Source organism: Callospermophilus lateralis, chromosome 14, assembly GCF_048772815.1.
Source record: "Callospermophilus lateralis isolate mCalLat2 chromosome 14, mCalLat2.hap1, whole genome shotgun sequence".
Taxonomy (NCBI): Eukaryota; Metazoa; Chordata; class Mammalia; order Rodentia; family Sciuridae; genus Callospermophilus; species Callospermophilus lateralis.
Genome location: NC_135318.1, coordinates 18,681,193 through 18,820,162, shown reverse-complemented (window position 1 = coordinate 18,820,162; position 138,970 = coordinate 18,681,193). Strand labels below are relative to the sequence as shown.

The 138,970-nt window shown below is 51.2% G+C and overlaps 1 protein-coding gene and 1 long non-coding RNA gene across 5 annotated transcripts; one reads left to right on the top strand and one right to left on the bottom strand.

The window, feature by feature from the left end:
• Window positions 1-12,305: 12,305 nt before the first annotated feature.
• Window positions 12,306-21,788, bottom strand: LOC143380459 (uncharacterized). The gene is made up of 3 exons (XR_013088637.2): window positions 21,642-21,788; window positions 15,780-15,920; window positions 12,306-12,522 (listed from the first exon to the last, which is right to left on the bottom strand). It is a non-coding gene; the product is annotated as an uncharacterized LOC143380459 (long non-coding RNA).
• Window positions 21,789-46,549: 24,761 nt separating this feature from the next.
• Dnmt3a (DNA methyltransferase 3 alpha) lies at window positions 46,550-119,149 on the top strand. 4 transcript variants are annotated; one of them, XM_076833508.1, is made up of 22 exons: window positions 46,550-46,708; window positions 59,796-59,900; window positions 74,631-74,901; window positions 81,344-81,387; window positions 81,822-81,968; window positions 104,501-104,716; window positions 105,002-105,160; window positions 105,548-105,655; window positions 105,936-106,092; window positions 106,410-106,559; window positions 106,650-106,694; window positions 107,356-107,435; window positions 107,999-108,111; window positions 108,286-108,469; window positions 108,700-108,784; window positions 111,563-111,708; window positions 112,413-112,503; window positions 112,693-112,841; window positions 113,918-114,003; window positions 116,951-117,020; window positions 117,625-117,743; window positions 118,745-119,149. In XM_076833508.1, exons 1-22 carry the CDS (start codon window positions 46,646-46,648, stop codon window positions 118,884-118,886), a joined length of 2,730 nt encoding a protein of 909 aa, XP_076689623.1. In that variant the 5' UTR covers window positions 46,550-46,645; the 3' UTR covers window positions 118,887-119,149. The 4 variants fall into 4 exon arrangements, with proteins under 4 accessions (XP_076689623.1, XP_076689626.1, XP_076689625.1 ...); XM_076833511.1 differs by lacking the exons at window positions 46,550-46,708; window positions 59,796-59,900 and adding an exon at window positions 103,681-103,748 and having other exon boundaries at window positions 74,853-74,901; XM_076833510.1 differs by lacking the exons at window positions 46,550-46,708; window positions 59,796-59,900 and adding an exon at window positions 103,681-103,787 and having other exon boundaries at window positions 74,853-74,901.
• Window positions 119,150-138,970: the final 19,821 nt, after the last annotated feature.

Sequence of the window (138,970 nt, the reverse complement as noted above, 5' to 3'; positions counted from 1 at the left end):
AATCCTGAGTGAGCCAATGCCAGGTGGTGCGCTGGCCTGGAAATGAGACGCAGAACCTAATGACCGAGCGGACTGGTCCAAGCTGCTTTCCAGGGCAGCTAATGGTGTGTGGTTTAGAATGGTGCAGAGGGATGCCCATCTGCAGGAGGAACTCCAAAAGGCTGAGAAGGCAAAAGATCACGTGGTATCCACACGGGAGCCAGTGCCTGAGCCCAGGGCCTATGACTGTCTGGTGTCCCCAACACACCCCTCCCCAGCTGCCTAGAAAGATAGGGTCTTGGCAGCATGCCCTGGGCCTGGGCTTGTGGGCTCCGGGCCCTGCTCAGTTCTCTCAGTTCCAGCCTCCTGCTTGTCCCTCTGTCTGCTCCTGCCCTCCTCCTCACCTGCCCTGGGATGTGACCTGTCCAACTCCTGGGGGTATTTACTCGTGTGTGACCCTGCTCCAGCTTTGGTCCCCAAGTCATCCACCTCAGGCCACCTTGAGCCTGGCCAATCTTTGCCACCTCACGCCTTGGTTTATCCTTTTGGACCTTCTCTGCTCCTCTTCCTGTGAGCCTGCAGCTGCAGGGCCCCTGCTAAGACTGCCCCCTCTGCCTCACCAGGATGGCTGTGCTCTCTCAGAGGCTGGCGGCCTCCTTGCCGGGAGCCGCGGACTTTCCTGAGCCTCCTACCCAGCTGTGGGTTTCAGTGGACCAGCTTGGGCTCTGGGGACAGTCAGGCCTGCCTTTAAGTCCTGACGCTGCTGCTCCTCTCAAGAGTGTGACCTCAGACAGGACACAGCCTTCCTCTCTGCATCTATAAAGCAAAGATCATTCCACTCTAGACAGTTGTTAGGCACCAGGCTGGGCACACAGCAAATGCTCAGCTCTGTCCCGGCTACTCCCGTTCCTTCCTCTGACACTCGTGTCTGCCTCCCCCTCCGGCTTGCAGTTCAGGTCAGGCCACGCCAAGCCACACTGGCCAGGCCTCATGACTCAAAGGCCACGCTGCACTGATGTCATGCAGGCTCCTGGTGCTGCTGGGGACTGAGCCCCGGGCCCAGTCCCAAGTGGCTCAGTCACCCCAGAGGGTCTCCCCAGACTGGTGAGGGTGCTCAGGCTCGGGCACCACTTCATCTCCCCTACAGACATGGAAGGACCACCTTCAGGGGACGGAGGGGCCCAGAGCACTGAGCCACACTTCTGCCCCAGCTACCGTCTTCAGATGGTGGAAAAAACACCCTGGGGCTGGTCCAGGAGGACCACCTTCCAGAACTCAGCCCCATCACCACGTACACATGTAGCTCTCCCTGGCCTGGCTGCTCCTCACTGGGGGTTGGGGTCTACTATTTCCAGACTCTGAAGCACAAGGTCCTGTCTTCATCTTTTTCGCTAGTTTGCGACAAATGGGCTAGTTTGCCCCAAACTAAGGACAGCCCTGTCTTTGCCAGGGATCATGTGCTCTGTGCACCCTACACTAGACTGAGGGAGCCTTCGCTGCAGACCAGGAAGCATCTGCTTCATTCAGTCATTCAAGAGTATTTCCTTGAGCACCTACTATGTGCCGGCCATATTCTAGGCCCTAGGAAAACAACAAAGAATAATGACAGGCATCCACCCTCAGGAAACTTTCATTCCCATTCAAGAGATAGACAATAAGCAGTTGTGTGAAGCTAGGAGGTGGGAAGGGCTCTGTGGAAAAGCATGTGGAAGTTTGAGAGTTGAGTCATGGGCCTGGAGTGGGGGGCAGTGGAGGGGCACTAGTGTGTGAGCTCTTGTTGGTCATGGTCTCTACCCCTCCTCTGTAGTAACTGGCAACTTTTTTAGGTGAGCAAAGAGAAACACACAATTTTACTTGGCAGGAAATTCCTTTGGTTGGTCTCTAATCCAGGACAGTGTATGACTCTCTGGGTCTTGGTCCACCCCGGCCAGCCACCTGCACCAGACTTTCCAAGCGGCTAATCCACTCTCCGGCCAATACCATCCTGCCTCTCTCCAGCCCTCTGGACTCCTCCATGTTCTGGATTCCAGGCCTTTGTTTCACCTGGAGTCTTTGGTAGTCTTGCCAGTCCTCCTTTGACAACCTTTCAGGTTTTCAGATCCAATCACATCCAGTTCCAAACATGACTTTCTATCAGGAAGAAGAAAAGAATATTCTGGAAGTTACACAGGGTCCAATGCTTTTCTCTGTACTGACCAGACACAAGGCAAGTAGCTCCCCACAGCTGCCATGGGCACCCCCGACAGCCTCTCCCTTGGTCTGCCCCACAGCCTGGAACTCCCCAAAGAAGCCCCTGGGCCCTCTGCTCTAAGGTCAGTCTAACTGCAGAGCTGCTCTCCAGCTGGGGCTGCACTTACCACAGCCCTTCCTCAGAACCCCGCTGCTCTCGCACCACTTCTCCTTTAGGGCCCTCAGCAGGGGGGTTATTTTTTTTTCCTCCATACTGGAGATTGAACCCAGGGGTGCTCTACCACTGAACCATATATCTCTGGTCCTTTTATTTTGAGACAGGATCTCACTAAGTTGCTAAGGCTGGACTTAAAAACATAGGATCCTCCTGCCTCAGCCTCCCAGTTGCTGGGATCCCAGGATGCACCACCACACCCCTCCTCTTAGCAGGGTTCTAAAGTATTTAATGTGTGTGTGTGTGTCCATTGTGCTGTGGTCTGTAAGCTCCTCCAGGCCAGGCAGGGCCCATATCTGCTCCATATCTTCCTGACCCTAAGCAGCCTTACCCAGTGTCACCAAATAGTGGAGGCTTGATAAACACTGTCCAACGTGCAAACAAAACATAACCACAAATACAATTCTATTGGTAATGCACGTACAGTCAAAGACTAAGGGAAAGGTGAAGAGGGAAGGCCTGGGAGACCCTGAACCTCAGCTGCCTGATGAAGAAACCATGTTCCTATTATCAACAGGTCCCAGCAAGGATTTTCCCTGGTAAGTTTATGAAATGTCTTGTAAGTGTATGAAAATGGGAAAATCAATTAATTAGACACTTAGCAAAATGCCTTTTAAAAAATAAAAAAATAAAATTAGGATTGCCCTTAAGGACTGAACACACCCAGAGGACACGCCAGAAAAAAAGGTACAGTGCGCGCGCGCGCGCGCACACACACACACACACACACACACACACACACACACACACTTGCACCGCGCAGCTCAGCCTCGGGTGCCCCGGTGCCCTCCCCGAGACCCGCTGGAACGCGAAAAGAAACCAAGACTGAGCTCAGCCAATCAGAAGTCAGTATTTCTGAGCTCCCCCCCCCCCCGCATGAGTGACAGTGAGCGGCCTCTCCAGCGCCATCTGGAGGTTGAAGAGCGCAGGTGCGGTGCGGGCGGAGAGGTCGTCCCCGCCGCAGTGGGACCCAGGGCTTTGGCCCAGGGCCTCCGGGAGCTGCCAACACCCATTTTAACCTCCGGGCCCAAATCACTTTCCCCATCGCTTTCCCCGTCTATGAGGCATATTAGCCCTACTTGGCCAAAAGAATGGATTTGATAAGGAAAAACGGCTCAGAAAAGTGGCACAACAGAAGTTTTAAATGTTGTAGCATCTTGGGGGACGTTGCCCATCAAACACAGCAGATGCCCAAGGTGGGGCTGGCACCTTTTCTCTTGGCTCCCAATCCATGAGGCAGGGCTGCTCCCACCCCAGTCCCCCAGCTAGTGGCCCAGTGATCCCAATAGGAGCCCATGACCTCCCGAGCTGCACCCAGACCTCAGGCTCTGACTGAGTGGGGTGGCAAATGGCCCGCACCTCTTCACCTGCACGGAGTGCTACTAAAATTAACCATTGCTCATCTCATGTTCCTTGCGTGTGTTTGTGTGTGTATGTGTCCTGATACATTTTTTTCTGGCATGTTCCCTGGGTGTGTTGAATCTTTAACAACAATCCTAATTTCATTTTTTTTTTCTTTTTAAATAAAGTCTGAGGGCTCTCAGGAGGGCAGATTGTCTCTGTCCCCTAGCCTCAGGTCCCTGTACTTTGGAAAATATAGGTGCTCTGGGGACTTCCTCCCCAGCAGGAGTGGGGGTGAGCACCCACTGCATGCCACTGTCACAGATCTCTGACATGGACAGGATCCTCCTCACAAAGTTTCAAGAAATCTGGTTTTTAAAATATATTAATGTATCCCCCAGCAGAGTGGCACACATCTGTAATCCCAGCGACTCAGGAGGCTGAGGCAGGAGGATTACAAGTTCAAGACTCGCTTCAGCAACTTAGCAAGACCTAAGCAGTTTAGTGAGACCCTGTCTCAAAACAAAAAATAAAATAAAAAGGGCTGGGGACTTAGCTCAGTGATAAAGCTACCCTGGATTCAATCCCAGTACAAAATTACTTGACTCTGCTTCCCTATTTTATGACCAGAAAAAGAAACGGTAGAGGGGAATGGCGGCCAGGATGTGGAGGACGGAAAGGCTAAGGTGTGGGAGGAAGTCTGATCTGAGTAGCACCAGGGGATTATGAGAGCAGCACCCTGGTGGGCAAGGAAAAACCTTGCTGTGGAAATTCCAGGGTGATTTGCCTTGCCAAGGGGACAGTGCACAGGGCAACCCATGGGCCTTGCTCACGGCTGGCTTCTGGGAACAGAGGGTCCATGTTAGCTAGGAAATCTGAGTTGGGGCTCAAGAGGACAGTGGGGAGCCACACACTGCAAAACCCCTGCGGATGGCCTTGGGGCTTGCAGAGAGGACTTCCTTCCTGGGCATCCAAGTTAGCCCTGGCAGAGATGGCAGGCACCCCTGGACGTAAGACAGGCCTTCCCTGCCACTTCCTGGGCCAGAAGGCCCAACCCTGGCTCATTGTGGCCTGTGCTAGGGAGACACTGAGGCTGCCACTGAGAAGTACCGGAGGCCACCCTTTCCTTCCTTGTTCCAGTGTAGCCTTAACACCTGGCCTCCATCTCCCATCCAGTTCCCTGTCCCCAGGCACACACTAACCCATTTTGCTCAAGAACATGAGTGCCCATGACCCGGGTTCCCTCCTCTCCACAGCCTCTCTTCCCATCTCCACGGCTCTTCTGCCCTGCTCATGGTTCCCCATCCCCCAGGGCTGCAGGGCTCATTAGCTCCCGCTAATGAGTCCTTCAATGTGGAATGAAAGGCTTGGTCTCCAGGAGAGACACCAGATGTCTGGGGACAGGCAGGTTTTCCAGGTGTTTGTTGAATACAGGGACCTGGCACACCATGGGGACAGGTGCATACTGCAAGGGGAGGCCGGGTTAGATTGCTTAGGGACAGAGAAGCAAGCCCCAAACTCCATACCCAGTACCTGCAGCAGCAGGTGGGCAGAGAGCTGGCTGCTTCTCAGCCATTCTCGTATGCACAAAAGAACACTGGTCCCTCTGGAAAAATCTGTGTGGGCAACAGGCGGGGTGCAAACCCTCACTCTGCCACTGACTTGCCTCCAAGAGACCTCTCTGGGCCTCAGTGGCCTCATTATTAAAATGGACATAACAATCACAAGCTTGTTCACTTTCAGGTTTATGGTTGGGATTTTTAGGATCTAATAAGAACTCATTTTGTGTGTGTGTGTGTGTGTGTGTGTGTGCACGCACACACCTGCTGAGGGATAAACCTTGGACCTGGGGACACTTTACCACTGAGCTACATCCCCACCCCTTTTTACTTTTTTAATTTTTGAGACAGAGTCTCACTAAGTTGTCCAGGCTGGCTCAAACTTGAGATCCTCCTGTCTCAGCCTCCTGAGTCACTGGCAGTCAGTAACTGTACTGTTAGCTGACGTGTGTGGAGTGCTTGCTACGTGCCATTGGGCACTATTTCGTTTAATTTTCCAAATAACCCTGTGAATTAGACATGCCCATGGCTTCCAAGTCAACATAAGCTTACAACCTCTGGTGTTGAAGGCCCAGCATGCAAATCCACAACTGCCTACAGCAAGGCCCTGCCCTTGAACCCAACACTGTCCTGGGACAAAAGTTTCCCTGAAGAAGACACCCTAGTGTGGGGAAAATAACCTAGTTGGAAGACTGACCTCAGTTTACTACTGCCCCAATTCGCTGTGTGGACTTGGAAAATTTACTTGACTTCTCTGCTCTTCCATGTCCTCTTTGAACAAGGAGTTTGTCTTCTGGGATTCATTTTAATTTTTTTATTTTTATTTGTCTGAAAATATCTTTATTTTTGCCTTCACTCCTTGAGGATACCTTTGTTGTGTGTAATATTATGGACCTGTAGTTATTTACAGCATATTAAAGGTGTTATTCCATTGTTTTCTTTTAATTAATTAATTAGTTTATTTGTTCTAATTTGTTATACATGACAGCAGAATGTATTTGGATTCATAGCACACAAAGGGAGCACAATTTTTCATGTCTCTGGTTGCACACAAAGTAGAGTCACACCATTTCTGTCTTCATGCATGTACCTAGGGTAATGATGGCCATCTCATTCCACGTCCTTCCTTCCCCCCTACCCCCTCCATTCCCCTCCCTCCCCTTTGCCCTATCCAAAGTTCCTGCCTTCCTCCCAGGCTCCCCCCACCCCCATTATGAATCCACTGATCAGAGAAAACATTCGGCCTTTGGTTTTTGGGGATTGGCTTCCTTCACTTAGCAGGATATTCTCCAACTCCACCCATTTACCTGCAAATGCCTTGATTTTATTTTCTTTCAATGCTGAGTAATATCCCATGGTGTGTCTATACCACGGTTTCTTTATCCATTCATCCACTGGGAGCCATTTTTATTATCCCTGGTTCCAATCCTGTGCTGAGTTAGAGGAGGAATAAAAATGTAAATGGGGAGTCAGACCTGGCCCTGAAAGTGGGTGTGGGGATTTTCACCCAGGCTGTGAGCCTCCCCCATCGGTGTGCCGCAGGAGGGTGGCAGTGGGTGGTCACCAAGGTCACTCAAGTTTCAGGAAAACGTGAGCCAGAGGAAGAAAAATGACTTCGCAGGGTCAAAGAGCAAGTTAGAAGGAGATCCAGGGTTGGAATCCAGGTCTCCCAACTTTTAGCCCAGCTCCCTGGGCTCAGGACCCAGCTTGGAGCAGAAGAATAGGGAGGGCGTGTGGGAGCCTTCCTCACAGCTCTGGTGGGGAGGCATTTCCTGGCCGTGGGCAGCCCCTCTGTGGCCAGCTTTGAGGGGCTGCCCACACTCCTCCGCCCTGGCCCCGTCCTGTGTCTTCCCAGCCAGCCACAGCGGGTGGAGTCCTTCTTGCCCAGTGTGGCTCTGACCCAACTTCTCTGCCTCCTCTTCTATTGGTGAGGACCCACTCAGATAATTGAGGGCCGTCACCCCCTCTCTGGGTCACTGAGGAGTGACCTTCACTCAGCTGCAACCTTAATTCCCCTTGACATGTGACCTAACATGTTCACAGGGTCCAGCAATGAGGACGTGGAGGACTTGGAGGGCCATTATTCTTCCTCCCTGTGCCCCTTGTCACAAGGGGACTTCTGCAAATGGTTACATCTTGCACCTGGCCGTCAGATGGGACTTTGTACCTGCTACTCTCTTCTGTGGCCTCCTCAAAAAGTCTCTGTCCAGTCTGATCTCAGCCCTTGAGGGTGCCCCCTCATTCCTGCCCCCTGAGCATCCCAGGCAAGGGTGGTGCTCCTCCTTCGCAGGAGGAACTCAGTGCCACCTTCTCAGCGTCTCCCATGTCGTCTGTCACTCCTACCCATACAGCTTCAGGGTGACAAGGAAATACGCCCAGGCTCTGTGGAGAGAGAGCTCCCGGGGAAGGGGGACTCTCCCTGCCCTGAAGGGACAGGGGACTGATGGCCGAGCAGCTGAGAGGATGCCAATCCTGGCACATGGAGTCGGTGCCCTCTTCCTGTGCCCTCAAGAGGTTTTCGCTGGTAGAACGGGGAACGGAGATGACAAGTCAGGTGTGTGCTCCTGTGGCTACTGGGAGGGCATTTTTGCAGCTATTTATTTATTTTTAATGGTGCTGGGGTGGCACCCAGGGCCTCGGGCATGCCAGGTACATGCTCTACCACAAGCCACAGCCTGGTCCTTGCTGTTTATTATTCTTTTATTCCTGGTTCTGCTGGCGGAGCCGGGGGAGGGGGTGGGAGAAGGAACTGAAGCAGGTGACTGAGCTGGGGTCTTCTGGGAACCAGTGGGGCCTCTGAGGTGCTAAGGGCAGCTGGGACCTGGGATCACCACTTCACTGCCTGCCACCCTGTCCTCTGTCCCCTCATACTCTCCTGACACTGTCTGGTCATGGGCCACCTTGGAACAGTCTTAGGTCACATCCAGTTAGGCTGCCTTCACTCCCCAGGAGCTTCCTGTATAATCCCCTCCCCTCCAGTGTGGGCCGGTCCCAGTGACTTGCTGTTAGTGGAGAAAATTAGGGCAAAAGTTTCTGAGATTTGTTATAAAAGACTTGTCCTTCCCGCCTCGCCACGCTCTCTCTGGTTCTGCCCTGCTCCCTCACTCTGATGAAGCCAGCTGCCATTTTGTGAGCCACGCTGTGAAAAGACCCATCTGACGAGGGACTGAGGGCAGCCTCTGGCCAACAGCCAGTGTTAAACTGAAGCCCCTGGACCAACGACCTCTGTGGAACTCCGTCCCATCAACATCTGCTATGTGGATGAGCTCGGAAACAGACCCTTCCCCACCGGAAAAGATGACCCTGGGAGGGTGACAGCCGGATACCTTGACTGCCACCTGTGAGAGACCTGGAGCCAGAGGACACTGCTAAGCTACCTACAGATGCCTGGCACCAAGATTTGGGTCAACTTTTCATGCAGTAATTGCCAACAAACACGCTCCCCTCTCCTGGACCCCGCTCCTTGGCAATGCTGAGTCCCCTTGTCCTCCGTGGCCTCTGTTCACTCATCTGGCTCTTCCTTTGCCTCTTTGCCTCCCTAAGCCTCCTTCTTTCTTCTTTGCCACCATGCTGGGAGAGAGTTCCGGTCTTTCCCAGCATCTCTGGTCTCCACACTCCCCTAGACATCCATCCTCATGGTTCAGTGATGACTATGTGGATGGTGACGTTTCTCTAGAAGTTTCCTCCATTGCACCAGCTTATCTGCAACTGGCTCCATTTCTCCTCTGGCCCCCGAATATACATTTCATCTGAATGCTATCCAAACAACCCAAATCAGTCAATATGTCCCTCCTTCTCATTTCTGTTTCCCATTAACAATAGATGTTCCCTTTGGAAGGAGATTGACAACTTCCCCAAATCCCTGGTCAATGCTGGCCACAGATCTCCTGGCCTCCCTCCAATTCCAACTCACCTTTCTTTTTTTTTTTTTTTAATTTAATTTTTTTTTATTGGTTGTTCAAAATATTACAAAGCTCTTGACATCTCGTATTACATATATTAGATTCAAGTGGATTTTGAACTCCCATCCAACTCACCTTTCTTACATGACTTTTAAGTCATCAGATTGAAAAAAAAAAACAAAACATTTTTTAGTTGTCATTACACAATACCTTTATCTTATTTATTTATTTTTATGTGGTGCTGAGGATCAAACCCAGGGCCTTGCACTTGAGAGGTGAGTGCTCTACTGCTGAGCCACCACCCCAGCCCTAAGCCATCAGATTGTGAATGACTCTCAGGTCTCCATATTTCCCACTGAGCCTGCCTGGTCTGTTTCCCACCCAGGGCCCCATGTGACTGCAGCAAATGAGCCTGGCTTTGAATGCCAGTTCTGCCTGTGGCCCTGTCCCCCACCCTGCTTTTTGATACCAGGGATTGAACCACTGAGCCACATCCCCAGCTCTTTTTAAATTTGAGATAGGTCTCACTAAGTTGCTTAGGGCCTCGCTAAGTTGTGAAGGTGCTTTCCTAAACCACTGGGATTACAGGTGTGCACCATCCTGCCTGGGGCCTGTGGCCTTTGATGCAAGTTGGTCCACTTCTCTGGTCTCAGATTTCTAACCCTAGAAACCTTGAAAACTGAAAAACAGCTAAAACCTGGAAACACTCCAATATCCTTTAGTAAATGAATGGCACCATGGCACACACTTGTAATTCCAGAACTTGGGAGGTTCAGGCAGGACAATTACAAGTTCAGGGCCAGCCTCAGCAACTTAGCAGGACCCTATCTCAAAATAAAACATAAAAGGGCTGAGGGATGGGTTTAGTGGTAGAATGCCCCTGGACCACACACACCAAAAGGGGTGGGGGTGAACTATTGACACAATCAATCATTTGGATGAATCTCCAGAGAACTGTGCTGAGTGAAAAATCCCATTCCAAAAGGCCACACACTATATGACTCCACTTATATAATGTTGTTGAAATGATGACATTACAGAAATAGAGAACAGATTGGTAGTTGCTCAGGGTTATGGGAAGCACAGGAGGGCATCTCTACAAGGGCCACATCAGGAATCTTGCGTTGAGGTAAATCTTCATTTCAATGTCAACTCTTGGTTGTGATGTTACATGTCAGTCTTTTGAGGTCTCATAATTGGGGGGAATTGGGTAAGGATATGTGGGTCTCCCTGTAGTGTTTCTTCCCTTCCTCCCTCCCTTCCTTCTTTCCTTCCTTTCTTTTCCTTTGTGAAACTGGGGATTGAACCCAGAGGCCCTCTACCACTGATTCCCACCCCTATTTTTCTTTTAAGAAGTTTTTTTAGTTGTAGGTGGGAACAATACCTTTATTTTATTTATTTGTATGCGGTGCTGGGAATCGAACCCAGTTGTAGTTACACACAATACCTTTATCTCATTTATTTATTTTTATGTGGTGCTGAGGATCAAACCCAGGGCCTTGTACTTGGGAGGCGAGCACTCTACCGCTGAGCCACAGCCCCACCCCCAGCCCCCCATTTTTGATACAGGCCCTCACTAAGTTGCTGATGCTGGTCTTGAACTTGCACTCCTTCTGCCCCAGCTTCCCGAGTCACTGAGATTAGAGGTATTTAGTGCCACCACGCTGGCTTCTGTAGTGTTTCTTATAACTGCACAGGAATACAACATTATCTCAAAATAAAACGTTTATTTTTTAAAAAATGACACCCCCCTGATTGAATTACATGAAACTCAATTTAGAGCCCAGGAGGCACACACTGCCTTCCAGAAGAATACCATCGGGAAAAAACTCCACGGCGTTCCCCCAAGGCACTGTGTATACCTGAAAAGTAGGAGCACAATGGCAGCTTTCTAGTCTTTTATTTTGCCATGAAGGCACACACCCCAGAGAAAGTGAGGTGACAGTGAGATTGCCAGCCATGAGCCCCTGGCACTGCTGCTTGGCGCAGATTCAATGAGATCGGGTTCCGGAGGCAGCAGGCCTCCTCCTTCCCTGTGCAGGAGCAGTGGGAAGTGGGAGGGGCCTTAGGGAGATGGAGGGGGGGCACAGGGCAAGTTGGACAGGGGGAGTTCTGTCCAACAGGGCAACCGAGCCCAGGGTGGGGCAGGCAGTAGATGGAGAGAGGGGAAAGGGGTGGCCGCAGGCATGCCCTGCCGTGCCCTCGCTCTGCCTGCCTCCTTGTTCTGTATCCTCAATGCCCTTGGGTGTCAAAACCAAGCAGCTTCAGACCCAGCTCAGATCCGTTTCCTCTTTCAGTGCAACCAAGACCACTCTCCAGAGCACCACGACTCAGCTCTCAGGGAAAATGGCTAACATTTCTCTGGATGGAGTTTAAACCCCCCCGCCCCTGGCAAAGACCAACCCACCAACTTCCTTGGCACAATGCTAGGCACAGAATACAAAAGTGCAACAACGATTGTGGCCTTGTCTCAGTCCTGGAAGAGCCGCCTCAGTTTATAAAGTGATCCGAAAAATCAAGGAGAAGGAGCCCAACAATCTGATAGGAAAACCGTCCAAAGATATAAACGGATCGTTCTGTTTATAAATGCAAATGGCCCTTAGCCATATGAAAAGATGTTCAACTGCCTCATAATAAGAAAAATGCAAATGAAAATGTACAGCAAGAGAGCACTGCTCACCTGTTACACGGGCAAACCTCCAGGAGTGTGACAGCATACTCAGCTAGTAAGACTCATATATATTCCTGATGGAAAGGCAAAATGCTATAATCCCTATGATTTTGAAAATATGTTATGGCAAAACAATCTCAAACTTACAAAAAAGTTGCAGTTATGGTACAAAGTACTATTTGTTTCTGAATCATTTGTCAACGAGTTGTTAACCAGATACTCCAGCATCCCCCCAGCCCCGCCAAAAAATTTTAACACATTTTTCTTGCGACTAGGACTTTCTCTTTCATAGCTATAGTACAAACATCAAAATCAGGGAAGTAACATTGGTCCATTACTACTACCTAACCCTTGAGCCCATTTGGGTTCTCTAGTAGTTCAGATAATGTCCTTTATAACAAAAAGATCATACTTTGTTATCTTTTATTTTTCATTTATTTTTTGCTCTCTTTGTTTTCATGCGTCTTTAGCTTCCTTCAATATTGAAGAGTTTCTCAACCTTTCTTTGATGTTCTTGACCTTGACGCTTTTGAAAGGTGCAAGTCAGCTCATTTGTAGAATAGCCCTCATCTTAGGTTGGTCTGATATCTCCTCAAGATCACATTCAGATACGCCTGTGGTGGCACATCACAGAAATGCTGCTGTGTCGTTATGGTATCCTGTTGGCTGGTGCACCATTTTTAAAAAATATATTTATTTTTTAGTTGTAGAGGGACACAATATCTTTATTTTTGCTTATTTCTTGTGGTGCTGGGGACCGAACCCAGGACCTCCTGCGTGCGAGGCAAGTGCTTTACCACTGAGCTTCACCTCCAGCCCCTGGTGCATCACTTTGCTGATGACCTGACCGATGACATTAACTTTGATTTTGATCACTTGATTAAAGTGATATGTTCCTGTCTTTTCCATTGTAAAGTTACTCTCTTCCTCTTTGTAATTAATATGCATTTTGTGGGGAAGTACTTTGAGACTAGGTGAATATTACATTCCTCATTAAACCTGTTGTCTTGTTCATTACAGTCATAGGCCACAAATCAGTCAATAGCACATGGCATATATGACACATATATGACAGTAGTTCCATAAGATTATATCACCCAGATTATATAATAGCCATCTTAGTTTATATAAGTGCACTTGGCAATGTTTGCACAACAACAAAATTGCCTAATGAAATGTACTCTATATGTGTAATATGAATTGTTATGCATTCTGCTGTCATATATAAAAAGAAATCAATAAAAAAGTGTGCCCCCCCACAAAAAAATGCCTAATGATGCATTTCTCAGAACATGTCTCTTTCATTAAACAACATACTACTACAGTTATTGCTGTCTGTATGGAATCTGTGCGTGCGTGTGTGCGTGTGTGTGTGTGTGTGTGTGTGCACGTGTATGCACTGGAGATAGAACATGGGGGGCTCTACCACTGACCTACATCCCCAGTTCTTTTTATTTTTTATTTTGAGACAGGGTTTGCTAAGTTACCCATGCTGGCCTTGAATTTGCAATCCTCCTGTCTCAGCCTCCCGAATTGCTGGGATTATAGGTCTGTGCCATGGCACCTGGCTCTGTGGGTTCGAATCTGATATTCTTCTTATTTATTTTGGTGCTCCACCAGTGGGAGCCCCTTCTGTATCCCATCATTGTTTGACTACTTCTTTACTTTTACATGTGACATATTCTGAGTTCAGGTTGTTCCTTAGCTGACTCAGTTTTTTTTTTTTTTTTTTAGTAAAGAATGGTATTTAGAAACCAAGATCTGGATAGGAGGTGTGCTCATTGCTATTGAGATTTCATTGATTTTAAGCCTTCTCAGGGGACAACAAGGGAACATATACCCACATACACATATACATGTATATGGAGAGATATACACACAAATGCATGTGTGTGCGTATATATATATATATATATATATATATATATATATATATATATATATCACATCACATTTTACCTCTATTCCCTAATCTAGCTAGCCAAGTGCTCTACCACTGAGACCTGCCCCCAGCTCCACCTCTATTTTTCTTAAAGGATGAAGGCTCCTACTTGGCTGAGAGGCAGGGGCTGAGGTATCTGTTGGGGAAGGGGCTGAACCAACAGCTTAGAAGTGAGGGAACATTTATTGAAGCTGCTGTGAGAAACGCAATAAAGAGGATAAAAATAATTGAAGAGAAGGACTTTGTACATTCACATATAAAACCATATGGAATGAATTTGTGTCTTTATGATTTCCTCTGTGAACGACAATATGGCATTTTATGGGGGACAAAGCACTTCCATACTGACTCCTTGTTTTAATTCTCCCAACATTGGTGCATGCAGAGTAATTAACTTGGTGTCTTTGAGTCTTTGGAAAACTATAGTCACTAGTCTGTGGACTTCTATTATGATTTGTGTCAAAATGTCCCCCCAAAGCTGGGAACCAAGCCGGGCGTGGTGGCTCACGCCTGTAATCCCAGTGGCTCAGGAAGCAGGAGGATCATGAGTTCAAAGCCAGCCTCAGCAAAAGCAAGGCATTAAGCTAAGCCACTCAGTGAGACCCTGTCTCTAAATAAAATACAAAATAGGGCTGGGGGTGTGGCTCAGTGGTTGAGTGCCCCTGAGTTCAATCCCCACCCCACCCCACAAAAAAGCTGGGAACCAAACGTTGAAGCCTTGGACCCCACTCGTGGTGCTATTGGGAGGATGAGGAGACTTTAGGAGGCGGGACATAGTTGGAAGGAGTTAGGTCACTGGGGGATGCCCTGGAAGGGTATATTGGGACCCCAGCCCCTGGTCTCTCTCTGCTTCCTGGCCACCATGAGGTGAGCAGCTTCACTCTACCGTGTACTGTCCACTCTCATGTTCTGCCTTGCCCAGACCCAAAGCAACAGGGACAAGCCACCATGGACTGACCTCTGAAACTATGAGCCAAAATAAACCTTTTTTTCCTTTAAATTGTATATCTTAGATATTTTGTCACAGTGATAGAAAGCCGACTAACACAACTTCCCAGGAAATGGGCTGACTAGCATTTGGATAGGGTTTGAAGGAAGTGGTCTCCAGCCCCAGGGACACTCAGCCTCTGAAGGAATCCCCAGGAGGAGTGAGCAGGAACTCCCTAAAGGGAATTCTTCCCTTCAGCCCCCAGGTGCAGCTACAGACAATGAACCAGAAAGATACTACTAGGAAGTCACACAGGACCTGGCTCCCCTGCCAAGAGGAGCCCTGCCCACCCTGCCAGCAGGTATGGTGCCGGCCAGGGGACAGCAGCCCTGCGCGTTCTTTCCTATCTTCTCTTTTCCAAAGTCTGTCCTCATTTGGATAATCTATTTCCTTCACACCATTGTATATTTGGTGTTTTGGGGTGGTTGAATTGATACTTTAACCACAGGGTACAGGGTGACAAGAAGCCACATGGAGACCTCATGGACAAGCATGCACATTACTCAAGAGATCTTGATCTTAGAGTCGGCCGGGATTGGATTAGCCTTCTCTGAGACAGAGGTTGCAGATGGGGTGGGTTCTTTATATCAGCAGGAGTATTACTAATCATATCTTTTTAAATATTTATTTTTTAGTTGTAGTTGGACACAATACCTTTATTTTATTTATTTATCTTTATGTGATGCTGAGGATCGAACCCAGGGCCTCATACTGCTGGACTAGCACTTTGCCACTGAGCCACAATCCCAGCCCAAATAATATCTTTTTATTGAGATGAAATTCACATAACATTAACCATTTTAAAGTGTGCAATTCAGTGGCATTTAGTACAGTCACAATCTTGTGCAGCCACTCACTGTCAAGTAGCAGGATCATTTTTGAAAGTGCATTTGAAGAAGGATAAGCTGCCACTTTGGGGAACAACTCCACCCCTAATTCAGAGGGTGCTGACTGGTTCTGTACATCCCAATGCCGTGTCTTTCATCCACTTACAGGGATGGGTATGTGATCCATGTCATCCCAATGGCCATAGAACTTGGTTCAGGGTGGGCTTTTGACCAAAGCCAGAAAACACTGAAGTAATTCTTGGGATTTTTCTGGTAGGGATGGCCTCAGGAGTGAAGGCAACACCGACTAAGAAACAAAGAACAAAATAAGGACATTGTGTGTTTCAGACCTTAAAGCTCAGGGTTGTGAGGACGTTGAAGAAGTGGGAGCTTCATGTCCTGGAGACATCAGGGGGCTTCCTGAAGGAAAAGAAAGTGGTTTGTTACCATAGAACCCTAAGCTCGGGGAACCTGAGCCTGCTGGCTGGCCACCATCTTCCAAAGCTTTGTGGGGTTTGTATGAAGTAGTGAATTAGTAGATGTGGACACAGTGGGAAGCAGATATGAGTGATGAGAGAGAGAGAGAGAGAGAGAGAGAGAGAAATATCTTGAGAATGAGCACACGCTCTGGAAGTGCCATTAAAACTCCTGGATTTTCCTACTCTTGAAAACCCAACCTGGGATCCCAGTTGTCTAAGCTTAGTCCCTTTGTGTAAGATGGCCCAGGCTGGGACGCTGTCTCTTGCAACAGAGTCTTGACTAGCTTAACAATCTTCCCTGGAAGGAAGATAGAAGTATCACCATTTGTAGGTTCAGATGAAGAACCTGCACTAACAATGGTCCAGATGTAGCAGTCCCAGGAGGGACCTGAAGAGGACATTGAGATGACTGAAGTGGTGAGTCACTGTGAGATTGATGTCACCAGGAGGGTTGGATAGGTAAGCCAGGTCTGGAAGTCAGGGAGGAGGATGGCAAAGTCGGCGAGAGGTTTGGAAGGATGCCTCTGATGGTCACTGATGTAAATATATCTGGATCTTTGGAGTTAAATGGAACCAAATGACTGGTTCTAGTCACCAAGTGACAAATGTCTATTTTCTAAGTGATACCCTCCAGATCTCTCCATGAGAAGGTAGCTTATCTACTGCTCAGGTCCCTGAATATTCAGTGAACCCAGCCTCCCACCTCCACCCCACTGCAGATATGCAGGATACATGTGAATTGAACAAGAACAGTATAGATTTTTTTTTTTTTCCTAGTGCTGGGAATCAACCTAGGGTCTCAAGCATGGCAGACAAGCCCTTGCCCACTGAGTCATATGCCAGTCCTACTGATTATCATAATAAATTTACAGTTGCACTATGCTCTGGTGTTTGTTTATTCTTATTTATTTATTTAGGTACCAGAGATTAAACCCAACAGCACTTAATCACTGGGCCATAGATTGAACTCAAGAGTGATTAACCACTGAGCCACATTCCCAGCCTCTTTTTTGAGACAGGGTTGCTGAGGCTGTCTTTGAACCCGTGATCCTCCTGCCTCAGCCTCCTGAGCTGCTGAGATTACAGGCATGAGCCACCATGCCCAGTGCTCTGTTTGTTTTATTTTGGTAAAATATACATAACACAAAATTTACCATTTTCACCATTTTTCAGTTTGGTGGCATTCAATACATTCACATCATCATGCAAATGTCACTGTCATCTATTTCCAGAGTTTTTTCATCTTTCCAAAATGGAACTCTGGGCCCATTAAACACTAACACCCCATCCCTGTCTCCCTCCAGTTCCTGGTAACCATTATTCCACTGTGTCTCCCTGAGGTTAATTATTCTTGGTACCTCATGTATGCGAAACCCTACATCATTTGTCCTTCTGAGGGTAGATTATTTTACTTGGCACATCTTCAAGGTTCATTTAGGTTGTAGCATATGTCAGAATTTCCTTTCTTTTTAAGGCTGAATAATATTTCAGTGTGTACACTACATTTTGTTTATCCATTCATCTGTTGATGGACATTCAGGTTGTTTCTATTGGCTATTGTGAACAGTGTTGCTATGAACATTGGTGCACAAATATCTGTTCGAGTCTGTTGTCGATTCCTTTGGATAAATACCCCAAAGATTGCTGGGTCATATGGCAGTTCTGTTTAATTTTTCTGAGGAACCACTATACTATTTTCCATAGGAATTTTGTGGGTTTTCAGTCAGTGACATTTGGAGTTCTTACTGCAGGATAACCTAGTCTATCTAGACTGCCACTGCCCTTCACCCCACAGTATCTAGAACTGACCATTCTGGCAAGTCCACAGAGGGGCAGATACAAGTGGTGGGGGTGTAGGAGCCTAAACATTAATCCAATTTGAGCTGAACTCAGGGTGATGTGCAGTGAGGAGGGCTAGCTGGCACCGATATGCCTCCTCTTGGGACTAAAGATAGCAGGGCCAGGGTCTGAACAAACCTGTTGCCACATTCGCTTCTTATTGGACACAAACTCCCTCACCTTGCCACCTGGACCCCAGCAACACACACCCAAAGTCACACACATCTTAAGGTTCCCAATGATGTCATCATAAATAGTCCTAGTAATAGTAACATGCATTTGCCCATCTTGGTACTGAGAATTTCAGTTTGATAAGAGCAACTATAATGTGTTAAAGGTGTGGTTGTGTTGTGGTGTAGTGATTTCAGAGTCAGACGAACCTTGCTTTGAATCCTGGTTCTGCCACTTCTCTCTCTCTCTTTTCTGTGCTGGATATTGAACCTAGGGTTTGCACATGTTAGACAAGTGCTCTACCACTGAGAAACAGCCCCCAGCCCCAACCTCAATTCTTTCATTGGAGAGTGAGGACAATTCAAACTACCTGAAAGGGTAGTGATGACTAAGGGGAAAGTGCCATGTCAGGTGGTTGGCACTTGGTAAACAGTAAGTGGCTGTTGCTCTTTGGGGGCACTGTTATATGAGCCCTTGACAAAGGTACAGAGGCATGTCAATCATTTCCCTAAAATGCCCTCCCCTTTAGCCAAGTTGGAAGCACCATGTAGTATGTGGATGCCCAGTCTGATATTGAGAGCCATGAAGAAAAGAAACCTGCAGTTCACATAGTCATTCAACCAAGGTATACTGAGGACCTACTATGCATCAGATGCTGGGCTACAGAGATGAGAGATGTGGTCCTTAACCTCACAGAGCATTATGAGTCTCTGGAACTGGCCTGGTGGAGATCATGGATAGCAGAGCCTAGCATCAGTAGCCTGGAGTGGTCACTTCAGAGGAGGTGACATGAAAAAGACCAGGGCAATTCAATTGCCTGGGTCTCAGGTCTTGAGACCTGGGGTTGGGGGTGGGGGGGCTGGTGGAGACCTGGAAACACTTGGAGGGCTTCCTGAAGGAAAACTAGCTCTCTTGGATGAAAGAGTAGTTGTGTGTTCTTCAAAACCAGCTCTTTCTTAACACTAAAAAGGGCAACGTTGGTAGGTGAGGGGGTGTTACATGGTGACAAGAGAAAAGTAGAACCAGCTGTGGCAGTGAGGGCCTTGGACACCCATCTCCAGTAGCCCCAGCAGGTGGGATGGTGAGTGCCTGGAGGGGGCCCAATGCAGGTGCACAGTGGGTGATGGTTACGGAGGGATAGGCAGAACAGAGAAGTCAGGCAAGGTAGCTGAAGAGCTGAGGGCCCAGCGCCAAGTCCTAGAGGTGACTTTTGGAAGAAAGATGACCAGAAGGTGGCTGTGCTGGTGGCATTAGACTGATGCCCCAAGTCAGAAGCCTGGAGCTTAAAGAGCTGTCTGGGGATTGAGAACAACCTCCACGGCGAAGGGGTGAGGGCAGAGTGTAGGTGTACACAGAATCTTACAGCTGGGAGACCTTTCAATGTCATTTAGTTCAACCTCCCACCCCACGAGATCTTTCAGTCTTCCAGAGCCCACCTGATGGTACCCAACTCTGCTTGGACACCTCAAGGTAGGGGGAGCTCACTCTCTTCTAGGCAGCACATCTGATAGAGGTGCTTGAGCCTCTGGGGAAGCCTGGAGGAGGCTGGCGCGCCGACCTTGGCCCTGTTGAAACGACTGGACGCCACTTCGGCGGCGGCACCTGGCTGGGGATTGCGGCTCGGACGGGCCAGCGCTGCTGTCCCCAGCCCCAGTGCTGAGGCAGGCAGAGTGCAGTGGGCTCTGGTGGAGGTCGGGAGAACTGCAGGGCGAAGGCCGCCGGGGGCTCAGTGGGCTGAGGGGGGGAGGCACTTGACACCGGCCCGGGAGAGGAGGGGCCGCTGTCCCTGCGGCCAGTGCTGGATGCGGGGACCCAGCGCAGAAGCAGCGCCAGGTAGCGGGGCGCTCTGCGGGGGGAGGCTGCAGCAAGGCCCTGGGCTCAGCTCCTACTCAAGGGGCCCTGAGTGGTCGCGAGCGCGTCAGTGGCGGGGTGCTCAGGCCCGGCGCACTGTCGAAGCGATGCGGGGTTTGGCCCTCGGTCTCGTAGCGTGCGGGGACCCCGGTGGGGCCGCAGAGGCCAGGAAGTCAGACTGAGGGCGCTAGGACCGGCCGCGCGCCCAGGCCGCTCCCGCCGCGGCGCCCCGGGGGCCCCCCAGCCGACGCTGCCTCCCGGGCCGGCTCCGCAGCGCCGGGGCCCGGGCCAGCGCGGCCGCGGGGGGCGAGTGGCGGGCGGAGGCCTGGGCCCGCGGGCGGCCGGAGGGAGGGAAGGAGGAAGGCGGAGAGAAGGGGTGGGAGGGGGGGACCCGGCGGAGGAGGCGGAGAGAGGGAGCGCGACAGCGAGCGGAGGGAGGGAGCGAGCGAGCGAGGCAGGCAGGCAGGCAGGCGGGCCGGGAGGGAGGAGGGCGCGCGGGCGGCGGCGGCGGCGAGAGCAGAGGACGAGCCGGGACGCGGCGCCGCGGCACCAGGGCGCGCAGCCGGGCCGGCCCGACCCGACCGGCCACACGGTAATGAGCGCCGCTGGTGGCGGCCCGGGAGGTCGGCCCGGAGGCGGGCTGGGAAGAGGGAGGCCGGGCGAGGGACACGGCGGCGGGCAGTGCCCGGCTCGGGGCACGCTCCTGGACCCCTGCAACTCGGCACCGGGCGCCGAGGGGCCAGAGCTGCGGGCGGGGACGGCGGGCCAGGCTGGCCCGGGCGGCGCGGGGGATTTGAGGGTTTGTTTATGTCCCCGCGGGCTCGGCAGGCGCCCCCTCCCGTCCTGCCCGCTCCCGGCGCGGACCCCCCTCCCCGCCCCCGCCCGGCTCCGGGCTCAAGTTCAAGTCTATACAATGCTGCGGGGGGCCCTCTCCACCGCGGGCCTCAGCCGCGGTGCCCGGCTCCGCGCTGCCGCAGGGGCCCCGGCCCGACCGCCCCCGCCTTCCGGGCTCTGCCCCCGCCCCGGGGCCCTGCTTAGGGCCTGAGTCCGGGGCGCCGGAGGGCGCGGACCCCGACCCGGAATAATCCGCCCCCGCCGCGGCCCACAGGGAGTGAGGGAGGGGGCGGGGGCCGGGCCCCGCGCAGGCTCCGCGGCGGCGGCAGAAAATGGCAGCCTGGCACGACCCGGCCCCCCGCCCCTCCCCCCGGCTCCCGGCCCTCCTCGGCCCGGCGGGGCGGGGGACCCGGGAGGCCCCCGGAGGCGGGCCGGGGGGCGATCCGGGGGCCGGGCCGGGGAGCGCTGCGCAGCGATCCTCCTCTGGCCACCTGTGGCTGGGGGTGCGGGGCTCCAGGAGATCTGGGAGGGGCAGCGAGGGTGGGGAGAGTGCCCATTTGGGGGGCACACCTTCCAGCCGAGGGCCGGGCGGCGCGGAGTGGGGGGCGTCGTGGCTGGCTCCTCCCTGCCCCCGCTGCGGGCCGTGGGAGCCGGGGCGGCGGTGGTGGCGGCGCCGCAGTGTGGGGGCGGGGCGGGGGCGGGCGAGGATCCCGGGGCCGGCCGCGGGGGCCGGAAAACGCGGGGGTGGGAGCATCGGGGCTGGGAACCGCGCGGGTGGGGACGCCGGGGTCGCCCCCTGCAGCAGCCCCCCCGCACACACTCACAGGCACGCGGACACACTCACGCACACGCACCCCCGCCGGGCCGGTGCAGACGTGTCCTTGAAAGCTTCGCATCTGTACAGTGAAGGACGAGGCCTCACCGAGGCTGCGGATCGGGGTCTTCGGCCCCACGTCCCCGCGCCCCGGGAGACCCCGAGCTCCAAGCCGCAGGCGGCCGCGGTCCGTGTCCCGCCCTCACCCCGGCTCCGCTCCCCAGGCCGCCCTGCCCTCCCTCCCCTTCGGCGCGGTCTAAGCTGGCCGGTGTCCAGGACCCGCCCCCGGCCTCCCCCAGCCCCTCAACGCTGGGGCCCGCGGTCCTCCGGCTGCCAAACTGCATTTTGCTTTCCTGCAGCCTGCCTTGTTGGGGGCACCCACTCCCTTACCTCCCCACCTCTGCTGTTGCCCCCCTTCTCACAATCCCCTCCGTCCTTCCTTCTCTCTCTGCTTCAAAGCCAAGGTGCAAGGTGTGGGCACCCTGGGTAGAAGTAGGGGGCGGCTAGTTCTCAGGGACTCTCTCCCAGGCTCCCAAGTGTAGCCCCCTGTGGCTGCACCTTGACCCAAGATGGCGTTCAGCACCCAGTTGGGCAGCTCAGGCCTGCGTCAGGCAGGAGCGGAAGGGCTGGAGACCGGAGCCACCACGTAACTGCCTCCTCTCAAACTAGTAGGAACAGGAGACTTTGGGGAGAAGCACCCTCCGCCCTGTGACCCAGCTTGCCCCTCACTGCCCTGCCCAGAGACTGCCATCAGCATCCCTGGGGACAGTTCAGTCTTCATGTTTCACCCTGGGCTGCCAGAGGCTGAACCGCCTCCTGGGCAGGCTGTGAAGGGATCCTGGGATCAGGTGCTACTCCAGTGTGCTGCTCCAGTGTGCCTCCTCCCTCCAGGCAGATGTGACAGCTGCAGCCTAGGGAACTATTCTCCCTGAGTTGCTGGTTTGTTAGTACTGGCCTGTGGGATTTGGGGAGCCCAGCTGTCAGGCAGACCCTCTTTGGGCTATCCCCTCTGCTGGCAGGGGCTGCTTGCCTTTGGAGAGTTAGGTTGCTAGAGTTCCTGCTGCGTTTCTGGGGCAAGATGGCCCCCTCTGCTTCTCTAGGCTCCACTGAGGCGCTCGTGGGACTGTTGACAGGCAATTCTGTCACAATGTGTGCATGTGTAGGTGTGCAGGGGGACTCCAGGCTAAGCCAAGCAGCCAGTGTGCCACCTGTTTGCTCCCTTTCCTCTGCTCCCTTCTACTCTGGGCCCTGAAGTTCCCTCCAGCCTCTCCTCCTGCTCCTTGGCGCTTGTGTTCAGCTCCTCATCAAATATGCAGCTGCCCGAGGCTTGCTTTCTTATCCCATGGAGGCTCCGGTGCCTTCAGTGAGAGCCTGACCTCAAGGGAGGTGAATTCCTTCTAGACTCAAGGAGTGACCCGGCCACAGTGCAAGGGCTGCCCTCCCAGGACTGGAGGAGCTTAGGGGAGGCCGCCAGTGGCCATCTGTCAGGGTGTCTGCGGACAGGATTCCTCTGTGGGGTGGGGGTTGGACTGGAGCTTAGAGGCCCATTCCAACTTTGAAATTCTATGGCTCTGATTTTGGCGGTGGAATTTCAGACCCAGAATGGGGGTGGAGTGGTCTGTTTTTCACCACAGATGTAGTCAGGGTAGACTTCCTGGAGAGGAGGTATAAGAGAGAGAGCAGGACCTCCCAGGGGGTGGGCCTTGGAAAGGAGGGTTGCTGCAGGGAGGTTCTGCAGGGAGACAGGTTTGTCACATCCGACTCTGCAGAGGGTGTGAGATTGCGGCTTCATTAAGACCCCATATGTGTGTGTCCTTCTGTAGGCTCCTGTGGGAAATCTGCGTGTGGGTGATGTCTGAGATTCCTTCCTTCCTGAGTCCGATTTACTGTAAGCCCCTCAGTCCATGAAGGATGTTTTACTATCACTTTCATACCTCTCTGCCATTGGTCCTCTTAAAAGCCAGCCAGGAAGACAGGATGAGCCATGAGACCCTGGCTTGCACTCTGGGCGACCAAGGCTACCCTAACCACAGCTGTGTCCTGGGCTGCCACTGTGGGTCCAGGTCCCCTATCAGTTTGAGAAGGCATCTTGCCTGGTAGATCTGAGTCTCCTGTTGGACATTTAGTGTAGCCTCCCTGGGTGTTCTGCGAATGAAAAGAAGCTTACTTGAAGTCCCTGCCCTCTCTCAGGAGGCAGGTTTATGGTCAACTCTCTTTTGCCTACTGTTGCTGTCCTTGTGTCCAGTGGCCATCACCTACTTATAGGTCAGTTCCTTAGGTTTCCTGAGAGACCCCAGCTCTTCCCATGCTCCTTTAGAGGCTCCTCCACGGGGAACCAAATAGAAAAGGGAATCTGAGAGCAGCCTTGCTGTCTCTAAAGGGTAGATTGAAAATGGATCTTGTCTCTCCACCCTTGGGTTCTGAGCTATTACGTTAAGATTCTAGGCCTTACAGTTTGGGATTGAACTGTAAACCCTGACAACACTCAGATCTGGTTGAGGACTGTGGGGAGGGCCAGGCCCAGTTCTTCCTACAGTTGGTACAGAGCCTGAGTCAGAAGAGCCACTTGGGTACCATGACATACTCCTGTCCCTCACCACTTCTGCGGCCTCTAGCTTGCTGGCCTGAGGTCCCCTCCACCCTGCATGTACTGCTGATAGTTGAGTGTGTCTCTGGTTTCTAGCAATTAGGGACAGGGCACTGCTCTTGGGAATCACGTCCACTTCCATCTTGGTGTCTAGTAGGTGTCAGAGGCCGTTGGCCTGCCTGTCAAGACTGGGTTTCTACCGGGACTGTGCTGCTCCTAAGTGGGCTTTAATTGTAAATAAAGGGTGCGGATTCCTTTCTACTTCAACTTGGAGGGCTTATTGTCAGTTGTTTGACTTTTTGACTACAGTATGTCTCCCTTAAAAACTACCAAATCTCAGATCAGTTTTCAACCTAAGATTTGTGTTTGTGTCTGAGCTGTCTCCACTTGGTGAAGTGTGGGTGCACGTGGGTCTGTGCAGATTTGTGTTCGTGTGGTGTGTGGCTGCTGGTGGACAGACAGGACTTGCTTCAACATAACTGGTTTCAAGGCAATGTTAAGGGAGAGCCCTGAAGTCAGAAGGAGCTGAACTTCCCAGCTGTAGCATGGGAGCAGGTTGTGACCACTTTCTTCCTTTGGGCAGCAGGCAGGGACCGACACCGTGGGAAGTCTCCTAGAAGTCCTGTCTGCCCTTCTGCCTCTTTTGCAAAGTCTTGGTCAGATATGCCAAATATTGATTCTGATTGAAAATCTGGAGGGATGGGAGCCTCCCCAGTGCCACTTAGCAACCTGTTCCAGGGTCTAACAAAGTGCTGGGACAGTGGGTTGTTATGCTGCTACCTTCAATCCCTGACACTCTCTCCAGCTTTTTATTCTTTTTTTTTTATATATATATATATATATATATATATATATATATATATATATATATATATATATGTTGTAGATGGACACAATACCTCTTTTATTTTTGTGTGGTGCTAAGAATCGAACCTGGTGCCTCACATGTGCTGAGTGCTCTACCACTCAGCCCCAGCCCCTCTAATTTTGTCTTGAAGTCAATACTATCCCCCCCACATTTGCTTCCTTTTTTCAGAGGTTTCCTGAGCATTTCCTGTGAGCAAGCCCTGTGCTGGCTTTGAGGGAACATTGAGCTGAATATGTACCCAACTAATTAACACTGCAGCATGAGCATCTTGGGAGAAGTGAAGTGCTCAAAGGAGAGGGAGGCCATAAATAACCAAGGGGGTCAAGGAAGGCTTCTTGGAGGAGGGGACACTTCAGTAGGGTCTCAGAACTCCGAAGGGCCAGGTGAAGAGTATCATCTGAAGCAGCCACAGTGTGGGGACAGCACCCCTGGGGAAGTGGCTGGGGCCTGGGGTATGCTGGAGGTCAGATTGAGGCCTTGAATTGGTTTGGAGAGAAGGTTCCTGGGACTCCTAAGGTCTGTGTGGCCCCTGGAGCCGCTCTGAACAGCCTGCGCCTGAGGGTGGGGGCAGGGTGGAGAGAAGGCAGAACAGAAGGGGGCAGCTGGAGGGGCTGACTGAGCTGCTCTTTGGGAATAGGATATTGATTCTTTATATTCCATAGACTAGAGCCCAAGAGTTCATTCACACTTGGAGAGAAGCTGAGCAGGCTTGAAGTGCACAACCCCAGCGGGTCATGGCCATTGAATGCCAGGGCAAGTGCTAGTGTCCCTGCCTGCGATGGCAATCACAGTGTGGTTGGGGGCAGAGGGTCCCTCCTCTGGTCTTTCAAAGGTTTCCATATTCCCCACTGATCACTCTCCAGGTCTAGACACCCCAGCATCCAGGACATTCCTACGAAGGGCTAGGAGGGAAATGGGATTGGAATGGCAGATTTCCACCTCTACATGCAGACTCCCCTTGCCCTCTTCTTCCTCCCCCACCCTCTGAAGAGCTCAGCTGCCTACTCAGAGGGGAGGGGCCTGGGCAGGCAGCCAGTGCCCCCAGGTGTGGGGGCAGGTGCCTAGCAGCCTTTGGTGAGGACAGTCCATGGACAGGGCCCACTGTCCAGCCAGGCCACATTTCCCTGCTGATCACATCCATGGCCACTGCCTGTCTGGAGGACAGAGGTGGGGGAGGAGATGCAGATGCCTGGAGGTTTCCTGGCCAAGTCCTGCTGGGGAGTGGATTAATTTTCTAGCAGCAGAGGTGTCTGCAGGCCCCCCTCCTATTCTGCTCTGCTCTTCTCTGACCCCTAAGCCTTCCCGACCTTATTTAGATATACGACCAGGTTCCTATTTTCTCTTTCCTGCGGTCATCTGTATTGATCCTGCTCCTCTGTTTCTGTTTCAAATGTCAAGGTCATATTTAATTCTCAGGCTGTTGTTAGCACCCCATCTGGGTGCAAAGAGGGGATGGACGGAGGACCATCTCTTCCAGTCAGCAACTGGGAAGCTGGGACTCGAGTCTCTTGGGTCCTAGATCAGTGTTCTTGTTATAGATTAGTTGGAGGTCAGTACAGAAAATGCTCCAGACCTACTCAGCTAGATCACAGCGTTCCAATGACCCTTACTTGAAAGTGTTAAAAAAGATGCTTAGAGTGAAGATTATGGGATTGAGGGGTTAGATTTGTGGTTGACTGAGCTATTGGCAGGACATGAACCGTGTCATCGTGATGTCTGCAAGGCCCTGGACTGTGCCTCCCTTCAATTCCCCAGAGGACCCTGGGAGGCACAGGGGAGTGTGCCCCAACTTGTGCCAGACCAGGAATCCTCCAACACGCTAGCAAGCAGAATCTTGGAAAGGAGGCTTCTTGAAGGGATGGTCTTGTGTGATTAATTTTATAGATTCTGGAAGGCTAAATAAATTTATAGATAAAGGGGAATCTAAATAGATCCTCCAGAACCTTTTAAATGAGGTAGGAAGGGTGTCTATTCTGACTTGTTAAATGCCCACGAATTGGTATTGGTTTACCCAAAAAGCAGCATGCCTAGTATATTCTCATTTTTGTAAAACTCCTTTAAAATAAATACAAATATTAACATGTATGCGTGGACTAGTATGCACACAAAAAAAGTTGTCCTGGAAGGATATACACCCAATCTGTCAGCAAGGATTTTGCCTTCTTACTTTATACATTTTTGTATTCTTTGAAAAAATGTAAATGAACATGTGTTTGTTTCTTAATGATAACAACAAAAATAAAACTATACCTTAAAAAAATAAAAACGGTTAAAAACAGATTTTATTTGGGAACTTTTGCAGCAGGGGGAAAGAGTCCATAGTGTAGAACTGGGCTCCATTCTGAATAGCCTGAACCAGTGTAGATTCTTAGCCAGGAGCAGGGCTAGAGGTCAGGATAAGATAGGGAGCCTGGCAAAGAGACATAATAGGATTCTTGCTAAAGGCAGCCAGGGTGATTGGATACCAAGGATGGGAATGAGAAATTTGATGAGTTATTGACAATGATCAGATATCAAGGGAAAAAAATCACACACATTGAAAGTTTATGGATATTATTGTGAAAAAGAATTTTAAGTCATCCTAGCGGGGAGAACAGAACTGTTTTTCATAACGGATAAGAAATTGATCTAGAGACAAGTCAAGGTTACTGGAGTAAACTAAACCTTTGCAGGGAGTATCTTTTCTAGAAAGTTTTCAGGGCAAAGACCTGGACTGGCAGGGACTACACGCAGAAAATAGGCAGCTGCCTGAACCCTGTCCCCCAGGGACAGTGGACAGAGTTAGCTTTCTAGAATGGTGACTCAAAACTCTGTTCCTACCCAGGGTGAGTAACAAATCATTGAGGATCTTCCTGAAAGACATCAGTTTGGTGCACTGTTGTGGCCCAGTTGTTCTCCAGGAGCTGAAGACACGACTGTGGCCTGGCCCAGGGGTTAATGCAGGTGACCAAGCCTAGGCATAGAGATATCAGACCACTCCCCTTCTACAGTCTTCTCTCCTCCCCAGCCATAGGTGTGTCTTAGAGCTCCCTTCCTCTCTGAAGCTCCCATGTTAAACAGCACAAGAAAGGGTCTTTGCCAGCCTCCTCTGGAAGAAGGCAGGAGGAGAAATGAATGGCTCCCAGCAGGGAGCAAGCAGAGCCAGTCCCTGGTCTCTCTGCAGAACAGTCCCTTAGTTCTAGGCTGGTAGGGACAGATGTGCAGGGCAAAAAAGGAACTGGGTAGTGGGACAGACCTCCCCTACCAGGGGATTATCATATTGTTTTAGGCTCAGTTGCTGGAGCCCTGAACAGCTGTGAGATGCAGGGTTTTCATCTGTAGCTCAGGGAGAAGGGCGTCCTCATCTTACCGGAGTTGAACAAGATGCAAACGCTGATGGAAACAGCCCGAATGTAGTAAGCTGCCAAGGAGGTACACACCTCTTCAAGTTGGGGTAGTTCCTGGGTGGCAAAGAGTGAGGACAACCCCTGTGAAGGCTCTGGTGCAAAAGCGACCTGTCCTCATCACCCTTAGGTGAAAGGAAGAGAGTCACGTTGAGAATGATCCCCAAGCCCACAGTGGATTCTGGGCTGGTGGGAGAGCCGTGACAAGGACAGAGAAAGATATCTCTGTCCACCAGCTTTCATTGTCTGACCCAGGTCCCTTTTCCCAGTGCCATCAAGGAGTTTGGCCTTTCTGGACCTCCATTTCTTCCTCCACAAAGCCAGGATTTGACTGTATAGAGACCCCTGCCCACATAGTATCTGCAAGCCCTGGGCACTCTCCCCCCTCCACCCCCGTCCCCTGGTCTCCTTGGGGCCAGACAGGCCTCTGCTCTGGGTTCTGGGTCTGCTGGCAGGCTGGCTGTGCCACGGCCTGGAGGCATGGGAGGGTCTAGACCACAGCGGCCTGGCAGCCGCACTCAGCAATGGCTCCTAATGGTTTTATTACCGGCAACAATGTGCTGCTTGTTGCCATGCACTCTCGGCCTTCGCTTCCCAGCCTGACTGGTGGTGGCCTGAGGGCCCTGCCTGGTACTGAAAGCTCAGCTGCAAAGCCCACTGGGGCTGGGCAGTTGCCTCTCAGTCTTCTTCTGTCAACACCCTCCCAGCAGCCTAGCATCTGAGAGCTAGTGGCAGGCCTGACGGCTCTTGAGCTTCTCCTCTGGAAGTCCCTTGCCTCAGACCACAGATAGCACCCATCAGTTCATTTGTGAGGAACCTCTGGGTACTGGGCATTGGCCACACAGAGGAGAGACCCAAGGAGCCAGTGGCTTAGGTGGGAGTATGGCGAGGCCAGTCACAGTGTGGGCAGCTGGGAGAAGCCCTGACTGGATCTCAGAAGGGAGGGAAGGTCCGGAAGAGCTTTCTGAAGGATGTGACACTTGAGCTGAATTGAAGACCAGGGAACAGTTAGTTAGGTGGTCAAGGGCATATTCTGGCCCGATGTGGCTGGAGTGTAGGGAATGCCAGGATAGAAAGCCCGAGGCTGGGCTGGGCCAGGCCACCTGGGCTGGGGTGTTATCCATGAGGGATGTTGGGCCAGGAGCTTCGTGTTTATATGTGAGAAAGATCATTTGGGGACATCAAGGTAGAGAAATGGGACAGGTAAGTTTGGTGACTGGGAGCCCAGGTGGAAGGCTGATGCAGGAAAGCAGGGGCAGTAGCGTGGGCTTAGAGGACGGCATGCTTTGAGGGATACTCAGGAAGCAGAGTCAGGAAGGGCTGCTCATTGATGGGAGTGGGGGCAGCTCAGCCAGCTTCGTGGGAGAGAGGTGGGGTGCTTCCCAGGGAAGCAGCATTGAAGTTGGGGCTGGAGGGTGGGTGGGATTTCCTCAGAGGAGCCTGGACAGGGGCCAGGCTTGCAGAAGGAGGAGAGAGCCTGAATCACAGGCCTGGAGGGGGCGTCCAGTGGGATGACTGAGAAAGGGGCATGTGGTTCGTCACTGGTAGGCAGCCCTGCAGATGCTTTAGGGAGGCAGTGACTTAACCAGGCACTTGCTGATGTTGGGGACCTGTGCTGAGGCTTCTGCTTCTCTGTGGTTCCCTCCAGAGATGAGCAGCAAGGCCTAGACGTGGTCCCTCCACTCTCTGGCTGCGTGTATGGGTAAGTCCCACCACCCTGTGAGAATTATCTGTAAACTGGAAATTGAGGTAAAGCTGTTGGGCCTTCCAGCCACTCTCTATGGAGAGGTTGTTTGGCCAAGATAGGAGGGGGCAAGTTGGGGACAGCATTTTTGCTAAACGAACAGAGAAGATATGAAAACTGTTTCTTTCAAATAGAAATGAGTCTTTTGTGTGTCGCATGTAGTATAATCTGAAAGCTGTTTCCAAAGAATTTCTAGAAAAATGACCTGAGCCACATCAGCAGCACCGAAGCCAGGCAGAGGCAAGGGCCAGCGTGGCATCATGCTGGTGCCATCAGTCTCGGGCTGGACAGGCAGTGGTATCACCTTCCCTGTGCCGCCTCCCAGCCGTGTATCCTTGGGCAGAACTCTTAACCTCTTTGGGCCTTGGTGTTGCCATCTTTCGAGCGGATGTAACATCACAGATTTGTGTGTGTGTTTGTTTGTTTGCTCGAATGTTGCATCTTGTGCTAAACCTGGATATTTTATTTCACTCATCTTTTAAAAGAATTCTTATCCAGTTGGCCTCACAGGTGTAAGATTAACATTCCGCCATGTAGGTTCCCTGTTTAGCAGAGGCGGTGGATACGCCCCTCCCTCTCCTTCCCTCCCCTGTCTCTAGCTGAGTTTCCCCTGGTGCTTTGCCTCCCAAGAGGCCTGTCCCCCTCCCCCCGCCATCCCCAGTCCCACAGTTATAGTCAGTTTTGAGCTCCCTGTTCCTGCAAAGATCCTTTTGTGAGGTCCCAGTGACTCTTATTCCCAGTTCTTTTCCTTCCACTTGAGTCACCCTGGTGTGTGAGGAGCTTCTGCGGAGCATGGGAAGGGGAGTCAGCTCCTTTCTCGTTTTAGTAACTGAGGGGGAGCGTCGGTGCCAAGCTGCCTAGGGCTGTGTGGAGAGCAGAGGGGAGCCAGGGCGGGTAGTCACAAGATTCGGTGGGACCACCTCTGGGACCTCCTGCTGCAGCTGGCTCAGGGTGCCAGGGGAAAGGGGTGAGAGCCCTGGTGGGGTTGGGGAGGTGAGATTGGGGGTGACTTGGCCTGGACTTGGGGTGGGCTGTCCTGCTTGTGCAGCCAGATCTCAGGAAACAGTGGGGCCAGAATCCTCTGTGAGGGACACACATGGTGGCTCTTTGCTGTGTTGTGGACCTGTGATCTGCAGCCACTCTGATGGGGGAGATCTTTGAAGCATCCCTGCGTTCCAGAGGTTTGGGTTTGGGGGGGGTTGGCTTTTCAGCAGGGGCTCTTGTGCTGGCGATGTGGGCCAGGAGGCCTGGCAAGTATCAGGCTGTCTCTGGCCAGGGCTGCGACCTGGGTGGGGACTCTGCTGCTTATTTGAGTGTGGAATCCATTTTTCTCTGGTTTGAACAGAGAGGACCCAGGCCTTAGCCTGCCCCTCTGGAGGCTGGGCCTATTTGAACCCAGGGTGTGGTGCTGTAATCAAATGAAATGTACAGCATAATTAATCTGGCATACCCTTAATGATATGCATAATTGTGCTGCATGGTAATTAGGTGTAAATGGTAAGCAGTTCACATAAATGTTTTTGTAATTGGTATTAATTTTGCAGAGGCAAACCAAGTTTATGTGGTTTTTCTCTTCTTGCTCTGTTAGTTTTCTGGTACAGGCAATTCCCAGCTTTTGGAGGAATTCGATTGCAAATGTTTGTTTATAGGGCAATGTTTTGTATTTTCTCTCAGAACAATGTTATGAATGGTTATGAGCTTCCCAAGCTGGTTTCCAAATGCCTCTTTGGCCCATACAGTAGGTGAAATGTGCAAGCATGTGCCTGTGTGGGGGTGGCCACCAGCCCCCTGTTCCAGGTGCCCCCAGGCTTTCGGTTCCAGGGGGGTGCGTGCCTTTGTCGGTTGCTCTCAGCGTGTGCACGTGCATCTGCGTGTGTCTGCGGGTGTTGTGTGTCTCTGTAGCTGGGTGCACATGTGCTTGTGCTCATGTGTCTGTTTCTGTGTATCTCTGCGTGCTCATCTGTGTCTGTGTTTGTATCTGTGTCTGTCTCTGTGTGCATCTGTGTCTGTGTGTTTATGGCTGGGTGTTTGTCTGTCTGTGTGCTTGTGTGTGTGTGTGAGTCTGTGTGGCTGCGAGAGACTCCTAAGGCCACAGTGTTGGGTGGAAAGTCATTGCTCTGGGTGAAGCCACAGCCTTTATTCTAGGAGCACCCTTGAATGGAGTCTTAAGCGGGAGTTTAGGTTTCCTGAGAACCATACTGGCTTTTCTTCCATGTAATGTCTTAAATGTACATTTACTGAGTGCCTACCACATGCCAGCACTGTGCCTGTTTTACAGATTGGGAAACTGAGGTCCACACCTCTGAGTGACAGAGCCAGAGTGGGGTCTGGCTGAGCCACCTGAGGGTGGAAGGGTGGGTGAGCTGTAGCAGGGGTCTGGGGGAGGGGCTGGTGGTTCTGGGACCTGCTGCTCAGAATCCTGGAGCTCTTCCTCCTCGCTTGATCCCCTCCACAAATGGCTGGGGTGGAGGGTGAGGGGGGAAGCAGCTCAGGGTGCCATGGGTAGTTCTGAGAGCAGCAGCTCCGTTCTGCCTTAGTGGGTGGGGAGAGGCTGAGCCCCAACAGCAGCTTCCAGTCTCTGAAGACCCTTGGGGACCTCCTAGTTTTGACCTTGGAGTGGGTCAGCTGGGTGATTGAGGGTATCACTTAGTCTAGGGAGTTGATGACACAGTCGGGGTCGGGGGAGCGTGTCCGTGGGTACTGTGGGAGAGGGAGGTCACAGGAGCAAGGGACTCACCTGCCCTCTGTTTCCTGTGGATCACTGGCACCCTGGAACCATCATGACCCCCTTCAGCTTTGCATCTGGGGACAGGAGAACCTGTACCCCCCTTGGCAGGTGTCAGTTCTGTCCTTGGGTTCCTGAAAATGGCCTTTCCATTGGTACAGTGCCTGGGGGGCCCTGCCAAGTGACCCCTAGAATGGGGATTGTGGGGGGTCACTCTAGGCACCGCAGCACTGTGCTGGGGATGTTGCAGCTGCCTGGGAGTGACTTCACACAGTCCTCTCCGCCTCAAGGGTCACCCGGAATTGGGGGGCAGGAGCAGCCCCAACAATTGGCTGCAGGGCGAGGAGAAGGCACCAGGAAAGGGCAAGACATGAATTCTGACCTCATCTATTTGGGAAAATAGAAACATTTACATACACGTGACATATTGAGCAACCCCCCACGGAAGCTGATTAAAGACCCCAGGTGGGTAGACAAGGAGAAGGGGGCAAATGGAGGAAGGAGAGATGTCAGACTGAGGGTCAGGGAGAGAGGAACTGGGGGACTTCTGGGAGGGGCCCCCCCTCTTGGAGGAGAGAGTGGTGTGGGCAGACACTGTGTGGAGCAGGGGATGTCAGCTGAGAACTATGACTAGACATGGAATGGGGGTGTTGGCTGGGAGAGGTGGAGGGTGAGGCCAGAGGTGGAGGCCGAGGTCTTTCTGTAGCCACCCACTGGTGTAAGACAAGATCAGAGTTTAGATCTTACCATGTGTGGAAAATATTGGCATCACAGAGTTCAAATAAATAGAGATGGAGAGCTAGAGATATATATCAACTTTACTAATAAATAATTCATGCCGGGTGTGGTGGTGCACACCTGTAATCCCAGTGACTCTGGAGCCTGAGGCAGGAGGATCACAAGTTCAAAGTCAGCCTTGACAATTTAGTGAGACTCTCTCAAAATAAAATTTAAAAACAGGGTTGGGGATGTATCTCAGAAGTAGAACACCCCTGGGTTAAATTCCTAATACCAGCTGGGGATATGGCTCAAGTGGTAGCGAGCTCGCCTGGCATGCTTGCGGCCCGGGTTCGATCCACAGCACCACATACAAACAAAGATGTTGTGTCCGCTGGAAACTAAAATAAATAAATAACTAAATAACTAAATAAATAAATATTAAAATTCCTAATACCACAAAAAAGAAAAAGATATTATTCACTGTCTCTATCAGTGAGGGCCCATTCAGGAGACAAAAACTACATGGGATTTTGCACAAGGAAAGTTTAATATAAAGAATGATCAGCTAAACCAGGGGATTGGAATAATGAGGGATTGGCCAGAGCCAAGAACTCCAGAGTACAGAAATAGAAGCTATAAGAACATTCCATACGAATCACCCATGTATGTGTACAATTGGATGGTCTTAGTACACTCACAGAATTGTGTGGCCATTGTCACAGTCAATTTTAGAAACTTCTCATTAGGCATCAGGTGTTTGATTGAGGAAGATGCATGTGAACTGTCTGCGCTGAGCGGCTGGGATGGAGGGGGAGACACCAAAGGAGGGTGGAGGGAAGGGGGAGGAGGCTGCCACTCGCTTGTGAGCTTCCAGAAGCTTCCTTGTTCACCCCGGGCCCGACACAGCAGTGGCACTGGATATCTGATTGGTGAGCAAGTGCTTGAAGCAGGGCATCATTAGCTACCAGGGCTCCTGAATTGAGCTCAAGTACCACAAGGATAGAAAAAAGCCCTGGGAGGCTGTGGGTGACTTCAGTGAGGGCCCATGCAGGAGACAGAAACCACACAGTGTTTTGAACAAGGAAAGTTTAAAGAATGATCAGTGGTACCAGGGGATTGGGATAATGAGAGATTGGTTAGTGCCAGGAACTCCAAAGAATACAGAAATAGAAGATATAAAAATAGCCACTACCCCCAGCATTGCCATAGAGTGCCCAAGAAAGAGGCCCCCAGGGCTCAGATTCAGACCAGGATGGAGAGGGCATGCTGTGGCTCCCTGGATGGCAGAAAAGTCATTGGAGCCATGTTGGTGGAACTTTCTAGAAATCTGCACTCTGGGACTTATTGAAAGTGCATCCTTTGGGTCCCAAGGGAAGTTGTTCAAGGGGAAGGATCTTACTAGAGGCACACTGCTCCTAAACTCCTCAGGCGAGTGCTGGGTGAAGCTGCTGGCTGTGGGGTGCTGCTGGTTAGCACGCACTGCTAAAATCAGGTGTTGGAGAAGCTGGGCTGTAGGAACCAGGTGCCAGAGCAGCTGCAACAGTAGAGCTGGGTGCTGGGAGCTCACCTCCTGCAAGAACCTAATGCTGGAAAGCATCCAGGCTGCAGGATCTGGCTGCTGGAGGAGTTGTGTACAATGTGGAAGCCCTCCAGGAGAGCAGACTGGGTCTGGGAAGGAAATCTCTTTCCTCCTTCAATGTCTCTGCAGTGCCCCCCACTGACAAAGTTAATGTTGTGCCAGCCAGGAAAGGGGAAAAGTATTTAAAGGGCCCGCCTATGTTTTCACAAAGGTGGACTGGTACAGTCCACCCCTTTGGCTACATAGCTTCCCTCTGCACCCCTTACACTCATCCAAACTCCTGTGCAGCAGCAAAATGACTAGATAGCTACTGTCAAGACATAGTTATCCTTGTGACATTCTCATCCTCTTGCCCAAGTAGAGTCCCAACAATCAGTATACCAACCCCTGGCTACAGAAATAACTTCTCAAACTCAGCCAGAGTCCCCTGACTCTTGTTACCTAACAAGTAAATTAAAAAGTTAACCGCTAACAATTTACATAGAAAACAGTGGGAAGAAGGAAAAAAGAGGAAGATGATGGTAACTATATATGCAAATGAATACATATCCCAGTAAATAGGAAATATGCACAAATGCCACAGCCCCCATTTCTGCCTTTGTTCACAAGGCCACAGTGGCTGTCTGGTTTCCCTCTCCCATTCCCATTCTGCATCTCTGCCCTCAGCCAGTGTCTCAGCAAGTCATGCTGCGTTAACTTGATGGAGACCCAAACCTCCATTCCTGAAGGATCTGAGCCTGTTGTTACTGTAGTTTTCCATGAATCCCTACTTTAGAGCACAGAAGTTCTAAGAGTCACGTGGGAGAACCTCCCAGCTTCCAGACTTAGCCTTCTTTGGCTTTACCGAGTATCAGCAATACAGTTTCTCCTGGTAATCGTCACTTTCTCCTGGTAATCGTCACTCCCCACAGTAGAGTAACTCCTTTATCTGTGGTTTCAGTGGCCAGGGGGTCCAAAAACAAAACCCAGGAAGATATCTCACTTTCCAGTGGAACCATTTTGGGATTCCCTGGTGGAAGCATTTTTCCTTTGGGGGTTGAAGGCAGTCTGTGTCCCCACAGGGTTTCTGAGGTATGAGGTAGGGAGCAGGGGCCAAACCCAGGGAGCTAAGGGGAGAATTCATGAAGAGGGTCTGGAGCTGGCAGGTGTGGAACATTCTTTATAACAGAGAGGCACACGGGGTGGCCCCTGGGCCACCTCCTGGGGAGGATAAGGTCAGATTGGCGCTCATGACTGCCACGAAGCCTGCCAGCGACCACATGACTGATTTTTCACAGGGACTTTCAGCCCCTGATGCCTGAGCCGTGGAAACCCACCTGACCACCACAGCACACATGGCCCCTTGTGGGTACACCCTTGGCAATGGAGGCTCCTTTATGGAAATCTCTGGTGGCTCATTTTGGCTCCTGAGAACAATTCCAACTCCTTAACAGCATCTATTTTGGGTATAAACTTCCCCCCACACACACTTTTGGGGCTGTGTCATGGTAACCATTAGCGTGAGCAGAGGAGTCTGACTCAGACTCAGCCCGCCCCATGGCGGCCATCCTGGCTGCAGGTGTGGAGTTGTCGTAAATGCTCCTGCGGGCAGTACCTGTGCAGGCACAGTGACCTGGCCTCCAGGGGTGTGTGAGAGCCAAAGTCACCTTATTGTGACTCCCAAGCCAGACTAATGGGCTCCAAAATTGGGACAGATTGGCAGGACTATTAACCTGTCACCGGTGACTCTTGGTGTTCCGTGGGCAGTGGGTGGGTGGATACAAGTGGTACTTCTGAAAGAGCAATGGGTGATGATGTCATCTCACTCTAAAGTGGCACTGAGCCTCCCCTTGCCCCTCCTCCTCACCCAGCCTGACTCAAGACGCAGAGAGGCTGTACTCGAAGGGAGGGGGCGTTAGCAGATAGACATCTCCCTCTAGAAGTCCGTGGGGTCCCCTTCAGCCTTCTGTTGGCCCCCAGTTTACGGCAACCCCAGAGCCTGTCACTGCTCTGGGAGACGATGGGACAGGTAGGGGGAGGGGACTCACGATGCTTTCCTGCCTTCCATCACCCACTGGACCTGTTTGTACCTCTTCCCAGCTCAATAGAAAGCTCTGTTATGAGGCTGTTATTTGTGAGCTGGGGTCATCCGAGGGGCATAGAGCACTGTGGAAGTGGCTCTGAGGTCTGTGCTTAACATCCCCATCTGAGAGCCGCTGTCTTTGCAAGGGCTCCAGGTTGGATGGACCTGGATTCATAATCTCGCCCTGGAACTCTCTAGCTGTGCTATCTTAGAGAGGTAATAAACCTCTTCATTTCCTCTTCTGTAAGATGGGAATAATGATGGGGCGTACTTCCTAGGCTTCATAGGATTGGTATGAGGATTAAATGGGACAGCGTGTCCTGGAGCACTGTGCCTGGCAGACGGTAGGTGTTCAGTGAATAGTTGAATGAATAAATGAACAAATAACTCCTTTGGGCTGGGGATATAGCTCAGTTGGTAGAGTGCTTGCCTTGCATGCACAGGCCCTGGGTTCAATCCCCAGCACCACCAAAAACAAACAAACAAACACAACCTTTCACTGGCTTAGAAGGGTTTTGTGATTAGAAGGTGGCCAGCCCACCACCACCTGCTTCCCTGTCCTGGTGCACACCAGCCTAACCAGAAGGGGGCTGGCCAGAAGGGGGCTGGCTGGAAACTGTTCTGACCAACCGTGCCCAGAGTTAATACATCTCCCCAGTCACTTGGCAGTCACGAGGGACTGAGATGGAGGGGAGAACTGGCTTCTGAACAGTATAGGCCTGGGTCTGGGTTTGGACCGCCTCTTACTGTGACGCCTCTTACTGTGTTCAAAAAAACAGTTTTTATGAACCTTTCTGTACCTTATTTTTCTCATCTGGGAAATGGGGATAAAAATAGCACCCACTTCAGAGGGCACCAGTGAGGCGTAAGTAAGCTGTTGGCGTCGCAGAGCATGGCTCACGCCTGGCACAACCAGGAGCATAATACGCACACGCTCCGGCTTGAGCGACGTCCACTTACAGGCACTCCAGGGATTTCGAGAAAAGAGAGGAATCTGTGGGTGGATGAGTCAGGCACTAATAATCGTTAAGCTTTATGGGGTGCTTTCTCTGTGCCAGGTGCTCTCATGAGCACTCCCAGTGCATTTTGAGCTGACCCTCCCCACGGCCCTGTGAGGCAGGGCTATTATGCCCTCCCTTTACAGCTGAGAACACTGCACACTCCAAGGTGGTGATCAGCCCTAGTCAGGCCCATGTCCGCTCACTACCGAGTGTGAGAGTTAGGACACCCACAGCCGGGAGCTCAGGGATGGCCACCACAGGTACAGCCAGGTGCAGCGCCCCCCGTGCCTGCCACCTTTGATCCCTGTCTTCACCTCTTTGCTCTTTGTCCTCAGCCCAGATTGCCCAGGTGGCCACAGGAAGTCTGCTGGTAGCCCCTGGCTCACGTGCCACCCTATTAGCATCTTTCATAGCATCAGTGAAGAAGTTCCAGGGAGGCCTCTGATTGGCTGCGCCTGGAAAGGCCCTGACTCTGCAATGGGGTGGGGTGGGCTCAGCGGGGCACAACCAAACCCCCAGAGAATGTCCTCACCCGCCTTCCCATAGAGGCCTGGAGATGGGGAGGAGGCTCTTAGGATGATGCCATTGGGATTTTTTTTGGTGGAGCGAAGCTTTTGGCCTGTGGGCACTGATGGATTTGACGGTGGACAGAGGTCATGATGTGCGGGCCCTTGCCAAGGGCTGCTGTGAGGGGCATCCTAGCTGGAGCTGGTTGAAGCAAGGAAGAGCTGAGGCCTGGGATGGTCAGCTTGCCTGTGCTGAGGAGGCTGGGGTAGGTGAGGAAGGTGGCTGACTTTGGGGACAGTGGGTGGGTGCTGACTCTTTGAGTGGGACAGTCCTGAGGTGGGGGGTGGGGGCCATTGAATTGCGGGTCCTTGGCCTGAGGCAGGTTGGTGAGGGAGCCAGTTTGTGGTTGGAACGTCGCAGCCCTGACACCGAGTTTGGGAGGAACGGAAAGGAGGTGCTCAGCTCGGGCTGCCCTGGGGAAGTGATGTCACTGGAGGGGTGACTATTTCATGAGGGGGCGGGGTGGGGGCGGAGGGAGGCACCGCTCCTGTAGCTGGTGATGGAACTCTGCGTAGGCTGAGGAGCTGGTGAGGTGCCTCCGTGGGATGTGCTGGTTTCACAGAGCAACGGAGGGGCGATGGCCGTGGCCACTTTCGTATTGATAGGGGAGGAAGCGGAGGCAAACGCCACCGTGGCTGGGTGGGGTGAAGCCTTTTCCCATCCCCATTCCCTCTTTCTAAAAATTAGTTTGTATTTACAGCAGCACAAGAGTGTGATCTAAGGAGTCCAGTGGTGCTCACCGCCCTAACAAAACTCAGCTCCTCTGCCCCTCCTCAGAGCGGCCACTCTCAACCCTGGGAGCCCGCTCTGCCAGCAGTTTTTCGTCTCCTGTTTGTTTGCCTTTCTTTATCTCTTTTCCTTCTTCCTTCATGTTGAGGGCTGAACACAGGACACTCTACCACTGAGTTACACCCCTACCCCTTTTTATTTTGAGATCTGGTCTCACTAAGTTGCCAAGGTTGGCCTTGAACTTGTGATTTTCCTGCCTCAGCCTCCAGAGTAACTGGGAGTCTGTAGCTACTTTCATAAGTGGTGGCCTGGGTACATCTCCTATTTCTGAGTAATGTGCACATTTTCAATTAATCTATGTAGACGTTTTTCCTTTGATTTCCTATTTGGTAGATTCTTTGACGTGGCCAATCTTTCTCCCCTCCAGCCATCCTCCTAAATAGCTTTTTTTTTTTTTTTTTTTTTGGTGGTAGGCTTACTCCTACAGTCTCATTCCAATATTCTTTCAAAAATGTGTATGCATATATTGATGTATATATGTGTAAACATGTAATAGGCAGAATAAGAGCCCCTCAAAGATGGCTTCATCCTGATCCCCCGAGCCTGTGAATATGTTGCCTTACATAGCCAAAGGGCCTTTGCAGATGTGATTAAATCAAGGCTCTTGAGACGGAGAGGTTATCCTGGATTATCTGGGTGAGTCAGTGGAGCCACAGGGCCCTTAAAAATGAAAGATAAAGAAGCCAGGCACCGTGGTCTATGCTGTAATTCCAGTGAAGGCTGAAAAGCAAGAGGATTACAAGTTCAAAACCAGCCTCAGCAACTTAGCAAGACACAGTCTCAAGATTAAAAAATAAAAAGGGACGGGGATGTAGTTCAGTGGTGAGTTGCCCCTGGGTTCAATCCCCTGAAGCAAAAAGAAAGAAAGACATGAAACATAGAGAAAGTCAGAAAGAAGTGACAAACGCAGAGACAGAATGTCATGATGAGAGAGAGAATGACCATCAGTGACTTTGGAGATGGGAGGGGCCATAAATCAAGGAACAGGGACGGCCTCTAGAAGCTGGGAAAGTCAGGAAAATGGATTCTTCCTAGAGCCTCCAGAAAAGAACACCTGGACGTTCACCAGGAGAAGCACTGAGAACCGCTGCACCTCCCACGTGCAGGATAACTGCAAGATAATCAACTTGACTTGAATTAGCCATTAATTTGGTGGCACATGCAACATGTATGTGTGTGTACATATACACACACATGTGTACACACATTTGCTAGATCAGCGCAGTGTTTCCACTATCATGTTGGTACGAGCACTGTTCACAGCGGAGCCTCCTGGTGTAGTAGGGTGGTTTCTGGTCTTTCCTTGCCTTTTACCCCCTGAAGTTAATCGTTACCTTTTTTGTTCCCCTGCCTTGTTTTCTTTGTACCTGTTGCTAATTCCTCCCACACCCAAGAGCCTCAGTCTGGCGGTCCACAAGGATAGTCCCAGCAGCTAAGAAAATGTTTCAGTTCTAGGTTTCACTCTTTCTCTCTGGCCAGCCGCTCTAGGCACGTACCACGTGGTAGCTGCTGTTCTGTGACTCCCTGTTTTGTGCCTGGGTTCAGACAGCGGAGTCAAGCTGTGAGCTGTCCCTGTGCTTTGCCAGGTTCTGCAGCAGAGGGAGTGGTGATGGTCGCACCCCACAGGCCTCAGACTGGTCACACCGCTTAGGTGGGTGTGGCATGGCCTGCGGCTTGTGCGGGTGCACCAGGCAGCCTCCTCACCTTCTTCCCCAGATGCACTTCCTTCTCTGTGCTGTGTCTCCTGTGGCTCAGAGGACATCTTCCCTGGCTTCCAGAGAGAAGGGCTTGAGACCTGGTGTGTCTGAAAAATGTCCTAATTCCACTCGCACTTAAAGATAATTTGTCAGGGGAAAGAATTTTAACTGGAGAATTAAGGTTTGTTTCATGTTTAAGAATTTTTGAGGGGGCTGGGGTTATGGCTTAGTGGCACGTGCGAGACCCTAGGTTCAATCCTCAGCACCACGTAAATAAGTGAAATAAAGGTATTGTGTCCAACTACAACTAAAAAGTAAATATTTTTGTTTTTAAAGTTTTTGAAGGGAGCCTGGCATGGTGGCACATGCCTATAATCCCAGCTGCTTAGGAGGCTAAGACAGGAGGATCGCAAGTTCAAAGCCAGCCTCAGCAAAAGCGAGGTGCTAAGCAACTCAGTGAGACACTGTCTCTAAAATAAAATATAAACCAGGGCTGGGGATGTGGCTCAATGGTCGAGTGCCCCTAAGTTTAATCCCCAGTACCCACCTCCCCGCCCCAAAAAAAAAGAGTTTTGAGGGGAGGGCTTTATCATCTTGTTTTCAAGATTGCTATTGAGCAATCTGAAGCCATTCGAATTCCTGGCCCATTTTATATCACTTTTCTCCCTCTCTGGTAAGGGCTATGCTCTTCTCTTTGTCTCAGTGTTCTGAAAGTTCACAGTGTGGCTTCGGTGTGGGACTGTGTTCATCTGTGTGTTGGACAGTTAAGCTTTTCAAGGGAGCAACTCCCATCTTTCAGTTTTGGGAAATTCTTTACAGTTATTTTATTTCATTGGTGATTTTCTCCCCACTATTCTTTCTTTCTGTAACTCCTGTTATTCAGATGTGAAAAATTTCTCACTAAGTTGCCCAGGCTGGCTTTGAAATTGTGATCCTCCTGCAGATTACAGGTGTGCACCACTGCACCCAACTGTCTACTCGGTACTTCTATGAAATCGACATTTTTAGCTTTTACATATAAATGAAAACATGGTATTTTTCTTCCTATTCTTGGCTTATTTCACTTAACATAATGTCCCCTAGGCTTTTCCATGTTGCTACAAATGACAGGCTTTTGTTCTTTGTACGAGAAAATAATATTCCATTGTGTATCTACATTATGTATCTATCCATTGGTAGACACCTAGGTTGAATCCGTATCTTGGCTATTATGAATAGTGCTGCAATAAACACAGGAGTGCAGATATATCTTTGACATACTGATTTCATTTTCTTTGGCTATATACCCAGTAGTGGAATTGCTAGATCATATGGTAGTTCTATTTCCAGTCTTCTTTTGAGTCTTATATTTCTATTAGTATGATTTTTATTTCTAGGGGTTCTTTTTTAGTTCTCTGACTATTCTTTTTTAGTAGCATCCCATTCTTGTTTCATGGATATAGTATCTTCTCTGTGCATAAAGTCTGTTTCCTCCAAATGGTTTTTGTTATTGTTGTGTTTGGTTTGGGCTTAGTCTTGGTGTATCTGTTCTGGTCTCTATCTTCTACTTCCCTTGAATGTCTGGTAGTCCTTGGTTGTCCTTTCTGGGTTAAGAATAGGGAACTGAAAAAAGCTGATTGTAAGCTCTCAGCACGATGGTGGAACTTGTCAATTTTGAAATCCACATTGGTTGACCTGAGCAAGACATTTGGAGCCCATTTTGATACTGATGTTAGTATTGGCATCCTTAGGCCTTTTTCTCTTGGTCAGTTTAGATTCTCCAGAGGAGAAGGTCAGGGTCAGGCTCCCACTGCTCTCCAGCCCAGCCTGGGAACAGCCTGAGGGATCCTACATCAGCATTTCCATTAACCTTCTTTCCTTTGGCTTCATATACCATCTTTGCTCTCTGTACTGCCAGTCAACTGTCTGTGCCAAGGCCCCCTGTTTTATTATACGCTCTAGACCTTCAGACTTCTCAGGGGTGGGGGAGGGATTTCACTTATTTCATTGACCCTTTATTTTCACACACGCATCCCTTCACCCGAGTCCCAGAGTACCTGGTGTGATCACGTCACATGTCTGTTGAGGACTCTGTGTTGTAGGTTGGCTTTCCCTCTCCTGCTCCAAATTTCACTGTCACAGGTCTGCTTTCTAGATCCCCAGATTTTGTTAGTAGTGTCTCTTCTCTCCTTCAGCCCAATCTTTTGATTTTTTAACGTCTTCTTAAAAAAACTTTCTACGAGGTTGGATGGAAGAAGGTGGTGAAGTGTGTATCTTCAGAATCCCGGATCTTGGTGCAGGGGCTGTGGCACAGTGGTGGAGCGCTTGCCTAGCGTGTGTGAGGCACTGGGTTCGAACCTTAGCACCACATAAATAAACAAAATAAAGATGTTGTGTCCATCTACAAATAAAAAATATATTTTTTTAAAAAAATCCCCCAAATCCTGGATCTTTTGGCAGAGCTGCTTTGTAACTGAAGCGGTGACTGGGTTAGTGGCATTGCTGAGAGGTTTCCATGATGGGATTCTTTATACTTCTTTTAAGTCGTTGTCGTAAACATTAATAGGGTCACTGTAGAAATGGAAAGTACCAGAGAGAAAGTGAAAGCTGCTGGCTGTGGTGGCCGGGGTCTTAGCAAGGACTTTCTTTGTGGTGGTGGTTTTTGTGGTGTAGCTCTTGGCCTAGGTGAGGCGCATGCTCTGGTGCCGGGGGCAGCAGGGCCGTGAAGCATGGGGGACATGGGCTGCTGGGCTGGGACAGTGGCCCAGGAGCTCCCTGCAACCAGACTGCCTGGGAGAAGATTGCTCCCAAGGTCTGAGTGCTGCGTGAAGGCCTGGGACCTGGGCCACCCAGGGGCCCCTCGACTGTGCAGTACAAGCCTGGTCTGGTCACATGCTGGGTGATTTTGAGAGCCACCTATGGTCACGGCTGGTCCATTGAGCAACACAAAGAGTTTGAGTCTGACTCAGTCAAACTGCATTTTCTGTGAGGACAATTTATGCAGCTCAGATGTCAGAGACTGGGGCGGAGGAAGATGAGGAGGAAGAAATATCTTCTTCCCTTCCGGGATGTCTCCCTCGGGGTCAATGCCCTGTGATGCTCTGCTTTCCCATCTGCGTTCCTCCTCGCCACTAGGGACAGAGGTCCTCTGAAAGGGCTTCTCTCACTGCACCTCTGGTGTCACAGGCCCCCACTCCCTGGTGTCTCTGGGCCCCAGAGCAGTATTGAGACTGACTCCTATTGTTTACTTTGTGCCTGGGTCTCCCTGTCTCCAGTTTGGGGCTCCCAAGGTGCCTGGCCTTGCCTGCCTCCCACCTGTGCTCCTTGTTGCCCGTGGGGCCTCCACAGTGTGACAGGTCAGGGTTAGAAGGGGTCCTGGAGGTCAGCCAGTCTAGCTTCCCCACCTCACTGATGAAGATCTGAGGGCCAGAGGAGAAGCCCAGGCAGAATGGGGCTCTGATCTGCTAGTTTGGGCTAAATGACCCTTCTAGCCAGACTCTGCATCCTTTGAAGTTTCTGACTTGGGTGATTGGAGATGATTGCTTGAGGACTAATCAATGACTGATAATGGCTGAAGACTCGGGTGCTGGGGGTTGGATGAGCTCTCCACTGGACTCTGCAGTTGCTTCTGTGGGGTGGTGTGAGTTGGGGGATGTAGCTTCCCAGAGAAACCCGCCCCTCAGAACACAGGAGTCAAGAGATCTGGCTCCTGCCTCCTACCTCCTGCCATCCGTTGCTGTTTTGAGCCTTAGATTCGACATCGACCAGGAGGTACTGGCAGCTGCCCACGTGAGGAGCTCCGTCCTGGGCTTAGCACAGGACCTGAAGGGGGGCGGGGCACGTGCGGTTGCCATCCGCACACTCAGGGATCCAGCAGCTGACCCTCATGGAGCCCAGCAAGGTGCTGAGCTCTGGGGTGTGGGAGATAGGGTGCATTGCCCCCGAGGCCTCCTGGGGGGCACAGCTGCCCACCCACCCTGCACCCAGGCTTTCCCTCCTGTCTGGGTTTGTAACTGAGGGACCCTTCCTGTCCTGCCCCAAGAAGGCTCCTCCCACCTGCGGCTTGCCCATGCTACCCCAGGGCAGAGCTGGACAGGGGGCACCCACCTCCCAGGCTTTGCACCCAGCCCCCTGAAGAAGCTGGGCCCATGGGAGAGCCCAGGCTGTGCTGTCTCCAGTTCCTGGTTTTCCAGGGAGCCCTGGCTGGAGGGGGGAGGGAGGAAAAGCCCAAGAGGGAGGAGAGCTGGGAAGCAGAGCCGGGAACTGGAAGGGGAAGGGTGTGGGTGGCCCCGATCCAGCCTGCCTCCCACTTTCCTGCTGTTGCCAGTCCCCTCCCTCGGGCCAGCACTCGAGGCAGGGGCTTGGCGCTGTCTCCCGGGGTGGGAGCGAGACCTCTGCTCCCTGCGGGAGGGGGTTGACACAGCACCCCCACCCAGCTGTGGCCGAGGCACCAGGCTTTGTTATTTCACTGGCTTGAAGCCCACACCTGGAACAGGGAGGAAGAAAAGCCCCTAAAATTCAGCCTGGGGCTCGCTGGAGCCCACCAGTTCTGCAGGCAGATGGGGCCTGTCCCTGGGCCGCCAGTGAGCAGCCCGCACCCTCCTTGGGCCGCGCCTCGCCCTGCGGGGCGACCCCTGGACTGCCAGCCTGGCCTGCGCCAGGCCCCGCTTCCCCCGGCCCAGGCGCTAGCCCCCGACGTGAGGTGACATTCATTTCACTACATCCTGTGGCTGCCACTCACTTCCTCCACGTGGCAGGAGCCGTGGGGGTGGGGTCGGGTGAGGACAGAGGGGAAGGGAAAGGCAGGGCCGGGGGCCTGGGGAGGCTGGGGTTTCCCAGGGCTGTCGCAGTGGGAGGGGGTGCAGGAAGCTTTCAAAGGGAAGGACGGATGTGAGAGCAGAGGAGGAGGAGGCAGGAGGCCTCTGGAAGTCCCAGAAGTGGCACCCACGGCCACAGCAGCCTGGAGGCCACCCTGGCTGGGAGGTGCCCGAGGGGCACAGGTGCTGGCCGGCCAGTCGGCCTCGGTGTCCCTGCGTCTGAGGTGCTGGTGAGGCTGCGAGGGGAGAGCAGGGCCAGGGGGTCGCAGGCCTGGCTGGCCCCGGGACTCAGGTGGGAGCGGGCCTGGTGCGCCACCCTGCTGACGCTCTCTTCCCCCCACAGGTGGAGGCACGGAGGCCCAGACCCACACGCCAACTGAGGCTGCGTCTCCCCGAGGCTCCCGCTGGGCTCTATGCTGAGTCTCAACTCTCGCTGACCAAGGCCACGATAATTCCCTCCCCGAAGCCCGGCAGCCCCCCAGCCCCGCGCAGCCCCAGCCTGCCTCCCACCGCCCAGCTGCCCGCAATGCCCTCCAGCGGCCCCGGGGACACCAGCAGCTCCGCTCAGGAGCGCGAGGAAGACCGGAAGGTGAGCAAGTGGCTCTCCAGGACACCCTCTGGTTGGTGCCTGGGGAGCAGGAGGACCCTGTCCCCACAGAGTGACCACTCGGCTGTGCTGAGCGCTGCTCCTGTGCGGTCAGGCCCGCAGTTCCCTCGGTTCTCCTCCTCAGGGTGGTCTGGACCCTTGACGGCCCTGTTTTGGTGATGAGGAAGCTGAGGGTTGGAGAGGTGAAGATCTGGGGGTGGAACAGGAATTTGGACCCAGTAGCCTGGCTCCAGGGCCCCAGCTTTCAGCCGCCATGGCGATTGGGCACAGACTCAAACCCCAGTCCCAGCAGCTCTGAGGGGTCGGTCTTGAAGGGAGTCGCAGAGCCCGATTCCCTTTTAGAATCTGCCTTTTATTGCTGTGAGTCCTCAGGTGAGTCACTTCACCTCTCTGTTTTAGCTGCCTGCTTCCCAGGGTGCTCAGTGACTTCCCGAGGGCCATCACCCACACAGGCACGCTGCTATGTTCAGGTACTCAGTGGCTGGGGACAGCAGCATCCCTTAGAGGTGGTGTTTCCTTACCTACCACCTGGGCTCTGAGAGAGTGTCGCTGCATGATCTTTGATGTAGCTTCTGGCCATGGAGCTGGTGGCCCGCCTGGTTTCAGGGTCCCACGAGGGTAACCTCATCATTCTTCTGCTGAACTCCAGGTTTAGCCTGAATCGGTTGAAGGGGCTTTCATCAGAATTCACAGGCCACCTTGGGACCTCCTAAGCTGTGACCACCCATGGGAAAAAAGACTTCTGACTCCACCAACTGGGACCCTGTTTTCCCTCTGTCAGCGGGTAGTCAACTCCGTTGTCACCCTCCAAGGGAGCCACAGTGGCCCTTCCTGGCCTGTCTCCACAGCTCCCTCTGCCTTCTGAAGGGTGGGGATGCTGGGTGGTGTCTAACAGTGGCAGGGCCTGTTCTTGGGGACAGCAGTTTGTTCTTCTGGCACAGGGTGGACCCCTGGCACCAGGTATGGGAGGCCCCCGAGTGGGCAGCCTGGGCACCCACCCCAAGGAGGGCAGCTCTGCCTGCCTTGCATGCGGTGCTGAGAAATCCCTCGCACGCTCACCTCTTTCCTGGACTCGCTTGTTCTTAGAGTGTGTTTCTGGATTTGGGTGGTTTCCATCCACTGTTCCATTTGTCCTCGGGGACAACCTTTGAAACAAGCAGGGCACGACAGATGGCCCTGATGTCCAGATAGGGACACTGAGCCCAGCTAGTCAGTGGTGGGTCCAAATGAGAGCCTGGTCTCCTGCTCCCCGGATCTGAGCCCTTCCAAGGCCACCTGCATGGTTCCTGCTGTGGACACACACACACACACACACACACACACACATATACAGACACACACACGTGTGCACATGAGGCCAGGAATGAAACAAAGCCCAGGGACCTGCATTCCTAGCCTGAAGCCCTGCTGAGTCCCAGAGGTGTGTGGGCACAGTCAGGCAGAGCATGCAGGGGCGTCAGTGTGTGCTGTGGCCCTGTGCAGGGCTCTTGGGACTACAGGTCCATTCCCTTCTTTCTAATCCCACAAGCTAAGAACTGACAGTCCAGGTGGTCCTACGGACCTTCCGGGGTACCCTTCCTTTCTCTTTTGTTAGTTGAACCCAGGGGTGCTCTGGCACCCTTTTTATTTTCGGAGGCAGGGTCTTGCTAAGTTCCCAGGCTGGCCTGAAACTTGTAATCCTCCTGCCTCAGCCTCTGTAGTCACTGGGTTACAGGTGAGTACCACCCACCTGGCTCCCCAGGGTGCTCCTGCTCAGGACTCAGGCAGCACAGACACCTGGAGCTTGCAGCCGCAAAGTCAGGGACCTGGGTCCACCTCTGCTCAGGGCTGGCTGTGGCTCTGGATGATTCCTTCCCCTCCTGGGGCCTGGCTTCGTTTCCCTGGTGGATTGGGTGGCTCTGAGCCTCCTCCTACCCTGAGTGCCATGTCCTGACAGATGTTAGCATACCTTCTTACCAGTGCTCCTGCAGTTACTGGCCAGCCATCCCCCACAGGTGGACAGACTCCTCCTGTGACCGGACCACAGAGCTCTCCTCCCCCATCCCCCCAGACAACAGCAGATCAGCTCTGCATTGTGACAGTTATGGATAGAGAAAGAGCACCGCCCCAGGAGTCAAAAGTCCCCTGCCCGATCCCAAGTCTGCCACTTACGGGAGAAGTGACTTCAGGCCATCTGGGCTTGTGTTTGCTCAGCTGGAAAATGGGGATAGTAACTCTAGCCTCGCCTGTCTTACAGGGCGGTTGTGGAAGTCAGATGAGGTCATGGGCATGGAAGTGCCCTGCAGACAGCAAAGTCTGGTCCAATTATGAAGGATTACGATTGCTATTATTATCTACCCATAGTAACTGCTCTGGCTCCAATGGCAACAAACACACCCCAGCTCCAGATGCTGGTGCTGATAAAGCAGGCGCACTCTCAGGCAGCAGGGCAGGTGATCAGGCCAAAGGATGGCAGTGATCCGGGTAGACAAGCGCTGGGGCACTGTGTGCCTCCTCCCCACCACCATGCTGGCTCACCTGGCACACCTCCATGGCACCTCTGGGCTGGCTCCAGCAGAGCCAGGGAGCTGCCTGGGGCGGGGGGGTAGAGACACTGCCAGCTGCCATTAAAGCCAGCCCTGGGGCAGGGTGCTGCAGAGGGGAGACACCGGTTGGTCTGTAGCCCAAGAGCCTGGTGAAGCTGTCGGGGGCACCTGGCACAAAGGAGTTCTTTGGTGAGCCAGAGAGAAGGGGTGTGGCTGCCCACTGGCCCCTTCATCACCGGCTCCACCTGCCCTTCCAGCCTGTCCCAGTCCCGCCTCCAGATACCACTTGAGTACTTCCTGGGTGCCAGGCCTTTGTTCACGCTGTCCCCTCTGCCTGCGGGCCTTGTCCGGATCTTGACTGCCCTGGAGCCCTGGCTTCCATCTGCCCTGGATTACAGCTTGCGGTGGACAGCAGTGATCAAAATGTGACGCCCTGACCGGCCACATCAGCACCACCTGGGAGGGTGTTGAAGATGACATTCAGGCCTCACCCCTGGCCTGCTGAGTCAGGAACTCTGACTGTCCAGGTTTTAAGCAGCCTGCAGGGGGTCTGTGGCCACCAGCAGATGACGATGACTGGTGTGGGTAATGTCTGGTGCCCCTGGGGAGTGGGGTCTCAGCCCTTTCTTCTGTAGGAGTCCCCAGAGCCGACAGTAGCCCTCAGTGTGTGCTCAGGAAGTGTTTTATGGATACGATGGAAAGAAAAATGAGAGTGGCTAAGACCCCGCCACAGGGGAGTTATTACCTAGGGCCCAGGGTCAGGAAGGTGGGGTGAGGAGCCAAAGTGGACACACTGGCTGGGAGTGCACGGGCAGGTCCAGGCATATAAGTGCCCCCCAGCACCTTCCAGCCCACCCCCTGCCATCCACGGGTGGGCAGGGGGAGCAGGCTGAGGGGGCACTCTCTTGGGTTGGGGTCAGGGTGAGTCTGTTGGTAAATGTAACACGGCAGAGGGAAGGAGCCTGGCCTTGAGGGGAACGGGCCAGGAAGCAAGAAGTACGGAGGCCAATAGCTTAGAGGGGACCTGGAGGTAGGGGGCCAGCCCTGTGTGGAAGAGAGGGCAAGGGGCAAGTGGAGCAGGACAGGGGACCGAGAACATTTCGGGGATCTCTTCAGATCCCCACAGTCACATTGGAGCTGGCAGGAGTGCAGATCCTCTGGCCGTCTCCCCAGTCTTAAGGCCCTCTTCTTTCCTCTACCTCAGAAACAATGGCCAAGATGCACTGAGCACTGACTGCTGGGTATTCTGTATGTGCATTTCCTTATTTAATTTTCTTTCTTTTCTTTTTCTTTCTTTTTTTTTTTTTTTTTTTTTTTTTTGATACTAGGGATTAAACCCAGAGGGACTTAGCCACTGAGCTACATCCCCAGCCCTTTTTTGTATTTTATTTAGAGGCAGGGTCTCGCTGAGTTGCTTAGGACCTCTCTAAGTTGCTGAGGCTGGCTTTGAGCTCGAAATCCTCCTGACTCAGCCTCCTGAGCTACTGGGATTATAGGTGTGTGCCATTGCGCCCAGCCTCTTATTTAATTCTTATAATTGCCCAATAAGGTAGGCAACTATTATTTTTATTCTTTCTTACGAAGGACTAAACTGAGTCTCAGAGCGGTTAAGTCACTTGCCTAAAGTCAAACGGCTATAGGAGGTAGTACAGAGTTTGGAACCCAGCAGCCTTGCTGTTGTTTTCTGTGCCCTTCTGGTTGCCTCTTGTGTGAAAGGGAATGGCATGGACAGTGCCTCTCCGCTGTGATGCACCATAGTCCTGCTCGGGTTTCTGATGCTCCAGGTTCAAGGGTATTTGTTTAGACTGAAAGGGTGTTCAGAGAAGCCTGTCTCTGTGCAGCATGCTCTTGCCCTGGGGTGGGGTGGGGAGGACATTGAGGGCACTTCGCCTGCAGCAGGAGCTCATATATTCAGGCTCACGTGCAGGATTGCACGTGTCTGCACATGCGCACATCTGCTCCCCATAGGTTCTTTTGATTGAACACCTTGGATACAGTGCTTCTTACCATTCCTCCCTCCATTCCTCTCTTCTCTTTTCCTCTCTCCCTCTTTTTTCCTTCAGACTCAGATCCCTTTCCAGGGAAAGGGATAGTAGGCTCCACAGATCCGTCAGGTGGACTGATGAGCACTCTCAGAGGGCCTTGCAGAGGACAGGGGCTAGGAAGATACCGAGACAGCTGGGCCATGCAGCAGTGGGCAGGAACTCTGGAGCACTTGCCCCACGACACACACCCGTGCCCTGTCCTGCTGTGTAGAGAGGCAGCGGGCTGCGTCCTTGTGCTGGGAGCTTGCAGGAGCGCCTGCATGCCTGTCTACACACACTGCACGCGTGCATTCAGCCTGGGGCTGGAGCTCCTTCCTTCCCTTCCCCGTCAAAGTCCAGCCCAGAGGGCTGGCAAGCATTGATTTCCCTTGGGCCCTGAGCACTTCCTTGCCCTGGTACCCAAGCTCAAGGGCGTCCCTGGGCAGGGTTTCCACCAGCTCCAATCTCAGGGGTTCTTGCAGGTCCACAGGTCTGCAGGAAAGCGGTCTTCCCAGGCAGGATCTGCCTTTACTGCGTTCAGATGCCCCTGCATAGTCACCCGGGGATGGCTAGTCACTGGAGTCTTTTAAAAAACTTCCCCCTGCCAGGCGCAGTGGCCCACACCCATAACCCCAGCTACTCAGGAGGCTGAGGCAGGAGGATCGAAAGTTCCAGGCCAGCCTAAACAACTTAGCAAGTCCCTGTCTCAAAATTTGAGAAAACAGCTGGGGCTGTAACTCCGTGGCTTGCCTGGTGTGTGCGAGGAGGCCCTGAGGACTGCAGTACCACAAAAAAAAAAAAAAAAAAAAAAAAACAACCTTGGGGACATTTAAATAGAAAAAACCACTTTCCCCTTCAGGAACACAGCACATGGATAATGATGTGTACATTTTTACTCATGGAGTTATTAGATGCCCAGGTACATTCAACAGGTCTGTGATGTATACTGAGCACTTATGACCTGCCCAGGACCTACATTTTGGGTTTCAGATTGTCTAGACATTTCTTGAAACAGACCTTATTGGATGTCACCTGCAGTTAGCCTTGCAGTTGGTACGGTCTTGGTGGGTCAGTGGGGCTCTGGAGACAGACCCGTGTTTGAGTCTGGCCTCCGGTGCATGACTCAGCAACGCCAGCGCCGGGCAGGGAGAGGGCTCCTCGCTGGCCTGAGGTGTTTAAGTAGATGGTGTGTGTGAGCAAGGAGCTGGTATATATATTAAGTTAGCCTTATACTTTATTTTGGATGACTTTCACTTTATCTGTCCATCTGTCTGTCTGTCTGCCTGCCTACCCCTCTGTGGTGTGGGGAAGCTCAAGGAACCAGATAGGCATGTCACTGCTGTGGGTTTGGAGTCCCCTGTAGCTCTACACATGGAGGGAAGCTCCTCCTGCTAGGCGTACAGGTACGAGAGGGCTGAGGTCCTTTTGCCCATGAACAGAAGCAAAACCAAGGTAAGTGGCAGTGAGACCCACCTTCTGATGACAGGAGCTGTGGATACCTTCAGGGATCCAGGTGAGGGGCCCGGGCTAAGTCCACAGTCACTTGATTCCTCCTTCTCTTAATGTGCAGGCTAGGGTCAGAGCATGTTCTGCTGAGAAGGTGGGCCCTCTAGGGACGGAGTGGGAAAGGCTGAACTCAGATGGGCAGAGGGCAAGGGGGGAACCCAACTGGAACAGGTGTCCCTGGACCATCAGGGAATGGTCCTTGATTTCTAGCAATTGAGCTGGGCCCAGGAGGCCTGATTCTGCCCTGTAACTGCCTCTCTGAGCCACAGGCCCTGGGAAAGGGCTCATAAAGGAGTCTCCTTTGCACCGCAATTAACTTTATTTAATGTTCACAGTCCCTCCGGAGGCACCTGCTGTCGTTATCCCATTTTACAGGTGAGCAAGAGAGGCTTATCGAGGTTAACATACTTGGCAAGTGTCTCAAAAAACGAAGTAGTTTTTTTCTGGTCTGCCTCTGTAGATCAAGGCCAGCACAGAGTCTGGGTGGGCTGTTGAAGGAGTGGACAGGAACGGGCCGGGTGCCCATGGAGTTGGCTGCCAGCAACCAGTGGGCACGCTCCCCTCTGGCCCTCAGCATGGCTCAGCTGGGTCTTGTTTATGTATTGTTTCTCCCTCTAGACTGAGTTCCATTTGTTTGCTTACCTTTTTATCCAGTACACAGTAGGCACTCAATGATTTTTTTTGAGCACACCCCTGTGTCTGGCCTCTTGGTGGGGGTGAGGCCCTGCCCACTCTGTGTTTATTTTCTTTCCAAAATAATGTGAGGGCCCCCACCCCACGTGCATTGTATTTGCTGCAGAACAATATAGGTAAACACTGTAAACTATTCTAATGCTGTAACAAAGGCTGAAAATATTCAGGCGTTCACTCAGCAACTTTGCACATTTATTGTCCAGGTAGTCAATAAAACAAGACGGGATGATGTTTTAACAAAGGCCAAGAAGGCAACTTGTGGAGGGAGTTGGGGTGCCTGCAAGCAAGGTGGGGTGCCTCCAAGCAAGGAGGCAGCTGTGGAAGGAGGTGGGGTGACCTGTGGAAGTCAGCAGGCATGACCATTTTCAATCATTTAGCATTTATAAGGCACCTGCTGTGTGCATGTACTTAGAAGCTCTGAGGGACTCAAAGTGTCTACTAAGACATGATCCCTGCCCTCCAGGACTGTGGCCTTTGGGCAAAGCAATGATGTCCCATTTGTAGTTATAATATGAAGCCAATGAATCTTTGCTGAATTTTTTAATACCATCATCATCAGAATTTTATGTTTTTGTAGTGCTGGGAACTGAACCAGGGGTGTGTGCGTGCATGCTAGGCATGTGCGTGCCACGAGTGAGCTGCATTCTGGGCCTTTGTTAATTGTTGAGGCTGGCCTTATACTTGACCCTCCTGCCTCAAACTCCTGAGTAGCTGGGATTACAGCTGTTGGCCACCGCCCTTGGCATGTTTGCTGAATTTATTGAGTAATTGAAATAAAAGCCTGATGAGCTTTGGGGGGTGACTGAGGTCAGGTAAAGCAAGGGTTTAGAGGGCTGTGGAAGTGAGCTTTCTCCAGCGATTCCTAATTCAACCACTGCAGCCTCTGCCCTTGGCCTCTCTAGCCAGAGCCACCTCTGCAGTGTGGGCCTGGGCACGCCTGGATATGAGTGTTTGCCCATGTCCCACGTGCTTTATGTGAGTCCAAGATCCCGAGGTGGTGGCTCCTGCAACTTGGTGCTCAGGCAGCCCAGGGCTCCGTGAGCTGCAGAAGCCAATTCGTTTTGCTGAATTCCACAACCACAGACAGTCCCTGGGAGGCCTGCCAGCCAGCTGGCAGAGGCTGTACGTGCTTCTTGTCCCAGGGGACCCCGGGCAAGTGGCTGACTAGATCCGGCAAGTTCATCCCCTCGACTCAAACACCAACTTGAGACATCTGCTCAGCGGATGCCGGGTCAGTAGCATCCGGTTTAAATATTGAAGGGAGCACACATGTCTCTCTGACTGTCTCTGGGCAAAGATCCTGAGGGACATATATCTCTTAAGGGAGGGGACTGGCATGATGGGCCTGGTGGCTGCCCTCCCCTTGCATTCCCTGCATGTTTGTGTCTTCCGTGTGTGTGTGTGTGTGTGTGTGTGTGTGTGTATAACACAGCATGGTGGGTTGTAGTGACACGTTTTGCAGTTTTCAAGGCCTAGCCCTGAAAAGATTTGAATTTTGGTTCTGAAGGCCTCCCTAGTCCTCTGATCTCACAGCGTCAGATAACCTCTCTGGGCTTCATTTCCCATTTATGTAATGGAAAAAAGTAATACCACCTCTGCTTGCTGTAAAGCATAAGAATAAAATGAAATAACATACGTGGAAATGCTTTGTTAATTACCCTATACTGTACGAATGTGAGAGATTATTATCATCATAGCCCAGCTCATCAGAATGAGAAGTTGTATGTGGCTTAAAATAATCCATCCAGTGAGCTGCGCTGAAATGTAGGTCAGATCATAGCCTCAGAAGTTTAGAGAGAGGCTGATGGGAACCACCTCATCTAAGAGGCACCCAAATGTGAAGGTGCTTTGAAAGCCATAAAGAATTACATAAATGTAAAGTGACAATTGCGTTTAAGCCTAGAAAGTGCACGCTAGTCATCCTGTTTCCTGATTCTGGAAATGTAAAGCTCTGAGTAGCGCCGGCAAATCAGGCACACTGTATTTGCTTGGATTTGTGTACTTATTTGTGTTCCTCATCTGTGTGTACAGACTCAGTTATTTATTGAGCACCTACTCTGGGACAGCCACTCACCCAGTGTTTTGGACTGTCTGTCTCATGCTGCATGCATCAGACGGGGCAGTGTGGATGCCGTGTGAAGGCCTGTCACTTCTGTCGAGGAGCTCATGGCCTGGCCAGCGCAGTGCTGAGATGGAATGCAGGATGGGGTGCTGGGGGACAGGAGCAGTTTATCAGGCCAGTCTAGCTAGGGGATGGGGAAGGGGGTGCAGGGGAAGGGATGCAAGGCTGGAAAGGGGAGTCTGGGTTTGCTGGGAAGCCTGAGGGGAAGGTGGCAGAGGAAACAGTCGGCCCACGGGCCAGGGGGAGCAGCTGCTTTTGCACCCGCTGCAGTCTGTTGGGCCTACTTGGAGAGGGGGCCCAGGTGATCCAGACGTCCTGGGGAGCTTCCTGCACAAGAGCTGAGGAGTGGACCTGACTTGCAGGCCCTGGGGTCCCCCTTGGGTTAACACTGTGTTTAGTGACATAATCAGCGTTTCATTTTGGAAAGATCAGGCGTCCCAGTGCGCGGAGTGTCTTATCGCCATGGCACCAGCCAGATGTTGGGCTGGGTCTGAGCCTTGAGTGATGGCTGCACCTGCAACCAGCTGGGATTGCAAGAGGCAGGGAGGGACCCGGAGGAGGGTGGGAGTGCGGTGCTTGTGTGGAATGTTCTAGTCAGAAGCGTGGAACAGGGAGGAAGGGAGCAGCTCTGAGTGACTGTCACGTGTGAGCTTTTGATTGATTACCTCCGTTCGTACGTATTTCACTGCTGTGAAGTATCATTACCCCCAATTTATGGATGAAGAAAACAAGGCACAGAGAGAAGAAGGAGCTTGAAGTGACTAGTTAGGAGAGGGCAGAGCAGAAATCCCCGCCCACCTGTCTCTAGTCCTCCTCCTTCACTGCTGCTGGAAGGGCTAATTCAGTCCCTTACTTGACAGACGAGGAAACCAACCTGGCCCCAAATCTGTTCCCGCTAAACGTGTTGCCGCTTCCCAGCTGCTCAAGTTGCTGTGGATCAGATTCTTCTATTTCACAGTATTAGTGATGCCTCTTAACTCAGTACTACTTGCAGATTTGATAAGCATATTTTACATTCCTTTGCTCAACCCATCAGCAAAGATATTGAATAAAACAGACCCCGTGACAGATGTGAAAATAAACCAGTTGATACGCCTCCGTGGAGCCGTTGAGGGCATGGCCCCGGCCATCTGCTCACCCTGCTCGGTGCATCAGCCCCTGCCCGGCAGCGTGAACCACAGCAGGCCCAGAGCCCGAAGCTCTCCTTCCACTTTGCCCTGTGCTTGGGCTCCATCACGGAAGAATGACGTGTTGGCAGAAGATAATGTGCTTTTTCATAAAGCTGTGCTTCAGGGCCAAATGCAAAGGGCAAGGGCCAGACCTGGCTGTGAATTCTGAGCAAGGGTCCCATGGAGACTTTCCTCACGTGTAACCCAGGGGTGCATGTGACCTGAGTGCACCTTACCTCATGCTGGGCACACAGCACCCTGCCTAGCGTTCTCCACCTCTCTGGACAGGGTGGGACCCTGGAGAGGTGGCCTGGCATGGGGGCTCCGCCCCTTCTTCCTGGGTTGGGTTGCCCTGAATTGAATCCAACAGGGGAAAAAATGTGCTGAGCACCGCCGGCCTGCCTGGACAGCGTGCGTGACAGACAGAGGTGCTGTGAGGACCGGCAGTGGGTGCTCATAGCGTGGGGTTGCTGGTCAGAGACCCCAAAGGTTTTGCCCTTGTGCTTGGTGGGAGGTGGGGCTTGCCCGTCCTGAAATGTCAAGTGTACTTGTTTTTAGTCCTTGCCATGTGGTGACCGTGGTTTCTTTTTGTTGATCAGAGTTTCCAATTGGCTTTCACATCTCTGATTAGTTCAGAATAAAAGTGAGAGAGTCAAATAAGGCCCTTTGTAATAAATGTTGTTTGTTGTAAAAATAGTTCAAAGCCCAGAATTTCTGGACAGTAGGAGTTCTTCCAGAATCTATCCTCGGCTCAGGGGATTCAGCAGGAAACAAAACAAATCAGGGACAAACCATTTGTTTCCTGAGAAACCTGGGAAGCAGGCAGAATGGACACCTTTGTCCCCCCATTTCCCCCTTTTTGGTACAAGGGTGCTTTACTTCTGTCTTAAATATTTTTTTTTTACTTGTAGATGGACACAATACCTTTATTTTTTAATTTTTAAGTGGTGCTGAGGATCAAACTAGTACCTCACACGTACAAGTGCTCTGCCACTGAGCCCCCCCCCAGCCCTCCCAGGCCCCCCCCCGTCCCTGTTTAAATTTTTGTTTTGAGAATAGGGTCTCACTGAGTCGCCCGGCTGGCCTTGAATTTGCCATCCTCCGGCCTCAGCCTCCCAAGTAGCTGGGATGGGAGGTGTGCGCCACCGTGCACGATCCTTTCTTAGCGATCCTTTCTTAGCGGGCTATCTGTGGGATCTTGGGGGGCGGCTCAGATCCAGCCGCCTGGCCTCCCGCAGGCACATGCCTTCAGACCTCCAGTGGCTTGGGCCTTCCCAGCCCTAAAAAGCTCCCTTTCCATCTGGTTGCTTCCCTTGGGCCTTGCGGTCGCACTGCTCCTCTGCTGTGCTTTCCTGAAGAGAACCCCTCTAGGACCTCTGCCCCTCGGGCCCGCCTCTCCCTCCACACTGGACCCCGACAGAGCAGGCCCTTCTACCCTCTGGCTTCCTGCCCGCCTCTCCCTCCACACTGGACCCCGACAGAGCAGGCCCTTCTACCCTCTGGCTTCCTCCCCTTCCAGACCCTTCTGGGCTGAGCTCCTTAAATCGTCCTCTCCAGCCCTCTCCAGGCCCTCTGTGCTCATTGCCGTGTCATTCTGGTGACAGTGCTCCTGAAGGCCAGCATTCTGAGCTCTGGCCCCATCTCTGTCCTGACATCATTGTATCAGCCGACTTTGGTTTCTGGTGGCAGCTGTCACCTTTCTTGTTCCCATAGTACATGGGTGACCATTCTCCGTCTCTTTTAAGAGCATGGCCTTCTCTCCAGCATGACCGTTGCCACCGCTGGGTGCCAAGGCCTGGAGCCTCTGTCACCCTCCCCTGCCTGTCTTTGGAGGCCCCCCAGGACTTGAGCTGCGATGGTCTGTCTCAGGGACATGCCTTGATGGATGTGGACAGGTAGAGGGGCCAGCGAGACTCTTTCCCTGGGCTTCGTGTCTGCAGTTGGTGGCAGGAGGTTTTCATTCTCATGTCCCTTCATTACCTGAACATTAATGCGGCAAACCACAAGCTATTTTGAAATCACAGGAAATGAAAGTTGAGTGGGAAGCCGAGGGCCATCTCATCTGGATCTCCAGGAAACCTGGGCGCCCTGCTCTTCTCCCCTGCGGTGCTGTCTCTCTGGCTGGTTGCTCCCTGGGAGAGCCCTGAACTCAGCTCCACAGCATGCAGGGCCCTGGAGCAGCCTGCTGCCCTTCCGCTGGGCCGGGGTCTCTCTCTCCTTCCTCAACATTATTTCTGGTGGTGATTAGTCATGCCAGAGCCTGGCTGAGTCAGAAGGGACTTGTGGGTGGTTTGTGGCCAGACTGGAGCAGTGAGGCAGGACTTTCTAGGTTTATGTCTCTGCCCCAGGAGACTTAGCAAGAGGGCCTGGCCCTGCACAGGTACTGTTGCCAGGGGGGAGGATGACAAAAGGGTCACGAAAAAAGAGGCAAGATGTGGTCCGCGAGACACTCCCCGGGTGCCTCGCACGTGCAGTTCCAGTGCCACGTGGCCCAGCTCCAGGGCAGGGGTATTGACAGCAGCTATAAAAGTCCTGCATCCTGTACAGTAGCCCTCACTTCAAGTATTGTGTGCATTATAAACAGGCACCACTCAATTTAATTTCTCGTGTGATTTTATACTTTTCAGGAGAATCATTAAATAGGTTACTCATTGACTTTTTGTACTTGCGTAAGATTTTTTTCATATAAATAAGCTCCTAATTCAGAAACAAATCCTTTATCAATGCATGTGTTATGATCTCGTGGTTGAGAAATTGTGATCACAAGAGGGAATAGTGCTTTGCTGAGACAGCGGGGTCCCCTGAAGTCCCCCCAGATACATTTAAGTGTGGCATTCAGGGTGGCACCAGCTTTACCAGACCGCCAGAGGTGGCGCTCACCCTGTGGGGGCAGGCAGCAGGGCACAGCCCTGGGAGTGTGGCTGTCATGGGGATGGGATAGGAGGAGGCCAGGGCCAGCCCCGATGGTTCTGGAAGGAAGTGCCTCTTAGATTAGCTCTGGCTCACTGGCTGTGTCGTCTGTGCCCACAGGAGGGAGAAGAACAGGAGGAGCCTCGTGGCAAGGAGGAGCGCCAGGAGCCCAGTGCCACGGCCCGGAAGGTGGGGAGGCCTGGCCGGAAGCGGAAGCACCCACCTGTGAGTGTCCTGTCCCACGCATCCCCCAACACACACACACACACACACACACACACACACACACACACACACGACCTGGGTAGCAGTGATGTACATCCTGCAAGGACCCGCGGATGTTAAGTGAGTTCCAGAGCTCACTCACATTCCCCATTCTTTCAATCCCACAGCCACCCGCACAGTGCCCTATTTAGTATTGAGAGCTGGAGGTCCCACAAGGCCAGGGAGCTTGGCTGGTGGGTGTTGGAGCTGGGATTTCAAACAGGCCCCTGACTCCCAGCCTCCCTCTGGAAGAGCAGCAAAGAGTCTGCTGGATTCCCTGGACTGGACTGAGCCCCTGGCCTGGCTGCTCGGGCCCTCCCTCCGGTCCACACACCCACCCTGGGCCTCAGACTCCAACAGGAGGACTCCAAGTGGGACCTGAGATTGGGCATCTGTTCAGGGAGAGGAGAGGACCCAGGCTGAGCTCCTCTCTTTGTAAGAGGAGCTCCGCAGCGCTGTTGAAGTCCCGCAGGGGTGGAGGCTGCAAGGCTGCCCTGCAAGCACCAGGCTCCGCTGAGGTGTCGGGGAGTACTGGGGTTGCCAAGATGAAGGGAGCTCGGAGAGCAAGGCTGTGGGCTGGAGGGTCTGCCTCCCTGAGGGCTTAAACTCAGAGGTAGATAATTATTTCCCAGCACCGAAGACAGCTGGTTCCTTTCTTTTAGTCCCTTCCAGCTGAGAATGGTAAACTTGGAGCAAGAAGGTGAGGGGGAGTCAGGGGCTCTGGCTTTGTAACTCAGCCCTTCAAGGAAATGCTCTCAGCAGGGCCCGTAGCACAGCAGAGTTGGGGAGGTAGGTTCTTAGATGTGGGAGATTTGGGCACCTGCCACGCGATAGAGTGCACCACTACCAATCTGCTCGAGCGGGCAAGAGGGGTAGAATTAAGCACCTGTAAACACTTTAACATTAAACCAACATGGGTGTTGTATGGCTTGGAATGAAAAGTTCACATGGCAGTGAAAGACAAACTGGGACTTCAAAAGAATTCCCAGTTGCAGCGGGCAATACTGGCCGATTCCCGGGAGGCTGCTGCACACTCTTCTGCCACAGGGCACCTTGAAGGAGAAGGTGGGTGGGTGCATGGGGAGCCAGACTGGAGTCAGAATCTGCCCCTGGCTCCCCATGGGCCCTGCCTGCCTCCTGAGGCTCAGCTGAGACCTGCAGAGCTAACTTCCTTTTCCCCATCTAGTTGCTGGGGACAAGAGCCACCACCTGTATCAAATAAACACCCAGCAACCCTTTGACTCCAATTTGTAAGTCTCTGAAATCAGAGGGAAGGCATCACTGAGAAGGGTCAGAGGGCACAGGAAATGGCCCACAAATGGACAAAGAGGGGGAAGAAGAGTGGGTTCCAGCACAGGAGAGACACCATCTTTGGAGTCCAGCAGGGTTCAAACCCGAGCTCCACAGCTCACTACCTGTGACCGTGAAGGAGGTCCAAATCTCAGGTTCTTCTGTGAAAAATAGGGGTGATAAGGATGCATTCCTTGTAGACTACAGTGACAATGAAATGGGCTGAAGCACTACCCAGCTGGTGCTCAGCAATGCCAGGCCTGCCCTTGACCAGCCTTTCCTCTTTAAGAGGCCACAGAAATCAGTTTCACAGAAGAAACAGCACTTGAATTTACTGCTTCCCAGCTGCGTAACCTTGAGCAAGTTACTTAACCTCTCTGAGCTGCTTCCTCATTGGTAAAAAAGGGCTGCAAATAATACTTGCCTTGACTGCCTACGGGGCCGCTTTGCAAACAGTAAAGCTGCATGCACAAGGCCCTGGGTTCGATCCCAGCACCAAAAACCAAAACAAACAAGCAAACAGTAAAGGTGATTCCAAATACGCTAAGCTGGCAGTGCAGTGAGTCCTGCACCACTGCAGGGACCAGTGTCCACAGACTGGGGTGCAGGCCTTGGAGGGGGGCCCAGCTTTAGCCCCTGAGGAGCCACCATGGGAGGCGATGTGCATCCTGCAAGTCCTGGTGAGATGTGGTCCAGCCATGTCCTAGGTGAGACGTGCAGCTGCCAGGACTCTCAGGAAAGGCCCTGGGCAGGGGCGTTCCTGGGAGGCAGTGGCTGGAGAGGACATCTTGCACGCTGGGGAAACAGAGGAACCACAGCCAGGCAGCACCTCTCTCCCTGGGAGCCTGCAGGGGAAATTCCTCCTGCAGCCAGGGGGCAGCCTTTGGCCTGTGTCTGGCCTGCTGGGTCCTGACTAGGGTGCCTCAGCACACAGCACCTGGGAGGGTAGGCGCTGCTCTGGGCCTCCTCCCCTCCCCAGGAGCGCTGCAGGGGGAGTGTCGCTGGGTCCTGGTGCAGCTGTGACCCTGAGAATAGCTTTGCCAGGGACCATTACAGTAGCTGATTAGGACTAAGCCCAGAGAGAGCAGGGAGCTCAGCTAGCCCTGATGGGGGACAGCAGGAGGGTCCTTTGTGCAAACTTTGTACTGTCCATGCTGGACAGAGAGGGAAAAGGCATATCACCAGCATCCTCTCCAGCCCCAAGGCTGAGAAGTCTTGGACTGCTCCTCCTTTTGCTCCCAAGGCCTGTCTGTGCCTTCAGCAGGATGCTGCTATGGGTGCTACTGTGCTGGCCTTCTAGCTACACCCTCTCCCAAACCAGCTCCACCTGTCCCTGGGGTGCCCAGGACAGCATGCTTTCTAGAACCCCCCACCCATTCCTTCCCCTCACAAGGAACACTTTGCACTTACTGAGCACCTACCACAAGGTAGGGGAGAAACCCAGAAAAAGATTTATCTTCCCAGCAGGGTCTTGTGGTGCATACCTATTAGCTATTCAGGAGGCTGAGGCAGGAGGATCACAAGTTGGAGACCAGCCTCAGCAACTTAGTGAAGTCCTTAAGCAACTTAGTGAGATCCTATCTCAAAATAAAAAAACAAAAGGGGCTGTTGGTGTATCTCTAGCTCAGTGTTAAATGTCCCTAGGCCCCTGGGCTCAATCTCTAGCACAAAAAAAAAAAAAAAAAAAAGATTTATCTTCCAATCTATTGTGCTAGAAAGAAGAGGCCACACACAGTCATATTAAATATCTTGCCCAGCATATCTCTGTTCACAGGTCCTAGGGACTTTCTTTCTTTCTTTTTTTTTTTTAAAGAGAGAGAGAGAGAATTTTTTAATATTTATTTTTTAGTTATCGGCGGACACAACATCTTTGTTTGTATGTGGTGTTGAGGATCGAACCCGGGCCGCACGCGTGCCAGGCGAGCGCGCTACCTCTTGAGCCACATCCCCAGCCCCCTAGGGACTTTCTTATGGGACAAGATCTGGAATATTCTGTCTGGCATTGCAGCTCATTATTATCTGATCTCTCCTGCCCCACCACCACCCTCACGAGTGCCCAATACCTCCTCTTTGGCCACAGAAACCACATCTTGCTGAACGCGCCTGGCTCACTTCCCCTGCTGCCCCTCCTGTTCTGAGCCTTCCTTGGTCTCAGCCTGCCCCAGAGCCATCACCCGCCAAAGCCTGGCTGGAAAATGAAGCCCTGTTCAGCCACTGTCACCCACTCTGGCCTCTCCCTTCTTGCCCTGTCTGTAAGTTAGTACAAATGAACTGCTGAGGAATCAAAGACAAGTGACAAGTCCAGTGGTCTAGACCTCACGTTGAGAAGTGCTGGTTGGTTACCTGTCTGTACAGAACTCAAGAATGAGTATATAGGAGTTTGGTTTTGGGGGTACTGGGGATGAAGTCAGGACCTGTGCAGGCTGGGAAAGCGTCCCACCACTGAGCCAACGGCAGCCCTAGGAGCTTTCTTAATCAGTTTGATATTGTTGCCACATCCATGTGCCTGACTTTGATTTTTACAAAAAGTCTAACTTCTCAGTGGCTAGAGAATTTTTAAAAATCTAAAACCAAAACCTGGCCTTTCACTTCAAAGAATCTGAAAAGAAGGTGGAGAGAGCTTGTCCCTTCTGCTAGTTTTGACCCTTGGTGTCGTGCCCTTTGCCTAGTCACCCCCCTGAGGACACAGATCATGAATGAAGGCTTATGGGATCTCCATCATTACCATCCCAACATTCAGATGAAGAGGCTGAGGTTCAGAGAGGATTCAGGACTTGAATTCCATGCCTCCCAACTGCGGGGCTCACGGTGCTCTCTCCTCCTTACCACTACAGCCACTCAGCCTGGCTGACTGGGTTCCCAAAGGGTAAGTTAGTGTACGAATGCAAGGAGGTTAAAAAAAAAAAAAAGTGCACAGAACTGTGCATACCAAGAAAAATATAGGTGATCAGACCACATGCCAGGAAGCCCGTGTTTAAGTGGGGAAGGCTGCAGTGGCCTGAGGACTGAGAGTGGGCCTCCTAACCCCAGGCAGCGCCCGGCTTGCCGGCAGCTCTGGCTGCAGAGCCAGGATGTTGCCGACAACAGGAAACAGGAAGCCAGCTGCAAGGCTGGGCGTGGCTTAGGAAGAGAACTGGCACCTGGGCCAGGGACTGCAGGCTGGCCAGTGCCCATGAAGAGGAGGAGGGGACCGGCCTGCATGTGTCAGCGTGGGCAGGAAGGGGCATCTTCTTATCCAGCAGCGCCCGAGATGTTGCAGGGTGACAACCTGCCTGTCAGAGGCCGGTTCTTGCCTGGTCACAAGCCCAGACAGCACTTCAAAACCTTTTGTCCTTCATAGGTGGTTCCAGCTGGAGCATATGAGGGACAGTTTCTGCCCTTGCCCACAGACCCTGGGGAGCGACCTGCCTTGTTCACTAGCTGTATGCGTTTTGTCATTGAAGATTTATACCCACCAACTTCCTCTAGGGTTATTTTTGCTTGGAGGGAGCATTCTGAGGTCACCTCTTGCTAAGAATAGCCCAGAAAGGGCAGGAGGGGACTGGGAGCTGGCGCTGAGCTCAGCCGAGCTGGGGTTCCTTACTCCACCTCCCACCCTCTAGCACACCAGGAGGAGGGGAGTCTGCCAGGGCAAAACTGCCCCCTGTCAGGGCAGAAGACTCAGATGCCAACTGCTGGAGGCTTGGGAACCCGTGAGCTCCCACTTAGGTCAGCTCAGCAGTTCCACTCAACTTTTAAGAGTCTATAGTACGGGCTTGGTCTGTGGCACACTCCTGTAATCCCAGCAGCTCAGGAGGCTGAGGCAGGAGGATCTCAAGTTCAAGGCCAGTCTGGGCAACTTAGTGAGAACTTGGCTCAAAATAAAAAGGGCTGGGGATGTGGCTCATTGGTTAAGCACCCATGGATTCAATCCCTGGTACAGAAAAAAAAAGTTTATAGTATGGGCAAATTTTCTAACCTAATAGGATCTTTTAATTCTTCTCCAGGTTAACACAGAGCTCAACTCCCCTTCTTTCCAGAATTGCTCCCGCACTAACCTGTTCAATTGTGACTTTTTAACTTGGAATCCCTTGTTTTTAGGCCCCAAACTTCTTAAGACAAGTTCTCTTGTTGCAGCAGGGTCAGTTCACTGCTGCCTTCTCTCCTGTCTTCTCACATGTGGAAGGTGTGAAGAAACTGTAGCTCATGAGGCTCAAGACTTTGCACTCTTCCCTGTAGATTCCCCAGCCTGAGCAGTCAAGTCTACCCCCACCACTGGGATCCAGTACCAAGGGCCTTAAAAGAGGGTGGTGGGCTGTAATCCCAGTGATTTAGGAGGTTGAGGCAAGAGGATCACAAGTTCAAGGCCAGTCTGGACAACTTAATGAGAACTTGGCTCAAAATAAGAAGGGCTTGGGATGGGGCTGGGGTTGTGGCTCAGTGGTAGAGCGCTCCCCTAGCATGGGCGAGGCCCTGGGTTCCATCTTCAGCACCACATAAAAATAAATAAGTAAAATAAAGGTATTGTGTCCAACTACAACTAAAAAATATTTTTTTTTTTTTTTAAAGGGCTTGGGATGTAGCTCAGAGGTTAAAAAAAAAAAAAAGAGTGTGGCAGTTAAGGGGGGAAGTGACAGACACTTGCTGTGACCTTGCTGAGCAAGGTGTGAGGAAGGAGTGCATGTGGGCTGGTGCATTGTGGGGAGGCCAGAGGCAGGCACTGAGAGCTGACGGGCCTGGCCGTACGGGTGCACTGGGGGTTATCTTTTTAACACTGTGTCCGCTCCAGGTTAGAAAGGGAGTTAGCCGGCAGCCTGAGTTTCACTCTTCTTATTCTTTCAGAAGCGCATGTCTCTCAGGAAGGTTAGGAGGGGCTGTGAAGCCGTGTAGGGGTGTCTGGGGAGGCTGACTCTGGCATCCAGGAGCCCCCAGTGGAGCTCATGCAGCCAGAGCATGGAAGAGAGGGTGGGGGACCCCCAAAACAACCCCAGGGTCTCAAGGGAGTGGCAGTGGAGGTTCAGATTGGCAAGGCCTGTGCTGCTGGCCACTGGGAATGAGGAGAGGAAGGAAGGGAAGGCAATGCCACAGGCCCCACTGATAGCACCACAGGATCGGTGCCAGGGCTGTTGTCAGACACTGAGGCTCCTGAAAGGGGCAGCTGGAGGCCACCCTGGCCAGCTGCTCACGGGGGCATTCCAGTGAGTTCTCAGAACCGACATTTTGCTTTTCAAAAAAATCCCTCTATCCACTTGTGTCCCTCCCTGACTCCTTCTCCAGCGTCACATGCTCTTAGGCCACCTCCAGTGAGCCCCTCGTACCCACAGGTTTTGTCCTCTTAGAAGCCAGTGGCACCTGCATCTCCTGCTGCTGCACAGGCCTTGACTGACCAGTGTCAACCCCGGTTCCCTGTCCTGCTCCCATCTGGAAAGCTCCTGCACTTGGGTCTCCACCTCAGGAAGGACCTAAGTGAGCTGGGGAAGCTCCAGAGAAGGGCAGCTAAAGTGACCCAGGGAAGGCGAGGCTGCCAAGAGAGTAGGGCTCTCCAGCCTGCAGGCACAGAGGCTGAGCAAGTGGGGATGAGACCCGGGCTAGGAAGCCCCGTCAGGCGGGGCAGGACCATCACAGCCCTTGACACTTCAGAAGAAATACCATTCGCTGAGGTGGGTTCCCTTCTTACCAAGTCGGTCGCCTCCAGGATGGTAGCGGTATAGAGACTGACTATGGTGGATCTCTTGTACATGTGAGCTCTCCAGCTCACCCCGAAACCCTTTGAGGTTGACTTCAAAGAGCACAGCCAGGCCCACATTCAGGTGGACAGGTGTCCCTGCTGGAGATGGAACCCAGTGGGCTGAGTCACTCACGTGCCACTCACTGGGCAGTTTGTTCTCGCAGCCATTTGCCATAGCTAAGGGCAGCCTGGCCAGGGCTTCCCAAGCCTGGAGCTCCGGCCCTGATACTCACAGGTGAAGAGATCTCTGGGGAGGAGGAGGCAGCTCCCAGCAGAAGTGGTAAGAGGGACCAGGTGGGGCCGAGTTGCCCTGGCTGGGACCAGAGTTTCCAGAGTAGCCATCTTTGGCAACTGGTCCCGCTGTTCCCTTACCCCTCGGGTGGCCCTTTAAGCTACTCCACTGGGAAAAAAAGAAAAGCGGAGGAGTCAGAGTCCTAGTTCCCAAGTATTGGAGCCTCGCTGCACTGACTCCGGGAGTAGCAAAGCAGGTGAGCCTCTGGAACCTCTCTTGGGAGCAGGGTTCTTTTTGGCTCCCCCTGCTGCCACAGGCCACTTCCAGCTGCAAGATCTCTGGGGGAGGGCTGCCAGGGGAAGGGGCTGCAGGCAGGATGGGGGGCAGTGCTGGCCCTGGGGCAGTGCTTCAGGGGCGGGGCTGCCTGGCTTACTTGGACGTGTGGCTGTTTCCTGAAACTGGAGTCAACCTGGAAAAATCCAGGCTGGGTGGGGGCTGCTGGGGCTGGGGCAGGGGCAGCCCAGGAGTGGAGAGAGCAAGGGGCAGCAGTGCGCGAGGGGGGGCTCGAGGGGGGGGTTCTGTTTCCTTGCTCCTCGGCCTTCACTTGAGCATCCTGCCTGCCAGCACAGTCGGGTGTGTGTTGTTGGCCAGGCCGGGGTGAGCGCCGTGTGTGTCTGTGCACGATTGTGTGTCAAGAGCCCTTGGCTGGCCAGATGCCAGGGTTCCCGGATGGCTGAACCCTGCCAACGCCTTAAAGGCACAATAGCCATCCTGGAGAAGGTGGGAGGGGTTCCTGGTGGCTCTCCGTGGTCCTGTGTGTGTGACAGCTGCCCAGCCTCCCCCCCTCCGGCACTGGTCCTCAGTCGCTTGGGCCCCAGCTCCCTTGTCCCTTGCCTCTTGTGTGCCTGGTTTTTAGGTTTTGCGTGCAAACAGTAAACTAGATTAAAGATGGTCTACATATCATTCCCCCATTAGGATCGTGAGCACTCTGCCCTACCTTGGGACACATGGCCGCACCTGGAGAAAGAGAGGTCAGGAGTTCTGGCGTCTGGCCAGCGTCCGGCCGACCATGAGCAGGAGTGGAGGAGGGGCAGCGCGGGGCATTGGTCTGGGTCTGGCTGGGTTCCCTCAGAGGCTCCTTCCTGCCTCGCCCTGCTTTTCCTCCAGACAGAGGCTATCTTCTGGGCCACATCAGGGCCTGCTTTCCTTCTTGGAACCCTTGCGATTTGCTTGGGCTTTCCCTAGGACCCAGCCTGTGTTGGTCATCAGAGGAGGTGTGCGCCCCGAGGCGAGCCCTGGAGACGTTTTCCTCAGAAAAGTGAGGACAACACTGGCTGTCTCAGGGTCATCGTGATCATTAACTTTATTAATTTTATAAGTATAGGGACGTCAGGTCCTATGCTTGATGCTGGAGAGCTGTAGGTGGAGAGAAATAAAAAAGATAAATAAGGCAAAGCTCTCGGTCTAGCAGGAGACATATGGTAAACAAATAATTAGGTGCAGTGTGATGAGCGGTGTAATGAGATCGGGTGAGAAAGCGCTTTGCAAACAAGCGTGCCGTGTTGTGGGCTGGGGACGGGAGTGCCTGCTGCATGGACTTCACCCCATCCTTCAGGGGAAGCTGGGACCAGCAGCTGTTCACACTTGCCAGCTACATGGCAGGGGCTTTGGGAACCGAGGATGTGGGTAAGGCTGGGGCTGCAAGGACAGGAGGCCAGCACAAGCCCCCAGTGATGGGAGAGATTGAAATGTTCCCTAGAGGACAGAAGGTAGAGTGGTGGTCACTAAGGAAGGGGAGAACTGGGCGGGGGTTGCTGTTTAATGGGTGCAGAATTTCTGCTCCAGATGACAAAATCATTTTGGAGATGATAGATGGTAGTGAGGGTTGTACAATAATGTGAAAGAACTTCATGTATACTTGGAAATGGTTAAAATGATAAATTTTGTGTATACTTGGCAGTCCCCAGTCATTTCCCCTAGCCTCAGCTCAGGATTTTTCAAAGACACTTTGACACTGGGGTTAATCCTTTGTCAAAAAGGCTGTCCTACACCTGTAGGATGCGGAGCAGCACCCTGGCCTCCTACTCACTAGATGCCAGCAACCACTTAATAATAAAAAAAAGTCTCTAGTCAAGTGCAGTGGCACATGCCTGTAATCCCAGTGGCTTAGAAGGCTGAGGCAGGAGGATCACAACTTGGAGGCCAGCTTAACAAGGCCCTAAACAACTTAGTGAGACCCTGTCTCAAAATAAAAAATAAGAAGGCCTGGGGATGTGGCTCAGTGGTAAAGTGTCACTGGGTTCAATCCCCAGTACTCCTTTCCCTCCTGCCAAAATGTCTCCAGACATTACCAAATATCCTGGGGTGGAGGTGGCAAAGTCACCCCCAGGTGAGAACCATCAGCCTGGTGTATTGGAATGAGCTGTTTACAGGACAGGCCTGAGGAGGAGCTGGTGCGCAACAGGGAACAGGAGGCCGTTGTCCAGTAGGGGTGGGGCTTGCCTGGCAGGAAGACAAAGACAAAGACCAGCGAACTCTGAGGGACCTTGGAGGTGCTGGGCAGTGTTTGAATACCCAAACGAGGCACGCCTGGTGGGGGAGGCAGGCACTGGACAACAGGACCAGCTTCACTCAGATCTGGGATACTAGTGTCATGACCTGCAGTGGTCCCTGAACAGTGGACACGGCCACTGTTCCCATTCTGAAGCCATCATCTGCAACTGCTGTGGGTGCCATCTGAGATGGCATTCTCAGGGGTGTGCTGTGTTTCCTTCTAGGGCACTGTCAAAATAAAAGCAAACAGGACTGGGCGTAGCTCCATGGCAGAGCACTAGCCAAGCAGGGGCAAGGCCCTGGGTTCAGTCCCCAGGACGGCAAGGATGGTGGCTGGCGGATGGAGCAAACAATTCCAGCTCTTCCGGGCTGGAGATGTGGCTCAAGCAGTAGCACGCTCGCCTGGCATGCATGCGGCCCGGGTTCGATCCTCAGCACCACATACAAAGATATTGTGTCCGCCAAATACTAAAAAATAAATATTAAAATTCTCTCTCTCCCTCTCTCTCCTCTCTCTCAATCTTAAAAAAAAAAAAAAAAATTCCAGCTCTTCCATCTGGCATGGTAATGGGGCTGAAGCTCCCTCCAAGATCATGAGCAAGGTGTTCACACTTTTAACCTTGTCTTTGCCATCAATGAGTCAGTTGTGAATATTTATTGAGCACCTGCCAGATGCCCTGCTCCACACTAAATCTGGCTGGATTAAGCAGAGGCTCTGAGCTCCAGGAGTCCACAAACTAGAAAGGTGGGGAAGAGGAGAAGAGAGGTGGGAACAGCCAGGCAGGCACGGAGGTGGCTGCAGAGGAGTCCAGGCTGGCTGGGTGGGTGAGTCCCCCAGGCTTCTCACCTGAGTAAGCACCCAGCTCCTACCAGACTTGGAAAACTGCTTCAGGCCATGTGCTCTCACCTCCTTCCTTTCCCTCAGTGGTTTCCTCTGTTGGATTTGTCCTGCCCAGTTAGACTGGGCTCCAAAGATCCTCAGTGAGGGGCCACATAAAGCCCAGGTTTTTTGTTTTTTCTTCAATACTGGGGATTGAACCCAGAACCTCACTGAGCTACTTCCCCAGCCCTTTTTAAGTTTTTATTTTGAGACAGACCTCACTAAGTTGCAGAGGCTGCTCTTGAACTTAGGATCCTCCTGCCTCCAGCCTCCTAAGTACCTGGGATTACAGGCTGTCACTCATTGGAGCAGCCCAGGGCATTCTTGATGGGTTCCAGAACACATCCGGTTGACCATGCAGGAACCAGCAACTTGCCCTAATCTGAAAGCTCTGGCTGACTCAGGACTCATCAAACCCAGAGACAGTGGACTGAAGGATGGGACTTTGTGGACCAGTGGGACGAGGTGGAGGGGCCAGCTGCTGAGCTAACTCTAGGCCTGAAGCTGTGCAGAGTCCCTCTCTCCTCATGTGCCCAGTGTGCCAGCTTCAGACTGGGGTCCTCCTGGCAAGGCAGAGGCAGTGCTTACTCAATGTCCCTGAATGACCCAGCAGGTCAGGCCTTGGGCTGGGTCTCAGAGCTGGCACTCCTGGGTCCCTATGCTATGTAGCTGTCAGTCAGTAGGAAGTGAGTCCCAGGGTAAGAGGAGGTCTTGTGATCCCAAAGCAGGAAGTGACAGTGGAGTGGCCTCCAGCAATTCTGTGGGGCAGCAGATGGCCAAAGGAAAAGAAGACACAGTCACAGTGAGAGATTAGCTCTGACCAGGAGGGACCCACAGCCACTGCCCTGTAGTGCCGTGTCGGGGACCTTGTGGTGCCTGGCGTAGCTGGACCACAGAAGGTGGCTACTGGGGCAGCAGTGTGTGCCCCTTTCCTGGCTGTGTGGGCAGGGTGACAGAATTTACACTAGGGAGGTGCATTCTAGACTGGAGTTGAGAGAGGCTGGGTCCTGGGCAGGGAGGGACACAGGATGTCGTGCTGCCTAGGCCGTGGACAGGGGTCTGCATGCTCTGCTATCACTCTATGTCTGGCTGCCCTGCTCTGCTGGCCCGGCCCCTGCTCAGGTGCTTGCTCTTCTGCTTGCTGCAGCCTCCTGGGCTTGCAGCAGCATAGCTTCCTGGGGGCTTCTCTCTTCCCAGAGGCAGGCCTGCCCCAGCTCTCTGAGCAGCTTAGGAAAGAGCTCACCTAGGGAGCCGAGCCAGGGGAGGAGCAGACCTGGGAGGACCCTGGTTTTGCTATTTTTTTTTTTTCCAAGGCCCTGGCCCCTATTTGCCACCTCTGAGACTTCCTTGCCAGATAGCAGTGGGCTCAGAGGCTAAGTCCTAGCCCTGCACTGCAGAAGCTGTGCCATGCAGGGGAGGGGCTGGAGTCACTCCTCTCAGGCTGTGATCTCCTCAAGGCAAGATGACCTTCTCAAGGGAACTTGGCCATTCTCCTCGCACTTAGACAGGCATGCCCTTAACCCTGCCAGTCCACTCTTGGGATTCTGTCCTTAGTCACAAATACATTTAAGGAGCCGCAAGTGCCAGGGTGCTCACTGCAGCAGAAAGCAAATGGGCCCAAGTGTCCACCCGGTACACAAATCCTGGAGCGCCCATTAAACAGGAGGCAGATCCATAAGCACTGTGTGGAGAAACACCCACTGTTTATTAAGGGAAAAGTGAGTTGCAACACATTACAAGTCGCACCCTTTGATAAAAACATGATTCTGAATCTGGATACACTGTGAATATGTATGGTTAAACGTGTGACTTACACACGACCATAAAAAGTCTAAAAAGGATGCTTGCCCAACTCTTAGTAATGGTTCACCTTGTAGGGAGTGATTGGGGCATGGGGAGTTATATTAGGAAGTTGCTTAACCTCATTCATTTTTATGCAGTTTGAATTTTTTTTTTAAAGAGAGAGAGAGGAAAGAGAATTTTTTTAATATTTATTTTTCAGTTTTTGGTGGACACAACATCTTTATTTTTTTTATTTTATGTGGTGCTGAGGATCGAACCCAGCGCCCCTGCATGCCAGGCGAGCGCGTTACCACTTGAGCCACATCCCTAGCTCTGAAATTTTATAATATATGTCTTTTTATTACTAATTTTTTTCAGTTGATACATAAAAATTATACACATTATGGGTACAGTGGTGCTTGCCTAAAATCTCAGCAACTTTGGAGGCTGAGGTGGGAGGATCACAAATGCAAGGCCAGCCTTGGCAACTAATTGAGGACCTTTCTCAAAATTAAAAATAAAGTCGGGTGTGGTGGCACACGCCTGTAATCCCAACAACTCAAAGGCTGAGGCAGAAGGATTGCAATTTCAAGGTCAGCCTCAGCAATTTAGCGAGACCCTGTTTCAAAAAATAAAAAAGGCTGGGGATGTAGCTCAGTGACAGAGCACCTCTGGGTTTAATCCCTAGTATTGCAATTAATTAATTAAAGTAAAATAATAAAAAATAAAAAGGGCTGAGGATATAACTCAGTGGTAGAGAACCCGAGTCCAGAAAGAAAGTTATACATATTAATGGGATACCATGTGATATCTCGATAAATGTATATATTGTGTTTAAATCAGGTTAAACATACTTCTGTCCTTAAACATTTATCATTTCTTTATGCTAAAAACATACAAAATTCTTTCTACTTTTTGACATATATGGTACCATATCTATAATCACGCTACTGTGCAACAGCACACCATAGCTTCTTACTTCTAACTATAAATTAAAGTTCCCTTCCATCAACCTATCCCCAGCCAAGTCCCTATCCATGGCCCAGGACTCAGGACTATAATGGGGGAGGCCGGGGACTTAAACAAAGCTCCCATTGGTTGAGACTAGTCATCTCACCTCACAGGTGAGGATACCAACGCACCTGCTGAGAGCAGTGCCTTCCTGGAGGCTTGCTGAGCCCGTTCTGCCCCTGGCCTTCTACTTCCTGGGCCTGGGCATCCTATAATGGAGGGCTGCTGAGTACAACCTGGTGCCCAGGAGGGTGGCAGAGCAGTGAGTGCAGGGACCCTGGTCTTTTTCTTCCCCAAGCTGACCACTAGCATTCTTCCCAAGATGTCCTGACCTCTTCCCTTCAGATGGCCGAGGACAGAGCATGCATGCACAGAGCACGAAGGACACTGGATTTTCTGCACTTGTTCTGTCTTTACAAATTAAGTGACTTTCAAGAAGTCATAAAATTCTCCCAGAGTCTTGGGCTCCCCACCCACTTCCCAGGGAGACTGAGAGGCTGTAATGGGGCGTGCGAGGGCCATTAGGATGACTCCATACTTGGTTTCTATTAGCTGGAACCTGAGTAAACTCAGTCCTCAGGTTTCATGGGATGAAGCATTGCATTGCCTTTTGAGGGGGCAGTGAGACTCCCATGCTCAGGAGTGGCTGCTGCAAAGGCTGCAGATTGCTTGCTGGGGCCTTGGCTCTCCCAGAACCCATGGGGGCCTAATCTGAGGGGCAGAGAGCTGTACTGGGCTTTGGCCCAGGAAATGCTTCTTTGAGAGGCCTCTTTTGACTCTCAAGCTTTGAGACACCAGGAGGAAAGCTGTGGATGCTCTTACAGAAGTCAGGCCAGCCTGGGGTTCCCAGAACTGATATGGAGGCACTGGAATCTTCTAGGGAAGGGTCCTGGTTTGATGACAAATAACATGAAAAGCATTTGTTTTGAAAAGGGACTGCAGAGAAGGCTTGGAAGCCCTCGGAACCTTAGTGAATTGGGGTCCACAGGGGTGCCAGCAGGACCAGGCTGGCCAACTGCTTTGCATCTTACCCTCTGTCTCACACTGGAGTCCACAGACCCCTTAATGTGGGGGTCAGGCCACAGACCCTCTGATGTCGAAAGCAAACAATGTGTCTGCTTGTCAGTTCTTGGACTGAGGGCGCATAACTTCCACCAGAATGTCAGAGAGTCTGTGACCCAAAAGAGGCCGAGGTCTTGGCCTAACCCTTCCCTGTGCATCTTCCTTTGTTTCCAGGTGGAAAGCAGTGACACACCCAAGGACTCTGCGGCCACTTCCAAGTCCCTGTCCATGGCCCAGGACTCCGGCCCTGCAGAGTTGTTACCCAATGGGGACTTGGAGAAGCGGAGTGAGCCCCAGCCTGAGGAAGGGAGCCCCGCTGGTGGACAGAAGGGCGGGGCCCCAGCCGAGGGAGAGGGTGCAGCTGAGTCCCCGCCTGAAGCCTCCAGAGCAGTGGAGAATGGCTGCTGTGCACCCAAGGAGGGCCGGGGAGCCTCTGCAGAAGAGGGTGAGTCTGTTCTGGGCCCACTGATCCCCTGAGGGCCAAGACCTGTTCCCTGGCAGATAGGTCCCGGCAGGATGGGCCAGGGTGGGAGCTGGGGCTCTGCTTGCCAAGCAGTGGCCTGCAGACTGCTGGCTGAATGCAGTGGCCACACATGGCTTATTTGGCCCACACAGTGCTTTAAACATTTTAAAAATTAGTTACCAGTATTTAAAAATCAAGAAACTTCACATAAAAATCTGGAGTTTTGGCTTTTCATGGGAAGGAAAAAAAAAAAAGCTAGATTTGGCATCAGTGGGTTTGCACAATGCCAAGGGTGGCTAGACGAGAATAATGGGCATCCCCCTTCCTGCTCGGTTGGCCAGGTGCCTCAGTTTTCCTTAGCCCCCACCTGGCCTGCTTACTCTTCCACATGACTGGCAGCTCTTGGGGACTGCCATGTGTGTGTGTATCTGCTCTGACCTGAGAATGTGAGTGCAACAGATAGCCTATTTGCCTCCCCCAGCACAGAGCTCCCGATCTGCACCCCACCCCCACCCCCAACACTACCATAGTCTGGTTGATTCCATTGGAAAATTGGTTGTGGCAATGGGGCGTGGGAGAGGGTGGGGTGGGGGAGGGGTGGCTCTGTGCACTGCCCAGCCAGCCTAGGCTTCTTCATCTGGGGACTTTCTGGCCTCGTCCTGGATTTCTGGAATGTTGCCCACTTTTCTCTTTCAGGTTAAGCCAGAGATTTCAGGGCCAACCGAGCTGTAAACAAGTTAGTAATGAGGACAACTAGCATTTGTGTGGGGCTTCACAGCTTACACTGCACTTCCTCAGACATTATCACATTTGCTCCTCCCAGGGCCCTGCCAGGTTGTTTTGCATATGTGCATTTTAATTTCAAAAAGTCTTCCTTCCAAGTGTGTCTGATGGAATGAGTAAATTGATTAATTGGCTTAACTTACTTTGCATGCATCCAAACCTAATATTTATGCAGAATGGAGAACATTTCCAGAGAAGAGATTTCCAAACTTATTTTAAAATATCTTTCATTTGCTATTCAACAAATATTTATGGTGCTCCACTGTGTGCAAGGCACTTTCTGAGGCACTTTGTGTTTGTTGTTTTATTTACTGCTCCAAACAGTTTCATTCAAGAGGTATTATTATCCCCATCCTAAGGGGGGAAATTGTGGCTGATAAAGTGCCTTGTTCGTGGCCCCCACGCCTGAGAGTGGCAGAGCCAGGATTTGCCGACTCTTGCTCTTCTGCTTCCCCTTCTCTGCTGTTCTGGAATGGGGCTTGTCATAGGTGGTTCCCACACTGCCCAGGCCTCCCAATGTCTATCTCATACTTTGTGGGAGGGTTGGGGGAGCCTGGGGAGAATGAAAAAGAGGGAAGGGAGAGAGACACCCTTTCTCCGGTTCTCAGTGCAGAGGTGCAGGAGGAGACAGCCAGCAGCCCTTCCCAAGCAGATGTGGTGGCTCCACTTCTAGGTCACTGGGATCACACCAGGATGGGCGGCATGCTGCTGCCCAGGACTGGGCCAGCCCCTCCTGCCAGCGATGAGATAGAGCTCCAAGGCTGCTCTTTAGCCTTGAGGGTTTGTCTTCACTTTGGGGTCTCCCTGTTGGCATTTCTAGTTCTTCTCTGGAGCTCCTTCAGTCAGCCAACAGGTGTTCATTAAACTGTTTAGAATGTACCAGGACCTGTGCTGGTCAGGGAAGCTATCATGAACAAAAGCCTGGTTCTTGTCCCCAAGGACATCACAGTGGGCCAAGGGACTACACCCTTTAAAATGTGTGGAAAGCAATGCTGTAAGGGTAAGGAAACCTGGTGCCCTGCGGAGCTATGACAAAGGAATCTAAACTGGCCCAGGTTGTCCTGTCTAAGCTGAAGGATGAGCTAGAGTCTAACGGGCGAGGGCTGATAGAGTCAGAGAGTGAGAACATCCCTGTTCCCAGGTGCACTCCCAGGTGGGAAGGAGCAGGGCACCCCAGGATCTGACAGAAGCCACCAGCCTGGAGTGGACAGAGCCAGGGGAAAGAGTAAGAGGCAGTGGGCGGCAGATGTCAGACTAGGCAGGCCTCTCAGGAGTGACCCAAGAGGCTCTGCAGTTTGAAAAGATCACTTTGCTGCCTGGACCCCCAGTGGAGGGAAGTGGCTGGGAAGGAGGTTAGGAGGCAGCTGCAGGCATTGAAGGGAAGCTGTTTGGCTCTGATGAGAGACGGAGGAGGTGATGAAAGCCAGTGATGTGAGAGGTGAGGGAATATTAAGGACTATTCCTTTCAGACATGGAGGATTTCATCAGAATCTTAATGCTAGAATGGATGGTGGCACAAGTGCTGGACATCTCCACCTTCAAAATTTGACCTTGGGGCTTCAGCTATCCAGGAAGTGGAAATGTTGGTAGGGATCAGAGCCATGGCATCCCCAAAGGCCACTGCAGAGCAGCCAGAATGCTGAGATTGGTGAGGCATTACCGAGAGGGGTAGGAAGTGGCCTCCTGGAGGCTCTGCCAGGGGGCAGTGGGTGTGCAGGCCTCCCCTGGTCCAGCAGTCAGATGACCCAGAGCACACTCAGCTGGTAGGTTCAGATGAGGAAGGAGATTAAGGCCCCAGGGAGGAAGTGACTCAGCCATGGTCTCCTTTCAGTTCCCCTCGTTCCAGGAGTCCCACCCATCTCTCCTGGTACCCCTTTTATTAGTTCCTATACAGCAAAAAACAGAAGACTTTAGGCAGTATTCCAGCAGATTCCCGAGAGCAAGGATCATGGATCCTGAGAGTAAGGCCAGGAGAAAGAATCAGGAAGAGGTGAAATGATGAGATGAGCAATGAGGTCAAGAGCCTGCCACCCGCAGGCCCTGTGACTGTACCTGTACTCCTGGCATTAATGCCACAGAGGATCCTAATGACAAGGGAACATGCTGTCCATCACCAAGCTCTATATGTTGATGTGCTTTGCTACACAACCAGCAGTGTCAGCATTGCTTGGGGAGCTAAAATGAAGGATCTCACGCTCTACCTCAGACCTACTAAAGCAGGCTCTACATCTGAAGAGATCCTCAGATCTATGCATAGTAAAGTCTGAGAAGCCCTGATTTTTTTCTTTGCAGTATTGGGGATAGAACCCAGGGCCTCATGCATGCTAGGCAAACACTCTACCACTGAGCTGTATCCCCATCCCTTTTTAAATTTTTATTTTATTTTGAGCCAGGGTCACTAAGTTGCCCAGGCTGGTTGACTTGCAATCCTCCTGCCTTAGCCTCTGAGTAGCTGGGATTACAGGCATGTGCCAGTACCCTATTCTTATATTGTATTTTTGTGAGCATGTTGGAAGATTCTTATTATCCACATTTTACAGATGGGGGACTAAGTGTTCAGAAAGGTTAAAATACCCAAGATTATGTAACTATAAAAGGACCAGATTAGGGTCAGCACAAAGCTTCTCTCTAGTCAGACAGAGCATGGGGCCCAATACTGGCCTAGTGACTGCCCTCTGAGTAAACCTGGGCTCAGCCCTGTCATGGGGATTTGGGTTCATTTCAAAGAGAACTTAGGGTGACCAGGCTGAGCATAGCCTCAGAAACAACAGGTAAGTATTAGAAGCCCCTGGCCTCCCCTGCTCCCAGGACCTGAGTCTGCCAGGGCCACCCTGGAAGGCGCACAACCACCTGCCCTGCCTGGGACCCTGGGACTGGGCCAGGAGCAGATGGGCTGCAGAGGGAGCACTGGGAGAGCAGCCGACTGCCTGCCTCACCACAAGTGCCACATTCTGAGGCAGCCCGGTGGTTGTTTGCTGGGCCAGGCTGGAAAGTGTGTGAGTGTGTGTGTGTGTGTGTGTGTGTGTGTGAGAGAGAGAGAGAGAGAGAGAGAGAGAGAGAGAGAGAGCTCGAGCAAGCGCTCCCTGAGAGAGCGAGGGAGAGGGAGAGTGAGAGAGGAGAGAGGGAGGGAGAGGCATGCGGGGAGATCAGTCAAGTGGGCATGCGCAGTCTGTCAGGGAGAAAATTCCAGAAAGAAGCCAGTTGGAAACTGCATAAGGAAAAGTTATTCTGTTTGGGGGAACTTGTGGACTGGAAATCAGGAAGGGGGTACCTCAAGGAATAAAATTAGTGGTTCATTGGAAAGGGAACTGGTTTAGGAGTTAGGAACCCTGAGATCTGACCACAGCTCTGGCTGTAAGACGCTCCACTTCCCAGGCCTCAGTTTCTTATTTCTTCATTTAAAAATTTAGGGGTTGGACTCAAACATCTCTACAATTCATTTCAGCCCTGATTTTCTTCCATTCTGATGAATAAATGTTTCTCCGTAAATGTAATCGCAAGCCATGGAGGGTCCCAGGTAGGAAATGTTTAGGGCCAAAGGGAGGCTGGGAGAGAATGCAGCTGAGGGCCTTGACTTCTGGGTCCCAGAGCCAGAGCGGGGGTCCCCACTACCAGCCCCCAGCCGCAGGGCTGACGCGGTGACTGCGGTTGCGGCTCCACCTGGAGCCCGGTGGCTGGGCTGCTGCCGATCTAGAGCAGGCGCCCCCTGCTGGCAGCCCAGGGCCTGGCCGGCAGAGCGCGGAGGTCCGAGAGGGGCGGGGCCTTAGCCGGAGAGGAGGGGGCCCTGGGCTGGCGGAAGGGGAACCCCGCAAAAAGTTGGGGGGCTGGTTGTGGTGGGAGCCAGCACCTAAAGGAGGCAAGGAGGAAGAGACAGAGACGTGACGGATGAGACATACCTTAAAAGGCCGGTCACGTACACAGCGCCGCGAGTGCGCGCTCGCCCACCCACACACGTGCCGTGACAGACGCGGCTCTCCTCCCCCGCGCCGCCTCCTCGCGCGGCGAGTGACAGGCGCCGCCGGGCCGTGGGCCCACGGGGCGGCAGGGTGGGCTGGCCCTTCCTGCCTCCCCCAGCTGTCACCCAGAAGAGAGCCCCTGGGGACAGACATGGCTGTCCTGGGCTCCGTGGGGCAGGTGCAGGGTGCGCCCCAGGCCTCTGGTAAGAGGGAGGGAAGCTTCGGATCCAGAGCCTTAAACGCTGCGGGCTTCCGCTCGCTCCAGAGCCGGGGGATGAAGCAGGGGCTGTTTTTTCCGTTTTGGGCCCTTTGTCTCCTTCCACCACCACCCCACACCCCCAGCCCCGACAGCCTGTTTTAGTGACCTTCCTGCTTTGGCCCCAGCTCAACAGTCTCTTGGCTTTAGAGGAAGGAGTTCAGGGGCCGGGGCAACAGGAGGGCTCCCTCCCGGCCCCACTTCCCGCAGGAAGCTAGGGAAGGCTGTCACCCAAACCCACAGCCAGACCCCCTAAAACTGCCTGCTATGCTGACCCTGAAAGGGCCTCTGAGGGGCGAGGACCTTGGCAGAAGTGCAGGCGGCTGGGGGGGCCCTGAAGAAGGGAGGATCCTTCTAAAGACAGGGGTGCAGGGGGCTTCTGTCCCCTCTGCCAGATGTCCCTTCAAAGAACTGGAATCAAGGCCCAGAACAGCCAGGGGTAGAGGAGCAGGGAGATGCTGTGTGCCAGGGAATGTCTTAGGGAAGGGGAACAACATTCACAGATTGAACACCTACTATATACCAAGCTGGGCTCTAGGCTCGAGTTTCACTAAATTAATCATGTTAGAATGGTCAGAAGGTTAGCCACTTTTTTTCAGTGAAACCGGTCAGGAGAGGTTAGGGAAAGTTGGAATCTAAAACCAAGAGTTGTAGATTACAAACTGAGCTCAGGGAACCCAGAATGGGTGGCAATGAAGACACAGGTAGATATTAATAACAGCACCACCATAGCTAGAACTCAGGGAGATCTTGGAAATCATCTCCAGCATCATTATGCTCCAGATGAGGAGACTGAGAATCACAGACACAAGTTGCTTCACCAGGTCACAATTCCTCCTACCTGCAGGCACCTCTTCCTACTCTACACATAGAAGCAGACTCTCCCTTGCAGGGCCTCAGAAGGCAATCAGTCTGGGGCCCTCTCTACCTTCCTGTTCCCTGCTCTGGAAGGGAACTCTGTTGAATGTGAGCTGCACAGTGGAGATATTTTTAGGCCCCTTCTGTGTACCTGAGGCAGAATCAGTGGACCAGAAATCACAGACCCAGCTTTTGTCTTTTATTTCTCAGTTCTGGGTAGTGAATGCAGAGGCTCATGCTAGCCTCTTTTTATTTTAAGACAGGGTCTCACTAAGTTACCTAAGTTGGCTTCAAATGTGAGAGATCCTCCTGCCTCAGCCTCCCAAGTAGCTACAGACATATGCCACTACATCTGGCAATTTCTATTATTTCTGTATACTTTGTCCTTGAACTGACCCCAGTTCTCTCTTTGTGCTCTAGGCCTTCTTCTGAGTCTGTGGGGCCAACACAGTTAACACCTGAATGACCAAATGCTATTCTCTGTGGCAGGCAGTGACCCCAGCTCTAGGTGCAACCTCTGAGCTACCCCTGTAACTCTGCCGACAGTCCCCTTGTTCTTCCCTTTCCACAGGCAAAGAACAGAAGGAGACCAACATCGAATCCATGAAAATGGAGGCAAGTGTTTTCCTCACCCCCAGGGGCTCTGTGGATCCTGATTCTAGAAGAAAGCCACCGCTCTGAGCGACTGTAGCGAGTGTGTGTGAGGGGATCCTGAGGGTGGGCCCCTGCTCTTTCTTTGACATCCCCCAGTGAGGAGGAGAGGAAATGGGGGTGGCATCTGGAGGTTCCCCAGACATGCAGCCCCCCCCTGTGTGGAGGAGCACTCTCTCTGTGGCCTTGTCTCTATGCCCCCACCTCCCACATCCCTCACTCTCTGGCCAGACGGGGTTTGCCCGGCACTCCCTGGTTGCCCCCTCTGGCCAGCAGCCAGAATTCTCATATTCTGTTTGAGGTGAGTGCCCCCTCAGTTCCTCTTCCAGGAGGGGCCCACAGGGGCAACAGTGCCCACCTTAATGCCTGTCTGTCTCTCTGCCGTCTCTCTGTCCTAGGGCTCCCGGGGCCGGCTGCGGGGTGGCTTGGGCTGGGAGTCCAGCCTCCGCCAGCGGCCCATGCCGCGGCTCACCTTCCAGGCTGGGGACCCCTACTACATCAGCAAGCGCAAGCGGGACGAGTGGCTGGCACGCTGGAAAAGGGAGGTGAGGTGCCTTCTGGCCTGAGCCCCCACCTGTCCCATGTACCTGTCCCCACCCTCTGGTCAAGCCTCCTTCCTCCTCAAGTTACCCCTAGAATTTCCAGGGAACTACTTGATCTCTAGGTAGTGACTGATTCATTTGTTCTTTGGACTAATGGTTATTAAGCACTTGTGGTATACCAGGCAGTGTACTAGGCTCTGTGTGCATATATGGTTTCTGCCTTCATGGAGTTGACATTCTGATGGGGGGGACAAGGAAACAAACAAGGGGCTCAAACAAGATACCAGAGGCCTGCTCTGGGTGGGGTGACCTCAGAGGAGGTTGCTTTTCACTTCAGCTCTAAAGGAACTGAAGAGTTGGGTCTGTGGGAAGTGGGGTGGGGGAGAATGTTCTGGACAGAGGAAATGGTACAAACGAGGAGGTGCTGGCTTTTTGGCAAACTGTTTGCCCAGAGGTGAGCAAGTGGGAAAATGGGGCCAGATGAGACTGGAGAGGAGCAGGCTCCAGTCATCCAGGCCTTGCAGATCCCACCAGAAGCTAATGACTGACTGAACTGGGGAGTCATAGAAGGAACCTGTGCAGAGGAGTGAGTCGATGTGGATTCAAGTGGCAGCACTGGAGACAGAGGACAGACAGCTTTAGGTTGTTTTTTGGAACAGAATCAGTAGGGCTTGTTGACAGAAGGGAGGAATGGGGAACCGACCCACAAGGCCACCTCTGGGGTCTGGTCCACAGACATGGCCGTGGTTAGGCCAGTTACTCTGGAGCACTAGGGGAGGAAGAGGTGTTGGCAGGTGGGATTTAGGGGTTCAGCATGAGTTGCGAGGTGCCTGAAAGCTGGGTTTAGGAAAGCACAGGCTGCAGGTATCGAGGAGGTGGAGTCAAAAGAAACCTGGCATTTTATTTTATTTATTTATTTTTTTAAAAAGAGAGAGAGAGAGAATTTTATTATTTATTTTTTAGTTTTCGGCGGACACAACATCTTTGTTTGTATGGGGTGCTGAGGATCGAACCCGGGCCGCACGCACCCCAGGCGAGCGCGCTACCACTTGAGCCACATCCCCAGCCCTGAGAAACCTGGCATTTTAATGCATAGGAACCAAGGAGCTCACCTAACAGAGAGGAGAGAAAGCACAAGAATCCTGTCCAGGAACAGCAACCTCTGTGGGCCATGCAGAGAGGGGGAGGCGCCCAGGCAGAGGCCTGAGGGAGGGCTAGTGGTGAAGAGCAGGAAGGCCTGTGTCAGAAAGCAGTAAGGCTCCTGGGGGAGTGGCTGGCCGCCCAGTGACACTCAGCTCCTGGAGACTTGCCCACGCATGGGAAAGCCTAAGGGAGCTTGTCTAAGAGCAGCTTCTGTGGGGGAAGGTAGGAGGGTGTGGGGAGCGCACAAGGGCTTCAACCAGGAGAGCAGGTGAGGAAGTGGAGACCGGAAGACCAAGGAGGGAAGTCAGCCCTCAAGCATAATTTGTTGTGTGGTTGCCTCCTGTGTTTGATGAGAAGAGAAAGTACAAAAAGAAAGGGTTGTGGGGTTGCTGAGAGGAAACTGCCACCACGTGGGGCATTTCACCTTAGCTCTCCACCATCTTGACCCCAGGCCATTTGCCATTGTGTGAGAGTTGGCTCTGGAGAAAGTTCCAAACAATGGGAGGGGGGGCCTGGCTCCTCAATTGTTCCCAATTCCTTCAGGATTCAGGAAGGCAGGAATTACTCCCCTGAAAGAGCCTGGGAAAAGGGCAGCAGGCTGCACCAGGTGGAGGAGAGGAGAGCCGCCTAGCCCTGAGCGGCTCTGGGATGGGGATTCAGGAAGTAGACTCTTCCTCAGCTCTGGCTTCGCTCCTGGGACCCTGGGACTCAAACACAGGGGCTTTGGTTCTTGACCCATTTTATGCATTTTTTTTTTTTTTTCTGTTCTCACTGAGCCCTGAGGCAGGAAACTTTAAGACTTGGTAGAGCTTCTCAAACTGGGCTCCCTCAATTACAATAATGAAAGGGGTTTTCTCAGCTCACAGGAATAGGATAAATATATATATTTAAATTATAAATTTTCTACTAAAAGTTAACACTTTTTTTCTTTTTCTTTCCTTTTTTTATTAAGAACATTTGCTGGGCTGGGCATGGTGGCCTACACCTGTGATCCCAGTGTCTCAGGAAACTGAGGCAGAAGGATCACAAGTTCAAGGCCTCTGCAATTTAGCAAGGCCAGTTTCAAAATTGAAAAGGGATGGGATGTAGCTCGGCAGTAGAGTGCCCCTGAGTTCCATTCCCAGTACCACCAAAAAATAAATAGGTTTTGAAATAATAAATTTTTAAAAGCTCTACCACTGGGCTGGGGATGTGGCTCAAGCGGTAGCGCACTCGCCTGGCATGCGTGCGGCCCGGGTTCGATCCTCAGCACCACATACAAACAAAGATGTTGTGTCCGCCGAAAACTAAAAAGTAAATATTAAAAAATTCTCTCTCTCTCTTTTAAAATAAATAAATAAATAAATAAAAGCTCTATCACTATAGCTTAGTGGTAGAGCATTCCTGGGTTCAATCCCCAGTAACACCCCCCCAAAAAAATTATTTTTCTAGTAAATCTGCTAAATTTTAGTATCTATTTTAACACCCCAACCAATAAAGGTAACAATGAGCTTTAATCAAAAGTTTTACAAGTTCTTTAATTAATTAATTAATTGATTGATTAATTTTGTGGTGCTGTGTATTGAATCCAGGGCTTCATGCTTCACTCTACCACTGAGCTACATCCCCAGCCCTTTTTAATTTTTTGAGACATGGTCTTGCTAAGTTGCCCAGGTTAGCCTTAAACTTGTGATTGTCCTGCCTCAGCCTCCCTAGTAGCTGAGATAAAGGTATACACAACTTAAAATAATACAGGTCTCTGGGCTGGGGTTATTGTTTGCCTAGAATGTGCAAGGCCCTGGGTTCAATCCTCAGCACCACGTATAAATAAATAAATAGAATAAAGATATTGCGTTCAATTACAACTAAAAAAAAAATTAAAAAAATAAATATTTAAAAAAATAAATATTAAAAAAATAAAATACTACAAGTCTCATAATGTGAGATCTCCAAACAAAATATCTTTTCTGCCAGTAAAATTGTTCTTTATTCCTATGCTATAATTAAAGATGTCATAAAGAATGCTGTAGTTTCCAGTCAGGTTCTAAAACTATTGATCCCCTAATTTTCAGATTAGGGGACTGGGCCAGAGAGTTATATGACTGGCCACAGCTCACATAGCAAATGGGGATTGGGGTTGGCATAGAATTAGCATTTAGGTTTCCTGTTTCTTTGTGGGCCCAGCTCTGAATCCCAAACTGTCTTCCTGGGCTATCCAGGGGGCAGGGTAGGGTCAGCTGCAGGTAGCAAGAATGTCGGGGAAACACAGGTAGATTTAGGATGCTCAAACACCTCCCCCATCCTACGTACTCTGCCACACTAAAGAGCAGTTAACTGTTACTATCAGACCTGATTTCTAGGTGGTGCAGAAATCCATCTTCTTAGTCTCATTTGAGCTCTTCAGTATTTGACCCTTTCTTCTGAAACTGCCTTCCTGATGACCCTGCAGGTTCTTACCTCTTGGCAGCTACAGTTCCCAGCAGCATCCTCTGTACTTCCTAAACCACAGCAACCCAGACCTCTATCCCACCCTCTGCCAGTCTTGATCCACTTACCACTCATCTGGTCTCAGAGATCCAAATACCTACCCCTTCCCCAGAAAGATATCTCCCCTCCTGAGAAAACCCCCAGGCTCCAGGACTTAGCTACACCTATTTCTCTGGCACTGCCACTTTAAGGTGCAACCAGCATTTCCTAACCAGGGAGTGTAATACCACTTTTCAAAACTTCGGATGCCTGTAATTCCAGTGACTTTGGAGGCTGAGGCAGGAGGATTGCAAATTCAAGACCAGCCTCAGCAATTTAGCAAGACTCTATCTCAAAATAAAAAGGACTGGGGATGTAGCTCCCCACTAGTGGTAAAGTGCCCCTGGGTCCAATTCCTAATACAAAAACAAACCAAACAAACAAAACTTCCTTCAGGCATCTTTACTGAACCCATTCCCAGTACTCTTCCTGCTGAGCACCATGTAAAATACTGGAAGTGGAGGAGGAGGGCTCAGGGTACCTGCAGAAAGTGTATTGTACTGAACAGGGGCTTTGACTGATTCTTCCAGGGGTCATCATGCATCAAAAAGAGACAGCTTTAGACTTTTTTTTAATTTTTTTTTTTAGTTATTGGCGTACACAACATCTTTGTCCGTATGTGGTGCTGAGGATCGAACCCGGGCCACACGCATGCCAGGCGAGCGCGCTACCGCCTGAGCCACATCTCCAGCCCCAGCTTTAGACTTTTTAAAGGACGAAACTGGGCTGGCCTAGTGGCAGTAATCCCAAAGACTTGGGAGGCCAAGGTGGGAGGACTGCAAGTTCAAGAGCAGCCTCAGCTATTTAGTGAGACCCTATCTTAAAATGAAAAATTTAAAAAGTCCTGGGGAAGGACTGGTGATATAACTCCATGGTAGAGCACCCCTGAGTTCTATCCCTATTACCAAAAAAAAAAAAAAAAAAAGTAAAAAGTATAGGGTGAACTGGAATTTGGGGAGTGGAGAGGAAAGGCATATCAGAAGAAGGTAAGCAGCAGGTGCAAAGGTCCCAAGGCTTCTAAGAGTGGAAGTTTGTTGTTGGAGGTTTGTGTTGGAATTCAGGGGGTGCTGGTGGAGCCCAACTGGGAATGTGGGAGCAGGTCAGGCCTGAAGGGCTTGTGTGCCCTGCTGGGGAGCTTCTACCAGACCCCAGCCTGCCTGTTCCCCTGGTCAGAATGCCACACCTGGGAGGCCCCCACGCAAAATCTCCCCTCCCCTCCCCTCCCCTCTAGTTTAATTTCCTTTTCCCTTGACCTCCCTTGTCAATCAGACCACAGTTACTGAGCAAGGCTTACTCCTTTCTCTTCAGTCTACCCAAGCCAACCTACCGCCCAAGGCTTAAAAAACACTTAGAATACCACAAAATAAATCATGAAATTAAAATAAGTAGGTGAGGAAAATATGATATTTTCTCCATCCCTCAGGCTGACGTGGGGATTCATGCAGGAACTAGGAAGCTGATGTCCTCTGCCTGTCCCATGTCCTATTCCCTCCATCTGTTTACTAATCCTCTGCTTTAATCATGACCAGGACCTTCCTAGAACCCACAATGGCTCCCCATTGTGTCCACCATCCTGTCAGATAGCCTCTGACTATTTCTCATATTTTCAACCCAGTTACTTCCACCATTAACCCAGTGGTTTTAGCACCCCATTATAGCCTGTTGTTGTAACTCTCTCATTCATCTCTTTAACACCAATCAAGTTATCAATTACTTCAAGGCAGGGGTACCGTGTCCTACTGCTCTAAGACCTAGTCTCTTTCCTGGTTTCCAACCTGAAGGTCGGGACCCTCCACTCATGCATCCTTATGATAATTAGAAGCTTAATAAACACTGAATATATTAATATATTAATAAATACTGATATAGCTCAGTTGGTAGAGTGCTTGCCTTGCATGCACAAGGCCATGGGTTCAATGCCCAGCACCACAAAAATAAATACCAAATAGTGAAGAAAATGAATCATCTGTGGCCCAAATATCGTAGTCTCTCCTCCTCTTTCCCCACCTACTACCTTCAGACACAATCCTGCCCTTATCCCAGACTGTCCAGCAAGGAGCAAAGTTTTGCAGGGTGCTGTTCACTATGGCCTCTGGGGGCAAGTTCAAATGCTGGCTTCCTGGTAGTGAGACCTTAGACATCACTGTAACTCACTACTAAATTGAAGTCCCTCTGTGGATAGACTTGGCCAAGTGCTGCTCTTCTGCATAGATCTCAACTCCATGGGAGCAGCACTCAACAGTTTGTTTACTGCCTCTACCCTACCACAGTTTGTTAAGTGCAGGTCCTCTGGGCACCTCTGCCTCCAGGGCTGGCAGGCGGGAGGTACCAGGTGTGTGCATTAAAGAGGAAACAACCCTTAATTAACACTCCTAGCACAGAGCTAGCAAGTAATAGGAGATTGATAAGTTTCTGAAAAGTATTGTAGGGGGGCTGGGGATGTGGCTCAAGCAGTAGCGCGCTCGCCTGGCATGCGTGTGGCCCAGGTTCGATCCTCAGCACCACATACAAACAAAGATGTTGTGTCCGCCGAAAACTAAAAAATAAATATTAAAAAGATTCTCTCTCTCTCTTTCTCCCTCCCCCACTCTCTCTCTCACCCACTCTCTCTTTAAAAAAAAAAAAAAAAAAAAGTATTTCAGGGGCTGGGGATATAGCTCAGTTGGTAGAGTGCTTTCCTTGCATGCATAAGGCCCTGGGTTCAATCTCCAGCACTGCCGAAAAAACAAAACAAACAAAAAAAGGTACTTTAAATTACATAAGTATTATACAATCTCTTTATAAATACATGTTATGAGAACTCTGTCCCCCACACCCCAATTTTAACTTCTTCAAAATACTTTAGGGGGCTGGGGTTGTGACTCAGTGGTGGAGTGCTTGCCTAGCAAGTGTGAGGCCCTGGGTTCAATCCTCAGTACCACATAAAAATAAATAAGTAAAATAAAGGTATTCTGTCCAACTACAACTAAAAAATAAATATTAAAAATATATATATATATACTTTAGGAGCTGGGCATGGTGGCACTCACCTGTAATGCCAGCTATTTGAGAGGCTGAAGCAGGAGGACTGCAAGTTCTAAGCCAACCTTAGTGAGATGCTGTCACCAAAAAAAAAAAAGAGGGGAGGGGGCTGGGGATATAGCTGAGTGGTAGAGTGCCCCTGAGTTCAATCTTCAGTACTACAATGAAGGAAAAAAAAAAAAAACCAAAAAAACCCCACAAATTTTAAAGGGCTTCATGCTATTGGGTTGGTGTACAAATGTTACAATTATTCCTATCCATCTAGATTTACATGCAAATACATAATTTTTCTTCAAGATTTTTTTTTCTTTTATATAAATGAAACCACACTAATTCCATTTTACAGCTTGGTTTTTCATTTACAATAAGCCTGGCCAGTCTAACCATGTAATTCCTATTTCATTCCACCATTTAGATCACTATGATTTTATTCACCCAGCCTCTTATTAGTGGTCATTTATGTTGTGCACAATATTTTGCTGTCTAGTTATTGCAGCAGTGAACATCCTAGATCCTGTCTCTTTCTGCATCTGCGTCTCTATGAGACAGATACCTAGAAAGAGAAACTGCTACTCAAAGGGAATGTACAGTTTGCATTTTATAAAATTTGGCAAGTTGCCCTCTAAAAAGGGCAGCACCAATTTATGCTCCAAGAACAGAGTAGAGATGACTTCTGCCTTTGCCAACATCAATACTTTGCTAATCAAATGGGAGGGGAATGGTTTTTGATTATGAGTATAATTGGCATTTCCCAGATTAAAAAGCAAGGTTGAACATCTTTTCATATGTTTATTGGCCATTTGTGGTGCTGCTGCTTCAGTAAGCTTAGCAAATGTTACTTCCTCTTGCTTAACAACCTGTGGTCCCAAAAGACCGCTCTTCCTGTCTGCCCTGGGAAGATCAGCCTTCTAGAGAGAAAGTCTAGAGGACTATCTCCTGCTGGGCCATATTCCATTAATAAGCAATTGCTCAGCGCCCCCTGGGTAGGCCTCTGTGCAAGGGGCTATGGGAAGAGAAGGTGACCGAGGTGTGATCTCCTGGGCTTTTGCAAAGTAGATCAATAAGGGCTACAACCAAATTAGGAGCCGAGGTGGGCATTTGGGGCAGACATTCCTCACAATACTGCCTTGTCTGCAAAAGTGCCTCCAAACGACATCACCCTTTGAGGAGCCAGTGACAGTTGAAGCAGGCACAACAAATACACTTTACCAAAAGGCTGGCCACCTTTTAAAGGTGCTCCTGTGACAGCCCATAATCAAGAATAGCTTCCAGGGCTGACCTTTGTGTTAAGCTGTGAAAACTGCCACAAAGGAACTCTCCAGTATCCTTTAAGTGGATGAGCTGTTTGCACAATGGAGAATTCACTTCTGGGGGCACAGAGAGAATAGCTCTCTGAACAACCCCCACTTTTTAGTAGTGAGAAAATAAGTATATGGGGGTTAGTGATATATCCATAATGTATCCAGCATCCAATGGCCTGCCACCGCAAAGCCCAAGCTGGGGGGTGGAGGGCAGGTTGTATTGAGCACCAGCACATTCTTACACCCAGAGTATTAGCTTTCACCACACCCCTAAAACATGTTTTCCCCAATTATTATACATTTGTTTTTCATTTTTTGTTTTTGTGTTTTTGGTACTGGGGACTAAAACTAGGTCTTTCTGCCTCATGCATGATTAGCACATGCTTAGGACATGCTCCTGGTGAGCTACGCCCCCAGTCCTATAAAAAGCACTTCATCCCTGTTTTTACCACTGGGAAACTAAGATTTCCCGAGGTAAGTAGGTGAGAGCCAGATGGATATCCCAGTGGAGAGGCCTCTGGGCAAAACCAGACTCCAGATCTCAGACTTCTGTTCTGCACGCAGGTAGTTTTCCTGATTTCCAGTCGTAGGTTGTCATGAATTCAAGCAGGTTTAGAAGAGACCCTCCAGCGCTGCCTGACTCTGTGAGGCTCAGGTCCTTTTAGCTCTTGTGACCTGTCCCTCCCAGCTCCACTTGGTTCCTTGCCCTGCCCTTGACTTGCTGTTTTCTCCTGTCTGACATTGTGAAATTGGATTAAGACAATGTTGGAATGAGATTCAGGAGGCCTGGTTTCCGGTCTTAGCTTCTGCCCCTGATTAGTTGATCAATTTGAGGAGCTCTTTCTCCTCTCTGCACTTGAGTTCCCTGGACAGAATTAGACTCCATGACTCCAGGGATTCTAAAATGTTACAGTGGTGAAGAGGACTAAATCATGACCTGTAGCTCACTTTGTCACCCCTACTACCTTATACAAAAACTCCAAACATCAGCAAATTCTGAGACCTCTCCCATAGGCTTTTCCTAGAGGCACATTATACAAAGCATCCTTATAAGGACTCTGATAAAACAATGTTCATAAAATTTGTTTTTGGGGTTGGGCATAGTGGTGTGGAGGCTGAGGCAGGAGGATTGCAAGTTCAAGCTCGCCTAGGCAATTCAGTGAGACCTTGTTTCAAAATAAAGTAAAAAAGGATGGGAGTATAAGTAAATGATAGAGCACTTGCCTAGCCTGTGTGAAGCCCTGGGTTCAATCCCCAATATTGCAAAAAATTAAGGGAAGGAAAGGTAGAGCAGCGTGCTTTAAGACTTCTTGGACAGCTAGAAGACTAAGGTCTACTAAGCCCCCTTCTCACCCATCTGTGGAGTCCTTCCTAAGGTCTGTCCCTTATCCTCAACTGTCACTTTTTTTTTTTTTTTTTTTTGGTGGTGCTGGAGATTGAACCCAGGGCCTTGTGCATGTGAGCCAGGCACTCTACCAGCTGAGCCATATCCCCAGCCCTCTCATCAGTCACTGGTCACTTTGCACTCGCTCCACACCACCTGCCCACCTTACCATTTTTCTGACGTAGCTATTCTTCATATCAACACTTTACAGATAACATGGCTCTTCCCTTCTTCCATTTTAACAATGAAGAATGGGCAGTAAGAATATTTATATTTTCACTTCCAGCTCAGATGGATTGAACAAAAATAGGAATAACTGTTGAGACTCCCCTGTATTTGAATCTTGGTGGTGTTTGAAAGGCACCTTTGTGAGGCAAAAATCAGAAAATGAAAATTGAGTTAGAACTGCTTTCTATACACATCAAAGATGAAGGTGTTACTAGAATTCAGTGTTCCCTAGAGGTGGCTTTGTTTATCACCCCTCAGAATCACCTGGGCAATGTATCCAAAGACAGGTCCCCTTTCTGAGCCACTGCAGCAGGATCTCAGGGCATTGCTTGACGGGTCTGGATATCAACCAGTTCCCCACAAGGTTCCAGGGGTTTCTAAAGTCTGAGAACCACCAAGCTTCAGATGCTTAAAATTAAACCAAACCTGAAGAAATTCCCTGAAACTGTATAACCTGCATCTGGGACCTCTGCACAGTAGGGTCACCTGGGAATTTTGTTTAAACTGTACAACCTGCCTGGATTAAACACACTGGGAATTTAGTGGCAGGCAGCTCAAGTCATTGCTAAAGGTCTCCAGGTCATTCTGATGTAGGCCCAGATGCAGGCTCTTGGATCTGGAAGGACCAGCTGAGGAAAAAAGATGGGCTTGGAGGCAGGCACTTTGTAAGCCTGGGCAGGGTTGTGGGGGAAGATCGGAAAAGGGTTGGGTACAGGAATTTAAATTTTCCCTTTCTGATGGAGATGGCAGTAGCCATGCTTGTCCCCAGGGCCTGCTAGGTCTTCTTTCTCTTGGGACTCTGAAACTTGAGAGGGTTTGCATGCCTGAATCTGAATGGTGGTCCCTTAGCCCCTCCCCTTGGCCCCCAGATTCTGGAATACAGGGTGGGGGAAGGGTGGTGGTTAAGGTGTACCAGTTCCTTTGCCCCTCCTCCCAGTATAGAATTAGCACTTCTCCCCAGGGACTGGCTTCTAAAACAAAGTGAAAACATCCACATGTTCTAAAGCAAACTTGTCATAAGGTTTTTCTGCTTTCCAAGTATTGCCCACTCTGATTTCCTTTGAATTTTTTTTTTTTTTTAAAGAGAGAGAGAGGGGGAGAGAGAGAGAGAGAGAGAGAGAGAATTTTAATATTTATTTTTTTTAGTTATCGTCGGACACAACATCTTTGTTTTGTATGTGGTGCTGAGGATCGAACCCGGGCCGCAAGCATCCCCAGCCCCCTAAAAAGTATTTTTAAAAAATTCAAAGGAGGGGCTGGGGATGTGGCTCAAGCGGTAGCGTAGCGCGCTAGCCTGGCATGCGTGCGGCCCGTGTTCAATCCTCAGCACCACATACAAACAAAGATGTTGTGTCCGCCGGAAAAAAAACTAAAAAATAAATATTAAAAAATATATATATATATATATTTTAGTTGTCAATGGATCTTTTATTTATTTATTTCTATGAGGTGCTAAGGATCCAACCCAGGGCCTCATGCATGCCAGGCAAGCGCTCAACCACTGAGCCACAACTCCAGCCCTCCTTTGATCTTATTTGTAATATTTGGCAGATATTTATAGTCCTGTTGGCTGGCTAGGAAACGGGTCCAGAGAAGCTAGGTGGTGAGGTAAGGTCTTGTCATCAGCTATACCTTGCCCAGTCCAGACTACACCTCTCCCCCCACCACCTGCCCCCCACCCTTAATTCTCATGTTAAGGAGCATGTAAGTCCTGGGGTCAGTGCAGCTTGGCTACACCTCACCCCTGTAATGTCATCTCTGCTGCCTGCCCAGGCCCCCAGGCTCAGGTGGAACAGTGCAGACCCAGCAGTTCTTTGTTAGTGGACAAAAGTGACAGGACAGAAGGATCAGCCCTGGAGCTTCAGGAAAGAGAATGCAGGTGGGCAGAGGGAGGCAGGAGGTCTAGCTGCAGCCCTGGTCCCTCTGGCTTCCAAGCATAAGCCATTAGGGAAGCATAGGGCTGAGCGAGGAGGGCTGAGGGCTGCTTGGGAGAGAGCTGGGGTGGCAGGGAGGGGAGGGGGGTCAGTGAGAAGGGAAGGACTGGCTTTCTGGCAGGGCCTCTACCCTGCATCTTATTTACTTATTTTTGTGGTGTTTGGGATGGAACCGAGGGCCTCTATCTTTCTTTCTTTTTTTGCGGGTGTGGGGGGGAGATGGTGGTGTGCATGGGAGGTTACTGGGATTGAACTCAGGGGCACTTGACCACTGAGCCACATCCCTAGCCCTATTTTGTATTTTATTATAGACAGGGTCTTACTGAGTTGCTCAGTGCCTCGGCTAACTTGCTGAGACTAGCTCTGAACTCGCAATCCTCCTGCCTCAGCCTCCTGAGCCACTGGGATTATAGGCTTGCATCATTGCACCCGGCTGCATTTTACTCTCTTCCTCAGAAGTTCTGTATCAAAATTCATGTGGGTGGATAGAGCAGGTCCCATGCTTCAGCCCCTCTTACCAGATCCGCTAGTGACTGTGCCTGTGTTTGTTTCTTCCCCTCATCTGCTGGGGCTAATGCAGCAGTAGGTGATTCCCAAATCTGGCCATTCCTGCCTGAAAATCGAGAGGGTATGCCCATTCTGGTACACCCTTGCTTGTCTTCCCTTGAATCTCCCTGGCTTTGTTGATCTCAGAGTGTCTGGTTTCCCTGGGCACATGTAGGAAGTGTCGCTACCACGGAATTTGCCATCTAATTGCAGGCTGTCTTGAACGTGGGCTGTGGTTTATGTGTGGCAGGTCTGCGATACACAATTAGGCTGTGAGTAACAGAAGGTGGAGGCCCATCTCTCCCACTTCTCTTTCCCTTCCTCAGGGCCTGCCAACCCAGCAGGTGCCTGGGAGTCACCCTGGGGCCATATTGGGCCTAGGTGTGTTTCAGGCAGGCTCACTGAGGTTGGTTTCAGGAAATTAATCTGGTAAGTGGGGGTGGGGGTGTCCCTGCCCAACGGCTCTCACTCAAGTGCTGTGCCTCTCCTGAACTGCAGGGAGGAGATTCTGCTTCAGGGCCCAGGTTTGGGCTTGTGGCATGGAGCCCAACTAGTCCAGCACACTGCAGTTGCCATGGTGACCCTTTTGCTTTTCTTCAGGAGGAGGGGGAGGATGGATTTCTCTTTTCAGTCCAAATCATCTGCCTGGACTGCCACCATTCTGTACACTCTGGGAACCAGACTCCCAGCCTACTGCCTTCTGCTTTCTTCCATAGGGCAAAGCTAGTCCAGCCCTGTGGTTTTAAATCATAACCAAATATCAGGCAATAAAGGACATGACCAGAAAGGGAGCAGAAGGGAAAGGCCCCGGAGGTGAAGTGGCTGGCCTGGGACAAGTGGCTGAAGCGTGGCATGGGCACACACCTTTGCATGTCCTCCTGCCTACAGTCTTCTCTCCACCCCACTTCCTCTTCAGTTAGTGATTCTGGCCCTTCAGGTGGGCGCAGTCCTTTCTAGGCCTCAGTTTCCTCATTTGTAACAAAGAGTCTCTGGTTCTCATGCCTGGCTGGCATCAGCATTACCTAGAGAGGTTTTACTAGAGTCCTGGGCCCCTCCCCAAGGGTGCTGCTGATAGGTAAGGCCCAAGAATCTCTATTTTTAAAATCCTCCTTGGGTGATCCTAATCACATTTAAACCCAGTAAGTTTTGGGGTTCTCCTGGCAGGATGGCCTGTAGAGGCCTCGTGGAAAGAAAAGGAAGTTCTACCTGGGGCTGAGGGCTGACTGGCCTTTCTAGGCTCCCAGGAGCTTCTGGAACCCCTGGCAGGTTAGTTGTGCCGGGAAGCCAGTGTTTCCTGGTCATGCTGGCTAAGCCAAGTCTGGCCCCCACCTCTTCCCTCAGGAGAAGCCAGGAGAGAGAGAATGACAGGAAGGGGGGGATGTTGCCATAACAACCAGCTCCAGGCAGAGGCCTCCCTTCCAGGGGCTGGTACTTCACCCAAGTCATGGTGGTTTCCATGGAGATGAGGTACTGAGGGATGGGGGCCGGCATTTGCCCCACTTAGAGCATTAGTCAGAAGCTGCTAGAAGGCTGCACATCCCTAGGTGGGAGCCCTGGACCCCTGTCAACTTAAAGTCCCCCAGCATGGCCTCTGCTCTCTGGGTGCATGTCTGACACCTTCTCCAGCTTAGTTGCTCTCTCTGCAGCTGTCTCCTTAGCAACAAGTCCTGCTGTTGGCTCTGTGGCTATTTTTAGCTTCACTGCCAGCAGCCCAGTCCTGGTCATTTGCTTGCAAGCCCCCCCCCTCGCCCCCATGGATTGCAGGGGAAATAGGAAAATGAAGATTCTTGGCTGCTTTGGGGAGCCTAGACCCGGACCCTCGGCAACCATTAGAATTTCTACAGTGGAAAGTTATCTGTCCCCCAACCTGGAACTTGGGTGGCTTAGGATAAAGCTTCTGAGACAATGTTGCCTTCAGTTCAGGAACCAATGTTTGAGTCTTCCATTAAGGTGCCCTGTCCACAGGGCTTCCAAATCAAACTGAATTAAGATCCAGTTCAGGCCTTCTGATATTTATCTCCCAGAGAAAAGGAGTATACACAGCTGCCTTCCTGTAAGACCAGCAGAGGGAGGGTTACACATGGAAGGGAGGGTTACACATGGAAGGGAGGAGGAAAAGGAGCAGGAGAAGGAAGAGACAAGGTAGTAGATAAGGGACTATAGGGAAAGGTAGGGATAATAGCAGGAGCAAGGATAAAGGGCCAGAGCAGCCCTGTCCAAAAGAACTTTCTGTGGGGAGGGAACTGTTCTATAATCTGTGCTATCCAGTACAGTAGCCCCCATTCACTTGTGGTTCTCTTGGATACTCAGAATGTGGCTAGTGCAAAAAACAACCATATTTTAATTTTTATTTATTTTCAATAGCTATATGCAGCTAGTAGCTACTTTAGTGGAAAGCACAGGGCTAGAGAAATTTCCCTGGTGGAGGTAACTGGTGAGCTGGTGTAGACCGATGGGTAGGATCTGGGCTGGTGGAAGTTGAAAGGGAAGAGCATTCCAAGAAGGAGCAGCATGAGGAGTGGCAAGTGGGTGGCAGAGCATGGGCTGCGTGATATGTCACAGAGGCCTCCAGATTTGTGGAGGCCTTGAGTGTTGTGCAAAGAGTATTGATCACCTGGCACTGAGGCCTTTAAGCTGGGGGCAGGAGGACAGGTTTGAACACCCATCCTGACCTCACGGTCTTTTGTTTGGTAAGGTCAGTGAGGACAGGAAGAAAATATTCAGTGACTCCCCAGTGTGTTGCTTTGCAGATGGCTTTTAGGGTCGTGGCTTCTCTGATTTTGAGTAAAGGGACGCAGGTGTTAAGTGTCCTGTTGGTTATGGCAACAAATAGTCTGTCTTCACCCTGCCAGCAGGGCACTTTAAGACATGCTACAGAACACTGAACTTGAGCTAAAACAAGGCAAGTAGGAGTGGCCATTGCAGCTTGGACCTCCAGGCATTACTGCTCTTTGGTTCAGTATCCTGGCCTAGGGCCTCATCTCAGTTCTCTGGGCCTGAAAGTCCTTTTTTTTTTTTTTTTTTTTGTACCAGGGATTTGAGAACTCAGGACACTCAACCATTGAGCCACATCCCCAGCCCTATTTTGTATTTTATTAAGAGACAGGGTCTCACTGAGTTGCTAAGTGCCTTGCTTTGCTGAGACTGACTTACTTTGCTCAAGATCCTCCTGCCTCAGCCTCTCCAGCCACTTGCATCATAGGCAGGCGCCTGGCAAGGGTACACTCTTATGACAATGTTCTTCAAAGACCCCAGAGAGTGACATATACCAGAAGAGTATATTTAGCAATTTAGAATAGGATATGTCCTGGTCACATAGATCATAATACTTATCCTGTGGTTTTCTGGCAACATAAAAGGTATGAGTGCCACTGGAAAATGTAATTAAAGTTAGGAGTTTGCTTGATGAATATAGCATAGGGCTGAGAGTCAGGTGTCCCCAAGAGGTTTTCATCATCTCTGTGGCCCGTTGAGTCACTGCTGTCTTTGCCTGCCAGAGAGGAAATGTGCTCTGTCTTTGAGGTCACCTCTCTGTTGGGCCAGGGTGGATCCTTCCTCTCTAGCACCTCTTTTAGGCTCTTGACATCCACCACACTTCTTTTCATCCAAGAGTCCCTCCTTTGAACATACTTTGATGATAATTCCAAGGACAGGGCTTATTTTACATTAAGTTGGTATTTTAAGTTGACTATCTTTATCTCAATCAAAAGACCTATCTCAGGAATTACCCAGAAGGTCAAAGGCATATGTGACCTGAGGCTCCTTAAAGGCTACCCTGTTTTTTTTTTTTTTTTTTTTTTTAATATCTGACCTTTTTCCAAAATCACCTCTTACTTATCCTAGACCTTGGGGTCTCTTCTGCTTTGGGGTCTGATTCTTGTCTACTGATCATAAAGAAGACACATGCCTAGTTACATGACTCAGTCCGTAAAAGGGCAGTGTTTCTTGTCTGCATGGCCACAGGAAAGGAAGATGCCCTCATTTTGTCAGGGGATACTTTTGAGTCTGGGCTTCCTTTTTCTTAAGTTGGGAAGCTGTGTGGAAGAGCTAAGATTTGACTTGAATTAAATTAAAATTAACTTTGTGGCATTGGGTATTGAATCCTGGACCTTACACTTGCTAAGCAAGTGTTCAACTACTGAGCTACATCCCCAGCCCTTTTTTCAATTTTATTTTATTTATTTATGTTAAAAATAGTTTTAGTTATAGATGAACATAATACATTTATTTATCTATTTTTATGTGCTACTGAGGATTGGACCCCAGTGCCTCAAGTGCTAGGCAACACTCTACCACCAAGCTACAACTCCAGGTCCTCAGTTTTATTTTGAGACAGGGTCTCAGTAAGTTGCAGAGGCTAGCCTCAAACTTACAATCCTCCTGCCTCAGCCTCCAGAGTAGCTAATATTACAGGTGTCCACAACCACATCTGGCTTGACTTGAATTTTAAAGGAAGAGAGTGGGAGAGTGGCTGGGGAGAGTGGCTACTTTCTTTGTGGGCCATTTGAGAAAAGCAAATGGTCAATTCTGACACTTTTCAATCTTGGCTGCACATTCAGGCCTTATTACTGTCTGGAGAAGTCCTAGGACCACAGAACAGACTGAGGTGTTCAGTTGTATTATGATGGAAAAGGAGGTATCACAGATGAGATAGGATATATGAAAAGAAGAGCCAATCCAGAAATCAAAAACTTCCTTTTGAGAGGAGGTCTGGGGTGAAGGTCTAAGGTGGTTGTTGACAGGGCCCAGATGCTAAGAAGGCAGCAGAAGGGCAAGAACCTAAGCAAATCATTTCACATTCCTTAAATGTCAGGAGCAGGCAAGAGGGGTAAATTCAGGGCAAACCCAGGGCCTTTTTCATGCTAGGAACAGGCTTTACCACTGACCTACACACCTAGCCCCAAATTCTGGGCTTCTCATGATGGCTGGAGCATCTCCTGAAAAGATGTCTCAAGCAGATAACCTGATTAGGTTAAAAGATGGATTGGGATGAAAGAGGACCTTTTTGTTGCTGATGGAACTGCTTTTTCCTTGTGAACAAGTTTAGTGTTGAGAGGGAAGCTTGTAACCCAAGTCCTATATGCAGAAGGTCCTCTGATATGGAGACCTCCGTTCTTTTCAGGGCTTACTTGCTCTGATGGCCCTGGGAAGGATGAGCTGAGGCCCTGAAGAGATGGTGGGCTGTCCTTAACAGTGCATTTCTTGTCCTCTTTATTCTGATACCTGTTCCAGCTGGTATGTCCCAGTTGACTATGGCTGGGGGCCAGGCACCTGGGGAGTTATCTCATTGTCCTTAGGATGCTGGTCTTCAAAGCTTGAGAGAGCTGATGTCATCTCTCTTGTTTTGCAGATGAGAAAACAGACTTCTTGGGGTTAAGTGGCTCACATCAAGGTCATGGTGGTGGCATCAGAACTCAAGTCCAGGTTTCTGCCAATTTTGCAGCCAAACAGCCCTCTCCTGCTGGGAGCATTCACCTTCAGTTTGCTGTCCTTTTTAATTCATCTTGCAAACTGAAAATAGGACTAATTTTTCTAAAATACCCATTTATCTTGTCAGAATATATCCTTCACTGTTACAGAATATATCTATTGACATGCCTGACCCTTCTTACAATCTATCCTTATATTTTTCTTCCTCTTTAGCTTTAGTGCAACTGGGAGGGTGGAGGTGAGCAAGGTTCTCCCTCCTTCATTTGCCTAATATCTCTATCTCTTATCCTGCCTGGCTGACCTCATTCCAAATCCCATTCATCCTCTGACCTCTGTAACCTCATTCATCATTCCTACCACCCATTTTCGTTGTCTTGTGAGCCATCTGCTTGGGATCTGTGGTACAGTTATCTTACATACACTTGTTTTTCAGTGGATTTTCCAGTCTCCCCAAGACTAGTGGAATCTGGCAGCTCCCTGAGGGCAGGGCCAAGTGTCTGTTCCTGGATCTGATGCTACAGCCCCTCTAATGGAGGGCTCTGGGTGGAGACTTTGTGTCACCTTGGGGGTAGGTGCCTCTGCTTAGGAGGGAGCTTGAAATGGTGGAGGCTACACCTGGAGGTTCCTGGCGACAATAATGTCGTCTTAAGCTACACATGGCTTGGCTGGGAACGGAGGCATTGCTCTACTCTACAACTCAACATTACAAATAGGAAAATGAGCCACCCGGGGGCCCTCCCGGGACTTGGCCAGTTAGAGGCTCACAATGTCCGAATCTGTCAACCACTCTTTGTAAGCACCCTTTCTGTCCACCTGTAGCGTGAAGGGGAGACGCCCCAGCAGTTCTCGTCTTGGAGCGCGCAGTTTCCTTGCGGCTGCCTTCTGTCCCTCCATCTGTATTCGGAGTTTCCCTGAACTGCCTGGAACTCGCTTATCTGTGAGCTTTTTCTTTCTTTTTCCGGTCGTGCTTCTGAGAAACTCACTTTCTACAACTTTCTCCCGGTTTTTCCAGACCGTCCGAAAGCTCCGCTCCCGTCCCGCCGGGACTCCACCAGGTTCCCAGAGGGCCCGCGGCCAGCGCACACCGCCCCTCCCTGCGGCCCTCCTTCCCGGCTCCCGCGGCTCCCCGCCGGGCCGGCTCCGCTAATCTCCTCCCGGGAGGGGGCCGCGGGGGCAGGGCGGGCCGGCCGGAGGAGGGGCGCGCTGGGCCGGCCGGGGCGGGGCCCTGGGAACGGGCGCGGGCCGGCCTCGCCCCCAGGCCCCCGCGCCCCTCGGACCCGGGAGAGGGGCTGGCCCATTGCCAGCGTCGGAGGCCGGCCCCCTCCCCCGGCCCACCAGCAGCCAACCAGGCACTCCAGCGGGGCCCACGTGACCTGGAGTTCTAGACAAAGAAAATGTTCCCTCCCTCCCCCCCACCGCCCCCTCCCCCTCACTCTGGCCCCCTCCGCCCCCAGCCCCATCGCCCCCTTCCCCTCCCCCCAGACGGGCAGCTACTTACAGAGCTTCAGGGCCGGGGCTCACACCTGAGCCGGACCGCAGAGGGGCTGCACCTGGCCTTATGGGTAGGTTCCTGGACGGAGCCCTGGGGAGACTGGGGGCGGGGAGGCGGCAGGCCGGTGGGAGGATCCCCGCAGCCCTCTGTGTTTGAAGAGTCAAGTATGCCTCCCCGGCCCGCAGCTGCCGCGGCGTCCCCGGCCCGCTAGAGTTCTGGAGATGCTGACTTAGTGCCGTCCCGCCCACTCCAGTTCAGGAACCCCAAGGCCCCACTCTTCACCGGGCTCTAGTGGCACCTGGCGCCCTCAGGGGACAGGAAGATCACCCCGGGCAGTGGTAACTGCAGGCTGGGGGAGCAGGCGGCCTGGCCGAGGGCAGCTGTGACCAGGAGTCGGGTTGGAAGCAGCCTGGGCTGAGCTGCTGGCAGATGGTGCCTGGCGATTTCCCGTTGACCTCTGTGCCGGGTTGGGGGATCACATTGCCCTCAGGGACCTTCCAGTTGTGGCCTCTTGAGGGATAGTTTTCCCCCCTTGAAGTTCCTGGGAGCCACAGGGCAGGCTGCCAGAAGAAGGGGCGGGGATCAATACAACCCTGACGGGCTGTGGGGGCAGCCTGATGCCCTGTGACACAGGGATAGCCCGAGACCTCGTGGGCTGGGGAGTACAGGCGCTAAGACCTCTGACCTTTGGACTGGGAATTGCAGGAGGAGTTGAAGGCAGACAGCTGCCCTAGGAAATGGACCTGGGCCGGGAGGCTGTAGTCAGTGGAATTACCAGTGGCTTTCCCCAGGCTGGACAAACTCCTGGCCAAGTGATTTCCTTGAGTCAGGGGCAGTGGGGGATGGCGTAGTGTCCCTCTTTGGACCTTGCCCAGACTCTCGGCCTCCTCTCTGTGAGAGGAGCCTTCAGCCCAAAGTCGAGAGCCCCAAGTTAACCTTTCCCTCTCCTATTGTTCCCCTGGGGAGAAGGCCTGGGGTGGTGAAGGAGGACAGGAGGTTGCCCTGGGCTGACTATTCTAATGAGGCCCCTCCCCCACCGGCTGCTCCAGCCCTTCTTCCCCTTTCCTCTGGCCTCCTGCTGGTAACCCCCCTCCTCTGCAGCCTGGACCTAGTGGAGGCCCCCTTCCTCCTCTGCCAGCCTCTACCTTACTGGGCGCGTGTTCTCCTGCACCGAGTGGGTTGGGGATACGGAGCAGCTATCAGCAACAGCATCTGACAAGCTGGGGGAAGTTGTGGGGGAAGAAGAATTTTCAGGAACTGCTGTAGAGGGGGTGAGGATGGAGACAAAGGGGCTGTGGGGGAGTACTGAGGGTGGTGGCAGGCACGACTCCCTTCTAGACCTGGGAACCTGGTGGGGAGCTGGCATCCACTGGCTGCAGCTTACTGTGGATGTTAGAGGGGGTCCCTTCCCCTCCTGTCCTGCCACCTGCTTGCCTTATACTGGCTGAGGGGCCTCTCAGTCCTACAAACAGGGTCTTTGGGACTTCCCAGGCAAACTCTCAATCAAGGTCAGTCGTCCCTGCCTGAAGGTCAAGAAAACACAGTAGAGGGAGCAGAAGGTAGGGTGGGGGGAGGACAGGATGGTTATTTGGAGTAACTAGCTGGTGATTCCAGGAAAAGAAGTGGCTTTCCTAGAGATCTAGCCTGGGTACCTCTTCTTGGGGGAGGAGGTGATAGCTCATTGATTTGGAAGGAAGGGGAAGGAAGTTCCAGGTGAGGTTGAGGCCCAGGCCGGTGGGTTGAGCAATTACTCTGCATTCCTCCACCCCCGCCAGGCCACCTTGAGCTCATTTTCCCAGCTGTTTGTGGGCTGGGGGCAGAGGATACCTTATCTCATTTTAGAATTTGTTGAGTGAGAGAGAGCTATGACTAACATCATCCGTGTTTTAGGAGTCGCCACAAGAAAAAGATTTGATTTGTTGCCATGAGGCAAAAACTTGAAGATTGAACGAAATAAAGTGAACCTACCAGTCAGTGCACTAGATCTTTGACCTTAAAACAGAGGTTCTTAACTTGGGACCCTTGGATGAGGGGTTCATTGACAGGCTTTGGAAGAGTCCTTGGAATCCTTGATACGTGTGTACATCAAGATTCTTAAACAGGTGGCCAGAAACCCTGCAGTTCAAATGCCCTTTCAGGTTGGGGCAACTCTATAAAGAAGGGACTCTGGTCGTTCAGCTACTAAAGAGCTGCCAGGCTGAGGCAGGAATGGACTGTTCCGACTTCTGGTGTAGTTCTCTTATTCTCCAGCTTGCTTTCTGATTACTTGAAAACTTGAGGGTGGCTTTGCACTAGCAACTTCAGGCTCTTAGGGGAAAGCTGTGTTGAAAATGGAATTTCGACCGAGCAGCGCACGCCTCTAATCAACTGCTCCGGAGGCTGAGGCAGGGGATTGAGAGTTCAAAGCCAGCCTCAGCAAAAGCCAGGTGCTAAGCAACTCTGTCTCTAAGTAAAAGATAAAATAGAGCTTGGGATATGGCTCAGTGGTTGAGTGCCCGGTACTCCCTCTTAAAAGGAACTCAGTAGTAGAACATGTGCTTGGCATGTGCAAGGACCTACACACACACACACAGAGAAATGGGATTTTTTTTCCCTCTGAATCTAGTGTGCTGGAAAATGGTTGCAGAGTCTTGAAGTTTGAGTTCCGGGTGTGCTAGATTCAGTAGTGGGGGTGAGATTAAGTTGAATGGTTCTCAGAACTAAGTATCAAGGATTTCATTCTCCTTTATAGGGCTCCTGGAGCAGGTTTTGAGAAGGAATGGGCGTGTGGATCGTAGCCTCAAAGACGAGTGTGATACGGTGAAAGATTGGAGACTGTTCAATGGGAAAATAACTGGGGTTTGGATTATTAATTTGTTGGTGGGATGGCAGAGAATGCCTGATCTGTGTGCTCAGCAAATAATTGAATGAACAAATGTATTTACAGTTATGAAAGGTGCACATAGAAGGTAACAGCATACAGTACGTTAGCTGTGAAGTCTGAGCATGGGAGCAGGCAGGCTCTTGTGGAGCATTCTATAGACTTGGAGCAGATTTTGGGGGGAGATGTGCTCTATAAATAATCTGTAGGCATCACAGAACTATAACTGTGATGTGGAGACTAGGAAAAGAAGGGATGGTGGCCAAGGGAAATTGTGGAGAAAAAGATGAGAGATCCCCTTCTTGATTGGAAAGAAAGAAAGGAGAGACTGGAGCCAATATCTGTGCCTGAACAATGGTGCATAATTAATATTTGAATAGAATCATCCTTTCCAGATCAGAGGGTGGGCAACTAATGAGCTGGCCAGGGCGAGGATTAGGCCATGGAGGGAGGTTTCCTGAGAGGCAGAAAAAAAGGCTGGAATGGAATCGAGTTATTTGAGTTCACCTCCCAACTTCAGCTGTTTCCATTTCCATGGTGAGCCAGTTGGGTTGATAAGGGAAGAGTTGTTCTCTCTGGCCCCTTACCTCCCGTCACTGTCTCCAGACCACAGACGGGAAGAGCCCCTCCAACTCACTTTGCTTTGCTAATTCCTGGAGGGGTCAAGGTGACTTGCTCTTTGTTTCCTCAGGCTGAGAAGAAAGCCAAGGTCATTGCAGTAATGAATGCTGTGGAAGAGAACCAGGGCTCCGGGGAGGCTCAGAAGGTGGAGGAGGCCAGTCCTCCTGCTGTGCAGCAGCCCACTGACCCAGCATCTCCTACTGTGGCCACCACACCCGAGCCCGTGGGGGCTGATGCTGGGGACAAGAATGCCACCAAATCAGCCGATGATGAGCCAGAGTATGAGGTGAGCGGCTTGCTACTACACCAGCCTAGTCCAGCTCTTTCCTGGGGCCTTCTCCTGCCAGCTCCTCCCATCCTGCTCTCCATCTCCCTCTGGCCTCTCACTCTCTACCTGTCCCTGGGCCTCGTCTTCATCTTTGCCCCGATTTTGCTGTCTCCCTCCTTTCATGTGGAGCTTTCTCCTGGCTGTCTTGCCCCCAGATGGCCAGGGCTAGGGTTGCCATGGGGGGATCAGGGTGGCAGGGCATCATGACTGCCTTGTAATTATTTCTGCTCCTTGGGGCTCCAGGACGGCCGGGGCTTTGGCATTGGGGAGCTGGTGTGGGGGAAACTGCGGGGCTTCTCCTGGTGGCCAGGCCGCATTGTGTCTTGGTGGATGACGGGCCGGAGCCGTGCAGCTGAAGGCACCCGCTGGGTCATGTGGTTCGGAGACGGCAAGTTCTCAGTGGTGAGTGTGGCGGTTGGCTGGAGTGTGTTGGGGGGTCGCAGACCCGGGGCCTGTAGTTGTAGCAGTTTATCTAGAATTGGGGTGGTGGAAGTAGGCTCTTTTTACCTGCATGTGGTGAATGGAAGAAACCCTGGAGATGACTAAATGGCACCCCTGGCTCAGATTGTGGGTGCTTCTGCCAGCCTGTTAGCTGCCAGGAGTCCCTTCGTAGGAATTTCTTTCCCGGCCTTCAGGTGGTCTTCCCGCTTTTGCTCATTTGTCATTAATTGTCAATACCTCAGGCCCTATAGGCCCAGACTGACTCTGGTACTCCCAGCCCTGATAATTTCGAGGCATTCGGAGGGAGCTTGGGAGTGGGAGAGGAACAAACGGTCTGCTCGTCCCCAGGTGTGTGTAGAGAAGCTGATGCCGCTGAGCTCGTTTTGCAGCGCCTTCCACCAGGCCACCTACAACAAGCAGCCCATGTACCGCAAAGCCATCTACGAAGTCCTCCAGGTGAGCGGTGCCTCCAGGGGCACAGAGGAGGGAGCTTAGCCAGCGGGGCCACCAGGAGGCCTGGAAGCTGCCGTGAAATTGGGCATTGCTTAAGACCCTTTGGCGGAACTTTTTTCCTTCTGAGCTTACTTACTCACCTCCTGCTTCTAGGCTCTGCCTCTTCAGATGGTCTCCCATCCCCACCCCTGCCCACCTTCACTGCTCTTGGAATCCGTCCTTGAGTAGGCCTCACCTGCCACCCAGCCTGTGCTGACCCATGCTCCCATATGTTGCCCTCCAGGTGGCCAGTAGCCGTGCCGGGAAGCTGTTCCCAGCCTGCCATGACAGTGACGAGAGTGACACTGCCAAGGCTGTGGAGGTGCAGAACAAGCAGATGATTGAATGGGCCCTCGGGGGGTTCCAGCCCTCTGGCCCGAAGGGCCTAGAGCCACCAGAAGGTAAATGGGTACTCAGCCCAGCCTTTTTGCACCCCTACCAGCCAGATTCCTGCCAGGGCTGGGAGAGCCATTGTTGGGGAGAGCTGTCAAGGTCCCACAGAGGGGCCCAGAGGAGTGGCCATGGCCTCCCTCGCCTGGATTCAGGGTTGTGTTGGAAATTGAGAATAACCTGCTCTGTACTGGCTTGCCTGACCCTAAGAATTGGGAGGTAGGAATCAGTTGAGGACCAGGCTACACCCCACGTAGGTGGCATGGCAAGGGAGTTGGGGTTCCACGTCAGCCTATAACTGACCTGGTCACCTGCCTTCCTGGTGCAGAAGAGAAAAATCCCTACAAGGAAGTTTACACAGACATGTGGGTTGAACCCGAGGCAGCTGCCTATGCACCACCCCCACCAGCCAAAAAACCACGAAAGAGCACAACAGAGAAGCCCAAGGTCAAGGAGATTATTGATGAACGCACAAGAGGTGGGTGGCCTCCCTCAGGAGGGTGGTCTGCCATGGGGCAGTCATAGCCTGGGTGGCCTCTTCTTATGCAGCCTTCTCTCCCCTCTGCAGAGCGGCTGGTGTATGAGGTGCGGCAGAAGTGCCGGAACATTGAGGGTGAGTCTGTCTCTTGGGGTCAGGGTACTCCTTGCACAGGCAGGAGACTCTGGCTGATTGTGTAGCATGGGCACACAGTGGCACTGGCACAGGTTTTTGGAAAGGTTGGAATACCATGGGTCCCATGACATCAGCACTCAGTGTGGAGGCCTGTCTGCTTGTCCTGCCACCGCCAGCCTGCTTCACATGCCATCTGTCATCCTAGTTCCATGAATTTGCTTTCCTGTCAATGGCATGGTCTGGCTTTTGGGGTTTGTGATACCCTAGTGAGTCAGAAGTGTGGCCTTGGTGGATTTGATTGAATGTGGTCTAAGGATGACCTCTTGGCCTTTAATCCTTCCCTGCGTGTCATCCCAATCCATCTCCTTGCCATAATGATAGTGACCTTGATGGTAGCCCTGGAAGGACTGGGGACAGGGACCAGGCTGCCCCTGGAATAATTCCAGAACAATCAAGCCAGGAAAGGAACCTCTTCTCACGAGTGGGTTTTCCTCCACATTACCCTGGCATTGCTGCTCTATAGGGTGGGGGCTTCTGGCTTCTTTCTGCCTGCCTTTTTGGCTACTGCCCTGGTACCCCTTTTTGTGGAATGTCTCTTAAGCTGGGTCTTGCTCTGGTGAGGGGCTTTGGAGTTGCTCACAAAACATATGCTGCTTTGCAGATATTTGCATCTCTTGTGGGAGCCTCAATGTCACCCTGGAGCATCCTCTGTTCATTGGTGGAATGTGCCAGAACTGCAAGGTAGGAGAGCCTGCCTGCCTTTCTGGCTCTTGGGGGCTAGCATCTAGTGGGGGGGTGTGCTGTAGACTCTGGGTGATTCCAGGAACAGAGAGAGTCCTGAGTGAAGGGACTCTTGGGCTCCAAGCTCTGGCTTGTTTCTGTCTTCAGAGATCCTCTCAAGCCCCATTCTAGGCCTGAGATGTGGGCATGACGGGGCCGGGGGGGGAGGGGGGACTTAAGTGGCAGTTACTAGTTTGAAGGGGTAGGCAGCAGAGGGGTGGGGTCAAGCAGGCTGTCCCGGTGGGTTGCTATGTCCTTAGGAGCCCTGGGAGGAAAGCTGTAGGATAGAGCAGGGTGGTGGGCAGCCTTCTTTTGCCCCCGGCCTTGCGCTTGGGCCTTCTGTGGTATGTGGGGAGACGAGGCTTCCCATTCCTAGTTCTGGGATTCAGGCCTGACCCTGGGTGGCAGGGTTCTGTCTCTAGGGCTGAGTCAAGGCTCCAAGAGGCCAGGTTCATGGCCTGCCTTGACCCTGGCTGTGCTGGGCCGTACCACGGTGGTCTCTGACCCTCTGCATTGCTTCCTAGAACTGCTTCCTGGAGTGTGCGTACCAGTATGACGATGATGGTTATCAGTCCTATTGCACCATCTGCTGTGGGGGCCGTGAGGTGCTCATGTGTGGGAACAACAACTGCTGTAGGTGAGGCTCCCCACTTCAGACATACAGGGTCCTCCCTCCTTGCCTGGGACCTGAGCTGTCCTGCTGTGCTCCAACAGCCACGCTCTGGACTATGTGTGTCCATTCCAGGTCGCATACTATGGTCTCCTGGGCTGGGACCGAGAGGCCCCACCTGCTCACTGGGTTTCCTTTCAGGTGTTTTTGTGTGGAGTGCGTGGATCTCTTGGTGGGGCCGGGGGCTGCCCAAGCAGCCATTAAGGAAGACCCCTGGAACTGCTACATGTGCGGGCACAAGGGCACTTATGGGCTGCTGCGGCGGCGGGACGACTGGCCCTCACGGCTTCAGATGTTCTTCGCCAATAACCACGACCAGGAATTTGTGAGTGCTGGACCTAAAATGTGGTCTCAAATGCTCTTAGCTGACCCAGGCAGAGCACTTCAGTGGGTAGCAGGGCCCCTGGACAGTGAGCAGAAGTGGTCAAGCGACGCATAGGGTGTTCAGACCTATAAGACCTAATGCATTAATCATCAGCTGGGAAGGCCAGCCCAGGGTTGGGGGTCTGTGGGATGGTTGTGGGTATAGACCTGACCACCAAATTCACTGCTTAGGATCCTCCGAAGGTTTACCCACCTGTCCCAGCCGAGAAAAGGAAGCCCATCCGGGTGCTGTCTCTCTTTGATGGAATTGCTACAGGTGAGTGGCATAGGTTCCAAAAGGTGCTGGCTTCTTTGTCCTTTGACCGGAGAGACATAAAGTGTGTTGACATTAGAGCTATGAAAATGTTATCCTAGCCGGGCATGGCGCATACCTGTAATCCCAGCGACTCGGGAGGCTAAGGCAGGAGAACTGCGAGTTCAGCAATGGAGGCACTAAGCCAACTCAATGAGACCCTGTTGCTAAATAAAATACAAAAAGGGCTGGGGATGTGGCCCAGTGGTTGAGTGCCCCGAGTTCAATCCCCAGTACAAAAAAAAAAAAAAAAAAGATTATAAAATGTCATCCTACACTAGCCGGTCGCAGTGGCACATACCTGTAAGCCCAGCTGCTGGGAGGCTGAGGCAAGAGAGTCAGCAGTTAAGGCCAGCTTGTGCAACTTGGCAAGACCCTGTCTCAATTTTTTGAAAAAAGCGCTGGGGATGTAGCCCAATGCTACCTCATGGTTCAATCCCCAGTACTGCAGAGAGAATTATCCTAAAGAGAAAACTTTGATTTAGCCAAAACTAAAAAGTAAAATAAGACAAACCAACCTGCCCAGTGGTGCTTCCCCTAAGGAAAGAGATCCTGCAGTGGAGTAAGGAGTGACTGCTATAACAAAAGAGTCAATTCCAGCGACTCAAGAGGCTGAGACGGGAGGATCCCAAGTTCAAGGCCAATCTTAGCAACTTAGTGAGACCCTGTCTCAAAATAAAAAATAAAGGACTGGGGATGTAGCTCAGTGGTAAAAGTGCTCTTGGACTAAATCCCTAATACCAAAACAAAGAAATTAAATAAATAAAACAGGATAAACTAGGTGATTTACAGAAGACCATTTAAATTACCCATAATTCTTTAACATTTTGGTGTATGTCCTTTTAGAATTGCTTTTTTGTGCATGTGTATGTTTATGTAATCACGCCTCTCTAGTTACATTAAAATTGTCAACGCGTGCTGTTTTATAGCTTGGCTTGTCATTTCTTATAACTCCTTTTCACGTAAGCCGATGTAGAGCTATATTCGTTAGTGCTATGTAGGATTTCCTCAAATGAAAGCACTGTAATTTTGATTCAGGAGGCAGAGGTAGGAGTGATTACAAGTTCAAGGCTAGTCTCAGCAACTCAACCAGACCCTGTCTCATACAAGGACTGGGAATGTAGCTCAGTGATAAAGTGTCCTTGGATTCAATCCCCAGTGCAGGGAAAAAAATAAAATTATTGCAGTTTATTAACTAATCCCCATTAAGTTATTTCCTGTTTTTTTTTTTCCATTATTATAAGCAGTGCTGTGACAAACTTCCTTATAAATATATTCTTTGGGGCTGGGGATGTGGCTCAAGCGGTAGCACGCTCGCCTGGCATGCGTGCAGCCCGGGTTCGATCCTCAGCACCACATACAAAGATGTTGTGTCCACCGAAAACTAAAAATAAATAAATAAATATTTTTTTAAAAAAAACTAAATAAATATATTCTTTGTTTTTTGGTACCAGAGATTGAACCCAGGGGCATTTAGCCACTAAGCCATATCTCCAGTCCTTTTTGAGACAGACTGATTCCTGAGTCTGGCTTTGAACTCGTGATTTCCTGCCTCAATCTTCTGAGTTGCTGGGGTGATAGACCTGTACCACTGCGCCCAGCTTCATATATCTTTATACACTTAAGCCATAATCTTCTTAGGAGAAATTCTTAGGGAATGCTGGGTCTTGGTCAGGCGACATCATCATCATCATTTTTATGCAGCTCTTGATGCCCACCAAAAACTCTCCTAAAAGGTTGACATATATACAGACACCCCTACCCTCTCCCCAGGCTGAGGGTCTCTCTGTTGCTAGGCTTGGGATGCAACTCAGTGCTAGAGAGCTTGCTTTGCATACACAAGGCCCTGGGTCAACCCTTAGAATTTGTGTCTAAATGTGATTGAAGGGTGGTACAGGTGGTCTAAGCGTGAGGGCCTTGGCCAAAGGGTGAGGTGGGAGTGACATCCCACCCAGATGTTTGTCTTCTGTTCTCAGCTCACTGCTGATATCCTACAAATCTAGAGAAATTCACATGCAATTTGAGTTTCCCAGGCTAGACCCTCGGGATTTTCCAGAATTATGTCACAACCAAGAAGCTATAAAAGCTCCTTGGAGAGACCTGTCGGAAGCAGTAGAAATGGTGTCACTGTCCTCCATTTCTCCTGAAGCTCTTGGGTCTATTCTTATTGTTTCCTCATCTCAGCATTGACAGAGGGATTGTTGTCAGAAAATTAGCTCAGGAAGACGTACAGCATGTGAACCCTTTTACTTGGCTTGGACATTTGCAGTCCAAGAGAGGGACTGAATTAGAAAAATACTCTAATGAGATTGAAGGATAGAAAGTGCTAGGGTATGCCAGATGAGGGGCAGGTGATTCCAGGGGACTGTTGATGAGATGGGGCATTAGAGGATTTCCTCAAATGAAAGTACTGTAATTTTGACTCAGGAGGTAGAGTCAAAAAACCTCTGTAGACCAGGTGGCCTCCTGTTAAGTCTTGAAGGGTAGGATAGAATTTCAGGTGGAGATGATACGGGGTGAGGAGGGACAAAGATCTAAATATAGAAACTATTAGAAGGCCACCAAAAACTAAATGGTTCTCCAAAGATCCCCAAACCAACTACTGTCTGACCACCTTCCTAGTAGGCCAAACTAGGTATAATATAGAACCAGCATGCCCTTGGTTGAGAAAGGATTTCAGACAGGTGCATAGGTAGGGCAGAGATGGGCCTGCAGCTGACCCCTTTTGTCTGGCTGGCACAGGGCTCCTGGTGCTGAAGGACTTGGGCATCCAGGTGGACCGCTACATAGCTTCGGAGGTGTGTGAGGACTCCATCACAGTGGGCATGGTGCGACATCAGGGGAAGATCATGTACGTCGGCGACGTCCGCAGTGTCACACAGAAGCATGTACGTCAGTGCTGTGGGTCTTCTTTGCCCCTGCACATTCAGCTCCTGGAGGCAGCCCCCGTTCTCCCTTTTCCTTCTCTTCATCTGCTGTTTCCCTTTCACCCTTCCCCCAGCCTCCTTATCTTCCAGTTTTGTCTTTGACTTGCAAAGGAAATAGGCAAATTGAAAATGGGAACTTGGGGCTGAAGGTGTAGCTCAGTGGTGCACCCCTTGCTGGCATGCAAGAGGCCCTGGCTTCTATCCCTAGCACCAAGCAGGTGTAGGAATGGAATTTGGAAGCTTATTTTGGGGCTCAGTTGCTCTCTGGGTTGATTTCTTGGCCCTTTATGGTAAAGCACTTCAAATTGAAGAGGAGGGTTCCCATCTTCTGAGTACTTTGGGCAGATAGCTTTACCAGCTTCCACTTCCAGGAGAGCTCGGCAGGATCTTGGCGTAAGATCCTCTGTTCTGCCAGTTTTCTGGGTCTACCTCAGGAATCCTCTGGAGGGCACTCATATGGCACAGACACCCTGCCCAGCTTCCTGGGGCTCCTGCCCACTCAGGGGCTGCTTCACTTGCTTGGCACAGCCTGCTCTGCTAGCCTCAGGGATGGTCCCAGTTTGGTCTGCTTACCCAGAGATCCTCTATGACTGCTGTATCCACAGATTGTTCCTCTGCCTCTGTCCCTGGGCAGCAGACCCATCATGTTGCCTTTGTCTTCCCAGATCCAGGAGTGGGGCCCATTCGATCTGGTGATTGGGGGCAGTCCCTGCAATGATCTCTCAATCGTCAACCCTGCCCGCAAGGGACTCTACGGTAGGTGTTGTCCTCACCCCGCTACCTTTTGAGCTGGTGCTTTCGCACTTAGATTTCCTCGTTAGATATTTCTACCCTGGGACAGTTCCTCCCAATGACCCTGTCTTCCCTTGCCCTCCCCATGCCCAAGCCATACCACTGTCTGATGCAGACAGCTTCAGCTGATGGCTTTCTCTTCCGACCTCTCAGAGGGCACTGGCCGGCTCTTCTTTGAGTTCTACCGCCTCCTGCATGATGCGCGGCCCAAGGAGGGAGATGACCGCCCCTTCTTCTGGCTCTTTGAGAATGTGGTGGCCATGGGCGTTAGTGACAAGAGGGACATCTCGCGATTTCTCGAGGTATAGCCAGCAACCTTGGTTTGGCCAGCTCACTAATGGCTTCTACCTTGGACTGCTGCTTCATCCCTGTCTCATCTGCATTGTGGAGCTGGGGACTGGTGACTTCACTTTGCAAGGGGCCTGTTTGGGAAGCTCTGGGCTTCCCAAGTAGAAAGGGAGGCTCCCCACCCCCACCTTGTGTGAAGGAGTGTGTACGCTTGCTCTAGAAGGTGGTAGCGTGAACATGGACCTCTTGTTGAAGGACCTATCTCTAAATTTGGTGAGGTAGCAGACTCCTGGGGTTAGGGATTCTGTGTGATGCTAACACTTAAGAGACCTTCGAGATGCACATGTAATTTTCTGTGACCGAAATGGCTTGTCCTTATTCCCTGGCACCATGATGGGTGCTTTATGGCACCTGGGAAAGAAAAACATGGCTTACTCTTTATTTCCTATGATGTGAGTCCCAGTTAAGCTCTGAGCCAAGCATGAGCCACACACAGGATTTCCATAGCCAGACGCATCTTGTGGTTGGGTTCTCTGGGAGCTTGAGTCCACATTCCCAAATCTTGGGCCAGTAACACCTCCAACTGCTCTTGCCACTTTAAATGTGAGCGGGCATCTGCTTGGCTTATCAAGTGGACACAGTGAACACATCCACGCTCATTGGAGCTTGCTCTCTTTGCCTCTGGGTGGTCAGGAGCGGCCTTGTCCAATACCTGCCATGGGTGGCCATTTACATTGACATGAGAATTCTCAGTTCTCCCATAACAGTGGCCTCATTTCAAGTACAAAGTGAACATCTGTAGCTAGTAGACCAGTGACTACGGCAGTGAATAATGCAGATAGAGGGTAATTCCCATCCTTGCAGAAAGTTCAGGCGGACAGTGCCAGCCTGGAATAATCCAGCAAAAGCATATGGACTGTGACTAGGTTTAATTCCAGCTTTTCCTAGGGGCTTCAGGCTATTCCAGTGTGTGGCCTCCTCAGAGAGTCATAAGAACCTTTGAGGCCTTAAGGCTCTCAACCAGCAAAATTACCCAGAGCTATTTAATTTTCCTCCTTTGCTCATCTTTAAACTATCTCCTATTTTGTAGTCCAACCCTGTGATGATTGATGCCAAAGAAGTGTCAGCCGCACATAGGGCCCGCTACTTCTGGGGTAACCTTCCCGGTATGAACAGGTTGGTGAGCGCTCCTGGACCCAGGGGGCTGTGGGAGGGTGTCTGCAAGGTGAGGTTAGTGAGGGTCCTTCCTAGGCCAGCCTTCTCTGCTGAATGCCTGTTGTTTTGCCATGTTCTTTATTCCTTGAGCAAAAAAAGGAAATCTGGATATAGAAAATACTTGCCTTGAGAAACTAGCAGCCAGGCATGGTGGTACATACCTGTAATCTCAGTGACTTAGGAGGCTGAGGTGGGAGGGTCACAAGTTCAAGGCCAACCTCAGCAACTAACGAGACCCTGTCTCAAAATAAAAAATAAAAGGGTTGGGGGTTGTGGCTCAGTGGTAGAGTGCCCCTTGATTCAATCCCTAGTAACAGACAAATAAACAAAACCTAAAAAGTCCCAGAAAAAAGCCAGCAACCAGTGGTCCAAGACCTTTAAAGGTACATTTTTAATACAAAAAGAGTCCTGTGCTGCAGAGTGTAGTTGGTTTGCCCTCATCTATGGTGTAGAGCCAGCTGTCCCTTAGGTCCTGAGGAAAAGCCACGGACAATGGGGTGGACGTGGAGGGGAGAGGGGATCTGGAGCAGCACCCTTCCCGTTTGAGGATTCTGTGTTCCTTGTACTTGGTTGGCTGCAGGCCCCTTATTGGAAGAATTTTCTACTCTTGCTCCCAGATGAGAGGAAATTTAATTTCTTCAGGTGTCAAGGTTGCATTATAGGAAGGCCTTGGAGAAGCAAGGAACTGTTCCAGCGTTAGTAGTTGAAAAGCCAAACCATGACCACCTGCTCTCAAGGCCCAGTCTAGGGGGATATGTTGTCCAGAATGTTTGAGTCAGGGATTTTAAATCTATAAATAAAAAATATCATTTAGCTTGGCTTTAGTCATCTAAGGTCCTTTCTTCGCCATTCTTGTGAAGTTGTAGGGCCTTTCCTATTTCATACCAGTTTTGCAAAGCTGCTATCTTTTGCAAGGGTTTGCTGAGGAGGAGATGGGTGAGGAGGCAGCTTACCTGAAACTGCCCCTGCAGGGCCCCCAGGATATGTGTGTGTGTTGGAAAAGTGTGGATTTAAATGGTCCAGTGTTTCTCTATTTTTTTCCCCCCTTGTCCTGAAGATTGAGCCCAGGGGTACTCTACCACTGAGCCACCTCCAGCCCTTTTTATATTTTTATTTTGAGATGGGATCTTGCTAAATTGCCAAGCCTGTCCCAGAATTTGTGATCCCCCTGCCTTGAGCTCCTGATATCCCTGGAATTACAGGTGTGTGACACCACACCCGGCTTCTGGTCCATTGTTTCTCTAGAACCACTCATTATCTCCTAGCTGACCTTAGTTCTATGGGATTATTTGCACCTGCTTCTTCCAACTATAAAATACAGAACTCTTGAGGTGTTCTGGAAGGAGCAAAGGCATCATGGATGGTACATCCCTAACAGAGGCATCTGGTTTGACCTCAAGCCCCCTGTTTCCCTACTTAGATTCTGTAGTACTCTGGGAAACCTTCGTGAACTACTCAGAAAATAATCAGAAAAGGACAGCACTAAAGGTGATCTTTAGTCATTAACCTACCTGCTGAGAAGTGACATATTCAGTGTCAGAGTATTTTAGTTTTTCAAGGCCTGTGTAGAACCTGAAGTCTTTGGTGCATACCTGTAATCTCAGAAACTAGAGTCCTAGGCTGAGGCAGGAGGATTGCAGGTATGAAGCCAGACCTGGCAATTTAGCAAGACCCTATCTCAAATTGAAAAAATAAGAAAGATAAAATGGTTGGGTGCAGCAGCGCATACCCTTGATATGATCCCAGTGACTGAGAAGGTGGAGGCAGGGGCATTATAAGTTCAATGCTAACCTCAGCAATTTAGCAAGACCCTCATCAACTTAGATAAATAAAACAGGCTGGGTGCAGTGGCACATACCTATAATCCCAGAGACTTGGCAGACTGAGGCAGGAGGATCTCAAGTTTGAGGTCACTCGAGCAATTTAGCAAGACTAGACCTGGGAATGTGGCTCACTGGTAGGTAGAGTGCCCCTGGGTTCTACTCCCAGAACTGCAGTAAATAATAATGAAAAAATTAATTAGTTAAAACAGGACCAGAGACATAGCTCAATGGTAAAGTACCACTGGAATCAATTTCCAATACAAAAAAATAAACAAATAGGGTGTAGGCTTGTGGCCCAGTGGTAGAGCACAAGACCCTGGGTTCAATCCCCAGTGCCAGAAAAGGGGAGTAAGGGCAGGAGATGTGGTTCAGTGGTACAGCGCTTGCCTGGCATGGATGAAGCTCTGGGTCAGATACCCAGGACCACAAATAATAACAACACTAATTAATCTTTCACTGTACATTAAAGCGTACAGTCCAATGGATTTCATCTTATGTCCACACCCCATATAATCATCACCTCAAGTAAAATCAGAATATTCTGTCATCCCCAAAACCTGTGATAGAATTCTGAAAACTTGGCATATTTTAAAATAACCGATTAAAAAAAAAAAAAGGTGCTGCTGGGCATGGTGGCGCATGCCTGTCATCTCTCAGCTTGGGAGGCTGAGGCAGAAGGATCATGAGTTCAAAGCCAGCTTCAGCAAAAGCGAAGCCCTAAGCAACTCACTGAGACCCTAAATAAAATACAAAATAGAGCTGGGGATGTGGCTCAGTGGCCTAGTGCCCCTGAGTTCAATCCCCCTTTTGGCTAGGTATTATCTGTCTACTGTAAATTTGAGACCACTTTTGAATTTGCCTGTTGGATGAAGGCTCAGTTGATTTGTGTATGTGGATGGCCATTGTGTGTGGGGGGGGCGGGGTTGGGAAATTTGAAGAGGGTTACAGTGTGTGTGCACACATGATGAGGATGTGGGCTTTTTATCTGCCTTTTAGTCAGTTGCTGCTGGGGGTTAGCACCTTACTGGGGACCTTCCTGCTATTCTCCAGGTCTCTGATGTCACATGCTCTCTTCTGCCCCCTAGGCCATTGGCATCCACTGTGAATGATAAGCTGGAGCTGCAGGAGTGTCTGGAACATGGCAGAATAGCCAAGGTCAGCCCCCACCCAGGCTCTCCACTGTGCTCCAGGGAGAGGGGCAGGGGTGGGTGGGACAGTGGCAGGGCTGTCTCCTTCCCTCTGCCTGCCCCTCAGGGCACAGCCAGTGTGAAGATGGTGCAGGGTCACATAGCCTGTCAGCTGGGGACAGCCCAAATCTACTGACCTTTAGCCCTTCATCCCTAGAGAGTACCTCCCACCTTCTCTTGGGAGTGACACACTAAGGATCTTTACAAGATTCTGGGACCTGCTGTGTTCTTTTAAAAAATTGTATTTAGTTGAAACCTACTACAAGAGCCTTCACAGCAGAGGGGTACATCCTATAATGTGGATTTCTCTGGAAAGTCTTGTATGAGTGGGTGAGGTTCCAGTGCCAGCAGCTTCCAACACTTAGGACTGTTGACACCCAGAGCCTAGCTAGATTGGACCCAGGGTGGCCAGGTGACATCAAGGTGGAAAGAGAAGAAGGGCCATGGGGATGGGGAGGTTCTTCCCTGCAAACCCAGATCCTCCAGAGCCAGCCAGGACCCAGGCTCACCTTCCTAGCTAGTGTTTGGTGCGGGGGATGTGTGCTTATTCCTCTTTTCTCTCCATCTTCTAGTTCAGCAAAGTGAGGACCATTACTACTAGGTCAAACTCCATAAAACAGGGCAAAGACCAGCATTTCCCCGTCTTCATGAATGAGAAAGAGGACATCCTATGGTGCACTGAAATGGAAAGGTACTGTGTTGGCCTTTGAGTGAGGCATCCTGACTGCTGTGCTTGAGGGAAGGGTCTTCACTTTTCCTACCAGGCTAGTGTTTCCCACAGATTCAGTGTGAGGGAGGGCCTTGCTGGGCATTTCCAATATAGCACGACCCTGGGGAGGGAGGGAGTGACTGGCTGGTCACAACTCAGGAGGGGTCTAGGAATCAGCTCCTAATGCCTGGGCTCCCAGAGAGCCTGCTGCACCCTCCAGAAATGCTGCAACCCTGGAGGCTTCCTTAACTTATACTGTGGGTAAATCAGCACAGCATCTGGGACCTTGTGGGCTGCACAGCCTCTGTACCTGGTTGGGTGAAAACTGGGATCAAGGCAAGGGGCTGAATCAGTTCCTCATTCTCTGGGTATAACTAGAATTTAGCCAGGCAGAGAGAACATTTTCACAAACAGGAAATCCTTGAACTTGTGAAGTCAGGCAAGAGTTCAGCTCCTTTTGGAACTCCTGTCTCTTTCAGGGGAGAATCAAGAAGTGGAGTGTGTTACATTCAGACTTGTGCTGTGTCTACCCTGTACCTAGATCTCATGTGCAGGGGAACTACATAGTGTGTCTAGGAGGCATTTGGGGGGTGCTCTTTGAAAGACTTGTTTTTTGGGGGGCGGTCTGGGGATGGAAGCCAGGGCTTTGCGCGTGCCAGGGCAGTGTTCTACTGCTGAGCTACACCCCTGGCACCCTGGCTTTGTTTCTGCTGTGTAAAGCTCACAGCAGGGACGACAGTAACTACTTGACTAGCACAATGCGAGGCACACAGTTGGTGACCCATCCAAATGTTGGAATTGGTTACAGAGAACAAAGGAGTCAGCAGAACAGGCACCATCAGGAGTGTTTGGGTGACACATCGACCCCTCCCAGGTGCTGTGGACAGCTTCTGGTCATGTGCTCCTGGCATGTGGTCAGATGGCTTTGGGGCAGCTTGATCGTGCCCCTGCTCACCCTGCCTTTTCTGCCTCCTCTTCCCCAGGGTTTTTGGCTTCCCTGTCCACTATACTGACGTCTCCAACATGAGCCGCTTGGCAAGGCAGAGACTGCTGGGCCGGTCGTGGAGCGTGCCAGTCATCCGCCACCTCTTCGCTCCGCTGAAGGAATATTTTGCTTGTGTGTAAGGGACATGGGGGCAAACTGAGGTAGTGACACAAAGTTAAACAAACAAACAAACAAAAAAAACACAAAACACAATAAAACACCAAGAACGTGAGGATGGAGAGAAGTATCAGCACCCAGAAGAGAAAAAGGAATTTAAAACAAAACCACAGAGGCGGAAATACCGGAGGGCTTTGCCTTGCGAAAAGGGTTGGACATCATCTCCTGATTTTTCAATGTTAATCTTCAGTCCTATTTAAAAAAAGAAAACACAAAAACAAACCAAGTCCCCTCCCCTCCCCCTTCTTTTTTTTTTTTTTTGTAAAACCTTTTGTTTTCTACTCTTTCCAGAGGGGTTTTGTTTGTTTGGGTTTTTGTTTCTTGCTGTGACTGAAACAAGAGGGTTATTACAGCAAAAATCAGTGACAAAAAAAAAAATAGTAACAATACCTTGCAGAGGAAAGGTGGAAGAGAGGGGAAAAAGGAAATAGAAATCTATATATTGGGTATATATATTTTTTTTAAATCTTTTTTTTGTTGTTGTCTCTAGCCTGGTCAGATAGGAGCACAAGCGGGGACAGAAAGAGACACTCAGGTGGCAGAATTCTCTCCCAGCCCCTGAGCTGTCTTACCAGCACCATTCCTGGTCATGCAGACAGAACCCAGCTAGCAGCAGGGAGACCGAACACCACATAAGATACTTTTCTACAGTATTTCAGGTGCCTACACACAGGAAACCTTGAAGAATACCAGTTTCTAGAAGCCGCTGTTACCTCTTGTTTACAGTTTATATATATATGATAGATATGAGATATATATATAAAAGGTACTGTTAACTACTGTACAACCTGACTTCATAATGGTGCTTTAAAACAGCGAGATGAGTAAAAACATCAGCTTCCACCTGGCCTTATGTGCAAAGGGTTTTAAACAAGGATGGAGAAAGGGATTCAGCTCGAAGATGGCGCTTTGTCTGGTGGGGTTTCCCCTTGATTTTAACAAGATGAAGGAGGAGAACTGGTGTGTCGTTTTCCCACTTCTCCCTGCCAAAATGGGGGTCAGCTGAGGTGGTTGGGATCCTGGGAGGCTGAGCATGGAGTCCATCCAGACTCAGGCAATAACTTGAATTTTTTCTAAAAAGACTCCCTTAGCAAGATGGCAGGGTAAGGAGTCTTCCTTCCTGATTGCTCATGTTAGTGGAGTTGAGGGCTCCTTGTGGGATCAGAAATAGTCCAGAGTGTGGGAGATTGACAGTTAAAAACCCCACCTGGAGCAAATAAAAAAACATACAAAACGTACTGGTGCTTTCCTGTCTAAGTCGCCTTTTGTGTGTTCTTTTATGAGGCCCTCACCATCCTCCCCTCTGTGCACAAGGCGGCTCTGGGCCCCTGGAATGTGATGTTTTTGGTCATCTCCAAAGGCTGCAGTTTTATACTGGGAGGCTGATGACACCTTTTATTATAATTATTCTTATGGTTCTGGTTATAATTATGTTGTTTTAAGATTTTCTTTTAAGGAAACAAAACCCAACACCCTTTAGGTTTCAAACCAAGGTGCGGGAGCAGGGTGCTTCTAAGTTAGCGGTGGCTCTGGTGCCCTGGCTCCCTTCCCCCTGGGCCAGGTGGGCCACTGGGCAGTGCGGTGACAAGCTGGACGGCCAGGGAGTCCCCCAGGCCTGCCCTCCGGGCTGGTCGCTCTTGCTCTTCTCTTCTACTTCCCCTCCTCTGAGTCAGGTGTGTCAGGGCTGGGGGAGGCCTGCGGTCTCTCTCCTGTGTGTGTGCTTGGAGTGGTGTGCGTTTCTTTTCTAGTGTTTGGTCTGATGATAGCTGTGCTCTTGCCTCAAGTCAGCAGCGCCTGGGGCCCCACGTGCTCGCACTTTGTTCTGCTTCCTAGGGGCAACTGGCCTGGCCTGGCCTGGCCTGGCGTTGGCGGTGGGAAGGGATGGCGTTGCTGGCTCCAGGGTGAGGGCCCAACGGGCAGAGCTTGCCTGGATGGATGGGGTGTAGATATGTGGCATATAGAGATATATATTTTATAATGGGAGGGGGGGCGGCACCTCCTGGGACCGGCAGAGCTGGGAGGTGTGCCGTCAAGCACATGGTCCCAAGTCCGCATCCCTAGAAAAGATGGGGCCTATGGTGATAGGCGCTATATAAATACATAGATAGGGTCATGTATAAGAAATATTATGTAGTGGGGAGTGGGGGGAAACGGGCTCGGTGTGCTGAGCCCGGGTCCCTACTGCAGGCATAAACCCCACACCAATCAGTCTCACATGCACAGGAACCTACTTCTATTTGGATGCATAGCGAGTCACTCACCAGGGAGCTCCCATTACTCTTCTCCCCAGGATTCAGGACTTTGTGGAGTCAGCCCGAGCAGCTCTTTACCTCTGTTGCCCTGATTGCAGGTAGACTGTCGATCCCAGAAGTTGCTAGGTGCTGAAGGTAGGAAGAGGAGGTGGTTTGATCAGAGAAGGTGCTTCCTCTAGCAGGTCGTGTTCTATCCCTTTTGCCCCTGGTGATGTCAAAGATTCTTCTGTTAGCAACCTGTGATACTGACCTGCAACTCTAGGCACCAGTCAAGTCAGCCCTCTACTCCCCCTACCTATTCTCCCCAAACAAAATCAAATTGACATCTCTGTCTGTCTTGGCCACAGGGCTTCCATTGGGAAAAAAGTAATAATGGTGGGACAGTGAACTTTGCCTTTTCAATAAAGCAAATTAGTAATTAGTGACAACTACACGAAGGCTTTGAACCCCTTGCTCATTGCTCAGGCGTAAAGCTCACAGCTGTGGCCGCTCGCTCCTTGCTGGGGCAGGTAGTCCTGGCCCCAGTCTACTCAGTTCCTTGGTAGATGGATTTCATAAGATCACACCCAGTTGCTCCCTGCCACTTCCCTGACATGGCAGGTGGTGACTGGAGCAGCTAGGAGAGGGGGAGGCCTGCCCTTGCCCCAGCAGAGTCCCTCCTTGCTTCTGCAGGGCTCCCTCCTGGCCTGGAGTCTACCAGCACTGCTCCAGAGGGCTGAGGGGAGGAGGGCTGCCTCATGCAGTCCAAGGTGCTCCCTCCCCTGCTGGCCAACACCAAGGTCTTCCCAGATCTGCATCAGGACAGTCTCCTTCCAACACTGCTGGCTCTCCTGAGCCTCTGTCCACTGCTTATGTGAAGGAGTCAGCCTTTCCCAGTGGCCCCAGCTCCACCCTAGCTGGGGCTGGTGCTCCCCCAAAGGTTGGCATGGGGACTCAGGAAGAACCTGTGAATGTGGCAAGAGCCAGGGCCAGCACATGCTGGCCAGCTTGTTCTAAGAGAGTGCTGGGCACAGAGGCCTGTGGCTGACTACTTAGCACCTGTTTCTCCCACTCTAGTAACCTGCCAAGGCCCCCAAAATGAACATGGTGCCCCCATACAGGGACAGGAGTTAATCACCAGCTTTTCTTCCAGCCTTTCCTGTGGGCTTGGTCTTACAGTAGAATTTGGTAGGGTGAAGGGGACTTGGGGAATGTGCCAACTTGGTCCAAGTGGTGTTCCCTTCATTCACCTCCATCCCTGTGGGGGACTTCTGAGGACAGGTATTTGGTACCTTCCAAAGGGGCCTCAGCCGCGTGGGCCATGGGAGGGTTAGGTGTGGGGAGTGTTGAGCTTGCTGTAGAAGAAGCCAAAGGTGGGGGCAGTGGATCTGGAGAAACCAGAAGGGCCTGGGGAGAATCCCCAAGGGTGTTCCCTATGGGATTTCCTTTCCAAAGAGCAGGCCCATCTTCTTGAAACCAGGGTGCTAGGAGCCCGGGTGACAGCCTCCCTCCTGAGGGTGCCAAGTGGAGCATGGTGCCAAAGAGATCCATGGCCCTTGCATGGGGGGGGCAGCTGGGTGCTAGTGCCAGGGTCACAAGCCTTGGCCTCCCGCCTGAGGAGGCACTCAATCCCAGCAGATGGCTGCGAGCCTAAGGGCCTCAGGCTGGCTGGTGCTAACCCCTTTCCTGTGGGACGGACTGGAACAGTGGGCTAGCGGGGAGCCCGCAGGTGAGGATCTTGAAGTCTGCTCTCTGGCCTCAGAGCCTCTTTGCTGTTTGACATCCTATCAGAAAGAAACTTCCCCCAAAAACATCCAGGACCTCTTAGCCTTTGAAAGGCCTGGGCATGGTTGGCAGGTGGAGATGAAGGTTTTGGTGAGTGGCTGGGGTGTGGTCGGGAAAGGCAGACCCCAGCAGGAAGGCAGGCTGATGCTGGCTCCCCTCACCTGTTTGCTGGCCCCAGGCCACAGCTGCTCTGGGGGAGCCTCTGAGTGTTGCCATCTCTAGCACAAGGAAGTCCATAGGAGGAGCAAGGGAGTGTGGTTCAGCTGAGCCTGCTTGGAGACGTGCTAACAGGAAAACTGCAATCATTAGTGTTCATATTTTTTATTATGTAAGTCTATATCAGTAGGTCTTGAATTCCTCTTGCTGTTCTGCGTGGCGCAGAGTTGCTGTGACTAGTGTCTTTGGAGCTGTCATTTCATAGGAGCCCTGTGAGCTGTAGGCTGGGCCTGTGGGGCTTGCCTGGCGCCTCTCATGAAGAGGCTGCTGCTGCTGCTTGCTCTGGTCGGGGAACCCGAGAGATGTGATTCTGGAGAGCTGTTTCCAGGCAGGGCCACAGCTTGATCCTGGGAAGGGAACAATCTGCATTCATCTTTTTCTAGTCTGCGTGCTCCCAGTGCTTGTGACTAGAAAGTGATACTGAGTTGTCCCTCTTGGCAGGGAGCCGCTGCGCCTCCCACTCCCCCCAGCACGGGGAAGGGGTTACCGAGGGATGGCTGGAGTTGGAGTGGCCCTCTGGGGTAAACTACAGGTGGCCAGGCCTTGTGCTGGGGTCAGGAGGACTGGAGAGGAAAGGACATAGATGAACCCCATTGTTCTAGTGTAAGCTCTTGGATCTTTACGTTTTGGTAAAGAAGGGCTGGGGTCTTTGAGAAGTGAGGATCTCGCACCTTTGGGTTTCAGAGACCCTGCTAAGGTGGGCCTTTGATTGGGGACCTGTCTCCTATTCTCGGCAGTGGAGTTTGGGCAGTGGGAGAAGCAAGCAGGTCAGAGTAGGGAGGGGAAGGAGGGAGGCCTTGCTGGGGGGACTCCCTCCCTAACTTCCCAGAGGCCCCCTGGGCGTCTGCAACTCCAGCAACTGGAAAGCTCCAGGGAACTGCTCCCTTGAGGGCGCAGAGGGGGACTCCCCAGACACCCGGCTCCAGCCTGTGCCTGAGGACGTGAGCAGCGGTCTAAAGCGTCACTGTAGTCCCATTCACTAACAGACCGATTTGGTTGCACAGCCCTAGAATCCAACAGACGACGACAAAAATGCCGAAATTCCTTAGAATACGCAGAGGGAGGAGGTGACTCAACAAGGTGCTAAAACATTTTATTAAAAATATATATTGTTAAATTAAGTCTGCTGTCTGGACAATGACTGTTTGTTTTGTTTTCTTGTAGTGGAGTTTAAAAGAGACTATTATTTTACTCTGATATATTATTATTAAAAAGGCATTTTAACTTTGTACTTGAAAACTAAGTGAGCGATTTCACGTGTTTTAGCTGAGGCATTGAAGTAGCGGGTGCTTACTTATTTGTGGGAAATCATGTATTCATACTGAAGAATAAACTCCGTAGCTGATTTGGTAATAACTTTTACTGTTACAGACGATTGCGCTTTGACCCCGGTGGCAGAGCACTTCTACTCCACATTCCACGCAGCTAAATGCAGGACTTTCCAGATTCTTCCCTCCCTGGCCCTCCTTCCTTTCTCTTAAGTTCCTCTCTTTTCCTTTGTTTTGTTTTTGTTTTTCCTGGTTCCAGCATCCTTTTCACCACTGTATTTTTTTTAGGGTTGCTTCTCTATTTATTGACAATAATAATGTACATTTCACAGTCTGGTTCTGGGACAGCCGGGAGGGGCACGGGGGGTTCCGCAGGGCCCCGCCGCCCGCCCGGCGTTCTGTTGTATCTCTGTGTACGTGATTGCTCGTGACATAGCTGTTTATGAAATAATTAAAGAGGTCAATGCGTACAGCAGATGTAGAAAGTCTGTCAGTTCCGCCTTCATCACATTTTTTTTGTGCCCAGAAGAATATAATAAAGCTCCTTTCTAATGTACTTGTGCTGGAGAACACTTGAATAAATGGACTGTTTTTGTGCAAAAAGAAAAACGGAAAAAGCACCGATAATGTCCTTTTGTCTTGCGTCTCCTTTTCCCTGACGTGGCTGTTCATAGCCCTTCTCCAGAGGGCTTAAGTACCTCAGTGGGAGGTGCCGCATTGGGTCCCCGGCCCCATGTGGCAGAGGTCTGTGGATCTGAAGCTCAGAGATAACTAGAGTGAGAGGGTGGAGCAATCGATGTTGGAAGACCAGAGCAGAGAGGGGACAGTGTCTTGCTCAGATGGCGGTGGGGGAGGACCCCTGGTCACCAGCAGCAGTGCCCTCTCAACAGGGTTTTGTCAACAAACCAGAGTCCAGAGGGGAGTAGCCAGGGAGGTAGACAGTCTGGATTGGGGAGCATTCCTGGAAGGAACCCAGCCATTTGTCTTAGGAGCCAGCATTGGGAGGACATATTTGCAGACACCCGCAGGGCTGGGCCACACTGCTGGTGGCCAGTGTGAGCTCAGCGTAAGGCAGACCTCGGTCCCCCGCGCCCACAGTGCAGGAGGTGTCTTGGGTGCAGGGGAACCCTTGGCTAGGGAGAGGAACTGGGTGGCCCTCTGAGGGGTTGCTGGTCTCCCTTCAGACCCACGTCTGGGTTCCCCTGCTGCCTGGCCCTCAGAACCGACTTGCAAGTGGCCAATGCTGTGTGACCTGCAGAGCCCCTTGTGACTCTGCTTCAGTCTCTAGGCCCCTACCCTAGCCGCCTGAAGTGATAGTCTGAATACTGTAAGGACTGGGACTGTTCCCTCACACTCAGCCCCAGGACCTCGGCCACTCTGTGCTGGGCTTTGTCTCCCAAGCGCCCGGTGGGCCCAGCCATGGTTGGGCTCCTGAGGAGGGCGGCTTGAGGTTCTTTCTACACCAGACTCGTGGAAGGTTCAGACGGCAGCGCTCTCCTGGCAGCAAACACGTCATTAGGGGAAAGTTTGACAAAAGAGGGGACCCCGACAGACTAACCGGCTTTGTCATGGGCACCTTTTCTCTCCGTTTTTTCCTTACAAAGTTGTAAGTGTACATTTAACTTTTATCCTACTTTTTTCTCAATATTTTTCAATGTTGATGTAGAACTTTTTTTTTGTTTTTGTTTTTTCAAATGGCTGCATGGTGTTTTCTTGTTGAATGTTTGTTTCTATATAAATATATATATAATTTTATTTTAGCTATAGAGCTTCAATAAACGTCTTTATGTTTTGGCTTTCCCCCCTATATTTTGTATTTTTTTTCTTTTAAAATGGATTCCCAGAAATGAGACTAAATGGAGAAAAATAGATGGATATTTTGATTGGTTCCTGACATTTACTTGATTTCTTCCAAGAGGCTAGCAGACAGGCAGTAGAGCTTCAGCTCTGAGGGTCTCCATTCAGAAACAAACCAATTCAGAAATGTATTGTCTTAGTCTGTTTTCTGTTGCTGCAACAGAATACCTGAAGATGGGTAATTTATAAAGGAAAGAAATTTAGTCAGCTCATGGTTCTGGAGGCTGGAAGTCCAAAATCAGCGGCCACATCTGGTGAGGCCTTCATATTATCATAAAGTGTCCACATACAGAAGAGACAGAACAGGAGGGGCCAGACTCCATGACAGTGAAGAGGAAGAAGCAACACAATTTAGTCACTGGATTTTGAAATCAGCTTACCTGGAGGAATCCTGGGGACAGAACTCAGATGGGATCTCTGAGATTAGTTCCAAGACTAAGGAGAGATGGGAGGGTGGAAAGAGGTGGGGATCACCATGTATCTGAGCCAGGGATGGGAGAAGTTATGGCGGGTGAGCAGCTGGGCCATTTGCTTAGTAAAAACTGGTGAAGCTTGTTTAAACAAGGCGTCACTTGATGGCCAAGGGGTGGGGAGGACAGGGTAAGGGTCAGCGCTGGCAGGAGTCAAGGTAGTCATGAAGTGATAGGTCCACAGAGACTGCCTAGGTGGGTCCCCCCCCCCACCGTCCCAGCACTCTGTTTAGGTATGGCAGGGACCATGGCAGGGACCCGCACACCCAAGCCTGGCTTAGGGTTCAGTAAGGCTGCCTGGGGGGTCTAGTGGAACAGAGGTGGGAGGGTCACCAAGGGCTGCCTGGGAGCCAGCTGGGTTGTGAGGCCAAACCCGCAGGGAGCAGGGTAGAGGAGCCCAGGATGGGCAGGGGGTATAACTGCAGGGTGATGACAGGGGGCAGGGGGTGCTGTTAGATGAACAGCTGCTGTGTTGCAGGTGAGGACACAGGAAAGTTCCTCTAAGGGGGACAGGAGTCCTAGTGTACCCACAATGCTCCCTTATCTCCTTGGCTCCAATGAACTTGGAAAGGATGCAGCCCAGACTGGGAATGTAGCTCAGTGGCAGAGCCCTTGACCCGTATGGTCCAGGTCCTGAGTGAGGTCCCAAGCACCACCAAAAAAAAAAAAAAGATGCAGCCCTCCCCTGGTGACATTCTCCCTCCTGTTGGTTTGGGGGTTAAGTGGGGAGGTCTCTGAGGAATGGCAACTAAAATAGTAGCTTATAGAGACTCGAACTTCAGAGACCAACCTGGCCAGCCCCTAAATATTCAACCCCAGGGCCCAGGTGCCTGCATTACGTCCTGCCTGGAAGACAGACCTCACATTTGGGCCCCCACCCTACCCCGTCTGAACCCTGTGACCCTGGGCCTCAGTCCTCTCAGAGGAAACTTGAGTTTTGTCTTCTTTCCCAAAGCATTTAGCCTGTGGTGGCTGTAACCCAGGATCTGGGGACGAGGTAGCACTGGAGCCTGTCTCCCTCAACCAAGGACTCTGGTCCATTCTGGCAAACGTGGGTCAAGAGAGGGACTTGGAGCCTCCAGAGAAGCTTTGGCCCTGCTGGAATCCCCTGCACGCGCCGCCCTCCCCATCACCTATGAAAGGGGTGGCAGAGCGAAATACCCAGAAAGGCCACCACTTGCCTGGCACAGCAACAGGCCAGCTCTGGTCCCCCAGGTCCTTATCTCCCTGTGCCTCCCCCTCCAAGCCCACTCGCCTGCTGTCTCCCCAGCTCTCTGCTCAGCTCAGCTCAGCTCTCCCTCCCTGGCTGCTTCTCAGGCGGCGGCTCCCTCTGTCTAATGCCATCATTTCTCTCCCGGGAGCACACCAGCATGCCTTCATGCACGTGCACATGCACACGAACAAGGAGCCTCCCGACTGCCCTCTCCAGGCGCTGCCTAGTTCTCTGTTCCGCTTTTCAGCAAAACCTGACAGCACTCTGTTGATGGCGCTGAGGTCCTCCCCTCTGGGTGCCTTCCCCAGGCCCTGGACCTGCACCTCTGCTCTCACCTGACTGCTCGGGCGCTGGGCCCTACGCGACTTTCACCTCCCTGAAACCCCTGCTTCCCTGGGCTTCCTACCCCATGGTTCTTCTGTTCTCTAATGTGGGAGGGCTTTCAGGCCTGTCTTCCCCTGTCCTCCTCTGGAGGCCCCGGCTCACGGAACCCAAGGCCTGGGTGGCCTCTCGGCTCCCGTGTTGGGTGGGCATCTCAAATGTGAACTGTCAAAATGGAAATGTTGGGTTCCTTTCCAACTTGCTCCCAGCCTTCAGTTCTTTTAGCAGCTTGTACTTAACTGGCATCAGGACCTTGGGTCTCATCCTTGATCCCCTCTTAATATCACAACCTACTTCTCGTCTACCAGCAGTACTCACCTGTAAATATATCCTCAGCCAGGTGCGGTGGCAGACGCCTGTCATCCCAGAGCTCAGGAGGCTGAGGCAGGAGGATCATGAGTTCAAAGCCAGCCTCAGAAAAAGTGAGGCCCTAAGCAACTCAGTGGGACCCTGTCTCTAAATAAATACAAAATAAAGCTGGCGGGGGGGGGGGGTTGGGGGGTGGGGAGGGCTGTGGCCCAGCAGTAGAGCACTTGCCTAGCACAAGCAAGGCCCTGAGTTCGATCCTCAGCACCACATAAAAAAGAAAATAAAGGTATTGTGTCCACCTACAACTAAAAAATAAATGTTTAAAAAAATTAGGACTGGGGATGTGGCTCAGTGGCTGAGTGCCCCTGAGTTCAATCTCCGGTACCCCTCCTCCAAAAAAAAAAGGACTGTAGATATAGCTCAGTGGTAAAGCACCTCTGGGTTCTAATCCCCAGTACTGAAATAAAGTCCCAATTCAGCCACTTTTCACTGTCTTCACTGATGCCACTTTGACCCCATCATCTGTCCCCTAACTGGTCTCTGTCCCCATCCTCCCACAACAGGTCTCCTTCCTTCTTTTCCCATCCTTTCCAACCTGTTCAACACACACAATAATTTCATTAAAACCAAACCCTAGGGGCTGGGGCTAGGGCTCAGTGGTAGAGTGCTTGCCCAGCATGTGTGAGTCACTGGGTTCGATTCTCAGCACCGCATATAAATAAATGAAATAAAGGTCCATTGACAGCTAAAAAATATTAATAAAAATAAAATACAGGGCTGGGGATGTGGCTCAAGCGGTAGCGCGTTCGCCTGGCATGCGTGCGGCCCGGGTTCGATCCTCAACACCACATACAAAGAAAGATGTTGTGTCTGCCGAAAACTGAAAAATAAATATTAAAAAATTCTCTCTCTCTCTCTCTCTCTCTCTTAAAAAGTTTAAAAAAATAAATAAATAAAAAAATTAAAAAAAAAAAAGCCCCTCAAAACCCTCTGTTTGTTTCTTTGTTTTAGCTGAGTTGAGGCTAGAACCCAGGGCCTTGCACATGCACAGCAAGTACACACTCAGCCTGAATCAAATCTTTTTTGAAAAACCCTTTAGTTGTGTGCAATGGTAAAAAGCGGAAGCCCTCCCACCTTGTCCCATGAAGCCCACTGTCCTCAACAACATTCCAGTCACGTGGGCCTTCTTTCCTGTGAGCAGATCAAATTCTGCCATTGCAGGGCTTTTGTGCACATGCTGGGCTCTCTGCCTGGAGGCCTTGCTCATCGCCCGGCTCTCCCTGGCTTGCCTCCTTCATCTAGTCTCAGCTCAGAGAGGTGCACTGTGTGTGTGTGTGTGTGTGTGAGAGTGTGTGTGAGTGTGAGTTATTGGGGGATTGAACCCACTGGCTCTATCACTGAGCTACATTCCCAACCCCTCTTTCTTTTTTTAATTTGAGGTGGGATACTGGGGATTGAGCACAGGGGTGGTGTACCACTGAGCCATCTCCCCAGCCCCTTTTATTTTGAGACAGTCTTGCTAAGTTGCGTAAGACCTCACTAAGTTGCTGAAGCTGGTCTCGAGCTTGCAATCCTCCTGCCTCAGCCCCCCAAATCTCTGGGATTACAGGTGTGTACCATTGCATTTAGATCTTTTTTATTTTGAAACAGGGTCTAAGTGCCTGAGGCTGATTTGGAACTTGTGATCCTCCTGTCTCAGCCTGGAAGTTGCTGGGATTACAGGTGAGCGCCACTGCGCCCAGCATGAAGGGTACTCCTTGGCTACTCCACATACTCTATGGCCACTGCTCTCTAGTCTATTTATTATTTTCATAACTGCCAACCTCAGAAATTCCTACTGATGATTATGCTTACTGTTTACAGTCTGCCTTCTCCATCATTTCCACAGTGTGCCCAGGGCTGGCTGGGTCAGGTATGACTGTTATGCAGTCATCAGGTGCTCCGTGTGCACACAAGCCATTCTGTATCAACTCATTTGTCACTGGAGGTCTGAAGGAGTTCCCAGACAGGGGGACTCAAGACAAGTGGAGTCCTTGAAATATGTGTTGGGAAAGAATTTCAGCACATGCCAATCAGAGACAGACCGATGTACCTAAGGAAGCAGAGTTGCATTCAAGGGACAATGTAGGGGCTCTCTAGAGGTAGCAACGCAACCCTTTGGTGTGGGACAGTAATATTTATAGAGGGAGGGTTTCTTAGGGCTAGATAGAGGTGGAGCCAGGGAGAGTTGCACCAACTTGGTGCCAGTTTTCTAGGCTTGTGCATCAAAGTCAAGGATGCAGATCAAGGGCACAGGTGAAGGACTTGGGCTAGGTTACTCAGGAATGCTTGCTTTGCATTTCAAAGGTACATGGGCATTTTCTGAATCCCAATTCCTCCTCTTTAAAATTTTTTTTTTAGTAGTAAATGGACACAATACCTTTGTTTTCTTTCTTTCTTCCTTCCTTCCTTCCTTCCTTCCTTTCTTTCTTTCTTCCTTTCTTTCTTTCTTTCTTTTTTAATGTGGTGCTGGGGATTAAACCCAGTGCCTCACACGTACCAGGCAAGTGCTCTACCACTGAGCCACAACCCTAGTACATTTTAAGCTTCAGTCTATCTTTCCTTTTCTGTACCTCCAAATTCCTATCAACTTAATCATCACCACCTTCTGCATTAGAAACACTTATCCCATTTTGCAGATTGATCTGAACCCTGCTATGGTCACAGGGTGCACAGGGAAAATGCCTGGATTTCAGAACTTGTCTGGGCACTACAAATCACCCACCTGACTCTCCCTCTCACAAATTGGGCCTACTGTGCTCAGATTTGCTTAACGTCCAGGACCTCTGCATTCGTTCCCACTTAGCTGCAGAAATGCCTGGTTATGTCCTCAGCACACAAAGGCCAGGAGAAAGGAAGTAATAGCCATCACTGCGTGCCCACGGAGTACATGCCAGCCCCCTGCAGCTGCCAGCAGCAGCTCCACTTCCCAAGTCCAGACTTGTGCCAAGTCCTATACAGGAATTATCCCATTTAATTCTCAGGAGAAGGCCAGTGCTTAGGCAATTAGGTCCATTCTGTAGATGAAACAATTGAGGACCATACAGTCTTTGTAACCCGCCAGGTAGAAGCTGGCCAGAGGGCAGGACTCACCAGTCCACCAGGCTGTTTCCACCCACCCAGCTTCTGCCCACAGGGAGGATGACTTGTGCGTTCAAGGCAACATCTATTATGAGAGTGAGCCATAGGCTTAAAAAAAATCAATATACCATGAACTTTTGTCCCTGAACTTGAATTAAAAATCAACCTTGCCTTTCTTTTAAGAGTTGGGGGTCTAGGGCTGGAGTTGTGGCTCAGCGGTAGAGCGCTTGCCTAGCACGTGTGAGGCCCTGGGTTCAATCCTCAGCACCACATAAAAATAAATAAAATAAACGCATTGTGCCAAATTACAACTAAAAAATAAACATTAAAAAAAAGAGTTGGGGTCTTAGCTCACTGGCCTCAAACTCGGTGGGGGGGAGTGTTTAATGATTACAGTAATTTAAAAACTACCCCAAAACAGAGGGCAGTAAGAGTCAAAGTCCCAACTCCTGGAGATACTCAGTTGGAATTTCTTCATTTAGATACATATACAACTTTACTCGTTTAAAATCATATTAGGGGGCCTGGGGATGTGGCTCAAGCAGTAGCGCGCTCGCCTGGTATTTGTGAGGCACTGGGTTCGATCCTCAACACCACATAAAAATAAAAAATAAAGATATTGTGTCCGCCTAAAAAAAAAAAACTTAAAAATAAAATAAAATCATATTAGAGGCTGGGGTGTGGCTCAGTGGTGGAGCGCTCACCCAGCATGCTTGAGGCACTGAGTTCGATCCTCAGCACTACATAAATGTAAAATAAAGATGTTGTGTCCACTTAAAATTAAAAAATAAATATTAGAATAAAAAAAAATCATATTAGGGCCAAGGGTGTAGCTCAGTGGTAGAGCACTTGCTTAGTATGCTACCCAGGCCCTGGGTTCAGTCCTTGGCACCACTGTTGTAATAGAAAACTCTGTCCATGTCCCTGATGCCCATTTAATAATGAGGACACGGTTTGGAGAAAAAGGAAAAAGAAGGTTTATTGCTTTGCTAGCAAAGGAGCAACACAGGGGACTCCTGCTCCAGGAGCTGTGATTCTGTCCATCAGCAGGAACGGGTCTTTCTGAAGTTATAATTCGCTTGTTAATTTGGAAGACAGTCATTTCTGAGATCTTCTGGTATCATCCACAAGTCTGGGTTACTTGTTCCTATAGTGGGTGTGTACTCAAGGACAGAGACTCTGCCTAGGAGGGGGAAGAAAGATAACCCTGTTTCCCCTGAGATTAGTGAGGGAGAGAGGTTAGGAAGGAGCAGGGAGAGAGGAAGGGAAAGAGACATGTCCACTTGAAAAATAAGTTGCAATGGCAGAGCAGCAAGGGTTATATTCAAAGCATAAGGTGGACCACTCTTATACCTCCATAAAAATAATTAAATAAATGAAATCATATTGTTAATTGATTTTTGTTAATTAACATTTTGCTTTGCAATGATTATTGCCTAGAAGGACTACAATTTAAGACATTTAGGTTTTTTTGTCTATTCCTTGGAAGGCGCCATTAGCTGTTGGAGTGGGCATTCTAGCATGTTCCTTCACTGATCTACATTCACTTACATATATTTTTGTAAAAAAACAAAACGAAGAAAAAAAAGAACCCTCCTAGCATAGTTGGAAGAAAAACAGCAAAGGGTGGTGCTGGTGGGGACCCTCCATTAAGGGACTCAGAGAGACAGGTCGCCTGCGCAGCCCAAGGGACTCCTCTGGCCCCCTCGCACGCATGCGCGCCAGCCTCCGCTGGAATGGAGCCTCGGGGTCAGCAGCGCCGGTTCCTCCTCGCAGCCAACTGGGCTGTCCGCAGGCTCAGGAAGGTCCCTCCCCACCTGGGCGGGCCCTGCACACTGACGTGGCCTTTCAGTCCTGTGCAGCTGAGGTCTCCTGGTGGGCGGCACAGCCTAGAGGAGCTACTACTTGGTGCCCCTACCTGAGCATTGTAGCATAAACGTCTGAGGTGTCATTGCAGGTCCAAGGGCTCAGGACCCACAGCAGTAAACCGCCCCTGGAAGACAGAGTCAGAGATTTTGGCTGCGGGGCCTGCCCCTGGCTTGCCCGTGCTCTTTAATGCAGGCAGAGGGCCTGCATTAAAGAGCACACAGGCTAGTTGGGGACTCAGATTTGTGAACAAAAGTCAATAGAAAGTACTAGTTACTGGCTGGCTAGCCTCAGACCTTTTTGAGACTTCTCAGCTTTTGGAAAAATTAGGACACGAACATTGACGCCCCAACTCTACAACTGAGAAGCTCACATTTCCAAGACTGCAGCAGCTAGAGGAATCAAACCTAGGAGTATGGATCTTAATCAGGGATAGGAACATAGTGTAGCCAAGCAGAAAAAAACAGACCCGAGTCCAAATCCTAGCTCTTGCCTGAGACAATCAACCTTTTTCAAGACTCAGTTTTTTCATCTATGAAATGTGCACAACCCCAGGGTTGTTGTGAGGCTTAAGATGTGTATATTAGAACCAGACACAATGCACACCTGTAATCAAAGCTGCTCTGGAGAATGGGGCAGGAAGATAGTAAGTTCAAGGCCAGCCTGGACAATTTACAACCAGTCTTACAATAAACTAAAAAGGGAGGAGGATGTGGCTCAGAGACAGAGCATTTGCCTAGTATGTATGAGACCTTGGGTTCAATCCCCAATCCTTCAACAAACAAAAACATAAAATCTCTCAATATATCAGGTGTTCAGTGAGATGGCTAGGACCCAGCCCCAGCTGCCTGCCTCTTTACCAAGGGATCCTTTCTTCCCAGAGGTCACCCAGATGCTTCCTTTGGGCGGAAGTAAAGAAGGCCGGTGGCCTCCTGGGGTGGAGAAGATACTCTGAGGGCATGCTTGGGCTTAGTCCTTCCCGCCTACTCTGTGAGCCTGCAGGTTTGGCTCTGAGGCCCAGAAGGCCGGGAAAGATGGGAGATGCCAAAGGGCGCCCTGTAGTGTCCTTCTTCTGGTTGGTGGAAGATGTCCGTGAGTTGGTCCAGGTTAGTGAGTTAACTGTGCTGCGGGCCGAGATGATGGCCGCTGCCTGAGCTTGGCCAATATGACTTCACAGTAACCCTCTTAGATAGAGCCACTCGACTGGTGGGACACTGCAACCAGGGGGTGTGCCCTGATTTGCCCAAATCACAGAGGCGGGCCTGGAGTGGCTGGGAGGGCACCTGGGCCTTCCCCACGATGCACTAGGGATCCCTCCTCTCTTCTAGCTGCCTTGGATTGCTCAACCTTCCCTCCATTGACAACAGAAACATTATAAAGAAAATCTCTCAAATCCCACCAGGTTACTCCTTCCTCCCTCCCTCCCTCCCTGTCTTCCTTTCTCTTCTTGTGCAGTACTGGAACCCGGGAGCACTCTGCTACTGAGCTACATCCCCAGTCCTTTTCATTTTTTTATTTTTTGAGACAGGGTCTTGTTACATTGTCCAGACTGGTCTTGAACTTGTGATCCTCCTGCCTCAGGCTCTTGAGTCGCTGGGATTCCAGGTGTGTGGGACGCTGTGCCTGGTTTATGTTATTCCTTATAAATGCATGTGAATCCACACTGATCTAATTTGTTTTCAACTGAAAGGAAAACCGTTTCTGAAGGAGTTGTGATACCCAAATATGTGCCATTTTATATTGAACAATTTTCCAGGAAGATTATATTACAAACAAGTTTCGGCAGCCCTTGTATATGGCGTAGTGGTGGCCTGGCATTCCATCTTGAGGGTGTAAAATGGTTTACTTAGCCAGTTGTTGTTTCCAGTTTTTAGCTACTGCCAATAATGCCATATGAACATGATTATGCATATAGCATTTTTATTCTTTTCAACTATTTGTTTAGGATAAACTCGCAGGCAGTGGGGTTATTGGGCATAAGGTTTGGACCTTTACCTAAGTGTTCCTCTATTCTGCATTATTGACTTCATACCATGCCACCTTTATTACTGCTTTTTCCAAGTGAGCAAAATTCTCCGCAGTGCCTTTTCGCATTCAGATTTGTGGAGAAAAATACAAGGACACCCCCCACCCCTTCTACCCACACAGTGTCACGCTTAGGCTTTGAGTGGCAGTGACAGGGGCAGCCAAGTACAGCTGGAGGAGCTGTCACCTGCGTCACCCTCCCCTGGCGGGCATCCTGGGGTCCTCTGGGACACAATTCCTGAAGGTGGCACCCGAGATTTTCTCCCCAGCAAGGCAAAAGCAGTAAGGGCCGGCGAGGGACCTTCTTTGCTTCCTCAGGCCTCCTCGGGGAGCAGAGGGCCACATCTCGAACACAGTGGTTGTGCAGCCACTGTAACTGGCAGGTCCTGCACTTAAAAAAAAAAAAAAAATATATATATATATATATATATACACACACACACACACACACACACACACACACATTAGTTGTCAATGGATCTTTTATTTTATTTATATGTGGTGCTGGGGATCGAACTCAGGGCCTCCCACATGCCAGGCAAGCGCTCTGCCCCTGAGCCCCTACTCCAGTCCCCAGGTCCTACATTTTTACTTGCTAACCCTGGCAGCCCCATTTGCAATGGAGGGCCTGGCTTGGAGGGAATCTGGTGCAGAACCCTAATATCTGCCCTAGGGAAAGATCATGGTCCTTGCGGAACAGAAGGGGGGTTGTGCAGGAAAGGTGGCAGGAGATGTCTCCTAGTATTGCCCACACTGGCCTGAGGAGCCCCGCTGAGCACAGCTGGCCTTCAGAACCTTCTCCCACAGGGGCTGAGCTTCCTGAGGGCAAGATAGTAGCAGCCATTACAGGCTGTGGCCTCTACCTCTTGGATTCTCTCAACCACAGCTGGCTCACAGCCTCTGAAAGCCTGCTGGGTCCTAATCCCATGGGTACCAAACTCTGAGGGAAAGACTCAACTCTGCCACGGTGGGATGGCCTCAGTTTCTCCATATGTGGAATGGGGCTGGTGTCTGGGTTACATAAGTGATGTGAGAGGACCTGCTGAACCTCGAAGCCCAGATGCTGTCTGGTCAGCTTCCCTGGGGCATATTCACAAAGGGTGACGTGAACAAATTTTAAGTATACAACTCAATGAATGTTGATCTGTATTTACAGACGTGTGACCACCACAATTGCAAATATCTGGGCTTTTTTTTTAGGTCAAGAAACATTTGTTGAACATCTGCTATGTACCCGAGGCCCTGGTGTGAGCCAGGCACGCTGGGTGCAGGGCCACAGCCCATCCTTGAGGAATTCAGAGCCTGGTAGAGAAGCTGGGCCTCACGTGGAGGTGGCCACACAACCTGTGTGAGCAGTGGTTGTGGTGGGAGGGGCAGGGGGTGGAGTTTCCCTCCCGCCTGGAGCACCCAGGGACACCTCACAGCCTGGCCGCCTCTAACCCAGCCCCACCAAGCCCTCAGCGCATGCCCTTTTTTCTTGTTTTTATCTGGAAGAAGCTCATTCCTCTTCTTGCTTCAAGGCCCAGCTCAGATGTTGCCTCCTCTGAGAAGCCCTTGTGACTTTCTCAGGTGGTTCTGGGACAGATCTGTGGTCATTGATTTGGGGCCTACAGGGCGTAAGGAAGGCCGGGTGGGAAAGGCTGTGATGAAGGCCAGAGAAGGCCCCCTTCCTGGAGACTGGAGGTGCTCGGGGCGAGAGAAGGAAAGCTTGGGGGACTGGGCCAGGCAGGGAGTGTGGGCTGGGGTCAGGGAGGCAGGGGGGTTTGAGCTGCCTCTTGAACCTCGTGCACGCAGTCAGGAGAGCCCGTCAGGGCTGGGCAGGGAGCGCCGAGGTGTGTGCAGGTGGGCACTGCACCTGCTGATGCTTGGCATCTTGCAAGTGCCAAGGAGGCTCCAACCTGGGGCTGCGGCCTGCACCTGTGAGGGGTGCATGGGGCCGGCCGAGCCAGCTCAAGCCCCACAGTGCCTTCCTCGCAGCAGTCTCCACTCTGTAGCTCTGAGCTCACAGGATGACACTTATCATGGGGCAGAGAGGAGGATGGAAGAGTGGCCCCGGGAGCCGAGAATGGTAACGCTTTTGAGTCCCTTTAAGTAAATCTGGAATCCGTTCCTTTCTTTTCAGCCATCATGGTCCCCATTCCAGCTGTGCCCTGTCCTAACTGAATGACCATCCGTATCTCCTCGCCGAGAGGTCCCTGGGTGAGTTGACGCCACTGCAGCCTGAGTGATCTTAAAATGCCAGCAGTAAGACAACATACTTTGGTCCTATGACAAGGAGTCCGATGTTCTCACAGTGGGAGTTCAGAGAGCTGGGGTGGATATTAGGTGAGAACCAAAGGTAGAGGCCTCTCCCCCTTCCCCTGGCCCTCAGGCTGCAGGCCGACTGCTCAGCAGCACCCACTTTCTTCTGTATGCCTTCCCAGTTTTTTCAAAGCATATAAATGCTCCCATGTGTAAGTGTGTGGATAATGTAATTGCACGTGCACGTATAACTGTATATGTATGTCTGCACTAGCCCTTGCAAAAGCACCAACCACAGCTACATGTACACGCCTGTAATCCCAGTGACTCAGAAGGGGAGGCAGAAAGAGCCCAAGTTCGAGACCAGCCTCAGCAATGGAGCAAGATCCTCAGCAACTTATCAAGATCCTGTCACAAAATAAAAATAAAAGGGCTGTGGACATGGCTTGGTGGTGAAGTGCCCTGGGTTCAGACCCCAGTCCACACACAAAAGGTAGACTTGCTGCGGTTAGAATACTGAGAGCTTTTGCCAAATTACCAGTTTGCCAAAATGGCTTTACGTATTTCCCTTTCCACAAACAATCTGGTGTTTTCAGCCAGGCGTGGTGGCACAGCGCGTGTAATCCCAGCGGCTCGGGAGGTGGAGGCAGGAGGATCGTGAGTTCAAAGCCAACCTCAGCCTCAGCAATGGTGAGTGAGACCCCGTCTCTAAATAAAATACAAAATAGGGCTGGGGATGTGGTTCCGTGGCTGAGTGCCCCTGAGTTCAATCCCTGGTACCCCCCCTCCAAAAAAAAAATACTACCCGGTAAGATCACTTTTTAGAGATTTACTGGCTATTTTCATTTAGCTATTTCCCAATCACTTTCAGTGTTAACAGGTGAGGGGGAAGGCATCCTGTCACACACCTTTAAAAAGAATTTAATCACATTATCATCCGTGCCGTGGAAGGAAAGTCCTAGCAGTGGGAAAGGGGCTTTTGAGAAGATGACTTCTGAATTGTTGTACCACTGAGCCACACCCCCCGCCCTGAGACATACATGTCTTGATAAATGTACTTCTAAA

Bases quoted from the DNA above. Each gene is read 5' to 3' on its own strand.
- Dnmt3a (XM_076833508.1), top strand. From the start codon at position 46,646: ATGCCCTCCAGCGGCCCCGGGGACACCAGCAGCTCCGCTCAGGAGCGC. The intron at 104,717-105,001 runs GTGAGCGGCTTG...TTGGGGCTCCAG, and splicing joins ATGATGAGCCAGAGTATGAG to GACGGCCGGGGCTTTGGCAT. The intron at 108,785-111,562 runs GTGAGTGGCATA...TGGCTGGCACAG, and splicing joins CTTTGATGGAATTGCTACAG to GGCTCCTGGTGCTGAAGGAC.